The 144,179-nt window shown below is 43.6% G+C and overlaps 5 protein-coding genes across 9 annotated transcripts in view; 3 read left to right on the top strand and 2 right to left on the bottom strand.

Moving 5' to 3' along the window:
- Window positions 1–58,585, bottom strand: part of LOC107382274 (voltage-gated delayed rectifier potassium channel KCNH1) — a 62,262-nt gene extending 3,677 nt beyond the window's left edge. Inside the window, exons 1-10 of the mRNA XM_054751743.2 lie at window positions 57,909–58,585; window positions 52,592–52,715; window positions 52,397–52,503; window positions 52,192–52,320; window positions 40,395–40,513; window positions 37,041–37,433; window positions 27,653–28,082; window positions 18,493–18,692; window positions 13,021–13,273; window positions 2,821–3,017 (exon numbers count right to left, since the gene is read on the bottom strand). Of these exons, the coding sequence (XP_054607718.2) occupies window positions 2,821–3,017; window positions 13,021–13,273; window positions 18,493–18,692; window positions 27,653–28,082; window positions 37,041–37,433; window positions 40,395–40,513; window positions 52,192–52,320; window positions 52,397–52,503; window positions 52,592–52,715; window positions 57,909–57,981 (2,025 nt within the window). The 5' untranslated portion in view covers window positions 57,982–58,585. The remainder of the gene's footprint in view (window positions 1–2,820; window positions 3,018–13,020; window positions 13,274–18,492; window positions 18,693–27,652; window positions 28,083–37,040; window positions 37,434–40,394; window positions 40,514–52,191; window positions 52,321–52,396; window positions 52,504–52,591; window positions 52,716–57,908) is intronic.
- LOC139070527 (zinc finger BED domain-containing protein 4-like) lies at window positions 23,043–27,638 on the bottom strand. Its single transcript, XM_070552867.1, has 2 exons — window positions 24,494–27,638; window positions 23,043–24,316 (listed from the first exon to the last, which is right to left on the bottom strand). The coding sequence occupies exons 1-2, from the start codon at window positions 25,217–25,219 to the stop codon at window positions 23,603–23,605; spliced, it is 1,440 nt and encodes a 479-aa protein (XP_070408968.1). The 5' UTR covers window positions 25,220–27,638; the 3' UTR covers window positions 23,043–23,602.
- A 2,702-nt stretch (window positions 58,586–61,287) lies between the features above and the next one.
- On the top strand, window positions 61,288–87,289 carry rcor3 (REST corepressor 3). The gene is made up of 12 exons (XM_015954366.3): window positions 61,288–61,537; window positions 61,625–61,681; window positions 69,100–69,177; window positions 69,270–69,322; window positions 73,845–74,006; window positions 77,173–77,297; window positions 77,617–77,695; window positions 80,763–80,978; window positions 82,514–82,591; window positions 85,957–86,014; window positions 86,237–86,481; window positions 86,715–87,289. Exons 1-12 carry the CDS (start codon window positions 61,414–61,416, stop codon window positions 87,078–87,080), a joined length of 1,641 nt encoding a protein of 546 aa, XP_015809852.1. The 5' UTR covers window positions 61,288–61,413; the 3' UTR covers window positions 87,081–87,289.
- A 9,910-nt stretch (window positions 87,290–97,199) lies between these two features.
- On the top strand, window positions 97,200–114,710 carry taf5l (TAF5-like RNA polymerase II, p300/CBP-associated factor (PCAF)-associated factor). Of its 5 annotated transcripts, XR_011521244.1 has the most exons (7): window positions 97,200–97,342; window positions 98,936–99,077; window positions 99,161–99,268; window positions 99,353–100,110; window positions 103,608–104,429; window positions 113,385–113,514; window positions 114,576–114,710. XR_011521244.1 is itself a non-coding variant. In XM_070553708.1 (6 exons), the coding sequence occupies exons 2-5, from the start codon at window positions 98,939–98,941 to the stop codon at window positions 104,403–104,405; spliced, it is 1,803 nt and encodes a 600-aa protein (XP_070409809.1). In that variant the 5' UTR covers window positions 97,200–97,342; window positions 98,936–98,938; the 3' UTR covers window positions 104,406–104,429; window positions 114,576–114,704. The 5 variants fall into 5 exon arrangements, 4 of the variants coding, with proteins under 4 accessions (XP_070409809.1, XP_070409811.1, XP_070409810.1 ...); XM_070553708.1 differs by lacking the exon at window positions 113,385–113,514 and having other exon boundaries at window positions 114,576–114,704; XM_070553710.1 differs by lacking the exons at window positions 113,385–113,514; window positions 114,576–114,710 and having other exon boundaries at window positions 99,353–99,846; window positions 99,946–100,110; window positions 103,608–104,562.
- Window positions 114,711–114,757: 47 nt separating this feature from the next.
- Window positions 114,758–134,865, top strand: capn9 (calpain 9). Its single transcript, XM_015954371.3, has 20 exons — window positions 114,758–114,987; window positions 115,616–115,685; window positions 115,759–115,877; window positions 116,778–116,911; window positions 117,036–117,204; window positions 117,288–117,371; window positions 119,385–119,470; window positions 121,927–122,004; window positions 123,105–123,265; window positions 123,355–123,512; window positions 124,015–124,223; window positions 124,381–124,417; window positions 124,501–124,581; window positions 127,277–127,334; window positions 129,044–129,108; window positions 129,237–129,305; window positions 129,404–129,482; window positions 132,931–133,047; window positions 133,138–133,196; window positions 134,622–134,865. Exons 1-20 carry the CDS (start codon window positions 114,781–114,783, stop codon window positions 134,646–134,648), a joined length of 2,067 nt encoding a protein of 688 aa, XP_015809857.1. The 5' UTR covers window positions 114,758–114,780; the 3' UTR covers window positions 134,649–134,865.
- The last annotated feature ends 9,314 nt before the right edge of the window (window positions 134,866–144,179 follow it).

Genomic DNA, 144,179 nt, shown 5'->3' with positions numbered 1-144,179 from the left:
GTGGTGGTGGGGGGGCTGGACTATATTTAACTGGCAGGAAAACAGGATTGTAATGAAGCTAAATTAGTGGGTGAAAACCATTTAAGACCCTGCTAAACAATCTATTGGTGTTTCTCAATATCAAGGCGCATGGCCTTGCGAGGCGACGTCTTGCGAGGCCAGGCGCTTTGCTTACGAGGACACGGTCCTTGGTCGAAGAAAATGGTTAAATGGAACAAACTTGCATCACGTCACCGTGGCTTCCGCGACAGTCACGTAATGTCACGTAACACGGGAGATGAGGTTACATTTTATATGTATTAGTTTCACTATACATATATAATGAGCCTTTTACTTTTTAAATTGTGTATATATTTGTTCAATTAAATATATAAGTGAGTTACTAGCCACCGAAACAGCAACTAATAAGCAACTAACGAACCATAGCTAACTTCTTTGGATCTAAAAAAAAACTTTTTAAATTTTATATTTAAAAATGAAATTTGCCCCCGAAGTAGCTGCCGGCTTCTGATCTGCCATCCGTCTGAAAATACTGCGGTGTATTCTGGGTAATTTTTGACCCAGGCTAGGCTACAAATCAATCAAATCAAAGATACTTCATTAATCCCAGAGGGAAATTAGAGTTTCAGTACACACAATTCAGAGATCAGACATACATGGGCAAGACACATGACAAGAATTGGTGACTGTGGTCATTCGCAACCCTGAGTCGCGCTACCTTAATAGAGATAAGAGGGTTACATGAGGATTGGTTCGGGTGGAGGGGGGAAAAAAGGCACTTCAGAGTTACCCTCCATAGGGAGGGCAGCTTTGCTCTGCAAAAAAACACCTCAGACAGATATGCAACAGACTTCAGACATTACACAACATAAGTGTCCACTAGGTGGGGTAGTGGGTTGGGACTATCCCTACTTTAGTTCCTGCAGCCAAATAGAAGCAGTGCATGTCACCTCAGTGTGGATGGGGGAGGAGCATTGAGGGTTGGAGGGTTGCAGTGACCCTGGAACGTTTCAGCAGCCTTCCCGCAGTCCCGCCCAGGCTGGGATAGGAGACAGAGTTGAGTTGCCATAGCGACGGCACATTCCACATATCTTCCGAGGGGGGAGTTTTCGTTGTAGCCTTGTAGGCTCAAGGGCGCCAGATTCCAGTTAGAAATTGTTTTGGGGCCAGACAGAGATAATTTCCTCTCAAGACATCTCCCATGTATCCTTGCTCAGCTAGCTAAACGGCTAACAAACGGAGAACACACGCCTTGGTAGAAGATGAACATTTGGAACACGTATTGGCGGCTCCTGATGACGTATTTCTTAGGCAACCGGGGCAGGGACAAGACATGAAGGCGAGGTTCCTTGACATTGAGAAACAGCCCCTATGAATGTTCACCCTTTTAGAAATGTTTTAATAAGACAGCCTTCCATAGATGGCATAGGTTGCATTGATTGTTGCTTCTACAGAGTGTATTTGATTTTTTTAGGTGGGTTTTTGATTTTTTCTTTTTTTGCTCTGAGTTTTTTGCTGTTCTTCTGGAATGTGTTTGACTCTGCTTTGGAGATGTGATCTCACTCAGTTAAATCATCTTTTATTTGAGGTAGTTTAGTCCTCTTCATGGACAATAAGTTCTGTGGATTTGGAAATATTTGCTCTTGACTGCCTATGGGAAACAGAATATTTCAGGGGAACATAATTTCCCACAACACCCGTTTCACGTGGATCACTCACGGCGCCTCGATGTAAACAAAATGGCTGCCGCTACCGGCTTATATAGATATGGCGCGATCACTGGCTGCTCGTTAACTACAGCTGGTGAAAGAGGGCTGGTGAGCCGGGGACACGCTGGAGATAAAGTAAACAATGCTGACTTATCCACCAGCCAATCGTGGCTCGAGGCTGGTGTGGTGGAGATGGATGTCACGAGCTACTGAGCTACTAGTTAGCCATGGCTAGAGCCGGGGAGATGCTGTGTATGCTGTGCTTAAACTCCCACAGATTACCAGCAAAAGGAGACCCAAGCTAAAGGTAACATTTGAAAAGAAACCCTCTGTGTCGGAGCATCTCAGTAACGCGTGGAGAACTACATCGCCGTTAGTAGAGTGTTGTGGAGATAAAAATAAATAACGCTGATTAGCCGCTGACTAGCGCATGAGCGCTAGAGCGTGTTGGGTGAGACGGCAGGCTGCAGAAAGAGAGGAGACTTGAGAAGAAGGACTTTGGAACGGACACGTTGGGACCGGATCAGGAGTTCTGGTACTAGGAAATGAAGCATGAACAACTTGAGGTGAGTTTGGGAGTCAGAGACACTAATCGGAGGCTGGCGTCCAGCTAATAGCGGGCTGGGATCTGAACATATGCGCCTTTCTTGTGTTGGACATGATAATAAAATATTATGTGTCTTTTGATTTCAATATTTATTAGTCAAATGAACAAGTACAGCAATGGTGTAGCTATTCTTTTCTATTTCTTAGTTGAATTAGCAGACTCCATGCTTCTGGGGCGCACTGCTGCCCTTTGCTGGTTCTTCCAGGTTACAGTCATAGTCCAAACGGGTAACGTGGAGCTCGTATGTCCCTGAACAGCTACTGTATTTTAAGATGGTGGATGACCATGGAGCCTCGACCACAGTTTATGTATATAAAAATGTATAATTTCAAGTTGAGAGGAATATTTAGAATTGATGTTGGTGAGAAATATTAGTGAAAAAGGACACGTTTGTGAGCAAGAGACACAGGATTTGATAGTAAGCAGGTAAAAATATCACACACTGGGCCTTTAACAAAGCAAAAGAAGAGGAGACATGGACTAAAGTCTACAGAGCAGACTCACCCTCTTCCTCAGGTTGTAGGTGAGAACCAAGTTTCTGGCAAAGTGGTTTGCAAAGTTAGCGTAAAATTCCAGAACTTTCAGAAGCTCGTCCCGTTTGATGACATGGAGGTCGCAGTAGGTCAGTGCTCTGACATTAGCACAAGACTGAGCCAGCGTCATCTCCTTCCAGAACACATCCCCAAACACGTCACCTTTCCCTGCAGAAACACAAATAACCAAGCTTAGACAATATTAATAACATTTCAGTTCAATTCAATTCAGTTTATTTATATAGCGCCAAATCTTGGCTCTGGAGTTTTAGTTTGAGGTTAGCTATTTACTTGTTTTAAATGTTGAACCTGAGACAGTACACGGTTTATTTTAATAAGAAAGAAGCACTGTGAATTTTAAATCCTTTGTGTGTGTGTGTGTGTGTGTGTGTGTGTGTGTGTGTGTGTGTGTGTGTGTGTGTGTGTGTGTGTGTGTGTGTGTGTGTGTGTGTGTGTGTGTGTGTCCTGTCTGGCTGTGAAGCAAACAGAATTGATGTCTGAATGCTGGTGACATGCCTTACAGATTTACTCTCAGGTGGAGCATCAAAGCGTCTGCTTTTAATGTCACGCCTGATACTTAAAACTTTATTGTTATTGTTTTTGAATGCTTTTTAATTCTGACCAGACACGGAGTCAGAGGTGAAAGAGAAAGGAAGAGGCAAAAGATGGGGGGGGGGGGGGATTCTACAAAAATAAACAATAATGAACAAGAATCTGCTTCTAGACTTGCAGAAAGAGAGAAGAAAAAAAGCAACAAAAAAAATACATGGGACACAACAGCAATGCAACAAGATCAAGCTATCCCTGCGTCAACTTGATGAAGAAATATATAATCAACCTTGTTTAACTGAACAATCACACGATAATAAATCACAGTGCATTAAGTGCCCACCATAGCCTTAAGACCTGTGTTGAACGTGCCCAAGTCCATACTTATGAGAGCACCATGTGAGCACCTGTGTGTGTACACGTGCTTGTTTATTTAAGGTTTCTCTATAGGAGCGTCCAATAGAGAGTGTGAGGGGCCACAGATCTGCCCCCTAGAGGTGTGCAGGAGACGGAGGGAGCTCCAAGTCCCAGAGATCCTGGAGTTGCCCCAGAGCACAGGAACTCCAGGGAGACTGCGACCAGACAAGCCCGAGCCCCCCTCGAGAGGCACAGAGGATCGCCCTGGGGGGCCAAAACCAGCAACCGGCAGAGTCCCGGGAGATATCGGTGGCAAGCCCACAGGCTCGCCCGCAGCCTCCCACCCCCTAGCCGGCCGAGCCCGGGACCCAATGACCCGGGACCCAGGGGCGACCACCCCCGCCGGGGACCCAGAAGAGCCCAGGGACCCAGACCCCACCAGGCAGCCACCGGGATTGGTCAGGCAGATGCCAAAAATCTTAAACTCCCTGACCCAGGAGCCACGACCCAGGCAGACCAAGGCACCGCACTCCACACCAGGTGTGGCAGGGAGAGGGGAGACGAAGATCTATATGACCAAAAGAAGTCCCAAGAGAAGGGAGGAGTCAAAGGCCCCACCTGACATACACAGTCATACACAAACACAGTCACACACTCCCTCCCTCATGCTCACACATACACATACAACCAAAGACTACAAAAATGCACTCCGGACACCCACTCATGCTCCCCATACACACCCTATTCACTCTGGTCCCGGTACTGCTGAACATGGGGTACAACCATTACCGGTTCCAAGAGTTCGACCCTTTCTGCTGAGGTGCTGATGGACAGCCTCCCCCGCCCAACGCTGAGCACAGCAACCCACCACCCCAGACCCCAACCAGACGGCCAGATCTCCCTCCTAGCCTCCTGCCCCAGGAAGCCAAGCGACAACAGAGGTGTGCTAAGACCCCTAGTCTCCCTCCACCTGCTCCAATATGGTGTTAGTGAGTGTTGATGAGGTGTGTTCCATGGCTGTGGTGAGCGGGCAGAACGGGCATCGTCTGGCCTATGCCAGCTGATGCCACCACACCACCCCACTTGCACCCACAGCCCTCAGTGTCTAAGTGCAGTTTAAAATTGAAAGTGGGCACCGGCACTTGGGATGAGGCGGAGAAATCCCCCTGCCAAATGCCGTTGAATGTGCTCACTCCCAAGGCCCTAAGTGTGTGTTTGCGTGGAATGTCATTGGTGGAAGTGTTTAAGGTGCAGATAAAATTGGGGGGCAGGTTGCCACAGGAATGCGGAAATGGGGTCCATACCCGCACTCCCTGACTTGCCCACCCCCCAAGGTCCTATGTGCATGTTTGTGTGATGATGTGAGGGAGCAGGAGGAGAGAAATGTGTGGGGATGGGGAGGAATAAATGGTTGGGCTTAGCCCTCCAGGGAGCCAGCTCCCCCACTGGCCCCAATAGGCACCTCTGTTGTCAAAATGCCACCCAGAGCATGGAGACCCCAGCCCATCCTGCCAGGGCCCAAAGCAGCAGCATCACAGAGCCTCACGGAGTCCGAGGGCAACAACCCAGCCCCACCCCAGCAGAATGTCTACGTCCATCCCTGCATTTGCACAACTTCCGGACTATAAAAGACGTAGGACATCCACGTAAGGTTGGGTCCTCCCCCTCCTGGACTTACCCCTCCCCTGTGATGGGACAGCAGAGGAGCCAAGGTCTAGGCACTGAGTCAGAGAGTCAGGCACTGCTGCATGTTCCTGCCTTCTTCCCGGCAGCATACATGTCAGGACCCGACCCCCAAGGACCCCCAAGGCCCCGCCCAGATCCCCCCCCCCATGGGGCCGGCCACACCGACACCCCGTGCCCCCAGGCCCCCACCCAGACCAGCCCAGGGGCAATGCAGCCGCCGGGCAGTAACCCATGGCCACCGCCAAGACCTCCAAGAGGCTCCACTCACAACCGCCAGTAGTCCACCCCCGAGGCAACCCAAGCACCTCCAGAGGGGGGCAACGGCCCTCCAGTACCAGACACCCCCCAGTGAACACACCTCCAAGGAACGTCCAGATACTCCAAACTCAGACCCCCCCAAAATAAACAAATAAGAATTTTACATCATTTTATATTGTTTGAATTTTACCATCCTGCACATGCCATTTCGTGTTACACCCTCGTCTTTCATTTTAACACCAACAGTCGGTCGTAACGAGATTCATTCTGCTTTATATTCTATTTAGTAAGAGATAAACTTTATTATCTTTATATGACTGGTAGCTAAAAGATCTGCCTCCCATCTTATTTTTAGATATTCTGGGAACCACCAATACACCTGCAGTCTGAGAGTGAAGTGCTCAGTTAGGAACATATGGAACAATCAGATCACTGATATAAGATGGAGCTTGATTATTAAGAGCTTTAAATGTGCCGTCTGGTTGGGGTCTGGGGTGGTGGGTTGCTGTGCTCAGTGTTAGGCGGGGGTGCCTGCTCATCATCACCCCAGCAGAAAGGGGCTAACTCTGGGAACCGGTGATGAATGTACCCATAGTGCAGTAGTACCGGGACCAGAGTGAATAGCGTCTAGCGTTTATTTTTGTAAGTTTTAGGTTGTATGTGTATGTGTCAGCATGAGGGAGGGTGTGTGTGACTGTGTATGTGTATGGCTGTATATGTCAGGTGGGGTCTTGGACTCCTCCCCTCTCCTGGGACTCTTGTGCTGCTATACATCTTTGCCTACCCTCCCCCTGTCACATTTGGTGTGAAGAATGGTGCCTTGGTCTGCCTGAGTGTTCGCAGCTCCCGGGTCAGGGGGTTTAAGATTTTTGGCGTCTGCCTGATTGATCAAGGTGGCTGCCTGGTGGGATCTGAGTCCCTGGGCTCTGTTGGGTCCCCGGCGGGGCTGATCGCCCCTGGGTCGCTGGGTTCAGGGCTCGGCCGGCTTGGGGGTGGGAGGCTGCAGGCAGGCCTGTGGGCTTGCCGCTGATATCTCCCGGGACTCTGCTGGCTGCTGGTTGTGACGCCCCGGGGCAATCCTCTGCACCTCTCAAGAGGGGGCTCGGGGTTTTCTGCTTGCAGTCTCCCTGGGGTCCCTGCGCTCTGGGGCAGCTCCTGGATCTCTGGGAATTGGAGCTCCCTCCATCTCCTACACATCTTTGGCGGGCAGATCTGTGGCCCCTCACACTCTCTATTGGATGATCCTATAGAGAAACCTTACATATACAAGTGCGTGTACACTCACAAGTGCTCACATGGTGCTCTCATAAGTATGGACTTGGGCATTTTCAACACATAAGGCTGTGGTTGGAACTAAATCCACTGGGATTTACTATTGTGTGATTGTTCAGTAAAACAATGTTGACTTTATATTTCCTCATCGAGTTGACGTAGTGATAGCTTGATCTTGTTGTATTGTTGTGCGTCCCTTTTATTTGAATTTTTTTTGTTTTTCTCTTTATGCAGGTCTAGAAGCAGACTCTTGTTCATTACTGATTGTTTATTTTTGTGGAAACATGGTACATTTTACAGGTACATTTTAGTAATTTCAGTTTCCAAAAAAAAAATGCATAAGCACTGTACACCCAGAGACAGACAAAGAGCCTTGGGATAAGATAGGGAGGAGAGGTGGAAAAAAGCATCTGTACTCTCCAAGAGCCGGAAGAAGAAAATAAATAAATAAAAAATACGAGCCATATGCTCTGTAGAGTTATCCTCAAGCTGCTGCCGCCTCTTTGCAGGTCGAGGTGTACTGGTGCAGTTGAGCTTATCTGCTGCTGGGAGCTCTGTGAATTGAGAACTTGTGGTCAATCCTCAAGAGGCGGGCGGACAAACAAAACCCACAAATTCTGACAAACTCCAAGAAGTGATTATGAAAGAATGAGTTGCTATCAGTCAGGATTTGGCCCAGATTGAGAGCAGGCCCAGTCGAATTGCTGAGGTCCTGAAAAAGAAGGGTCAACACTGCAAATACTGACTTTTTGCATAAATGTCATGTAATTGTTGATAAAAGCCTTTGAAACATGTGAAGTGCTTGTAATCATATTTCAGTACATCACAGAAACAACTGAAACAAAGATCTAAAAGCCGTTTGCAGCAGATTTTGTGAAAACTAATGTTTGTGTCATTCTCAAAACGTTTGGCCACGACTGCAGAACCGAGCTTTTTATTTATTTATTTCCTGTAATTGTTTATTTTTGTTTAACCAATTTAATTGTTTTCCGCCCATTTTGTGTTTTTTTTCTCTTTCTTTTTCTTTTGACTGCTTGTTCCTTTTTTGTGGCCTGTAATGATTTGTAACTGGTTACTTTTAATAAATTGTCAATAGAAGATAAAGGTATTCAATAAAATGTAATATTCCATTAAAAACATGGATTATCTATATTATTAGCCTTCAATATTTGAATAATGATGAAACTCGGTACTTTGGGTATGAACCCACACTTTATAGTAGGTTGACACAGAGACAAAAATATAGTTTATAAAAATGTATTTGATTTTTCTGCTTATGATTATGAATGGTGATTCAAAAGTGATATTAAATGAGACAATGAACGGACTGGTGAAACCTGACCTTGTATGTATGAGCTTCACTATGTAACTCAGAAAAGTGTGATGACTAGGTTTATAAAGTTTATTTGGCTGTTTGTTTGCAAGCGGGGAGCTTTACATCTGGTTGTTGTGAATCAAAATTGGTTAAATTTTAACATTGTTTAAAGGTGCACAAGTTAGTGGGGAATAATCATAATGAGGGACAAATGACTAATTGGGTTTATTCACTATTAGATTGTTAAATCTACTTTCAAGGTTTTTTGAATTTAACATTATAATTTTGATTTTGAATAATGATGGATAAAATCAAGGTTTGAAATCAGTTTGTTTTTAGTATTGCTGGGGACAACAACCTTACACTTGAGTGGGGCTTAAAGATTGCTGGTGACAATCATTAAATAGGCAAAGCATAGAGCAAGTCACACCAAAATCAACTTTTTTTTGGCTAATAACCTGTGTAAATTAGTGTCTAATAGTGTTGTAGACATGTGTATGGAAGCCCATTCCCGCCACTCAGATAAAAATAAAATCTCATAGTTATGACTTGGTATTTCATAATTATGACTTTGTATCTCATTATTATGACTTAGTATCTCATTATTATGAGTTAGTATCTCATTATTATGAGTTAGTATCTCATAATTATGACTTTGTATCTCATTATTATGACTTAGTCTCTCATAATAATGAGAGACTAAGTCATAATTATGACATAGTATTTCTTAATTATGACTTTGTATCTCATAATTATGACTTAGTATCTCATAATAAGGAGATACTAAATCATAATTATGAATTAGTATCTCATAATTATGATATTATGACTTAGTATCTCATAATTATGACTTAGTTTCTCATAATTATGACTTAGCTATCTCATAATTATTAGATAAATTCTAGGACTCAGTTGGCTTCCATAGACTTCCGTATTTTTCAACTGGCAGCGCACAACTTCCAGTCGCGCTGAGTGGTCAGAATGGCTATCTGTACGCATGTGCTGCAAGACCTCCCAAGAAAAATGGTTAACAATATACACCGAATCTTTCTTGCCTTGTCTGAAACGCCAAAATCAAATATGGACGAAGCTTGTATTGTATGTGCCTAGCTACATACACAACTATGAAGGTAAGCTATCAAACCTCTGCGCTGACATCCTTTAACTCTGCAGTCAGAGACGCAAGGGATTCCTATTTCTCCAACCTGGTGTCCCAGAGCAAAGGGAATCCCAAGGTGCTGTTTAACACCATCAGCAGCATCGTCTCTCCTGCCTCTCCTACAGCCTCCATCCACTCTGTTGCAGACTGTGAAACTTTCTGTCTTTCTTTGTGGACAAAGTCAATAAGGTTAGATCTAGCATCTCTCCTTCAGCTTTATCGCTGCCTCTCCCAACTCCAACCAGGCCCATCATCCTAAATAGCTTTGCTCCTGTTTCTTTGCCTGAGTTAACCAAACTAGTTAACTCTATGAAGACCTCTGCATGCCCCCTCGACATCTTTCCCTCATCTTTGTTTAAAAGTGCTTTTCAGTCCATCGGTCCCAGCTTGCTCTCTATAATTAATGCTTCTCTGGTTTCTGGTCAGGTCCCTGCTTACTTTAAGAATGCTGTAATCCACCCGCTTCTTAAAAAACCGAGTCTTGACGCCTCTCTCCATAGAAGCTTCAGACCCATCTCTAAACTTCCGTTCATCTCCAAGATCTTGGAAAAGGTTGTGGCTAAACAACTCACAGCTGCTCTTGATGAACATAACATCTATGATAGCTTCCAGTCAGGTTTTCGTAGAGCTCATTCTACTGAAACAGCTCTTCTTAGGGTCTCTAATGACCTTCTGACTCACAGTGATGCAGGGGACTGTTCTGTTCTGGTCCTACTGGACCTGACTGCAGCCTTTGACACTGTTGACCATCACCTGCTACTGGAGAGGCTGAGAGACTGGGTAGGCCTATCAGGATCTGCTCTGGAGTGGTTCTCCTCTTATCTTTCTGAGCGCTCCTTTTCTGTGGCCGTCTCCAAGTTTAGGTCCTCCACCACCTCCCTTACCCATGGTGTCCCACAAGGTTCTGTGCTGGGGCCTCTGTTCTTCCTCCTCTATCTGCTTCCTCTTCAGCACATCCTGAGCTCCTTCAAAGGAATCTCCAACCATCTTTATGCAGATGATTGATAGATAGGTAGATAGATGATTACTATTTATCTAGTCTAACTGTATCACCTGTCATATTTGTTATATATATATATATATATATATATATATATATATATATATATATATATATATACCTATTTATCTCTTTTAATTAATTTTATCATTTTATTTACATCTTAGTGTTTTTACATGAATGTTTTCTTTTACTATCTTTACCATCAATTTTTATCAGTTACTTTCTATCCATATTAGCTTTTGTTATTTTACAGTTATATATTTTAATCCTCCAGTGTTTCCTCTGCGGAGCCCTCTGCCTTGGGGCCGGAGGTCAGCGGCGGCGGCCGGGGCGCTCCTCGGGTAGTGCCCGGGCAGTGGTGGGGGTTTCTGCCCTCCCCCCCTGGGCGTCATGGGCCAGTGTCTTGGCTGCTGACGTGGATCTGTTACTATCAGGGCAGATAGCTCCGCTGACGATGTGTCGTTCATTGCCTGACCCATCTGAACTCAGCCTATTGTTTACTCTGTTGTTCACATGTGTGTGTGTGTGTGTGTGTGTGTGTGTGTGTGTGTGTGTGTGTGTGTGTGTGTGTGTGTGTGTGTGTGTGTGTGCGTGTGCGAGTGTACGGGTGATTGTATGTCCACCTTGGAAGTTGGGTGCGGAAGGGGAACCGTAATCGTCAATTGTTTTATAGTTGGGGAGGGGGGCTGGGATGGGAATATGGGATCTATGGGGCCATTTTAATCTGTGAAGCACTTTGAGTTGCATTTTTTGTATGAAAAGTGCTGTATAAATAAAGTTGTTTTGATTTGATTTGAGATGACATCCAACTGTACATCTCCTTTAAGCCCCATGAGATGTCTAAGCTGCAGCTGTTACACACCTGCTTAGACTCTATCAAAACCTGGATGGCTGGGAGCTTTCTACAGCTGAATGAAGATAAGACTGAGATCCTCATCTGTGCCCCACACAAGCTGGTTCCCAAAGTCAGAGACTCTCTTGGTCAGCTTGCTTCTCACACCAAACCTTCTGTCAGGAATCTTGGCGTGACCTTTGACCCAGCCCTCACCCTGGATTCTCATGTCAGTTCTCTTGTTCGCTCTTTCTTCTTCCATCTCAGGAACGTTGCTAAGCTGAGTCCCATTCTGTCCCGCTCTGAACTTGAGACAGTTATCCACACCTTCATCTCCTCACGCTTAGACTACTGTAACTCTCTTTTCACGTGTCTGAGCAGAACCTCCCTGAACCGTCTACAGGTGGTTCAGAACGCCTGTGCTCGGCTTCTGACCAAGTCCTCCAAACACGCCCACATCACCCCGCTTCTCCTCCAGCTTCACTGGCTGCAAGTCAACTTCAGGGTTCATTTCAAGATCCTGCTTCTGGTCTATAGGGCCTTACATGGACAAGCACCATCTTACATAGGTGATCTTCTTAGTCCCTACACCCCCAGCAGGTCCCTGAGGTCCAGTGACCAAAGCCTACTGGTTGTGCAGCACCAGGCTAAAGACCAAAGGTGACAGATCATCTGCTGCTGTGGCCCCCAGACTCTGGAACTCTCTCCCCCTAAGCCTGAGATCAGTGGACTCAGTGGTCTCCTTCAAAAAGCAGCTGAAGACTCAGTTGTTCAAGCTGGCTTTTGTATGACCTTCTTCACCTCTCTCTCTTTATTCTGCTCTCCCCACCTATTCCACCTTCCTCAGGATCCACTGATTTCCCTCTTTCCTGTTCTCTCTCTCTCTATCTCTTTCTTTACATTTTTTTAACCACAATTGCCTATTTTTGCTCATTTTAAATATATTTTTAAACATTTTCTAAATTCTTTTTTATATTTTTTGTTTTTGTAAAGCGCCTCGTGATTTTTATCTTGAGAGGCGCTATAGAAATGATACTTTTTTCTCTTCTTCTTCCCTGAGTTACTATAGATGCTACATGCTAGCTCTCTACTAGCCTAAGTTAACACAACAAGGAAACAGTATTGGAGTGATAAGTTAAGGTCATGGGTCATGGGCAGTCAGGAGAGGTCACGGTGAGGTCCGTCCGAGTGTTTCAGGTCAATGAGGAAAATCCAGAAGCCCCACTGCCTGAGCGTAGGGAAACGTTACCCTGCAGGTTCAGTGCAGGATTGATTTAGGCTCAAAAGAAGACTGTTCATGTTTTTAAACGTCACATTTTTGCGAGTCATATCATTGCATTTAGTCTGACAACAGGTCAATGACTTCCCTGAAATACGTGTGTCATGTGGTACATTAGCTTGAAACACTCCATAGACTATTATGGGTTCTATTTGAAGCAGTGATGTTCTGCTGCCGTTCCGCGCCGCTGATGCTTTCAGTGTGAAATTGGGGTTATTCTTTTGACTCACGACTAGCCTTAGATTCATAAAGACTCTGCTTTCTCCCAGATGCTGCACGGATCTGCAGTCCTGCCCACTGACCTTTGTCAGTTCACCTTTGGTGAACCTTTCATAATAAATGGTTTTAAACCCCTTACCTGTTGTCCCGTGAGTGATTCTGCATGTCTTGGGTTAAGTCCCTTCCTCAAAACATGACACTTCCATTTTCTGGAAATGAAATGTAACTTGAAAGCTTCTCACCTAAAATAGCCACCACTTCATCATCCTGGATGACCTCCAATGACCCCGACACCACAAAGCAAAGACTGTCCACACTCTCTCCAGCGTGGTAGATCAAGTCGCCCGGTGCACTGTGGATGGTCTGGAACTCCATAGCAAGAGCCCGCAGGCAGCCGTCGCTGGCCAGCCGAAAGGCCGGGTGTTCCTTAAACACCTTCCTGTTAAGATGGACGCAGATGTCAGCCCGCATGTCCTTGGGACAAATTTCCAGCACCTGCAGACAACCAAGTCAAAGGGAAATCAAGTTAAGCAGGGACAAGTGAGTGTGGAAAACCAGGCGAAATGAGTTGAGTCACCTTCTCGCTTGACACGTGGAGGAGAGCAAAACACACTTTTATGCTTAAAAGCTGATAAAAATGATCTTAAGTATGATTTTATGTGATGTTTAATTAAAATGTATGACTCCATGTAATATTTGAATAGGAAAATGTTTTGAAGTGATTTTCACATCAGCGTGGTGTTTAAAGCTAAAATGATTATGAGTTTTAAAAATGAAGTAAAGGTAAAATGACATTCTGATTTAATAGAAGTCACGTACAACTTGTGGTTTTAGGATTTTTCTATTCTGCACAAACAAGCAAATTATCTGAGTCATTCCTACAATGCAAAAACTTGTTTCCTTTCAAGGTAATCGTAAAGGACGGCTACAAGGCACAATCTCGCCCTCCGTTTGGCAAATCCGATCATGCCGCCATCTTCCTCGTGCCAAAATACAAACAAAGGCTGAAACAGGAAGTTCCGGTTCAGAGGAAGGTCGTGCGCTGGACGGGCCAATCGGTGGCTGCATTACAGGACGCACTTGACGACGCAGACTGGGACATGTTCAGAAACAGCTCCGATAATGACGTCAACGTGTTTACGGAAGCGGTCGTGGGATTCAAAGGGAAACTAGCGGATGATACCGTGGAGACAAAGACTATCACTACATTTCCCAACCAGAAGCCGTGGGTGGATAAAACCATCCGCGAAGCTCTGAGATCCCGCACCGCTGCCCATGGACGTAATTTTGGGGAGGGACAGGGGGGACATGCCCCCCCCCACTTTTTCCAAAGTCAAGTTTTGACCCCTGTACTTTTTACCATCCCAAAACAATATTACGCTATATTAAATTGACACTGGTTGAGCTCTAGGACCAAGCGGAAAACAACCGTTTCCCATTAGAGCATACTGTAAAGATGTAGAAATAGCTTCAATGTCGCTAAGTTGGCAACACTGTGGGAGGACCACTTCATTTGCCGCTCAGGGCAGCGCAAGAAGGAGGAGTAAATAATCGGCCTGTTTTGTTTTATAATCGTTCAAAACTCAGATCGTAATTGGGATTAAAATTCGATTAATTGAGCAGCCCTACTACATATTCAAGAGACACGGATCACATTTGAAAAAAATCGGATCTGTGCTGACTGTCATAAAAAATTAGATATAGGTCACATGTGGGGGAAAAAAAATGGATTTGATGTGCTTTGCCTGCGGTGTGAGTGTAGCCTAAAGTTTGGTTTATGCTTAACGCGTCTGCGCGGCTACATTATGTCATTTTAGCAACCACGCCCCTCCACGTGCCCTTTGCACGGCTAGGAAATTTTCCAACCACGTAGACGGTCCTGCGTGGAAAAACATGACGGACTGACTAGAGCTCGAAGTGGCAGAGGTTTGTAAGTACAGACATCTTTATGATTCAGTCCATAAAGATCACAGTGATAAAAATATTGTTAATAATTGCTGTCACCGTTGGAAAAGGTGAGACAGTAAAAGAATGTCGTAAGCAACAGTGAACTCTACTTATACGGTGTAGTGTTGTATGCATCCCGCAGAGCCCCATGCCGCCCCCTACAGTCTGGGAGAATGTTGGCTCACAGCGGAGACAAGCCGCAGGAAACATAAACGCTGCAAGTTCCGACGTGCGTCTCGTTTCTGTGCAGAATGTACATGCGTCAAGCATAAACCACGCTTAAGGAAACCTGTCCGTAATGACTCCTCTGGCTCCGGGAATTTCAGGAACCTTTACCACAAGAGTTTGTAGATTCTGTATAACTAGCATGGATGTTTTTAATTGACTGGTTTGTTAATCCACTAAATATACAGCAGACTTATTTTACAACCCAGACATCACAGTTTTCTACTTTAGTTTCTTTAACATAACATCTAAGCTCACATTTCATCAGTTATATTGTTAAACCATCATTTATCATAATTTGTTATGTATCATCATTAGTAGTAGAAACATAGCATTAAATTGATGTTTATAAACTTTATTTTTGGCTTTATCTCGAATTATTATGAAGATGTGCTTTCCCTGGCTTTTCCCAAATTAACTGGTTTCAACAGCAATCAAATATTAAAGGGTCAATAATATTGTTAATCCATATTTTTACTGTGGCAAGGCGGAGTAACGAGGACACAGGCAGGATTTGATCCTCAGACTCCCAGGTGAGATTCACGTGTGCTGACCAGTCAGCCAAAGAGACATCTCTGTGGCCAAGTAGCCAGGGCGCATGATCAGTCAGGATATGGTGAGGATACTCACCTTGTCACATCGTGGAATATTACATTTTATTGAATACCTTTATATTCTATTGACAATTTATTAAATGTAACCAATTACATCACGTTACAGTGCAGTACTGGATCTCCACAGGGTGCGGTGCTCTCTCCCTTTCTTCTACACCTCGGACTTTGCCTACAACACCAACAGCTGTAACCTACAGAAGTTCTCGGATGACTCAGTCTTTGTCTGCTGTGTGTCTGTGGGGAATGACCTGGAGTCCAGGCTTGCTGGCTAATATGCACAGATGTGACTAAAATCCTGCTTGCGGCATAATAGGATGTCATTTTTTTTTTCTGTTTTTACCTCAGATTTTGGAGGAAATTTATCTTCAAAAGTCTTGTGGTTGGTTTCATGATGCCATTTCAAATTGGAAACCTTTATCACTGCTATGGTCTCTTCGTAAATTAAGCACATGGGTCTGGTGCTGGATGGAGAAATAATAAATGCAAAGTGTTCTGTCTATTTTCATTATCCGCTTTTCTTTTGGCCGAGAATTTAGAACATGTCACTTTTTTCCCATCCAAAAAACTGCCGATGAATAAGAATAAGAATAAGAACAACTTTATTTATCCCGAGGGAAATTCTTGTGTCATGTACATGTTCAAAGCAGTCGGAGAGACAAAGGAACAGGTGAAATAGAAATATGATATACAATATATTCATTAAAAAAAAAAGATCTACAGTAGTACCATGTAGGATAGTGCAAAACAAACAATCGCATATCTCAATAATTAAATACATGACTGCGTCCTTGTGAATAAGTAATTAAGCCGTCGGTGCAGGCGATTCACAAAAGTGATTAAAGTATTGTGTAAAAGAATATGGGTTTGTAGCAGCATATGATATGATGGGGGGATAAAAACATATTTACAATCAGAACTCTTGGGTAATATTGCACAGTCTGGGAAGGAACAGAATAACCAAGGTAATAGTATTTGGAGAATCACCTACAGCGTGAGGAAGAGTTAAACAGTCCTATTGCTACCGGTACAAAGGATTTCCTGTGGCGGATTTCCTGTGGCAGTCAGTTCTGCATTTCATAATCAATGAACAAGCTGCTCCAAAATTGAAAATAAAATGCATCGCTCACACAGATGAGCAGCGGTAATGTGACAGACTGTGTTTATAACACGGAGAGGACTGTACCTTTGCTCTATTGTGGAGCTGACATGGGGGCAGTGGTCAGCCCAGGGGCAGCGTTAGGCCCGGCTAGTTGGGCTCAAGGCCCGAATCTTTAAAGAGCAAGTCAACCCCTACCAGAGTCTAACTCCACTCCCACTTCATGTTTGAAAAATGCAACGCATGCTGTTGCCTGGCAGACCGAGAGGGCGGAGCTGCTAACAAATACACACACACACAGGCTCAGGACAGCATTGTGACATCATAATGTACCAGATGACATCATAGCATACCTCTTAGCCAATAGCGGTGGAAGATTTAAATTAGAATACAGTGCAGAGTTTTTACCTGACAACGGCACAACTGCCAGTTTTAGGCAGAATATTTAAATTTTAACTAAGATGCACTGAAGTGCCAAATTATTGACGACACGTGTCTGCAGCACGATTAGAAACTCGTTTATTTAGTTTATCAGCAAAAAAAAGTTTATTTGGGGGTGACTTGCTCTTTAATGAAAAGCCCCGGATCTCAAACGTGGAAGTAATATGCAGTACCAAAGTCCAACAGAGAGGGAGCAGCTAGGAGTAGTTTGTATACAGCCTGTCTGAGCCTCCACCACTGAAGAAGAAGCCCTTCATCAGCCGGCTTCTTCTGCAGTGCCTGGTTTCTTCTACACTCTGCCTGAAACGCATGAGTGAAGATGGACATGAGGACGTTTTTTAGACCAAAAGTACGGCGACAGAACCCCAGCTTTGATGAGACTGGTGTTGACTCAGGTTTGTGAGTCTTATTTGAAAATATTTGTTGTGCTGCTGGTTTGCCTAAAGTTAGCTTACTATCAGGTAAAGTTGATGGAGAAAGAAAGGGAATATTTACTATCATCTCACACTAAACACTAACAGGAACAATACTCTGCCCTGAATATGCTTAATATGTAGCTTTAGATTAAAAATTATGTGGTACAAGACATATATGATATTGACTAGTGCGTGTCACGTGTGTGTGTTAAGCCCCGGATCTTACTCAGTCCTTAATCCGCCCCTGGGTCAGCCTATTGAGGGACACCGGTTTACAGCTTGTCTATTCATTAAACAACAAGATATCAGCAAACTTGTCAGTGGATGAATAATTATTTCTGAGAGAAAACACTATCTGTCAGAGATACAGTTCCTAGGGCTCACAGAAACAAAACAATCAGTCTGACACAAATAGGGCCATGATATACTTGCTGTTTAACCTCACGTTGGTGCAGGCAGTAGGCTGCGTCTTTGTTCACAAACTTGCTGCTGCACAGCATGTAGTACTGGAGTGTTCCACTAGGGGGCACACTAGACTACTCAGACCGGATAGAGAGCCGGGTTTGTGGGTACAACCATAATAAACAGGATGTCAATAGATCAGTAACTGGTTTATTTTAAGTCACGACAGAAAAAATGAGAGCAGCGGTACCGTAGATGGTATGGTAGACCTCTAAACCAGAGACGGAGTCACCATGGTGAGTGTGGCTCGCTCATTTTGTCAATTCCACCTACTGGTTCCTTGTATTTTGCAGCATTCAGACGCGTTGAGTTAATTTCGGGGGACGTGCACAAATGGCACTTCAAATCAACACAAATAATGCATGGCAGCCATTTTAAACACATGTTTATGCCATTAAACAGCAAGTATATCACGGCCCTTAGACTTGTTCAGTAATCAGTCCACCCAAGGTGCCATGACACCATCAGTAGGCAACAGTTTTACAAATGCTCTGATGCTGGTTGATGAGCTACCTTGTCGGTGTCGATGCCTCTGGTCATGGACCACGCAGATACGATGTAGTCCATCACTCGCTCACTGAGGCCTTTGGGAACCTGGTAAAGTTTCAGGAAGTCTCGCACGCTGTTAAGCATCTCGTGGTAACGGTTGGTGTTTGCATACATCTGCTGGAAGATGGTGGTGACATTACCAAAGATGGTGGCATACAGAAGAGCTGCAAAGATCAGAGATGTTTAAAAGTTAGTTTAATGTTTACACTCTTATTTTGATTAGTTTCTCTTTACAAAAATCATACTTGTTTAAAGATGTTTGGTGGAAATCATTTAGACCATGGTGAAGCAAAAACAATTAAGAAATACATCAAACCAATTACTACTTCAGATGTTAAAGGTGAAGTGTAGCAAAGACTGTTATATTTGACTTCTTTTCAGATTAGTGCAGGGTTTTTTTTACATTGATGTTTGCCTGTAGTTTTATTGTTCTGCCACTAGGTGGCAATCACAGCGCATTAATGTATGGTTCTGAGTGTTTTGAAGAAGAAGAAGAAGAAAATATCATTTCAATAGCACCTCTCAAGATAAAAATCATGAGGCGCTTCACAAAAACAAAAACAAAAAATATAAAAATTGTAAAAATAGGAAAAAAAGCATTTGAAAATGTTTAAAAATATATTTTAAATGAGCAAGAATAAGCAACTGTGACCCAAAAAAAAATGTTAAGAAAGAGAGAGAGTGAATAGGAAAGAGGGAAATCAGTGGATCCTGAGGAAGGTGGGATAGGTGGGGAGAGCCAAATAAAGAGAGTGGTGAAGAAGGTCATACAAAAGCCAGCTTGAACAAGTGAGTCTTCAGCTGCTTTTTGAAGGAGACCACTGAGTCCACTGATCTCAGGCTCAGGGGGAGAGAGGTCCAGAGTCTGGGGGCCACAGCAGCAAATAATCTGTCACCTTTGGTCTTTAGCCTGGTGCGCTGCACAACCAGTAGGCTTTGATCACTGGACCTCAGGGACCTGCTGGGGGTGTAGGGACTAAGATCACCAATGTAAGGTGGTGCTTGTCCATGTAAGACCCTATAGACCAGAACCAGGATCTTGAAATGAACCCTGAAGTTGACTGGCAGCCAGTGAAGCTGGAGGAGAAGCGGGGTGATGTGGGTGTGTTTGGAGGACTTGGTCAGAAGCCGAGCACAGGCATTCTGAACCACCTGTAGACTGTTAGAGAGGTTCTGCTCAGACACGTGAAAAGAGAGTTACAGTAGTGTCAGGAACCGAGTTCAGAAGACCCGTGAAGACGCCAACACAGTAAAAATATATTTAAAAAAGTCTTTATTGAAAGCAGAGGTACCTGGAGGGCAAGGCTGAGGCAGGTTCAGAGGCAGGCTAAGGTCAAAGTGGCAGGCAAAGAGCAAGGCAGGGGTCAGGCAAAAAACAAGGTCCAGAGGCAAAGATCAGGCAGGGTGGATGGCTGGAGAACTACTGGCAAGGCTGTAATAATCTGGCAGGGAACTGGTGGTTTGCTGGTGAATATATAGTAGGGGAAGCAGGTGTGTAAGATGAGCTGATGAGTGAGGAGCAGGTGAAGTGGATGAAGCTGATGAGGTGTAGGTCAGGTTTCTGTGGAAACCAGGGCTTGGCTTGAGCTAGGTGAAGGGACCAGGTGAGCTGAATGAAGCTATAATGAGGAAGTGGAGGAGGGTGAAGGACGGGATTCATGACAGAGCCCCCCCCCCCCCCCCCCTCAAGGGCGGATACCAGACGCCCACAGGAAACCAGAGCAGGGCAGGAGGAGGGGGACCAGGAAGGAGGGCCAGAGCAGGGCGGGAGGAGGGGGGACCAGGAAGGAGGACCAGAAGAGTCAGGGGGGCCGGCGATGGGGAACCAGGAGCTGGGACTGTTGGAGCCTGGGGGGCTGGCGACGGGGAACCAGGAGCTGGGACTGTTGGAGCCTAGGGGGCCGGCAACGGGGAACCAGGAGCCTGGACTGTTGGAGCCTGGGGGGCCGGCGACGGGGAACCAGGAGCCTGGACTTTTGGAGCCTGGGGGGACAGCGACGGGGAACCAGGAGCCTGGACTGTGAGAGCCTGGGGGACCGGCGACGGGGAACCAGGAGCCTGGACTGTGAGAGTCTGGGGGGCCGGCGACGGGGAACCAGGAGCCTGGACTGTGAGAGTCTGGGGGGCCGGCGACGGGGAACCAGGAGCCGGGACTGTAGGAGTGTGGTGATAGAGGACACTGGGGGACGAGGACTAAGAGGGGACACTAGAGGAGGACGACTAAGAGGGGACACTAGAGGAGGACGACTAAGAGGGGACACTAAAGGAGGACGACTAAGAGGGGACACTAGAGGAGGACGACTAAGAGGGGACACAGACTCGGGGACTTGTGGGGACGTAGACTCTGGAACTTGAGACAGGGGAACTTTAGAGCAGGAGACGTCCTCTTCAGAGCAGGAACCAGAGATGTTTACTTCAGAGCCTGGAGGCGTCGACCCTTGGACTGGAGGCTCGTGGAAAGGCTTTACCTGAGCCCCTTGGATGGGCAGGGCCGGAGCCGGGGCCTCTTGGACCTCATCCGTCAAAGCAGGATGCGATGCATCCTCTTGGAACTCATCCGTCGAAGCAGGATGCGATGCGTCCTCCCGGACCACCGTCGAAGCAGGATGCGATGCGTCCTCCCAGACCACTGCCAGAGCAGGATGCGATGCATCCTCCCGGACCACCGCCAGAGCAGGATGCGATGCGTCCTCCGGGACCACCGCCAGAGCAGAATGCGATGCGTCCCCCGGGACCACAGCCAGAGCAGGATGCGATGCTTCCTCCCGGACCACCGCCAGAGCACGATGCGATGCGTCCTCCCGGACCACCACCTGAGCAGGATGCGATGCGACCTCCCGGACCACCGCCAAGGCAGGATGCGGTGCGTCCCCCGAGACCACCGCCGGGACAGGATGCGGCGCGACCTTCGGGACCACCGCCGGGACAGGATGCGGCGCGACCTTCGGGACCACCACTGGAGCAGGATGCGGCGCGACCTTCGGGACCACCGGTGGAGCAGGACCGATGGAGGTGGGACCCCTGCTGGACATGGATGTGGTGCGGACCCTGGGACCACCGCTGGACATGGATGCGATGCGACCCCGGGAACTACCGCTGGACCTGGACAGGCGGAGCCTCTCGGACAGGCGAAGGTGGAATCTCTGCTGGACGAGGATGTGGTGCGACCTCTGGGACCACCGCTGGACGTGGATGCGACGGAGGGACTCGAGGCTTGAGCGGCGTAGCTGCAAAACCTTGCGTCTGTGAAGGCCATGAATTAGTAGAAGGTCTCCGGGACTGCCACTGTTGCGTTGTCAGGTACCCATTGCGCAAGACGGCCGCAGCAGGCCTGGATGGAGGAGTGAAACCTCTGTGTGGCTGTGGCCTGATGGCCAGCCGCGTTCCCCAGAACGGTGACGCCTGCTCCTTCTCTAGTTCCATGAAGTCCAGGAGCGTGAGATACTCCATGACAGGTATGAAGGGAAAAAATACTCCAAAGTGCTGTGTCGGCGTAGGGTCAGAGTTAGGCCAGATTATTCTGTCAGGAACCGAGTTCAGAAGACCCGTGAAGACGCCAACACAGTAAAAATATATTTAAAAAAGTCTTTATTTAAAGCAGAGGTACCTGGAGGGCAAGGCTGAGGCAGGTTCAGAGGCAGGCTAAGGTCAAAGTGGCAGGCAGAGAGCAAGGCAGGGGTCAGGCAAAAAACAAGGTCCAGAGGCAAAGATCAGGCAGGGTGGATGGCTGGAGAACTACTGGCAAGGCTGTAATAATCTGGCAGGGAACTGGTGGTTTGCTGGTGAATATATAGTAGGGGAAGCAGGTGTGTAAGATGAGCTGATGAGTGAGGAGCAGGTGAAGTGGATGAAGCTGATGAGGTGTAGGTCAGGTTGCTGTGGAAACCAGGGCTTGGCTTGAGCTTGGTGAAGGGACCAGGTGAGCTGAATGAAGGTATAGTGAGGAAGTGGAGGAGGGTGAAGGACGGGATTCATGACAAGTAATCTAAGCATGAGGAGATGAAGGTGTGGAGAACAGTCTCAAGTTCAGAGCGGAACAGAATGGGACTCAGCTTAGCAATGTTCCTGAGATGGAAGAAGGAAGAGCGAACAAGAGAGCTGACATGAGAATCCAGGGTGAGAGCTGGGTCAAAGGTCATGCCAAGATTCCTGACGGAAGGTTTGGTGTGAGAAGCAAGCTGACCAAGAGAGTCTCTGACTTTGGGAACCAGCTTGTCTGGGGCACAGATGAGGATCTCAGTCTTATCTTCATTCAGCTGTGGAAAGCTCCTAGCCATCCAGGTTTTGGTAGAGTCTAAGCAGGTGTATAACAGCTGCAGCTTAGACATCTCATGGGGCTTAAAGGAGATGTACAGTTGGATGTCATCTGCATAAAGATGGTAAGAGATTCCTTTGAAGGAGCTCAGGATGTGCTGAAGAGGAAGCAGATAGAGGAGGAAGAGTAGAGGCCCCAGCACAGAACCTTGTGGGACACCATGGGTAAGAGAGGTGGTGGAGGACCTAAACTTGGAGACGGCCACAGAAAAGGAGCGCTCAGAGAGATAAGAGGAGAACCACTCCAGAGCAGATCCTGATAGGCCTACCCAGTCTCTCAGCTTCTCCAGTAGCAGGTGATGGTCAACAGTGTCAAAGGCTGCAGTCAGATCCAGCAGGACCAAAACAGAACAGTCCCCTGCATCACTGTGAGTCAGAAGGTCATTAGAGACCCTAAGAAGAGCTGTTTCAGTAGAATGAGCTCTACGAAAACCTGACTGGAAGCTATCATAGATGTTATGTTCATCAAGAGCAGCTGTGAGTTGTTTAGCCAACTTTGCAACTCAGAGTAGGGATGTGCGATACCACTGATTTCCTTTCCGATCCGATACCAAGTAAAATTGGGTCCAGTATCGGCGATACAGATACCGATACTTTGCTTAAAGATTTTTTGTTTGAAAAATTAAAAGACAAAGTAATATATTTACATTTTAGATTTAAATAAAACACAAATTTCACTACTCTTTATCCTCCTTTATTTATAAATGATTAACCAACAACATTGAAAAGTTGCTTAAGAGACATCTCAACTCAACTTACATTACAGGTTTTTGTTGAGAAACAACAGCATATTCACTGTTTTCCCTTTGAGTCTGCTCCTTTTTTTTCTCAAAACCTCTCCCGCCTTTGAAAAGATTCTCTCGGCAGGTACTGAAGAAGCAACAATTCCCAGGTATCTTACTGCAAGTTTACTCAGTGCTGGAAAGGTTTGTCCATGCTCCTGCCACCAAAGTAGTGGATCCTTATCTCGACGAATTAATTTTTCCTCTGAGTATCGACGTACTTCAATTAATACATCAGTGGAAGCAGAGCGATGGTGTTGGTTAGACATAACCTGCTTGTCAAAATCTGTCCATATCCCTCCTTTTGTTGCAGTTGAACCTGATGCTGTAGGGCTCTGGTTATACCCTGAGGTAGAAGGTACTGAAGCAGAAGGTTCTGAGGTAGAACAAGCAGTGGAGACTGAACATGGAGTTGGAGGGACAGCTGACTGTCCTGCCTGATAGACTTCCTGCATTTCAGCACAAAGACGTTTTTTCATAACCTCAACATTGTCTTTGTCTCGAAAACCAAAATGTTTCAACCTAACATCCACAAATGTGCTGGCAGCTAGACAGTGAATGGTTTCAACACCCCTGAATCTGCGCTGGCATTGCTGTGCCAGCTGTGTGGCAAGTGAGTTGCTCTGATGTTCACAAGCTGATACAGCTCTGTGAATGAGTGACACAAGTGGAATCACCTTGGATACTGAAATATGTTTTTCAGATTAAACTTCCCGTGTTACTTCTTCAAATGGCTGTAGTGCATCAACTATCTGCTTGATGAGGGACAATTCTCCCTGATTCAAGCACAACGTGTTCTTCCCTAAAAGGCAGAGGACAGTGGTCATGGCTTCATTTTGCACACAAAGCCTTTCCAGCATCTAATAGACAGAGTTCCAGCGGGTTTCTACTGACTGAATTAGCTTGTGTTCTGCCACTTTCAACTGTTGTTGAATATCTCTGAGCTTCTCTGTGGCCTTACTGCTGTGGTGAAAATATGACACAATTGCACTGCATTTTTCCAGGACCTGCACAACTTCAGGGACAGCTTTTAGACTGTCTTTTACAATTAGATTCAGTGTATGTGCAAAACAAGGATGATGCCTCCAACCAGCCTTGTGTACTGCAGCAACCATATTTGCACCGTTGTCTGTAACAACTGCCACCACCTTCTCAGTAATGCCACATTCTTCTGTGATTCGCTTTAGCTCTAATCTGATATTATCTGCTGTGTGTGTTCCATGGAAAGTATGGGTTTCCAACACAAATTCCCTCATTTGCCAATTTTCAATGAGATGGCATGTTACGGTCAGATATGCCTCTGTGGACACTGATGTCCACATATCAGAGGTTAGTACAACACTGGAAGCATTTTTCAAAGATGCTCTTACTTTTTCTTTACATTCTGTGAACATATTTACAAGAACAGTCTCAGTTAGTTTCTTCCTTCCTGGAAGTTTGTATTTTGGGTCAAGAGCTCTCACAAATTGTTGGAAACCTTGATCCTCCACTATGGACATATGCTGGAGGTCCTTAACAATCATCTCTCCTAGGTATCTTGTGAGTGTTGCTGCTCTTGGAGAATCGTCTACAAATATAAAATACAAAGGGCACATAAAATGAAGGTATATATTGATTTGAAGTGGAAGCAGAGGCTATATCAAGTGTAATATGATCTAACAAATGATTTCTATACTGGTTGATGCAAAGGGTATCTCTATTTTTCCAATTCAAGAGGATAGATTTCTTAGCGATGCATATGGCAGTCAGAACCACGTGAACTACAGATGTTTCAATCAGGACGTCGTCCAGGTTTCACAGTAAAAAATAGAGAGGGGGCGGTTGGGATATGACATTTCAGACACTTTGACAGGTCTTCACATACTCTACCCCAAAATTCCTGGACAGGTGGCCAGGACCACAGTGTGTGAATGTAATTGTCAGGAATGTTGTTTGTGCAGTGTGTACAGGTGTCAGACGACACAAACCCCATCTTGAACATCCAATGACCTGTATAGTGTACTCTGTGTAGAATTCTGTACTGAATTAATTGTAAATTGGGGTGTCTGATCATTTTAAAAGTTTTTAAACAAGTTTGGGACCAGAAGTTCTGGTCAAAGCTGATTGATAGATCCACCTCCCATTTTTCAATAGGGATTGCTATTCTATCGTCTATTTTGGACAGTCTTATATACTTTAGACAGTAGTTTAGGGGGTTTGAGATTATAGAAGTCTAATACCCTTGGTGGTGTTTGTAATTCTATTTTAGTGAGCTTAATTTTTTGTTTGACTACAGATTTAATTTAGTGGTATTCTAAAAAGCTATTCTTATCTATTCCAAATTGTATTTTTTTTCTTCACAAGCACTGTTTTGCTGTAGGTGGCCCTGAGCATGGGGAACCTGCAGGCTCCCCGCCGAGCTCAGCCCCTCCAGGACCGCCAACACAGCATCCTTCCGAACCACCCTCCGATATTCTCTCACAGGTCGAACAGGTTGTGGGGCAGGCAGGTGCTCTCATGAATCAAGTCAATCTGGACAAACAATGTAAGCTCCTACTAAAATACAAAGACTCTTTTTCAGTCGACTGCCTAGATTGCGGGTTGACTACGATCTATGAGGTAAGGATTCCTATACCACCACATGCGCCGCCAACCTTTGTGCATCAATACAAGATTCCTCTGGCATCCTATGTACCCATCCAGAAAATCATTGACAGCATATTAGTAAAGGGTATCATTTGACCCTGTAACAGCACCTACTCGGCTCCATTGTGGCCGGTGAGGAAACCTAATGGTGAGTAGAGACTAACCATTGACTACAGAAAATTTAACCAACAGGTTCCATTGTCTCAGTGGCCAATGGCCTGTCTGGATCAAGAACTTCTGAAGGTGAGAGATGTTAAATGCTTTTCTACCCTTGACATTGCGTCTAAGTTCTGGACAATTCCTGTCAATGAGTCTGACCAAAATAAATTAGCCTTAACCTTCGCCAACCGCCAATACACCTTCACATAGTGCCCATTTGGCTACTCTAACTCACCCTCTGAATTCAACGTTTTCTTGGGCAAAGCCTGGCCCGACGCTCATGAGCAAGGCACCATCATCTACGGCGATGATATTCTGATTCGTAAACAGTCTTTGGACACCTGTCTGGGCTGGACCATATATGTCATGGGTCAGCTCACAGCTGCATGTATGAAAATCTCCCTCACAAAAGGTCAGTGGTGCAGGTCGAAAGTACAGTTTGTTGGCCTCCTTGTGGGACCACAAGGAGTGCAGCCTCAACATGGTAGAGTCCAGGGCGTTGCCACCATTAAAGCTCAAATGAATGTCTCTGAACTGCGGAGTTTTTTTGGGTCCCTAAGGAAAATTAAACAGATTAAACCCAGCTAAGAAATAAGCATGTCTCTGTCTGGGGGAAATGGAAAAGCAGCCCTCTCAGAGGACTCCATAGGTCCCACTGTTCACAGAAGTCTAAAACCACTCAGTTCACACACCCAGAGACCATAGGACTCATAGCTGTAATAATAATGGCAAATTATCCTTTGATACCCATTATGATAAAATTATAAAATCTTTATTTATCTTTGTCCACGACTTGTTATTTAAATGATAAATGACCCGCACTTGTATAGCGCTTCTCAGAGTAAGGACTCCAAAGCGCTTTACCCTACAGTGTATCATTCATCCATTCACACACACATTCACACACTGATGATGATGAGCTACGATGTAGCCACAGCTGCCCTAGGGTACACTGACAGAGGCGAGGCTGCCGAGCACAGGCGCCACCGGTCCCTCTGACCACCACCAGCAGGCAAGGTGGGTTGTCTTGCCCAAGGACACAACAGCAGAATTCTCTGTCCGGAGCCAGGATCGAACCTGCAACCTTCTGATTTCTGGACAACCCGCTCAACCTGTTGAGCTACTGCTGCCCAATTTAGAAGCCGTATAAAGATTTTAATATAAAGTTAAGGTTTAACACTCAGGTTTGAAACATTCAGGAACAACTTTGCTCCAGAGAGCTAAATGAAAAAATTGGGACTCACATCCAATCATCATCATAGCAACAGCAAAGAGCTTCTCTCCATCCGTGTTTGGTGCAATGTTTCCAAATCCGATGCTGGTTAGACTGGTCATGGTGAAGTACAGCGAGGAGATGTATAAAGAGTCTTTGGTGGGGCCCCCCTCCCAGCGGCCCAAGCCTGACACGTTGAATCTGTAAGGTGTCCCCACAGTCTCTCCTAACAGGTACAGCCAGCTGTCCAACCTCACACTGTTTGTGTCCTCATCAATCACCTCGTAGTCTCCGATGCTGTACCAGATACAGGCCAGCCAGTGGGCTGCCAGGCCAAACACACACACCAGCAAAACCAGAACCGCAGCGCCGTACTCAATGTAGTGGTCCAGCTTCCTGGCAACTCGTCCTAAACGCAGCAGACGCACCACTTTCAGTGAGCTGAAGAGGCTACTTATTCCCTGGAAAAAGAGAAGGAAAACGATCAAAGGATACAGATAAGAGAATATATGAAACATGTTTTGTTTTGAAGAGGCCATAAGAATGAAGAACCTCTCACATTATTATAGAAAACATTTTCAGCTGTTTGCCATAACAATAAGTGCAGTGAAGGTGACAGGTGCTGTTATGTCGCACCCAATCTCACAGCAAGAATGTTGAAGGTTCAAACCCCGGCTATGGCCTCTCCAAAGTGCAGTTAGCATGTTCTATGAATGCATGTGTGGATTTCCACCAGAAGCTTCAGCTTCCTCCCAAGGACCAAATGCATGCATATTAGAATTACATATGAAATGTAAGTTGGTTTGGGTAAAAGTATCTGCTAAATGAATAAACATAAACATGATGTTCATTCTAAATAAATAGTGCTTTTACATCTAAACTGCCTGGGTCACATCTGGGTAGCCTGCATTTTTTTTGTGTGTTCAGCCAAACTTTTTTTCAGACCTCCTCCCCGCCACTCCGGCTGGGGCTAATGTGACTCTACACACCCACTGCCGGCTGATTGGCCGGCTAAAATTCATGCATACCTTTAGTGGGAGCCTCCGTTTGGCAGGTGGAATCAGTGGGCAATTCATTATTATTCTAGATACTGTGGAGTAACCATCTCTTCTGAGTTGCAGTGCCAGCTCTCTCTCTCTCTCTCTCTCTCTCTCTCTCTCTCTCTCTCCTCTCCTCTCTCTCTCTCTCTCTCTCTCTCTCTCTCTCTCTCTCTCTCTCTCTCTCTCTCTCTCTCTCTGAGACAGTGTATGTGCACAGCGCTGTCTCACTGGGAGAGAGAGCAGGAAGCAATATCAGAGTCAGAGTCTCCAAAAGCAACATTTCTCACTGCCATCTTTGTTTACTTTAACATAAGGAGGACACCACTTCTCCATGTGTCGTTTGCCCCTCCAACATGCTTGGAGAATTCTGCGTCTGAAGGCTGTGTGAAAAGTCTGGCTTCTATCACTTAGGCAACTGGCAAGGGTAGAAAATATCTACCAGCAAAAGTTTTGGAGCAAGTTATCCATTTGTTTATTTCTTGTCAGCTGAACTACTGCAACTCCCTCTATTATGGGCTAGAACACTCCACCTTGCATCGTCTGCAGTTCGTCCAAAATGCAGCAGCTCATTTGCTAAAAGGTACAAGGAGGCGTGATCACATAACTCCGGTGCTTGCTTCCCTTCACTGGCTTCCCGTTCAGTATAGGATTCAACGCATGTTGGCGAGCGCCTGGTGGCCAGGCTTTTACCCTTGGAGCCCAGCCCGGCACAGCCCGAAGAGGAAACGTGGGTCCCCCTTCCCATGGGCTCACCACTTGTGGGAGGGACCAAAGGGGTCGGGTACAGTGTGTGATGGGTGGTAGTAGAGGGCGGGGACCTTGGCCGTCTAATCCTTGGCTACAGAAGCTGGCTCTTGGCACATGGAATGTCACCTCTCTGGTGGGGAAGGAGCCTGAGTTGGTGGTGTGTGAAGCTGAGAGGTTTCGACTAGACATAGACTCACCTCAATGCAGGCTCTAGCTCCAGAACCAGTTTCCTTGAGAGGGGTAGAACTTTCTACCACTATGGAGCTGATCCCACTGAAAAGCGCCGAGCAGGGGTGGGCATACTAGTTGCCCTCCATCTTGGTGCCTGTATGTTGGGGTTTACCCCAGTGAACGAGAGGGTAGCTGGTATCCAGTTGAGTGAACGCTGGTGCGTTTTGCTGCCGCTGCTCACCGGTCAACGTTGATTTTCTATGTTGGACTGACACTATCGGATTGTTGACTGGACTGTTGAATGGGCCTAACCTCCGTTATGTAGACCAATGCTATTCCTGGGTGTCCTGGGTCTACCTTTAGGTCTCCTCCCTGTAGGATGTGCCCGGAAAATCTTACCAGGGAGGTGTCCAGGAGGCATCCTGACCAGATGCCCGAGCCACCTCAACTGGCTCCTCTCGATGTGAAGGAGCAGAGGGTCGACTCAGAGCCTCTCCCGAATGACCGAGCTTCTTTATGAACAGAATCGGTGACAAAGGGCAGCCTTGGCCTTGGTCCACCTCTCACTGGGAACGAGCCCAACTTACTGTCGGTAAGGCGGGCCAAGCTCTGACACCGGTCATACAGGGTCCTAACAGCCCGTATCAGGGGGCCTGATACCCTATACTCCCGGAGTACCCCCCACAGGGCCCCCTGAGGGACGCGGTCAAACGCCTTCTCCAAATCCACAAAACACATGTAGACTGGTTGGGCAAATTCCCACACACCCTCCAGGATCCCCCTAAGGGTACAGAGCTGGTCCAGTGTTTCACGGCCAGGACGAAAACCACATTGCTCCTCCTGAATCTGAGGTTCAAAAATCCGACAGACTCTCCTCTCCAGATCCCCTGAATAGACTTTACCAGGAAGGCTCAGGAGTGTGATCCCCCTGTAGTTGGAACACACCCTGCAGTCCCGCTTTTTAAATAAGGGGGCCACCACCCCAGTCTGCCAGTCCAGTGGGACTGCCCCCGATGTCCACATGATATTGCAGAGCCGCGTCAGCCAACACAGCCCCACAACATCCAGAGCCTTAAGGAACTCCGGGCGGATCTCATCCACCCCTGAAGCCTTGCCACAGAAGAGCTTTTTAATCACCTCAGTGATCTCAGCACCAGAGATTTGAGAGGCCAACCCAAAGTCCCCAGACTCTGCTTCCTCACTGGAAGAGGTGTCGGTGGGATTGAGGAGATCTTCGAAGTATTCTGCCCACCGATCCACAACGTCCTGAGTAGAGGTCAGCAGCACACCGCCCCCACTATAGATAGTGTTGGTAGCGCACTGCTTTCCCCGCCTGAGGTGCCAGATGGTGGACCAGAATCTCCTCAAAGCCATACGGAAGTCTTACTCCATGGTCTCACCAAACTCCTCCCATGCCTGGGTTTTTGCCTTGGCGACCACCCGTGCCGCGTTCCGCTTGGACTGCCGGTACCCGTCAGCTGCCTCTGGAGTCCCACAGGCCAAAAAGACCTGATAGGACTCTTTAGCTTGACAGCATCCCTAACCGCCGGTGTCCACCAGCGGGTTCGGGGGTTGCCACCACGACAGGCACCAACGATCCTATGACCACAGCTCCAGTCGGCCGCCTCAACAATGGCGGCACTGAACAGGGTCCATTTAGACTCAATGCCTCCCGCCTCCCCCGGAACATTTTGGAAGTTCTGTCGGACCCTCTCCTCCTGTATTGCTAATATTCAGCTACCGGACAATCTCTCCTCTCCTGATGACCTGGCTGCTCTCTACAATGATCAGTTAGCTCACTGTTTAAACTCCCTTGATCCAGTTAAAACTCGTTCTGTTTCTTTCTGTCAGTCTGTGGTTTTCCCCTGAACTCCAGACACTGAAAACCAAATCCAGGCAGCTTGAGTAGCTCTACAGGAAAACTGGTCTCACTATTCACAAAAACTATATAAAAATCATATGACTCAGTGTAAGGACTTAATTACACTAACAAAACTACAGTATTACTCCCGTCGAATCAACTCCAATCGAGGCAAGACTAAGTCACTGTACTCCATTAACAATAAAATGCCACGGCCATCTGACTCTTTACCCCACATATGTGCTCTACTGCTACTTGTAATGCCCTTATTCTGTTCTTTAATGAAAAAATAATCAACATTCACCGTGCAATCAACTAAAGCATCACCCCTACCTCCCCATAAGATCCTCTCAAACCAACACAGTTACTTTCCATTTTCCAACTTCCCAGTGCTTCTGAGATATCAGATATTATCCACAAGTCAAAGCCTTCTACCTGCCTTCTTGACCCCCTTCCCACGGCCTTGGTTAGATCCTGCCTCCCCTCCCTGCTCCCTCTCATCTCCGCTCTCATACATGCATCCCTTTCTTCCTGTACTGTTCCCTCTATTTTCAAAACTGCTGCAGTTACTCCAATATTTAAAAAACCTGGTTCAGATCCTAACATTTTTACTAATCTCCACCCCATCTCCAACCTACCCTTTGTCTCCAAAATCGTAGAAAAAATTGTTGCTGCCCAACTCCACACCCATCTTACCCTGAACGCCACACCCATCTGACCCTAAACTTCTTTTATGAATCCTTCCAGTCCGGTTTCTGTCCATTTCGCATCACAGAAACAGCCCTCCTCAAAATAACAAACGATCTCCTCATTGCTGCTGGTCTATTATCCATCCTGGTCCTCCTTGATCTGAGTGCGGCCTTTGATACAATATCTCATTCCATTCTTCTCCATAGGTTATCGCTAACATCCCTCTTCAGTGGTTCCAGTCCTACTTATCAGGTCGCACTCAGTTCATCACTCTCAAATCCTCCCGCTCAAATCCTCTCCTGTCTCTTCTGGTGTGCCCCAGGGCTCTGTCCTGGGACCCCTCCTTTTCATTATATACATCCTTCCCCTTAGCAATATTTTCTGCAGATTCACTATTCATTTTCACTGCTTTGCGGATGACACCCAGCTCTATCTGTCCAGTAAGCCAAATTCTGCACTTCCTCCCTCCTCCCTCATCACCTGCCTTCAAGAAATAAAATCCTGTTTCAGTTCAAACTTTCTAAGATTAAATACAGACAAAACATAACTTCTTTTGGTTGGTACCAAGAACACCCTCTCAAAATTTGACAGTTTCTCTTATCATTGATAATACCTCAGTTTCCCCCTCTCCCCAGGTCAAGAGCTTGGGTGTCATCCTCGACAGCACACCATCTTTCCAATCTCATATCAATAGCATCACACGGTCAGCTTATTTCCATCTTCGTAACATTAATAATCTTCGCCCCTCCCTTACCGTCCACTCTGCTTCTATCCTCGTCCATAGTCTGGTTACATCACGTATCGATTACTGCAACTCTCTTCTCTCAGGCCTCCCCCAGAAAACCCTCCATAAGCTCCAGTTGGTTCAGAATGCAGCAGCACGTATAATCACTAAAACTCCCATCTCTCATCACATCACCCCTTCCTCAAACAGCTCCATTGGCTTCCAGTGCACACCAGGATTGACTTCAAGATTCTCCTTCTCACCTTCAAGGCCATCCATAACCTCGCCCCTCACTACCTCACAAATCTCGTTCACATCGTCCCGTTCCCTAAGGTCCTCCTCTTCAATTCATCTCTCCCTCCTTCCGTCTCAGCACCATGGGGAGTAGAGCCTTCAGCTGCACCACCCCCAAACTCTGGTACTCCCTTCCCCCTCACATCAAGAGCATTAACTCATTCACAGAATTCAAAAAACAACTCAAAACATTTACATCAGATCAGGGATTTCCCACAAAGGTTCCAAACCTTCATACATGCACTTTCTTTGACAAATATAGGTTTATAAAATAGTTGTAGAGTTTATCTTGTATTCAAAAAAAAGTAAAAAATAAATAACTTGAAAATAGTTAATTTTTTGTCTAGATTTTTTCTTCCATTTCACCAATATTTAAATTACATTTAAAAAAATCAATCAAATGTGTTTATGATCATTTAAAAATGTTCAGTTAATAAGTTATAAATCACTGGTGCATCATAATCTTATATATAACAGATGACAATTGTGACTGTAGAAAGTTAAAAATGTTCTATGAACTTTACCAAATGTGTTAAAGAGTGTTTGTAAATGTTTACTTAATCATTATTTAAACATTTGTAAATGTAAACTCAAGCCTTTAAAAATAAATATTAACTAATACCTCGTAAATAATCTGTTAATAACTTACTAAACACTTATAAAGTTATTTGTAGGTCACCCAAATCCTTTATAAATGATTATCTACGACCTTGCAAATTATTTCTTAATGACTTATAAATGTTTAACAACAAAACATTATTGTAAAATGTTACCAATTTGATCAATGAAAGTCAGACATTACTTTTCAACCATGCTATAAAGGAATTACTGGGTCTGTAAAAGTTACTGGCCAGAGATGAACTTTCCATGAATGGCATGTGTAAAAAGAATTAAAAGTCCTGATGAAGAAATATGCTTGGGAGAGCAAAAGTCTCTAGCTGACCTGGCAGCAGCCAGATCTCTATGTGGAGCCCTGTCCTTTGTCAAATCTACCATCATAAAGAAGGAGGGCTATCTGGTAGAATATTATGAGCTAACTGGAGGATGCACAAGTAAGTGCCAGGCTGGCACTGGCTAGCATATTTTGTCTTTAGCCAAACACAGTAACAACTCAAATGATGTATACCATGTGCGCCTGGAAAGCAGCCGGCTGCGTCTTCGTTCACATACTTGCTGCTACACGGCACTGCACTGCATGTAGCACTGGAGCATTCCACAGGGGGGCATACTACAGAACTCAGACTAAAAAGAGAGCCGGGTTTGTGGGTACAAACAAAACAAACATGGCGTCAATAAAAGAGCTCACTCACTGGTTAATTTTGAGAAAAAAAGGCAGCAGCAGTATCGTAGATGGTGTGAAATACCTCTAAACCAGAGACAGAGTCACAGTGGTGAGTGTGTCTTGCTCGTTTTGTCAACTCCACCAACTGGTTACCCGTATTTTGCGGCGTTTGGACGTGTTGCATTAATTTCAAGAGACGTGCACAAATAATACTTCAAACCATCACTTCAAAGTATTGCATGGCAGCCATTTTAAACTCTCGCTCGCATTGTTCAACAGTAAGTATGTCACAGCCCTTAGACTGGTATTTGCTGAAGCTTATATGTCTGGCAACATGCCCATATGCACTGGGCAAGCTGGGATCAAACCAGCAACCTATAGATCAACACTGAGCAACACCTGCCGCTGCCCCAAAGCCCAATGGCTGCACACTTGGGCTAGTCAATATAGAAAAGAAGCATATCAATTAAAAAATACATATTGATTGATGTCAATAAATATTGAAAAATAATTAGAAAAACTAAAAATATATGTTTTAAGTGCAACTCTGACCATTTTATGCTATTCCTTAATTAACCACTTTCAATAAAGAACAAACAACTGACTTAAATTCAATATTTTATTTAAACATCTTTATTTTACTAAGACTGAACGATTCCAGGAAAAGATTCAATAGTAATGGTTTTTCAAGCAGAAATGGAGATTTCAGTTGAATTTATAATTTTCTTTAAATCAAGGTTCTGATATAGAAAAATAGCATATTGATACAAATATTTTTATATTGATCGATATCGATAATTATTGACAAATATATGAAAAAAATGTAGAAAATATATTTTACGTGCAACTCTGGCCATTTTGTGGGGGCATTTTTCATTTTTCTCCTCTTCTCACTGCGACACCTTGCTGCCTCATGCTCTGTTTTGGTTTGAGAGGGGAGAGCCTGGTGACGAATGGTGCCCGAGTCTGTGGTTTTGATTGGTTAGGAGTAAGAAGTGAGTCTAGTATGCTGCTACCTGATAGTTTATAAGGAAAAAAGGTTATAATGAAAATGGAAATTTTTTTATCGAAGTTTTATCGACCCATTTTTTCCTATCGGCCCACATGTCTATTGATAGATATATGAACTACTGAATCATCGTCCAGCCCTAGTTCAGTTGCAGCACATTATTCATGAGGATATTTACAAACATGACAGGAAATTACTTCATACAATCCTGCTTTCAGCCATTTCCTCACCTTTCTGTAACCCCCCCCCCCCCCCCCCCCCCCCCGAATATTCACAGGTCCCATCACGGTAATGTAACAATTGCCCCTGACAGGAGCAGGGTCCAGCTCGCCGTGGGGCGTTTTTGCTTGGGCTACAGAAATACCTTATGGGGGTTACTTTAGCTTTTCACTAACCACTTAGAATTGGAATCACAGTACGTTATTTTCCCTGCAACGTTTGTCAAAATAAAAGTCTACACTAACTGATCGTGTCGCACCACCATGGCAAAATAAAACACATACATTTTGGTTGATTTTTTAAAAGATATTGTAATGACTCCAACTTGTTCTTTCCATTTCGGATCTTTGTTCCAGGTTACTGTTGGCCGCAGCCCGCGCCTTAACTCCAGGAAAAACAACGTTGACAATCTCCGTTCAAACTAGCTCGTTTTCTCTTTCAGTCACCTGCCGTCTGTTTTGACTTGATAGGGGAAGGCTTGGGGAAGAAGGGTGCCTGGATCTGTGTTGTTGATTAGTTGAGAGTAGGTAATAGGTCTGCCATTAAGCTACCCAATAGGCTGAAAGGAAACTTTTATTATAGAAGTTTTAATCAACCCATTTTTTAAAAATTGCACCACACGTTCATTGATGGATGTACATCATAGCTGAATTTTCTTCCAGCCAAATTTCGCAATACAGGAAACTCTGAAACACTTTCATTCAGATCATCATCAGGTCAGATCGGCTCTGTGTAAAGGAGAAAGAAGCATGCCCAGATAAAATCTCTGAAAGGATCCTTAGAAACTATTCCGCTTGTAACTGCAGAGGGTATTCCCCACCTGGCTAAAATCATCTCAATCACCCCTGAAACCAGCCTAACTAAACCCTTCATAAGAACCCTGTTTGTGGATTCCAGCTCAGTCTTAAATACACTCCACACAGGCTGGCACAGAAAGTGAGCCATTGTGAACCAAACAGTTCACTTTGCACGTGGATGATAGACTTTCTGAGCCATTTTTTAATTGGCGACGGTGGCACAGGAGTTAAGTGCTCCTCCCATAATCGGAAGGTTGCAGGTTCGAGCCCCGCTCAGTCTGCCGCTGCCGTTGTGTCCTTGGGCAAGACACTTAACCCACCTTGCCTGCTGGTGGTGGTCAGAGGGGCGGGGGCCCCAGTGCTCGGCAGCCTCGCCTCTGTCAGTGCGCCCCAGGGCAGCTGTGGCTACATTGTAGCTCATCCCCACCAGGGTGTGAATGTGTGTGTGAATGGGTGAATGACTGATTGTGTTGTAAAGTGCCTTGGGGGGTTCTAGGACTCTAGAAGGCGCTATATCAAATACAGGCCATTTACCATTTACTGTGTGAAAGGAGCTGCATAAATAAACCGTACCACATCACTCACCTCGTCCACATTCTCAAAGGCATTGATGACATCATAAGGCAGACAGGACAGCAGGTCAATGACGAACCAGGTCTTCACGTAGTTCATGCGAATTAGTTTTGGGTCAGAGATGACCTCTCCTGCAGGACCAACAAAGGTGGTGTGGAAATTGAGAACGATGTCCACGAGGAATATGACATCGACAATGCTGTCCACCACCAGCCAGATGACATTGTTCTGTTTGGTCTTGAAGGAGACATTGTAGGGCACCATGATAGCTGTGTAGAAGGTGAGGATGAGGATGACCCAGTCCCAGGTGGTTTTAAACAGGCAGTAGTGCAGAATGATGTGTGGGGGTGTCTTTGGAGTTTCTTGTTTGTACTGAGGCAAAAGGTCTGAACCCAGTTGTAGAACCTGACACACACACACACACACGTGCGAAGAGAGAAACTCGTGTTACATCCATGATGAATGTCTGTTATTATTTCTCATCTAGAATTTTGTCTTAGAAAAAAGATAAATACATTTGTTAAACACATCGTAGGAACTTGTGGACTGCTCTAGTACATTAATGTACAACATCAAGTACGAAGTCTATCCCTAAAAATACAAATTTACTGTGTTCAGTGTAATGTTGGAAAAGGCTAACAAAGGTATTTGTCCACAGCACTGTAGAAGAAGACATTCTTTTATATAGCGCCTCAAGGTAAAAATCGTGAGGCACTTCACACAAAAAATTTAAGATAAAAAGATTTCAAAAATGATTAAAAATATGTTTAAAAAGAGAAAAGGAAAAAAAAGTGTAAGGAAAGGGAGAGAGAAAATGAACAGGACAGAAGGAATTCAATGGATCCCGGGAAAGGCAGAATAAGAACAGAAAAAGGAGAGGGTGGTGACGAAGGTCACGCAAAAGCCAGCTTGAACAGGTGAGCTTTCAGTTGCTTTTTAAAGGAGGCCAGAGGTCAAATAGACAGTCGGGTGTCCAGCAGCCTTCCTCTGCTAGGAATGTTGTGTTCTTCCCTGTATCAAAACAACTCGAAAGCAGAAAAAACACTGATTCTAACCTTAGCCCCATTCCCATCTGTACCAAGTCGGCCCAGGCCGGGCAGCCCCAGTCGGCCCCAGCCTGGCCCGGTTGTTTCTACGCATCCTTGCTTAGGTATGCAAGGAATGCAGTCAGAGACACTTTCAGTTTCTGGGTAATCAGCATGATAATGAATGATAATGAATTGAGCATGCCTTAAGCCCATGTGGGCTGATTCTACCCACCAATCAGAGGCTTGCTCTAATGGAAGGTGTGAATTTGCTGTCAGCAGTGGGTGTGTTGGCCCTGGTCGGCCTGAAGCAGACCCCCTCGAGAAGAGGGCTGAGAATGAGCCTTGGTTGGCCCGGAAAAATTCCAGGACACCCAGATATGTAAACAACCTACGCTGCCCGGGCCGACCCGGTACAGATGGGAATGGGGCTCTTGTCTCTTCAGAAGATAGTCAAAACGATTCCTTCACACGACTTCTCTTCCGCCACTGTTAACATCCTGCTGCAAACTCCAAGGTCTCATGCAGAAGACGAGACTTTTCCTTTTTTAATCAAATGAATCTTATTTTGTCTCATTAAATGATTCTTCAGAAGTTGGTTATAATTACAATTATCTACAATGAATGTTCTATCTAAAGTGATTTAATAATTAATTAATTAATCAACACAAATGTTCATTATTTCATGTATTATTTCCGATCTTAAATACACTAAATGAGTCTACTTGATGATTTAATGATCAATTAATTATCTGTTACATTCACATAATAATATCAGTATATTAACAAATGAGTGTTTAACAGACTTACTCCACATATTAAGTAAAATAAGCGGTCTAAGCGTCACAGAAAGGGGAGTGCCTGAGGGTCTTGGTAAACACCGTTACAAATTTCTCAGATCTGGTTGGTCAAAGTAATATAAATAACCAGTTCAGTAAAAGTGAACTCACTTCCTGTTTTAGTCAGTTCAGCCAGAGCTCCGAGTTCAGCAAAGGCTCACAGCTCATGCTAAATGACCATCCTATGGGGAATCAAACCAGATTTTTCAGTGGAATAATTTTAGCGGCGTATGAATCGTCCTTCTTGAATCAACAGTTATTATTTGGTCAATCCACCACCCACACATCAGACATGAAACCACCCGCCAGAAGCCACCTGGGAAGCATCCTTTGACCAGTTGTGCATATTCTGAGGGTGCCTACGATCTTCAGATACACCAGAAGTCCACTCACTCGCTCTGAGATAAGGCTTCGCCTGCAGACCGGATCTCTGGAGCTCCATGATGCAGGGTGCAGAGACTAAACAATGGCTTCAGAGTGGTTGATATAAATTTGATAACTTGTTAAATTACATCCAACAAACTGCCAAATTACTGTATTAACCCAGACATCACACCTTTCTGAGTAACTTAGAAAACCCTTAAACAATGTTATGTTTCATCAGAGTTCACTCATTGTCTCCTTTGATATCACTGTGAATAACACTTCATAATCATTTGCCTTTCATCATCATTAATATAGTATACAGAGATTTTTATAAACTACATTTTTGTCTCTGAGTCTAATTATTATAGTGTTGTTTCCCTGGATTAACCAAAGTATCTGGTTTCATCAGCAATCAAATATTAAAGGCTCAATAATATTGATAATCTGTTTGTTTATGGAATATTAGATTTTATTGAATAAGTTTATATTGTATTTACAATTTATGACAAAGTAATGACCTACAAATTGTTACATAAGTCAACATTTTTAGTAAATCACAAAAGGATTTTTCTACACTTTGAAGTTCTTTCATCCTAAATTTCTGTTTAAAGTTGGCTGGTTGCCTATGGAGCAATAAAAATCCACTAAAAACCAAATAATAAAAAAAGAAGGTAGAACTCTTTCATTGATTCAACATACTTCTTCATCAGGACTTTTAATTCTTTTTACGCACGTCATTCACGGGATGTTTATCACTGGCCAGTAGCTTTAACAGGCCCAGGAGTCAAATCAGAGGCTATAAAACCCTTTTCTTGTATGGTGAAAGTCCTGACCTCAATCACATCTAAAACCTTCTTCACAGCGTTATCTGACCTCACGAGAAAGCATTACGAGAAAACGAGATGCTTTCATAGCAGCTAAAAGGTGGATGGATTCTCTTTTCCAGTTAAATTCCAAAGAACTTTTTCCCTTTTGGAACAAAAACAAAAAGGAATCACAACCTACTCTGCAAGGTAGATAAACGAGCCCGAAGATGTGAGTGGGGACAAGAAGTTTGGTCCCCAAATGCACTCGGGATCGACTTCAGCAGAAAAAAAATCACATCTCAAAAACTGTTTAAGAAAAAAAGGTCATACCTCTGCAAGTCGTGAATGTTTGTGCACGTTCTCTCCTTTTTGCACCGCTGGAGCAAGCTGCTGAAGAACTCCTCGACTACTGGTCAATGCACGTGTCAGACGGGCAAACTTACCCCACCCTGTTAAAACAAAATCACAGCCAAATTATTAAAATAACTTTTTGAAACATTAAAATGTTTTTGGATTAGTTGGGTTAAAGGTTGAATATGGAACAACTTAATATAAACCTTTTTTTTTTAAATAATACCTCCGCGAGGTATTTAGCAGAGTGAAGGTACAGTATTTTCTATAACAGATATATTTTAATTTAAAAAAATTATGAAATATTTATTTTGACGAGCACAATGGTGGGTTATGTTTAAATGTACCAGCCAACAGAGGGCACCATTGCAGGTTGCCAAAAGTCCGCTCGGCTGGCACTGTGGAAAATGGTGGACTCGGAATATCAAGCAACTGCTTTTGAGCCCAGAATATGTTGTTTTCCTCCTCAGAAGACGAGCGATCATAAAAGATTTAAAACCAGAGTGAGTTTAGGTGAAGCCTACAACAAATGAACCCACAGAAAAATAATTCACATGTCGGCAGCGAACCTGGTGTACCAATGGCTGGAAACCTTGTTGCAACTACAACCTCCACATACTAGATGCCACTTTGGTGTTTGTGTTCCATATTCGACCCTAAAAGTTGTGGTCTGAGATGTTTTTGAGTATTTATTGCCATATTGCTGGAAATGCTCTTTACTTACTGATGGCAACCCACAAATTAAAGGAACAATATGCAAGAATTTTACAATAAAATAATCACAAAAAAGTCTAAAGTCATAATCATGTTGGGAGGAATGTTATGTTGAAACTGATTTCCTTCTCAGCTGGCTGGAGAGTTGTCAGTTGCTCTGGATTTGTTAAAGAACCAAAGCCAGCAAACAGGAGCGACCCAGAAGTTTTTTCTTGAACCCCTAACACCGGTTTCAAGTCAAGTCAAGTCAACTTTATTTATAAAGCACTTTACAACAGCATAAAAGCTGACCAAAGTGCTTCACAAGACAAAAAGAACAGAAGTTCCCTAGAAATTCTAAAAATAAGATAAAAAGTTCATCACAAAGTGACGGTTCAAGGAGGAGTACCGTCACTTTGTGATGAACTTTTTATCTTATTTTTAGAATTTCTAGGGAACTTCTGTTCTTTTTGTCTTGTGAAGCACTTTGGTCAGCTTTTATGCCGTTATAAAGTGCTTTATAAATAAAGTTGACTTGACTTGACTTGAAACCGGTGTCACCTTATCGTGGTGGAGGAGTTTGAGTGCCCTAATGATCCTAGGAGCTATGTTGTCTGGGGCACTTTGTGCCCCTGGTAGGGTCTCCCATGACAAATTGGTCTTAGGTGAAGGGTGAGACAAAGAACGGTTCAAAGGATCTTTCGTGGCGGTTAAAACGAAGAGTCGGAGTACCCGGCCCGGAGGGTTACCGGGGTCCCACCCTGGAGCCAGGCCTGGGGTTGGGGCCCGAGAGCGAGCGCCTGGTGGCCGGGCTTTCACCCATGGGGCCCGGCCGGGCACAGCCCGAACCGGATACATGGGCTCGTCCAACTGTGGACCCACCACCTGCAGGAGGAACATGAAGGGTCCGGTGCAATGCGAATCGGGTGGCAGACCAAGGCGGGAGCCTTGGCGGTCCAATCCCCGGACAAGAAAACTAGTTTTTGGGACATGGAACGTCACCTCGCTGGCGGGGAAGGAGCCGGAGCTTGTGGCAGAGGTTGAGCGGTACCGGCTAGATATAGTCAGACTCACCTCGACACATTGCATTGGCTCTGGAACCCGAGACCTGGAGAGGGGTTGGACACTCTACTTTGCTGGAGTTGCTCCGGGTGAGAGGCGGAGGGCTGGGGTTGGCTTTTTGTTAGCCCCGAGACTCTCTGCCTGTGTGTTGGGGTTTACCCCGGGGGACAAGAGGGTTGCTTCCTTGCGCCTTCGAGTCGGGGAACGGGTCCTTACTGTTGTTTGTGCTTATGGGCCAAATATCAGTTCAGAGTACCCACCCTTTTTGGAGTCCCTGGGACGAGTGCTAGATAGTGCTCCATCAGGGGACTCCATTGTCCTACTGGGGGACTTCAATGCTCACGTGGGCAATGACAGCTTGACCTGGAGGGGTGTGATTGGGAGGAGCGGCCCACCTAATCTGAACTCGAGCGGTGTTTTGTTATTGGACTTCTGTGCAAGCCGCAGTTTGGCCATAACGAACACCATGTTCGAACATAAGGATGCCCACCGGTACACTTGGTACCAGGGCAGCCTAGGTCACAGGTCGATGATAGATTTTGTAGTCGTATCATCTGACCTGCGGCCGTATGTTTTGGACACCCGAGTGAAGAGAGGGGCGGAGCTGTCAACTGATCACCACCTGGTGGTGAGTTGGATCAGATGGCAAGGGAACATGCCGCGTAGACCTGGCAGACCCAAACGCATAGTGAGGGTCTGCTGGGAACGCCTGGCAGAAGAACCTGTCAAGAAGGTCTTCAACTCCCACCTCCGGCAGAGCTTTGACCACGTCCCGAGAGCAGTGGGGGACATTGAGTCCGAGTGGGCCTTGTTCCATTCTGCGATTGTCGAGGCGGCTGTTGCTAGCTGTGGTCGTAAGGTGGCCGGTGCCAGTCGTGGTGGCAACCCCCGTACCCGCTGGTGGACACCAGAGGTTCGGGGAGCCGTCAGGCTGAAGAAGGAGGCTTACAGGGCGTGGCTGGTCTGTGGGTCTCCGGAGGCAGCAGACAGGTACCGGATAGCCAAGCGGGGTGCAGCAGTGGCAGTTGCCGAGGCAAAATCTCGGGCGTGGGAGGAGTTTGGTGAGGCCATGGAGAAAGACTATCGATCGGCTCCAAAGAGGTTCTGGCAAACTGTCCGGCGCCTCAGGAGAGCAAGGCAGCAACTCGCTCACACTGTTTACAGTGGGGATGGGGAGCTGCTGACGTCAACTGAGGCTATAGTCGGACGGTGGAAGGAATACTTTGAGGAGCTCCTCAATCCCACCAATGCGCATTCCGAGGAGGAACCAGAGCTGGGAGGCCTGGGGATGGACTGTCCGACTCGGGGGCAGAAGTTGCTGAGGTAGTCAAACAACTACACAGCGGCGGAGCCCCGGGGGCGGATGAGGTTCGTCCTGGGTATCTCAAGGCTATGGATGTTGTAGGGCTGTCATGGTTGACACGTCTCTGCAACATTGCGTGGTCATCGGGGACAGTTCCTAGGGAGTGGCAGACCGGGGTGGTGGTCCCCATCTTTAAGAAGGGTGACCTGAGGGTGTGTTCCAACTATAGGGGGATCACACTCCTCAGCCTCCCTGGAAAGGTCTACTCCAAGGTACTGGAGAGGAGGGTCCGATCGATAGTTGAATCTCAGATAGAGGAGGAGCAATGTGGTTTTCGTCCTGGCCATGGAACTGTGGACCAGCTCTATACCCTTGCAAAAGTGATGGAGGGGGCATGGGAGTTTGCCCAACCAATCCACATGTGCTTTGTGGATTTGGAGAAGGCTTATGACCGTGTCCCCAGGGGCACCCTGTGGGGGACGCTCCAGGAGTATGGGGTGGGTGGCTTTCTGTTAAGGGCCATTCAGTCCCTTTACCAGAGGAGCGTGAGTTTGGTCCGCATAGCCGGTAGTAAGTCGGACCTGTTCCCAGTGAGGGTTGGACTCCGCCAGGGCTGCCCTTTGTCACCGGTTCTGTTCATCACTTTTATGGACAGAATTTCTAGACGCAGCCGTGGTGTGGAGTGTGTCGAGTTTGGTGGCAGGAGAATCTCGTCTCTGCTTTTTGCGGATGATGTGGTCCTCCTAGCTTCATCCAGCTCTGACCTTCAGCTCTTGCTGGGTAGGTTCGCGGCCGAATGTGAAGCGGCTGGGATGAGGATCAGCACCTCCAAATCTGAGACCATGGTTCTCGACCGGAAAAGGGTGGCTTGCCACCTCCGGGTCGGGGGAGAGGTCCTACCTCAAGTGGAGGAGTTTAAGTATCTCGGGGTCTTGTTCACGAGTGAGGGTAGGAGGGATCGGGAGATCGACAGGCGGATTGGTTCGGCGTCTGCAGTGATGCGGACGCTGAGCCGATCTGTCGTGGGGAAGAGGGAGCTGAGCCAGAAAGCCAGGCTCTCGATTTACCGGTCGATCTACGTCCCAATCCTCACCTATGGTCATGAGCTTTGGGTAATGACCGAAAGAACGAGATCGCGGATACAAGCGGCCGAAATGAGTTTCCTCCGTAGGGTGGCCGGGCTCAGCCTTAGAGATAGGGTGAGGAGCTCGGACATTCGGGAGGGACTCGGAGTAGAACCGCTGCTCCTCCGGATCGAAAGGAGCCAGTTGAGGTGGTTTGGGCATCTGATCAGGATGCCTCCTGGACGCCTCCCCGGGGAGGTGTTTCGGGCATGTCCTGCCGGCAGAAGGCCCCCGGGTCGACCCAGGACACGTTGGAGAGGTTACATCTCCAATCTGGTCCCGGAACGCCTTGGGGTCCTGCCGGAGGAGCTGGTGGACAAGGCCGGGGAGAGGACGGCCTGGAGCTCCCTAGTTGGGATGCTGCCCCCGCGACCCGGACCCGGATAAGCGGAGGAAGACGACGACGACGATCACAAAGTAAAAACATGATAAAAACAAACATATCAAACTGACATAAAAGCTACTAAAAACAGATGCATTCTCAAACTGAATTAAAAGCAACTGAGAAGAGATGAGTGTTTAAAAGTGATTTAAAACCCGACAGTGACAAAACCATCCTAATCTGAATTGGGAGTGCATTCCACAACCTTGGAGCTGCTACTGAGGAAGCTCCATCACCCCTGAGCTTTCTCTTTGTTCTCGGCACCTCCAGGAGAAACTGGTCGGCTGACCTCAGTGACCGAGACGGGGAGTGAGTAACTAAAAGTTCACAAAGATACTGTGGAGCAAGGCCTTGTACAGCTTTAAAAGCCAATAAAAGAACCTTGTACTGGACCCTATAAACCATAGGCAGCCAGTGCAGCGAAGCTAAAATTGGGGTAATGTGCTCCCTCTTTCTCAAACCCGTCAATAGGCGTGCTGCTGCATTTTGCACCATTTGAAGATGGGAGAGGTGAGACTGAGGAAGACCAAGGTACAGTGCGTTGCAATAGTCAACGTGTGATGTAATAAACGCGTGAATCACTGTCTCAAAGTTATGACTTGAGAGCAGACGCTTAACCTTGGCGATCCTCCTTAACTGATAAAAACTGGCTTTGGTGACGGCACTGATTTGCTTTTCCAGAAGCAGATCACTGTCAAGCCGGACTCCCAAACTGGTCGCTACAGGTTTCAAAAATAGGGCTAGTGGACCAAGGTCAGCAGAACATGGCCCACTGGACACACTAGGACTAAAAAGCATGACCTCAGTCTTGTCACTATTAAAATGTAAAAATAATTGCAGACATCCAGGTTTTAACCTCATCGAGGCAGCTTAGAAGAGGATCTAAAGAATTGGGTAGGCCACGTTTAATGGGAATATAAACCTGGGTGTCGTCTGCATATAGATGAAAAGAACATCCATGTTTCGTAAAAATAGAACCCAGAGGTAGCAAATACAGAGAGAACAACAACATGATTACAGACACAACAGCTCTTTTCAGAGCTACTTCAACTCAGACATCCACCTTGGACACCTAACCTGCATACTCGGGGTTGCATCTCATGGTCAGGGAAGCCGAACTCAGATGAAGCTACTAATCTCTGAGTGTTGTGGTTTCGACGTCCGATGGCCTCACCACTCTGACCGCAAACCTCCGGACGACCGGGAGCAACTCATACCAGGGTATCGAAAGCCTGCATACTGGTGTCTGATGAGGTTTTTATCAATAACTAACTCTCTTGTTTATAACAAACAACAAATTCTTTTGCATCCAGATTTCACAATTTCTCTCAGATAAAACAATGGTTGCTACAACATCTAGCTTCCATCACAACACCTCACATCCACTACATCACATCTCATTATTCATATCTTGTCATGTATCATTAGTTTAGGAAAAATAATTAAATTCATTTTATAAACTATATACCTGACTTTCTGAATTAATACGAAGTGTGTTTATGGTCCCTGAATAAGCAAAGAACCCTAAACTCTTCTGATTAAACATTCAAAGATCAATCAGCTTGATTTTTCATATTTATATAGAATCATCACATCTTATTGGTCATAATTAATGTTTTAATTGCTACACTAATTAATGGAACTCAAAGTTTTGTTTTGGTAAGCTCAGTGACCCTTGACCTACATACAAATGTGAATCCAATTAAGAGAGTATTCAAGGGGATCAATTGTAAATGTGCCTCCTCTTTGAATATTCTCTGAAGAGCAGCAACATGGGGTCTCACCACAACTCTCATGAGCTGAAAACAGATACCGTTCCTCATCATTGTTTAGGGGAAGGATAAAGAAAGCTATTTCAGAGATTTCAGCTGTCTGTTTGTACAGTTAGGAAAATACTGAGGAAATGGAAGACCACATGCACAGTTGAAGTTAAGGCTCCAAGTGGCAGATCAAGAAATATTTCAGATAAACAGAAGAGAAGAATGATGAGAACAGCCAGAGTCAACCCACAGAGCAGCACCACAGACCTACAACATCATCCTGTTGCAGATGGAGTCTCTGTGCACCGTTCAACTATTCGGTGCACTGTACACAAGGAGATGCTGTATGTGAGAGTGATGCAGAGGAAGCCTTTTCTCCACCCACAGCACAAACGGAGCCACTTGAGGTTTGCTAAAGCACATTTGGACAAGCCAGCTTCATTCTGGAATATGGGGCTGTGGACTGATGAAACTAGAACAGAGTTATTTGGGCATAACAAGGAGCGTTATGCATGGAGAAAGAAGAAAACAGCATTCCAAGAAAAACACCTGCTACCTACAGTAAAACATGGTGGTGGTTCCATCATGCTGTGGGCTGTGTGGCCAGTGCAGGGACTGGGAATCTTGTTAAAGTTAAGGGACGCATGGATTCTACTCAATATCAGCAGATTCTGGAGACCAATGTCCAGGAATCAGTGACAAAGCTGAAGCTGCACCGGGGCTGGGGCTTTCAACAAGACAACGACCCTAAACACTGCTCAGCATCTACTAAGGCGTTCATGCAGAGGAACAAGTAGAACGTTCTGGAACGGCCATCTCAGTCCTCAGACCTGAATATTGTTGAACATCTGTGGTGTGAGTTAGAGAGCTGTCCATGCTCAGAAGCATCAGACCTGAATGAACTAGAGATGTTGTGTTATTGAAGAATGGTCCAGAACACCTTCAGCCAGAATCCAGACTCTCACTGGAAGCTATAGGAAGAGTTTAGAGGCTGTTATTTATGCTAAAGTAGGATAGACTAAATATTGAGGTCATTCCTTTTTTGTCCAAATTTATGCACCTGCCTTATGTTGTTTATACAATTATTGCACACTTTCTGTAAATCTAATAAACATTGTTTCACTTCTCAAATATCACTGTGTGTGTGTCTCCTATATGATATATTTAACTGATTTTTTTTTATCGTAACAATCAACGATTTCCCTTTATGAATCTTAGACTAACAAGGCTGCCATAACTGTCTCATCCCGCTGTAGCATGCACACACATTACTGCACAGACAAATATATTCCATTATGTGCACCCTGAGGTTCAAGCAAGCCCCCACAATGCAGCTCTAAAATTGAGGCATACCCGGAAATGGAATAAATTGCAGTTCCACCCTCATCCACTAGGGGCTGGTGTCAGAAGTGAGCAAATCCTCATTGACTCCCATGTTAAAAATACCAATTTCACAGCAGAAATAAACATGTTTACAGCCTGGTACCAAAACATGTTTTTGGTTTAAATGATCTAGTTTACACCCATGACAACTCTGAGGTGGGTGAATTTTTTCTCACTCTTCTGTTTAAGTGTATTAAAAGCCTAAAATTCTGTATAATTAATGAGCATCCGACCCACGTGACCACAGAGCTAGCTCTGTGGAAAGGCCTCAGTACAGCCTCGGTCTGGCCTGGAAACTGTTCCGGGATTTTGAGTCTCTGTGTTTGTGTATTCTTTTTTGGATATTTTTTGTGCAATTGTTGGACAAAATGACTTGCTGTGGCATTAATTGCACTAATAGAGCGTCCAAGGAGTCTCCACTTCATTTTTTTCGGTAAGTTAAATTATATTTATGTATTTTAGGTCACTGCCGAGCTGAGCTTAGATTTTAACATGTACTGTTTAACCATGAAATTTAAATGTAATAGGGTAAAACCCAGTGCATTTAACATAATGCTGCACTTTAGAAAATGGGTTGAAATATAACATGTTGGTGGAGCTGGGTTCCGACTATTGGCTTGTGGAGCTCTCGGGAGACCGATGTTTTCCACCCGGTTCTCCCCTGGCTTTGCGGCTTCTGTTTGCTGTGCGGGCTGACGGCTTGTGGAGCTCTGGGATGGAAACCTTTCCACCCGGTTCTCCCCAGCAGCAGCTCTGCACATCTCAGATCGCAGCGGCGCTTGTCTGCTGTGCGGCTGCCGGCTTGTGGAGGTCTCGGAGACCTCTGTGTTCCACCCGGTTTTACCCAGCGGTCAGCCCGGCGAATCTCTGACTCAGAAGCTCTGGTGTTGTGCACAGTTAACTCCGGTTGTAGCTAGGTTGCTACCTCCGTTAGCTTAGCTTCCACCTCCACGTTAGCTTTGGGTTAGCCAGGGTTAGCTTCGGGTTAGCTTGTAGCTAGTTCGACCGGGTGTCGTCGGTTGATCCCAGCCTTACAGCCCCACCCTCAGCTCCTCCTCTCTTCCCTTTTGTGGAATTGTCTGGGCTTGACGGAACCTGTGACACGGTCAAAATGGCGGTGGTGGCCACCTCCCATTTGGCCTCAAAAACGTGATATTGGAGCCTATGGAAAGGAGATGTCCAGTATATTTATGTCGATGTGTTCAATTGTTAAGCAAAGATGATTAGAATAAACTGAAAAACATTGTGTTCTGTAAAGTACAATTTTGGACTCAAGAACATACTCATGTAAAGCCTGTTCAATATTCAGAGTATTACTCAGCAAGATGGCATCTGCAGGATGGTGCTAACAGTCAAACCATTCTATTTATCGCAGGGCATCCGTCACATAAACATTAAGCATATTTCAGCATGTTTGGCATCTTATTATTCCAATTTATTGGAAATTCACAAAAACAATAATCCTTTGACCTTTACCCTGATTCACACTGACTACGGAACTGATACGGCTGATTCCCATATGCTTCTGGGTGGATTGCAATTCACACTGACTGCTTCTTATGTGCTGAACGTCTTCAGAAATGGGCTCCAGCAAGAGCAATAGTTTGCAAAACATGAAAAGTAATGACAAGAAATTTGAAACAATACATTTGAAGATACACTTTTAAAAATAAAGTGAGCTATCATACACAGAATTGATATTGTTCTAATTAATAATAAAACAAAAAGCTGAGGAAAAATGCAACACAAGTGTTACTTTCAAATGTATTGGATACACCTCTCTGGCCACATCACTTCCTGTCTGGCTCGTGTCATTTCTTTAACTCAATGAAAATCTGCATGCAGTGTCTTTGAAAAATAGAGTCCATGTGGAAACTTTCTAGAATTTTCTGGAGCATGCAGATCCTGACCGTACCGCAGTCAATGACAATATTTTCACTGCACTCAAATTTTTCGGGTGTTTACGGAGCGTTAAGGAGTCCAGACCACACACGTTCCATACTCGGTGTGAGTCAGTCATAACTCTAACCCGTGACCCTGTTTTGGTGATTCTACATGTTTTGACCAAATACTGCATCAAAACCAGAGATTATGTTGGCTTATTACAGGTAGTGTTTTCTAGTTTGTGAAGTTGCAGCTCAGCTCAGTGGCCTAGTGGTAGAGTGTCCGCCCTGATAATGGGAGATCAGGGTTAGATTCAAGGTCGGGTCATACCGAAGACTTTGAAAAAATGGGACCCAATGCCCCCCTGCTTGACACTCAGCATTAAGGGGTTGGATTGGGGGGTTAAACCACCAAATGGTTCCCGAGCGCGGCCGTGTCTGCAGCTCACCACTCCCCCAGGGGATGGGCCGAATGCGGAGAACAAATTTCGCACACACACCTGTGTGTGTGACAACTAATGGGACTTTAACTTTAAAGTTACTCGTTTACAGTGTATCACTGTGACAACATACAGACTAGTTAGACTGGGCACAGAGATAACAATAACCTCATGAGATAAAAATCTGACCAAAATAACACAAGACAGATAAAAGCGACAATTTAAAAGAAACTGGCTGTCACACACTTTGCATTTTGTATGCTAGGAACTAAAAACAAGTCTTCATTTGACTCTCGAGGGTGGGGAGCAAAGGCGCTTGTCTGATTAGACAGAAAGTCATTCCACAGATTTGAGGCAAAGACTGATAAGGCACATTCCCCTCTTGATTTGAATTGATGCCTTAGGACTGCCTACATACCATGTTCCGATGAAGGAGACGGGGCAGCATGCTGGTGGAGCAGGTCTGCCAAATACCGAGGGGCAATACCATGTGAGGACAAACGATGTTGAAGTGAACACGATGTGTGACAGGGCTGCTGAAAAAAACAGGAGTGATATGCTCACTCTGCCTAGTGCCAGTCAACAGTCCCGCAGCCGAATTCTGGATGACCTGAAGTCTTGTGACAGGAGCCTAGCTGATCCCTGCATATAGTGAAATGCAGCAGTCCAACCTGGTAGGGATGCACCGATACAGATACTGGTATCTGTATCGGCACCGATACGATGCCAATACCAGTATCGGTATCGGTAAAAGTTAACCGATACCAATGCAGTCGCTTGAAAATGGCTTCACTGTAACTTGTCATTTCTGTTCACCTAATATTTTAGTTTTGTGATGATTTCCATTCATATATTTTACTTTTTATCTACCTCACAGTATTTTCCTGTTAAAAGCAGAGAAGAAAATAAAATCTGTATTCCAAATCATTGCCTTTTTTGTATGGTAGAGGTATCGGTATTGGTAATCGGTATCGGCGAGTACTCAGATCCAAGTATCGGTATCGTATCGGTTTGGAAAAAAGTGGTATCGTTGCATCCCTACAACCTGGAGGTTAAGAATGTGTGAATCAGTATTATAGGTGTGCACACTGCACGTGAAATGGCTTCATTTTAGCTAAGCAGCACAGATGAAAATAAAAACAAGATCTAACAGTCCTGTTCACCGGGCTGTCAAAAGCCAGATCTGCATCCGCTTTACTCCCAGGTTCGTTACCGCTGCCTTCTCCAAAGAGGCCACCGAGGCAAGGTCAGACCCAAGTGCCCATGTCTGTTACTAGGCTCAAATCCATGACTTAACTTTTCCTTCATGACAACACAAGTAATTGTGAGAAATCTGGCATTTAATGTTCAGAGCAGGCTTGACGGAACTGGAGGAACAGTCTCTCACAGGACAATAGTCGAGCACACACGTTTAATGGTTGTAAAATGTCTAAAGTTTGGACTCAGCTCTGTGTCTTTAGATAATTACTCATGTTTTATTAGAACAATGTGAACAAATAAACCACATAACGGTCAGGAAGTAACGGAGCCTTTGCTGTAAAGCAGCAGCTTTTCAGCTCATTTAAAAAAGAAAAAGATGGTAAACCGTCTTTAACGTGAATACTTTTGGAGTTTTACAACAGAGTGAATCTAAAACCCTATAATAAATGTCTACCTTGTTTCTTGATTTTCTTTTTAAATTGGGCCAGTTTTAATTTTGTTCCAAGCCCAGCCCTCACAGGCCTCACCTGAAGAACAAACACCCACCTTTGGATGATTCATCCTCAATGGGTTGCTTGAAGGCTGTGATGTCATTGAAGGTGCAAAGAAACAGAACAACTTCATCCTTCTCGTTCCTGATTGGAGCAATCTTTACAAAAAACCAGACCGGCAGCCCTGCAACAAAAAAAGGGTGTCATTTACAATAAGGAACACCTTCCAGGCAGGTAACAGAGCACAGTGCAGTTCTTACGATTTTTCTTGTACATCAGAATCTCAAAAGAATTCGTCTCGTAGTTCTCAAAGGTATGGCGAACTTTCTCACTGGTCTCTTTGTCCGTCAGTTCTCCATACATGAAGCTGCATAAAAAAGATGGATCATGTATGTTGGTGCAAATCATCAGGTCTAACCAATTTAACATGGTTCTGTTTGAGTGTGTAGTTATACCTGCAGGTGCTGCTCTTCTGCATGACCTCAGCTCGGTGATAACCAGACAGTTTGCAGAAGCCATCGTTGCTGTAGACAACTGGCCAATCCACAATCTGAGCATTCCCCAGCACGAAGTTGGTATCTGGACACAGAGAAAAAGTAGCTTAGAAACCAAGATGTTTTATTCTGCTGTTATCTGGTTACTGAGCCTTTAAGTACTCTCTCACTCAAAATTCAATTACTGAAATCACTATACAGTGATCCCTCGTTTATCGCGGTAGATGCGTTCCAGACCTGGCCGCGATAGGTGAAAATCCGCGAAGTAGGGACTCCATATTTAAAGTATTTATTTAACAGGAGAAGGAGCGCAGCTGATCCTCATCAGCCTGATTAGCGGGACGGCTTTAAAAGGAGGACGGTTATCCAGATACCACGCCGGATGATTAACTACTGCCTGACTCGCTTCTCCTCCGGATTCGCTCCTGTCTTGGAGACTTCTGGATACTCACTGGTTCGCTGCCTGGATACCAACTCCGCTCTGCCGTCCCACTCTCCACCGTGCTCATGCTCCCTCTCCGTTACCTCATCCTCCTCATCCGTCTACTCTGTCACCTGGAAATCTACAATTCACCTCTGGATATCACCCCGGCTCAACTCCACATTCACCCTGAACTTCCGCATTTTGCCGCTTCCTGGTTTACCCTCCGCTGGATCACCAGTGCGCCCTCAGTTTTCCTCATCATTAAAGAAATAATATTATTGTTTATCTTTTACCTCGACTCGACTCTGATTCTGTATGTCTTGGGTTAGACACTTACCCCAAAACATGACAGAAAAATACCGCGAATCGGTGAAAAATTCCGCAAATCGGCGAATTTCCCTTGAATAAGGCTCCAAAGAAAAAATCCGCAAAGTTGTGAATCCGCGATAAACGAACCGCGAAGTAGCGAGGGATCACTGTACTTTGAACCATATTTTTATCCACTTCCACTGATCTGCAGAAAAATCATCTGCCCATCTGAAAGCCCTTTAACCCTCTGGAGGCAGGCGTTGCAGATCTGCAACGTTAAAACCTACCTGGTTACTCTACGTATTTCATGAGCATGTTTTAACTCAGAAGTACCCATGAAGGACTTCGTTGTTCGTCCTTTTATCGAAACTTATTTTGAGCCTGAGAGGGTTTAAAAAATAAGAACGCTGAGAAAGTGTCACGGTTTGTGGTGAGTCTCCCTGTCTCCCTGTCTGATGTTTTCCTGACTCCTCTAATTGCATGTAGGTATTCCAGCCCAGGGCATTTAAAGGGACATTCCACCCCTAAGTGAAAATTTGTCTATTTCCGTAATCCCCAGAGTTAGATAAGTAAGAAAAAAGCATTTTGTAACAAGAGCAGTGACTCTCCTGGCCTGGCAGCAGTCCGTCTGCTTGTCAGCACATTTGTCCGTGCCCCCCCCCACACACACACACACACACACACACACCTCCATTCTATTTCAATTATCACATTTTTATAACGTATACATCTCTTCAAACCTAATGATCATATTACAGCCATAATTCCAAGTGATACAAATTGAACATACAGTGAACAGTGAACAATGCTTCTCTCATCAACATTTATCCATCAACTTATAAAGGAGGTATAGAGGGGAAAAATACCTTGAGAAGGAAATCAGCATGAAGTTCCAACACCTGAATACTGAATGTTTTCCCTTTCCCTCTTCTTCCTTTCCTCCCTTATTTCTGTCCTACTCTACTTTTTGAACTATTTATTTTAAGCTGTGTAACTGGGTTTGATTATTCTTTCCCTCCCTCTCCATTTTTCTTTTGACCTCCTCTTCCCTTACCTTTCTCTCCTTTTATGAATCTTCAGTGCCATCTATCAAATCTAGATTTCTAACAAAATCAACGATTTTCTCGCATAAGCAACTCTCTCGAGCGGGAGGCGGTTCATTGTCTGTTTTGTCCAATGTTTGAAACTGGGTCCACGTACATGTTTGCTATAGCAATACATTTCTTAGCTGGTAACACACTTATATCTGTAAAAGTGCAGTCTGTCTTGGTGTAATTACGTATATACGTATACGTTCTAGGACTCTAGAAGGAGCTATATCAAATACAGGCCATTTATCATTTGAGTAAGTCTTTACCAACGAATGGCCGTTAGGGTCAAAATCCCTTGGTGCACAATTTTTGAAGGAGTACTTTGTCAGGTTGATCAATCTTGAGCAAAATGACAAGTACATCAGACTCCCTTTCATCACTGGCAACAAGTGAAGTGGCCTAATAAACCCTCCCAGTGTCTCCCTACAAACAAAGAGCGTGATTGCCCTGGCCAAAACTTAGCTGAGGCAATGGTAGACCTGCTAACCCAAAAATTCCACTACCTCCGCTCCGGCACGAACTCCGCAGCAAAAACGGTCCCGTTGTAGTCAATCAGAGCTGTTCCACTACTGCGGCTGTTCCACCGTCCGGCAAAAAAAATAGGATTGATTCTATTTTTGCCGGACGCCGGAGCACCTCCGCAGTCAATGGACAGAAATCACAACCGCCCAACAGGAAAGGGAGCAAGCACAGCTTCCGTTATTTCACAATAAATCGATAAACAAAAGGCGTTTTTTTGTTTCATATGCACAGGTTTAACAACTTTTAACAACTATCAATGGCGGCTGAACTTTAAATGCACAAAAATAAGCCATAAATACAGTTTCCACTATCAAAGTAGTCGCCCTTTGTTGATCCAAACACTGCTGATCTCTCAACACAAATGATGGGCACATTAAACAGTTCATGCCGATGCTTCTCCCACACAACGGGTGTTTGGATCTAACTTCCGCGTTTATTGCTCGGACTGTATCTCAAGATCTCGAAAATCCCGCGCATGCTTGTTTGCGCACCTCAGGTCTCCGCACCGGAGCGGAACCGTTGTAGAGCGGGTACCAGTAAAAATTGAGTTCGGAAGCGAGCGGCTGCGGAAGGCGGGGGCGGAGCGGAGCGGAGGTAGTGGAATCTTGGGGTAAGAGTTCAGTGCAGCTAGATGAACATACAGAGAAAAATCATCAGCTGTTGCTACAGGTCGTCTAGATTTCTAGGCCAAGACATAGATAACCCAGTCTGAAACCTCCCCACTGTTGCCAAATGGAGATGAAGAAAGAAATCTGAGAAATTCCAGATAAAAACTGTGTAAACAATGTCAAATTTTATGTATAATTTTCATCAATTACTTTTATGTTTGAGTGTTTTGATATTTTGTGATTCCCTTCCGAATGCTTTTCTTTTGTTCCCCTAGATATTTCTGAGCATTTAGTTTTATTATTTTTGTTTGTCCAAGCCAAAGACTATTGCTGCCACAGTCTAATAAAGACCTGATCTAAATCAAATGTGTGCTACAAGCTCTCTTGCAGTGACACTGCTTGCTCCATCCACCCATCTTCTCCCACTTACTCATGATCAGGTCGTGGAGTAAACAGTTGCAGGAAGGAAACCCAGACTGTCTCCAGCTCCCTCTTCTCTCTAGAAGAAGCAACAGATCCACTCCAAGCTCCTCTCTGATGATGGAGATCCTCCTCTAATGTCCGAGGCTGAATCCAGACACTTTACCGAGGAGCTCATTTCAGCCAGTTGTGTTTAGGATCGCATTTTGTTGATCATGATCCAAATCTCAAGACTTCTTTTAATGTGAACAGACCAGCCAAGTCGAAACTCTTGCCTTTTAGTTAGGGTCAGCTCCCGATTCACCAGTCCCTTTGCCTGGAGGCGCTGATTCGGCACAGCAAACGGTTCTGGATGAATTCTGGTCCTCTGAATGAGTCCAATAGTACATCTGTTGGTTTTCTTCCAAAAGTTCCAGCTGCTACAATTCAAAAGTCATGCTAATTATGAATGTAACTGTCTGACCATGAATACTCCGTTTTGGGTTAGTGATCCAGATGTATTCTTCTACTCACACGAGACCCCAACCCCCTTTAAACTGTATGGTTCAGGGGCGGCGTTAGGCCCGGCTACTTGGGCTGAAGCCCTGGATGTTTCATGAAAAGCCCCGGATCTAAATCGCGGAAGTAACATGCAGTACCAAAGTCCAACAGAGAGGGAGCAGCTGGCAGTAGTTTGTATGCAGCCTGCCTGGGCCTCCACCACTGAAGAAGAAGCCCTTCAGCAGCCGGCTTCTTCTACAGTCTCTGCCTGAAACGCATGAGTGAAGATGGACATAAGGACGTTTTTTAGACCAAAAGTACCGCGACAGAACCCCAGCTTTGATGAGACTGGTGTTGACTCAGGTTTGTGGGTCTTATTTGAAAATATTTGTTGTGCTGCTGGTTTGCCTAAAGTTAGCTTATCAGGTAAAGTTGATGGAGAAAGAAAGGGAATATTTACTATCATCTCACACTAAACACTAACAGGAACAATACTCTGCCCTGAATATGCTTCATATGTAGCTTCAGATTAAAAATTGTGTGGTACAAGGCATGTATGATGTTGACTAGTGCGTGTCACGTGTGTGCGTGTGTGTGTGTGTTAAGCCCCGGATCTTCTTCAGCCCTAAATCCGCCCCTGCATGGTTACAGACGGATTGTTAATAAAGTACAATAACTATGGTGGTTTAGTGTCGCTTTAACAAAAACAAAATCAGAAATGGATCATTGTTTGGGTTTTATTATTGTTTTATTGTATTTTATCACGTGTTTTCTGTAAAGTGACCTTGGGTGTCCTGAAAGGCGCTTTTAAATAAAATGTATTATTATTATTATTAATATTATTATTAATATTATTATTATTATTATTATTGTACGCCACTGGCTGAACTACTGTGTTATTTATGTTTTACAGTAGAATGACCTTATCTTTATAACTCATTTATACTGTGGATAAGTATGAGACGCACAGCTTTAAGGGTGCATCTGTTTGATTGTTTTCTTCATCAAATATGTTTCATCGCTTGCAATTAGGATCCTCCTGAGAAACAGATCCAGCTTTATGAGGTTAAACTAATTTAGTGTTTGAGCTCAGTATCTGTTTACTACAGCTCTGGTGCAGGGAATGAAGTTTATTTTTCTCCATCAGTTCCCGGATGGTTTGATTTTATTCAGACTCTTCGAAGATCCAAATTTAGTCATGTAAACTGAGATAAGTCCAAGTCTGTATAAAATAAGACAGAATTGTTGATGATAAACTTGTTTTTGTCCTCAGAAATGCCTGATCCTTCTCCTCACATCTTCACCAGACCAGGTTGCCCTCCACAGACCTGATCATGCACACAAACCTCCAGCACCTCTGGTTCCACGCGACCACCAGACCGGAGCACCGTCGTTTATATTCTGATAGAAGCGCAGGGTCCTACCGTTAGACCGACGGACGATGTTCTCCAGAAACGTGTTCTGGGGGGCTACGAGACCCCGTCGTCCTGACGCCATCCTGCTATTCCCCGGTACAGCTGCTGCTCACATATATCAGGAGGTAAGATGCTCGTGATTCCTCCAGGTTCGTCTGATGCCTGCGGCGCGAGCTCCACTGCGCCAATCAGAATGCTTCACTGGCACTGAGGCGAGAAGCGTGTGAGACACGAATACGGCTCGTGTTTACTGATGACGTCACCAAATTTGTTGTAATTAAACGATGAGTCTCTCTATCTATCTATCTGCAATTGTTATGTCTATCTGTCTGTCTTGCCTAAATTATGTGATGTCTATTTTCAAATTACAATTGTGTTTTACCCAAACGGGACGCCGGACGCGTCATTTGGAATCGTAGGATGTCCAAGGAAGAGCCCGCCTTTCTCGCCTCTGATTGGCTAGAAGGACTCTCTTACATTTGGCTAGTTCATTTAGCAGCAAGCCGTCTTCCCTCGCCAAGTGCAGACTGCCACCATCAGAACATCTTTTCGGGGGCGTTTTATGGGATTAGATTTGTGCCAATAAGATCAAGAAAACACTTTGAAGATCAAAACAAACACTAGGAAAATTTGATTAAAAAATATTGACAAAAGAAATAAAATAATTTCAAAAGTAAACTTCCTATCCAGGGGCGGATGTAGGACTGAAGAAGATCCGGGGCTTCACACACGTGCACACGCGCACACACACACGTAACACGCACTAGTCTTTTTCATAAAACATTCGGGGCTTGAGCCCAAGTAGCCGGGCCTAATGCCGCCCCTGTTCCTATCTGAATCAACTTCTTAAAATTAGAAAATACCAGTGTGGACTTGAGTCCCATGACTTGGACTTGAGTCAGACTTGTGTCATTATTTTAATGACTTATAACTTGACTTGATAAAATCTACAAAGACTTACAACTTGACTCGGACTTGAACACCTGTGACTATTGACTTGAATCAACTGCATCTGTTGACTTGATGATTACTTGAGCATATCTGATATTTTAGCCCAAAAGTGACACGACGTTGTGGACCAAAATCATAATTCCTTCTTGGTTCTGGGTTTGATCTTGTACTGCTAAATGCAGCAGCACTTTGTTTATAATCAGCTTCAGTTGCACTTTCTGCTTGTTAGAGCAAATAAATGAAACTTTTAGAAGCATTTATTTCTGGAATTTATTTATTATCATTGTCATTAAATTGAAGTTGGACAGGTGACTTGGTTATGACTTGAAAATTCTAAGTTAAGTACTTGGACTTGACTTAGACTTCCACATCACTGACTTTTGACTCGACTTGGACTTTGTTGTCTTTGACTTGGACTTGACTGGAAAGACTTGTGACTTACTTGTGACTTGCAAAGCAGTGACTTGGTCATACCTCTCACTAACAGATTTGCAATTACACTACCTGGCTTTCTCCTTTGCAATCCCTGAGTTTTTGTTTGCAAATCTGACACAACCCTCTCCCATATGACAGTGGTTTCTCTTGAGTGACAGTTCAGTGACCCAAAAGTGATGTAGCCTCCAAGATTTTTTTCCCAGCTAGGTTTAACCATGTGTATTTTGAGCCCCAAACACATAATTTCTGCTGTGTGTAGTGTCTACTGGGGATCTAAAGTGAGTATTGATAACATATGTCAGGGGTCCTCAGTTATAATGGTCCGAGGGCCACTCACAAAAAAGACCAGAAGCAAGAGAGCCGAACCGGGGCGGGGGGTTGCTGTTTGGATTGCTGGCTGTAATGCACATAACACACAAGCTTGCAATATAAAGAAGTACAACACCTGTCCCCCTCCAGCTTGGCTGTGTGACTGCAATAACCTGTCCTGTGGGACCCTCACCATGTAACCCTCATTTCCATGCTCTGGAGGAGCAGATAGGAAGCAAGATCTCCTGCAACTTAAAATGAACCAAAGCTTCCTCCCAGTTTCTCTTTAAGTTGAATTTAACATCAGTTGATCATCATGAAACAAAAGAATAAAGTGGAACAAAAACTTGTATCATCTATTTCTCTCTGCTCTAAACTTCTCCGTATCCCTAAATAAAAGAGACAGATGATTACGCTTCAGCCGCCGTCACTGACCCCGCCCCCTCCCCAAGACCGGACCTCCCGACATCACAGCACTCGGTCTGACTGAGCGCTTCAAGCAGAAATAATAATGAAATTATGAAAATAATAATAATGCGTGTTTGGAGCACTGGGTTAAAATCTAAAACTATATATATATGTAAATGTAGTATAGACATTATTATTTTAAAGGAAGTGTTATTGTGGAAATACTCAGAATGTATTTGAAGATGACATTTCAGTGATTAATTAGAGAAATTAGGTCACATTTGTAAATATTATGTAGATTACATTACAAAAATTTCAAAAATGCACATCTTGTACCTGCAGTATCAAATTTGATACAGCCATTTTACCATGGTTTTGTTGGAATATAAAGAACGAGTTACTTAATAAAAATGCACTCTTTCTATAGAAAAACTGCTAATGTTGAAAACTTAGACTTTTGATACTCTTCCTACCATAACTTCTCAAAAATTAGTAATGATTTACCCGAGAAACGGTGAGTGGATCATTTACTGGGAGCTGCCATGTTGGGAATAATCAAAACTACACTTTAACCGCCCGTAGAGCCATAATAATCCAGTAGGGGGTAGAGTACACGTATCAGATTATATACAACAGGTTTTTAAGGCAAATATTAATCATGTTGATGAGCTAGAGGTCTCAGAAACTCTTGTAGCAATTATGATACAAATGGCATTTTAAGGTTTTTCCTGGTAATTAATTACTTTTATAATCTTGTAACTCGGTAAGTAACTGAGTTACTTTTTTGGCTAAGTAAAGCAGTAACTATAACTAATTACTTTTTAAAAGTAAGGTTCCCAACACTGGTTCCACCTGAGGCCAAACTGTTGAGCTAGTGTTGTTTTGCTTTTAAGTAGCACAATTGTTTTGTGTTATGAATTCAACACTAGTATCCACAGTCTTATTTATAACACTATTATTTTTAGATTTGTTTTAATGTTTTAGTTTGTTAAAATCAGTTTTAATTCTTTTAAAAACATAATTTTAATAAAATAAAGGCGTTTGTGGCGGAAGGATCCACATAGCGAGGGTTCACAGTAGCACGAGTTGCACTGGCACTTGAAAGGCTATCCTTCCGCCGCGTTGGGTAGACCCAGCTCATATAGGAGTTTTAAACCTTTGAACCTTCTTCTGGGCAAATAGTAATCCCGTTTCAGGACATGTGGCTCGTGGAACACATTGATGTTGTAATTCATGCTGAATTATAATTTGAGTTGAGGGAACAAACACGATGGGGGAGGACTCAGAAATGCACCACAGCGACACGCTCGGAGCTGCGGCTAGTGCGCGACGAGCCGCAGAAAACGTCCCCTTCTCTCGCTGACATTTTCTACCGCGACGTAGCACCTGAAAACTTGGATAAACCGCAGAGATGCCCGGAATGATGGATAAAGGCTCGGAGTATTTAGGAAAAGGCCGCTCGAACGGCACCAAGAGTCCGTCTAACGCGTCTAACGGGCATTTCTCCGACGAGAGCGGCAGCGACGACGAACACGGTAGGAGCCTCGAACAACCTCGCTTCTCTTCAATTAAGACTTTTAATTTTTGACTAAACGTGTCCACATTTTCTACGTGTTTTCCAGATGTTGGAATGCGAGTCGGAGCCGATTACCAGGCGATTATTCCAGAATATGAGCCGGGTGAGCGTTTTCCTGGTTTACTGGAGTGGCGGACGGTGGTAGCCTCGAACAGTGTTCTGAACCCAGAACCTTAGGTGTCGCTGCGTCTGTGTCTGCTTCCCAAGTGTTGTGAGAGAGTTAGTTTAGAGTTTACACGAACTTGGGTTGTAAGAGTTTTGTATGTACAGTAGTTATCACTGAAACTGAGTGCAGGAACAACGTAAGCCGAGGCTCCCTCAACTCCTCAGGAACAACTTGTGACTTAATGCATCAAAATGAGTCATAAATACAAAAGACGTTTTTAAAAAGCCAGATTTGATTTATTATTACGTTTCTCTCTAAATAATACATAATTAACTATCACAATAATTATGCAAAATGTTTTTAAGTTTAGCTATCTTAAAGGGATTGGCCAGACTGCATTAAAATTGTAGAAATTCAGTTTAACTACACTTTACCATCTTTATAGATATGAACTGGGTTCGGTTTTTCATTTTGTTAAAGAATTTTGTCATAAATCATTACAGAAACCAAAATTCGCTCCTCCAACATGTAAAACAAGGTAGCTGCTGTTGCTAGTATTGTGAATAACCATATTTTGTTTACTGTCATGTTCTTAATTATTGCAGAAAATTGCGTTTACAGCTGCAGCAAAAGGTCTGAGCCTTATGTCAGTGCCCTACACACATTTTTGATTATCATCGGTCTGATCTAAAATAATAACCTACATCTATAAATCCATCTGGAACTGCACCGCTCCATCTGGACTCCAGAGTCCTGTTAGCATGACTGCAGCAACACTGCTAGCTGTGTTTTCAATTCAATTCAAGTTTACTTATATAGCGCCAAATCACGACAAGAGTCGTCTCAAGGCACTTCACATAATAAACATTCCAATTCAGGTCAGTTCATTAAGCCAATCAGAAATAATGTTTCCTATATAAGGAACCCAGCAAATTGCATCAAGTCAGTGACTAGTGTCAGTGACTATACAGCAATCCTCATACCAAGCAAGCATAAAGCGACAGTGGAGAGGAAAACTCCCTTTTAACAGGAAGAAACCTCCAGAGAATCCCGGCTCAGTATAAGCAGCCATCCTCCACGACTCACTGGGGATCGAGAAGACAGAGCAGACACACACACACACACACACACGGACAAGTAATGTGTCTAGAGTTATATTGTGATGTCTTAGTAAATATTCTATTTGGTGAGAGATAAACTTTATTGTATTTATCCTAGTGGATCTGTAGTTAAATGGATAAACTAGTAGTAGCACATCCAACGTCAAGGAAAGCAAGAAGTTATTATCAGGAGAGGGAGAATGTTTTAGTGGTTAGCAACAGTGTGCTAGTCGATGGCCCCCTCCATGAGGCCACCACAGCTCAGCAGAACATTGTAGCTTCTTCTGGGGAGAAAAACACTTAGAGAAAAAATAAAGTTAACAGCTGAAATAATATAATAATAATAATAATAATAATACATTTTATTTCAAAGCGCCTTTCAGGACACCCAAGGTCACTTTACACAACACACGTAATAAAATACAATAAAACAATAATAAAACCCAAAGAAGAAAAAACAGAGAGAAACATTTCAATAAAATCAGAGGTTGTAGGCAGATTTAAACATGTGTGTTTTGAGTTTTGATTGGAAAAGGGTAAAACTGTCGATGTTCCTGATGTCTGGGGGAAGTGAGTTCCAGAGTCGAGGAGCAGAGCGGCTGAAAGCTCTGCTCCCCATGGTAGCGAGACGGGCAGAAGGAACCGCAAGATGGATGGAAGAAGAAGATCTGAGTGAACGGGACGGGGTGTGAATACTTATAAGGTCTGAGATATATGGAGGAGAGAGGTTGTGGATTGCTTTGAAGGTATGGAGGAGAATTTTGAAGATGGGCCTGAATTTAACTGGGAGCCAGTGGAGCTGCTGGAGAACCGGCGTGATGTGGTGAAAGGAAGGGGTTCTGGTGATAATACGGGCTGCTGAATTCTGGACCAGTTGCAGTTTATGAAGGAGTTTGTTGGGGAGACCATAAAGAAGTGAATTGCAATAGTCGAGACGGGAGGTGACGAGGCTGTGGACGAGAATGGCGGCAGTGTGAGGGGTCAGTGAGGGACGAAGACGGTTTATGGAACGTAGATGGAAGTATGCTGACCGAATTAAGTTATTAATGTGAGCCTGAAAAGAAAGGGAGCTGTCGAGAATGACACCCAGACTCTTGACATGAGGTGAGGGGGAGACTGTGGCACTGTCAATAGTTAAAGAAAAGCTGTCAGATGTTGAGAGGGTGGAGTTAGTGCCAACTAGAAGAAGTTCAGTTTTATTGCCGTTGAGTTTGAGGAAATTAGAGGTGAACCATGATTTGATTTCAGAGAGGCAGAGTGTAAGGGAGGATGGTGGGAGAGTTGAGTTGGGCTTACTGGAAATGTAGAGCTGGGTGTCAACTGCAAAGCAGTGAAACTGGATATTGAATTTGCGGAAGATTTTGCCGATAGGGAGGAGATATACTATGAAGAGGAGGGGCCCCAGGACAGAGCCCTGGGGCACACCTGACTTGACTGGGGAGGGTTCTGAGGTAAAGGATTTTAACTGGATGAACTGAGTGCGGCCAGTAATGTAAGATTGAAACCAGCGGAGGGGGGTGTGAGTGATGCCTAAGGAATAGAGTCTATTAAGGAGGATGGGATGAGAAATGGTGTCAAAGGCCGCACTCAGATCGAGGAGAATAAGAATAGAGATTAAACCAGAATCAGCAGCAATGAGTAGGTCGTTAGTGATCTTGATGAGAGCTGTTTCTGTGCTGTGGTGGGGACGGAAGCCAGACTGAAACTGTTCATAAAGGTTATTGCGGGTGAGATGTGAATGGAGCTGAGATGCAACAGTTTTCTCAAGGACTTTGGAAATGAAGGGAAGATGGGAAATGGGACGGAGGTTATTGAAATCATTGGGATCTAAACCAGGTTTTTTTAGAATAGGGCTGACTGAAGCGGATTTGAATAGGGATGGGACCGTACCGGAGGATAGTGAGGAATGAATAATGGCTGTTATAAAAGGGAGCAGAGAAGAAAGGCAGGATTTAACTAAAACAGTTGGAATAGGGTCCAGTTGACAGGTGGAAGGTTTGGATTTGGTGATGTAATCTAATATTTCTGAGGGATGGGGAAGTTCAAAGGAGGAGAACGGAATGGTGGGTTCAAATAAATCAGGAGAGGGAGGGGAGGAATGAGGTAAAGAGAGATGGATTCTATTGACCTTCTCATTAAAAAACTGAAGGAGAGAGTTACAGGTTTCTGAAGAGTAAAGATGGATGGGTAAGGAGTCGGGAGGCTGAAAAATGCTGTTCATGATGGAAAATAATGTTTTAGTGTTGCTGGAGTTGGACGAGATGAGACCGGAGTAATACTGAGATTTGGCATGGGAGATGGAGTCCTTGTAGAGAGAAATCTGAGCAGAATATAAGTCTTTATGGATGGTGAGACCGGTTTTCTTGTAGAGTCTTTCAAGCCTCCGGTTGGTAGCTTTCAAGGAGCGAAGGGCAGGGGTGAACCATGGAGCAGACCGAGTAAAATATACAGAGCGGGATTTGATGGGAGCAAATGAATTAAGGATAGAAACCAGACCGTTATTGTACTGAATGACAAGATCATCGGGAGTAGAGGACAAATTAGGGGTCAAGGTGGCAAAACTGGAGGACAGGGAGGCTAGATCAATGTCCTTAATATTACGAAAAGAAATGATACGTGGTGACTTGATGATGGAGAGACGGAGGGGAACAGAAAAGGAGATGAGGAAGTGGTCCGTGAAAGGGAGCGGGTCAGCTGTACAGTTGGAGGGGGTCAGGCCGGAGCAGCAGATTAAATCCAGGGTGTGACCTTTAATGTGAGTGGGAAAATTGGCATATTGATGAAAACTGAGGCTGTCCAAAGATGAGGAGAAGTCTTTGCTGAGGGGGAGGGCCATATTGTCCATATGAATATTAAAATCACCAAGTAAAATTACATTTGGGGAAAGGGCGGACAGATGGGATAAAAGAGCAGAGAGTTCATTTAAAAACTCAGGGCTGAACTTGGGGGGACGATAAACAGTGACAATTATTGTGGGGGTCGGGCCGGAGAGTTGACAGGCGAGGCATTCCAAATAGCAGGAAATAATACAGTTAAAGAGCAGATTGTAGAAGAAAGCAGTAGAGCCGTTAGTGTTAGCTCCGGTAAGGAAAATACAAGTCATTTGGGAAATCTACGACACACATGCAGATATAATCTAAAAGATCATCCCCATATTTTAGCAATGCTGGGAATCGTAGAACTTTTGTGCTGTCTTGGATTGCAGACGAGTCAAACTAATGTTACTCCTAATCGGTTAAGGGTGGGAATAGATACATTTTTATCAATATCAATTGCATTGTAGATTCTATCAATCCAATTCCTTATCAATTCATTCAGTTCATCTCCAAGATCTGGAAAAGGTGGAAAAGGCTGTGGCTAAACAACTCACATCTGCTCTTGATGAACTTGCTTCCAGTCAGGTTTTCATAGCGCTCATTCTACTGAAACCGCTCTTCTTAGGGTCTCTTAACGACCTTCTGACTCAGTGATGCAGGAGACTGTTCTGTTCTGGTCCTGCTGGACCTGACTGCAGCTTTTGACGAGCAAACAGCTGCTCGGGGGAGAAATCAGTGTGTGTGGCACAAGATTATGAGGACACACACAGCAAGTTAATAAAATAATGTGGTTCAGAGTCTCCAAAAGCAACACAGCTCATGTCCGCCTTTGTTTACCTTATAATGGAGGACACCGCAGACTTTCCCGTGCGTATTAAACCCCGCCCACAAGCTCGGGAATTTCCGCATTCCTGAGAAGTCCCTCGGAATTATATGGGAACACTACACCGCCCGTTCAAGACCAAACTCAAGCCATCCAGCCCCACCAAACCCCAACCGTGCTGACGCTAATGTGTAAGCGCCATTATCTGCTTCCTCTTCAGCACATTCTGAGCTCCTTCAAAGGAATCTCCTACCACCTTTATGCAGATGACATCCAACTGTACATCTCCTTTAAGCCCCATGAGATGTCTAAGCTGCAGCTGTTACACACCTGCTTAGACTCTATCAAAACCTGGATGGTGGGAGCTTTCTTCAGCTGAATGAAGATAAGACTGAGATCCTCATCTGTGCCCCAGACAAGCTGGTTCCCAAAGTCAGAGACTCTCTTGGTCAGCTTGCTTCTCACACCAAACCTTCTGTCAGGAATCTTGGCGTGACCTTTGACCCAGCTCTCGCTCTGGATTCTCATGTCAGTTCTCTTGTTCGCTCTTCTTTCTTCCATCTCAGGAACATTGCAAAGCTGAGTCCCATTCTGTCCCGATCTGAACTTGAGGGTGGGGGTGGGAGGTTGCACACATTCTGCACATGGTCTGCTGCTGTTTCTCACCAGTATCAGCTGATGGACGGATCTATTTTCGTTGCGCTGTTTGTGTCAGCGGACACGGTCGGGGAGGGGGGCGGGGTAGGGCGTGACGCTTAGCCTGGCAGGCTGCCAGGCTTATAAAGCGCTAGGGGAAACCCTGTACCTGTGTTGGTTGGAAATATTTTCCCAAATGTTCTCTTTTTATGCTCCCTGTGAAGGCAGAGTCATCCTGTTCAGTGCAGTGTTGCTGTAGCTTTTGTAGAGTGGATAAAATCTCACCACAGGTCAGACCTTTGTCACTGGAGTCAGCTACTGTGGAGGTGTATACGTAAGCTAAATGACGCTAACATGATAGGCAGTGTTAGTCGATTAGTTACCTGCGGTATTAGCAGGAGAGGACGTGCGAACGTTGCTGCTGCTGCGTTGAAATTCACTAGTCTGGAGCGAGTGAAAATACATCAATAACTTAAAGTTATCACGTATTTTGTGCCCACGGGCTTTTGTATATTCGGAATGCTTCCTCGCTTGAAGAAATATGTACTTTGCAAATATTGCAAGTTATCCTGTTGTCATGCTTTCTCGTAAAAGTATAACCAAACTTTTGAGCATTTGTGCCACTTAGACACGGTTTCCTGCTTCCATAAGCTACACAGCGTGTGCGGTGGCGTCATTCGCACTGAATGGAAATAAGTGGAGTCATTTGCAAAAGTGGCTAACATTTCCTAGGAATTTGAAACAATGGGAACCAGTTCTCAACAAGAATCGGATTTCGATTCCCAATCCTATCAGTTAAATATTTTTTGGAGTTATCAACATAAACACGCAGTGGTAAAACTGGCAGCACGTTATTTTATTTATCCGTAGATCACTGAATTATGTTCAGACAGATAATGGAGCTAAGACCAGCTGAGAACTCGTCAGCTTAGAGCTCCCAGTGGGAGCACTACGAGCACAGAAATGAAAAATTTTACAAAAGTAAACAAACTGCACTGATTTTGGTTCTGAAGGTGAAGAGATTCCTCCCCAGTGTCCAAATTGGGTCGCAGGTCTTCTGAGTCAAACGGTCCAAAACATGTCTGCACCTCCAGTAGTGATATCCAGCTAGCGGGGTCAGAGTTCGGCTGAACTTCTCCGGTAATCCATTATTCGTTCTCATCGCTGTATCCCAGAGAAAAAAACAAATTCAAACAAACAAACAGAAGCTTCAGAAGCTACATCTGACTGATGACACATTGTTCTCTGCTATAACGCTAACGCAGAAACACCGGAGTCGGGGGTTGTTTGCTTTAGCTGTTTCGGCAGACCTGCTTGTGGAACGTCACCAGCTGCTCAGAGCTTAGACCGGAAGCTGTTTCCTGTATTTGTCAAAAACATCAGATTTTCTTACAATTCCAGCCGTGAAAATCCAAAAACCTTTTTCCTCTGAGGTTTTATTACTGCTTCACACATGCCATTCAAAGGAATTTTGCCTCTGGCCAATATCTTTAAAATCTGGTTTGTCTGTTTTTAATGGAAAAAATATAATACGTTTGACCCTTGCAAGTGATGCAAAATTATAATTGAAAATCAGTACAGTAAGAAAATCTATTGAACCAAAAACAGGTGGAAGTGAGTGCATCTGTGGGAAATATATATATATATATATATATATATATATATATTACAGATGCTCTTCAGGATCTAAATCATAGAATGTGGATGAGGAAGAAAATTAGCTGAAAAACAATGAATAGATAATCCGAGGCGCTCTGAGAAGTGTTTTTATTAGAGCAAGAAAATGTTGATGGTGGCGTTAGCTTTTTCTTCTTCACGCCCTAAAGAAGGTCGTACGCGACTGAAATGCGTCAGCTTTTTCCTGCTCTAATAACACTTCTCAGAATGCCTCGAATCTATTTTCCTTCCACATCCAATAAGAAAATGTATAGTTTTATAGCTGCTACTTAAATTAGAGTTGTGTGAGTGTATAAATGTGTGATGCCTTTTTAAAATGGTGCTGTTTTTTTATTTTTATTTTTTAATAATTCCTACATTCAGGTTCCACCAAGTACACAGAGAAAGACAGTGGAGGGATGCTAGTGTGGTCTCCACATCACACAATTGTTGACTCAAAACGTAAGTCCAGCTTCTCTGGCCCAGCTCTTGTTCGACCCAGATCATTACATCATAACATCACATGTTCTAACAGTGAGTTGTTCCCTCCACAGTGGATGAGTACATTGCCATTGCCAAGGAGAAACATGGATACAATGTGGAACAGGTGGGTCTATCTGAACCAATCAGAGGTGGTTCTTGTGGTTTTGTGTAGAGAAGAAGCTCAGTTTCCTCATTGCTCCTCTTGGAGTTGTTGCATTTTGCTTTTAGATTTCGTTTTTAGCTATAGCTCCCAAATCCCAGCAGGCTTATTTGCCTTTTATCAAACATGTGCAAAGCTTTAAATGCATAGTAATCAGAACCTGACCGATAGGGTTGGGTGTCGTTTGATTTTGAACGATTCTGATTCCAATTCCTCATTTCGATTCCGGTTCCTACCGATTCAGATTCTTTGAAGACATGACATGCTTTACATGAGCCAGCTAACCACAGGTCCTACTTGATGAAATAATCTTAACTTCAACATGAATTTTAATTCTATGAACAACAACATCACCTTCATTTAGATAAAAACATGTTTTGGACTTGCAGAACAATCAGTGTGTTTGTTTCTGACCACAACCAAAGTCTGGAAGAAGCCTCTGGGATGAGAGGCTAAATGTCTCCAACATATCCAGAAACGTCCAGCTGTTTTCAGCTAAAACTCTCAGGATGATCATGTCCAGGATGACTGAGAACTACACCTCCATGCTGCAGCAGCATTCAGTCAGAACAGGAACTTAAATGTAGCTGCTGTCAATCAATCAATCAATCAAAGCTTTATTTATATAGCGCCTTCCGCAACCCTGTCAGGAAGCCCAAAGCGCTGAAGCGCTGTCAGTAACAATCTAACAGGTTTAAACATTAAAACTCAACAGAAATAGTTCAGAAAGGAAATTTCACAGCATTGTGTATGCTTTATTATAATTATTTATTGTGGCAGAAGCTGGTGTGGTCCACTGCTCTAGCATGATGACTTCAATTATTCTACAGGTTATTGTTCAGCCTGCTCACACACACACACACACACACGTGTTGGTGAGCGGCTGCGTCTGACTGCTGGCGCTCCGTGTGTGTTTTTATTTCTGCAGTGAGACAAACTCACACCGTCCAGAGTTTGTTCTTTAAAGCTTCTATTAAATCCACCGTGTTGACGTATTTTAACAAGTTTCCTCTACGCTGCACGAGTTAAAGTTTACGGAGTAAAAGTTCAGCAGACACGTTTGTTTATATCTGGGTGGGGGGACTCGTGCTGCACACGGGCAGCTGGTGTGATCAGCTCTGAAAAGCGTTGATCACAATTTGCAGATCATGTTTATTTTTCACGATGATCGGCCACGGATTCCTCTTCCGGTCGGCATTCTAGGAATCGAAATAAAAAACTTTGAACAATTCCGGGGAAAGCTAACAGTTGGAAACGGCACCAATTGATGCTCGATGCCCAACCCTACTGACCGATCACCGATGGGTCACTCCTCAGGATCCACTCATTGCCAGTGTTCACAAACTCGCTATGTCACAGCTAGGGCTGCAGCTATCGAATATTTTATCGATAATTGAGTACTTTAATAAATTACCCTTTTGTGTTTGTAAACCATTATATCAAATAGCATGTTATAAAATATGAAAGACCTCTTAAAATGAGGAAGCTATTGCCAGTTATTCTTCGCTTTATTCAAAATTAGTTTTCTAAACTTCAGCACTTCAACTTTACTTCACAGTAAACAAATGCCTGCGCAAAACATAAGTATACAACCGGAGCCGATTTTCCCCTCGTGGGAGAATCTACTAGGTAGTGATCAGGTGGAGCTGGACTCGGCTTTATAAACAAGTAGCGCTGCAAGCGGCTGCGGCCCACACAGCACCAGAACCGCTCACGGTGCGTGCGCAAACATGGCTCGCCAGCTATTTCCCTATTAACACACGTCCGTTTTAATTTCTACACTTTTTCTCACACACTAACAAGGATTGTCGAGAAAGCATGTTTGCCGTGGTTATGTCAAATTACACTGATCACAAAACATTTACTTTCTTTCGTTTTCCTCCGCCACTCATAAATACCCGTGTCCTCCTGCAGCAACCCCGAGGGACAACAGACATCAATAACAACACAATAAAAGTCTGACGTGTTGTGTAAAAACGGCCATTTTTAGCACATTTTTAGGTCCGACGTGTTGCTACCAGACACGCCGTGTCTGCAGAATATATAGCGGACCTCCGAGTCCGCTTGCAGAATGGACATTTACATGTGGATGTTTCCTGGTCAGGTGCTGCAGCACCGAGGATGTGGTGTTGTGGTAGGCTAAATCCATTTTACAGTATTTACACTGGACTAGGATTTCCGCCTTACGAAGTGAAAAATGGTCCCACACCTTTGACATTTTCTGTCTTTTTCGCACTCCACCGGGGTCCACGTTGTCCGCCATGGCTTAAGAGAAAGTTAAGTTACATTCGCTACTCGCGTGTGCATTCAGTGCAGTGTGTGTAGGTGCGTCACTTATTTCGGTCCGGGTGAAACATGACCCCGGGCGATTGCAAAGCCATGAATTAAACGAAGCCTCGAGGCAGAGAATTTGACTCGAGGATTTTTTGTACTCAAATTATTCGAGGTACTCGAGGAATCGTTTCAGCCCTAGTCGCAGCTGTACTGGCGGACCCGTAAAAACACCCAACACAGAGTGCACGTATTAAGCTAGTTTATTTAAAGGGGAAGGGAATGGAGGCGGGAGCAGGCAAACGGCTTAGTCAGGAGATCAGAGAGCCAACTACAAGCTAGTTTATACAGGTGCTGGCCAGTAAATTAGAATATCATCAAAAGGTTGAAAATATTTCAGTAATTCCATTCAAAACGTGAAACTTGTACATTATATTCATGCAATGCACACAGACCAATGTATTTCCGATGTTTATTACGTTTAATTTTGATATTTATAGGTGACAACCAATGAAAACATCAAATCTGGTATCTCAGAAAATTAGAATATTCTAAAGGCCAATGAAAAAATGTTTGTTTCTCTAATGTTGGCCAACTGAAAAGAATGAACATGAAAAGAATGTGCATGTATAGCACTCAATACTTAGTCGGGGCTCCTTTTGCCTCAATAACTGCAGTAATGCGGCGTGGCATGGACTCGATCAGTCTGTGGCACTGCTCAGGTGTTATGAGAGCCCAGGTTGCTCTGATAGTCGTCTTCAGCTCCTCTGCATTGTTGGGTCTAGCGTATTGCATCCTCCGCTTCACAATACCCCATAGATTTTCTATGGGGTTAAGGTCAGGCGAGTTTGCTGGCCAATCAAGGACAGGGATACCATGGTCCTTGAACCAGGTGCTGGTGGTTTTGGCACTGTGTGCAGGTGCCAGGTCCTGTTGAAAGGTGAAGTCTGCATCCCCATAAAGTTGGTCAGCAGCAGGAAGCATGAAGTGCTCTAAAACTTCCTGGTAGACGGCTGCATTGACCCTGGACCTCAGGAAACAGAGTGGGCCAACACCGGCAGATGACATGGCACCCCACACCATCACTGACGGTGGAAACTTTACACTGGACCTCATGCAACGTGGATTCTGTGCTTCTCCGCTCTTCCTCCAGACTCTGGGTCCTTGATTTCCAAAGGAAATGCAGAACTTGCTTTCATCAGAAAACATAACTTTGGACCACTCAGCATCAGTCCAGTCCTTTTTGTCCTTGGCCCAGGCGAGACGCTTCTTGCGCTGTTTCTTGTTCAAGAGTGGCTTGACACACGGAATGCGACACCTGAATCCCATGTCTTTCATGAGTCTCCTCGTGGTGGTTCTTGAAGCGCTGACTCCAGCTGCAGTCCACTCTTTGTGGATCTCCCCCACATTTTTGAATGGGTTTGTCGTCACAATTCTCTGCAGGGTGCGGTTATCCCTAGAGCTTGTACACTTTTTTCTACCACATTTTTTCCGTCCCTTCGCCTGTCTGTTAATGTGCTTGGACACAGAGCTCTGCGAACAGCCAGCTTCTTTAGCAATCACCTTTTGTGTCTTGCCCTCCTTGTGCAAGGTGTCAATGATTGTCTTTTGGACAGCTGTTAAGTCAGAAGTCTTCCCCATGATTGTGGTGCCTTCAAAACAAGACTGAGGGACCTTTTAAAGGCCTTTGCAGGTGTTTTGAGTAAATCAGCTGATTAGAGTGGCAGCAGGTGTCTTCTATATTCAGCCTTTTCAGAATATTCTAATTTTTTGAGATACCAAATTTGGAGTTTTCATTAGTTGTCACTTATGAATATCAAATTTAAATGTAATGAACATTGGAAATACATTGGTCTGTGTGCATTGCATGAATATAATGTACAAGTTTCACGTTTTGAATGGTATTACTGAAATATTTTCAACCTTTTGATGATATTCTAATTTACTGGCCAGCACCTGTATTATAGGATTGAATCCCTGCACACATTTTAAATTATTTTCAAAACTCATTTTTAACGATTATATCACAATTGGCCATTTTAAAGAATTAAAAGCAACAAGTCACATAAACCAGTCCAGGGTCAAAGCCTATTTTAATAAAGTCTGTGTAGGGAAGCAAAAACAAGAGAAATGTGATCTCTCTTTTTAATTATCATCAGAACTCTAGTTGCAGCATTTCATGTGTTAATGTGTGTGTGTGTGTTTGTGTACACAGGCCCTTGGTATGCTCTTCTGGCACAAACACAACATAGAGAAGTCCCTGGCTGACCTTCCAAATTTCACACCATTCCCAGATGAATGGACTGTTGAAGACAAGGTGCTGTTTGAGCAGGCTTTCAGCTTCCATGGCAAGAGCTTCCACCGCATCCAGCAGATGGTGAGCAGCTAATGCAATAATTATCGGTTTGCATGTTATGTTAAAGTGTCAGGTTTTGTGAGTCAGGATAAACCTAACTAAAGTGAGTTGGACCACTTGTGTTGACTAGGACGATAGTGGTGTCACAGGCTGTACTAGAAGTTTTCTGAAACTGCTTTGGTGTAGTTAAATGCTTGAATTTATTAATTAGATTTGATTGACAGGTAGCATGAGTGTCCGAGCTAGTGCTAGCAGCTAGCTCCAGGGAAGACCTCAGCCTCTGCCTCACTTTTATTGGTGTTCAGCCATTTTGACGCTGAACTTTAGTTGTGTCTGCCCTCTGTGTTTGCGTTTGGATGTTGAACATAGAATTATTGGACAAAAATGGCAAGCTGTGGTATTGATTTCACTAAGAGGAGAATAAATCTTCCTTAGAGTTTTGCTGCAAGGAGGACAAAGCTGCATCCACTGCATGAATATAAAATGGTGTCGTCTGCATATAAATGTATATGAGAATTGTCAACAGCATGAACAATGTTATTAATATAGATTTTGAATAAGGTTGGGCCCAGTATTGACCCTTGAGGAACGCCCATAGATATAGGTCTCTACCTTTCCTCCTCTGAGCAGATTGTAACCTTCAGTTCTCACGTTTTGTGTAAGGCCTAAGAAATAACTCTCTCCCCCACCACCACCACTTTGCAGAGTTTGCACTCTACAAGCCTTTCTTTGATTTTGTTCCCAAACTTTTGAGCTACATTGCCAACTCGCCATGTTTTCTTATACACCCCTGCAGGATAGTCATCAGAAATTCAAACCCAAAAGGCGATGCTTTAAGGTTGGTTTATGCTTGACGAGGCACGGCTCCGCACGGAAAAGTTGCGTCATTTTGCGTCATTTTAACAACCACGCCCCTCCACCGCGCCTCCGCACGGCCCAGAATTTCCGCAACGCGCACCTCGGAAAATTTCTAACCACGCGGACGGACGGACGCGGAAAAACATGGCGGACCGGCAAGAGGTTCGTAAATACAGACATTTGTATGATTCAGCTCTCAGAGATCACCGTGATCAACAAGTTGTTAATAATTCTTGGAGTGAAATAGCTCACACTGTCGGAAAAGACGAGAACGCTGTTAAAAATGCTGAAATGCCATGTTGTAAACAGTAATTTCTACTTCTACTATGGTGTAGTGTTGGATGCTTGCCATAGAGCTCCATGCTGCCCCCTACAGTTTGGGAGAATATTGGCTCACCGCAGAGACGAGCCGCACGAACCATAAACGCTGCGAGTTGTGAAGCGCGTTCCATCCGCGAGCCGCATCACCGCGCGGAAAGTGAATGCGCCAAGCATAAACCAAGCTTTAGTGTGAGCCTTGTGATCCAGCAGACAGAACAAAGTGAGCCAACAACAGCGCAGTCACATCTAAACGGTAAAACCGAGAATGACATAGGAGTTGTTTTATTGCGCTGGCATGTAGCTAATGTCCCGCTGATCTCCGCCCGTGGAGAATGAGCTGGTCTGGATGGCCAGGGCTACCGGTCGCAGCGGTCTGGCCCTGCTTGTAGTTTAACAGTCCCAGTCCATATTAGATCTCACATTCGGTCTAGAGACGAGTCCGCGGGCGGCAACACCCCCCACCCCCACCGCTCTCCCAATGGGGAGGGCCGACTGAGGGCCAACGATTCGTAAAAATGCCAGGGCCGAATTTTGGTCCTATTTTCCCTGCTATAAATGAACTGAATTGAATTAAAGTGAAGTAATTGTGTGTTTCAACTGTCTGTCACAAATATACTCACTGGTGAATTTATTTGGTGCACCTTGCCAGTACCGGGTTGGACCCCCTTTTGTCTTAATCCTTCATCACACAGATCCAACAAGGTACTGGAAACATTCCTCAGAGATCTTGATCCATATTGACATAACAGCATCACGCAGTTGCTGCAGATTTGTTGGCCGCACATCCATGACATGAATCTCCTGTTCTACCACATCTCAAAAGCTAGTGCGCACCCCTCACAAGCAATCCAAATAAGTATTAACTCAACGTTACATGCTGGAAGGTACTTGTAGATGTTGCTTGAGCACAAAGCAAGAAAGATAAGTGATGTTTAAGAAGTTAATTACTGGAAAAGCTTACACATGTCGATGGAACAATTACTTCCGGTTTACTGATCTTGCTTCCGGTTTCACCATCATTCACTGGCATGGTGTTACTTTGGTTACAGAGTAAATTCAAACGGAGCTATTGAAATGATGTACAAAACCTGTTTTAAAGACATAACAATGGTGGTTCTTTACTCCTGAAAAAAGTATTTTATGTTAGCTGAACTTACAGCCATTTTTCTTTTGCTCTTCTCCGTTGGATATGCGCATTTGCAGTCCATGGCGTATTTTCACACAAAAATAATAAGAAAATAAGTGCCTTCTTGGCAGAATGTGTCTTTAAAATTCACGGAAATCCTTGGCACATAACAAACGGGGTTAGAAAATAGCCCGAACAGCCCCATTTACTTGAAATAATTTTTTCATTCTTCTAGGGACCCATGGTCTGGACGTAGATGGGCGTGACTTAGGCTTCCTATAGAATTTTTTTTGATCAGCTGGTCTTTCAATAAACATGGAATGAGAGGATGTGGCACATCAATGGGTTAAAAATTATTTTAGAGTATGGAAAGCAATTTGTTCAAATAAACAACACTAAATCAGAACTGCAAGACATTGATTATGGTGTGCCACAAGGGTCGGTCCTTGGACCTAACCTGTTCATATTAATAATTAATGAACTTGTAACTGTATCTAAGCTACTTGGTACTGTTTGATTTGCTGATGATACAACATTGTTTAATTCTGGGTCAGATATTAAGTAACTTGAGTGATAATAATGAACTGATATAAATTCATCATTAGTGTAGCGTAGGAGAAGGCCGTGTAATGCAAAGGTTATGACATTTGTCAACCTGTCTCACCAGTAGGCAGTAGGCAAAGGTCGTCAGAGCCGGTTTAATTTGCCTGGACTATTGTGTATTTGGTATAAACTGTGTCATGTGCTGTGTCTTGTTGAAGTTGATAAATATGGCAAATCTGACTATTTTACAGCAAAGCTTCTAACTTTTACTCTGATTCTAAGTCATTTCTGTTTTGCCACCTACTGACACTAAATGATGATGATTGCTGTTTCTTTCAGTTGCCAGATAAATCCATCTCCAGTCTGGTGAAGTACTACTACTCCTGGAAAAAGACACGCTCCAGAACGAGTCTGATGGACAGACAGGCAAGGAAACTGGCAACCCGGAGCAACCAGGATGATAGGTAGAGTTCACAGACCGGCACAAAGTCACTAGACGGTTGTGGGTTCAACCCTGGGACGGAGCCTATGAGAACATTTTAAAATAGCATGTTTGTTTCAAAGTTTTACACAGTTTAGATAGTTTTCTGGTGTCACAGCTGCCTTAAAACCTTAGATAGGGTACTACGATGTCTGAGGTCAGTGAAAACTGTATTGGGAAATTGTTCACTAACAAACCAGCATGTTTGACATCAGATTTCCTTTTCTCATTCTTCTGTGTGTGTTGGTGGCTGCTTGATGTTGAACAAATTTCCTCTGGTGTAACTCAACTGGTTGCCATAGTGATGAGGAGATGGAGGAAGCCAATCCTATTGAAGCAAATGACAGCGATTATGATCCAAACAAAGAGGCCAAGAAAGAGGTGAGGTCAGATGTGTTTGTTAAAGATGCTCCGATCATGTTTTTTGCTACCAATCACCGATACAGATTTGCTTATCATTTATTTTTTCTTACACCAAGTACCGCAGCAGTTTCCTAATGTTGTGAACCCTTCTGATTCTGATCAATTGGCCATAAACTTTCTATGAAGTTATAAGTACTACAGACTACATGATCTGGGAATAGATGAACTAACATTACCTGAAATGCCCTGTATTATCATCAGGGAGTTTACTTAAACACTCTGTATTGACTTTGAGACAAGAAAAGAGAGAGTTGGGATCGTTTAAGAATCTTTAATTTCTATAATTATAAATTCTTACAATCTACCAGGACTATCTCAATGATGGATGCATATGGATTTGTATGTTTCGTGTTGGTGTGTGTGTGTGTTGTTCAGAATCTCTAGGCTGACGTGTGTGGTTTTGGGTGTCTTTTCACCTGTATTAATTTAGACAAAAACATATCATTTTTAATAGGGATGTTCCATTCCGATATCAATATCGGAAGTAATTTTATATCAGCCCAAAAACACTATCGGATTATATTGGACTGCATCAAAAATGTACAATATAAGCAGTCTGTTCTAGGTTCACATATTTGCAACCCATGGTTAAAAAAATTGTCTTTTTTTTTTCATACTTACTGTTATTGGCTCTTGTTCTCCGATTGAGTAATATCACTTGATCAAGCCCTTCATACGTCCACATTGTGTCTGGAGATGATCTGAATTCAGGCAGTTTCTTCTTAAAAAATCAGTTAGCTTACCAACATGACATCCATGTTTTGTCTTAAGATGACGCTGCAGGTGTGCTGGCATCAAGCAATTCAATTCAACTTTATTATCAGACTTAAGGTCCACATTAAAAAAGAGACATGAAAACGATACAAAAGATTATAAAAGACATGCATACAAGTGTCTCCACATGGTAACGCACTGCACTAAAATGGGGATCAACCAGCATCTGCACAAGTCTGTTCTTAGAGTTCTTCAATCGCAAGATAAACCTGTCCATCAAATTCCTCATTATGGCTTGGAAGGTCCTGACATGAGCATTACAAAATAAAAGACTTGCACTACAGGACCGAGGCTTCCCTAGCAGAGTCCTAAATGCATCGTTGTAGGCTACTTTAAGCTAACACAAGCTGGCTTTCCTTACTTACACCACAAAGGTGCAGTATACAAAGGTGTGCAGTAGGTTCTAAAAAGGTGGATTTTTATCTTATCAGAACATACCGGTATGTGGAATTTCCTGACCAAAATACTGGCTTGGGCATACAAAGTGCGACATTGCCGGTAAATGTCGTCATCACAGAGCTGATCTGTGATGATGGGACCCAAATATTTTGCTTTGTCACTGACACTTATATTAAATTATATTAAAGAACAGAGGAACAGCGGTTTTGTGTGATACGCTTGTCAGCCACTAGATGGTGCCATTGGATAAGACACACTCCGGAAAGAAGCTTTAGACAGGATATGACATTCTGGACTTTTGCCTCAGACGGGCTCATGGATGGACAGTAACAAGTGCTATTCAGCCAAAGTTTCAAAGTTACAAGTCTCTCTGAGAGACAGGGTTTGGAAAGCACTCGCTTCAGTGAGCGTAATCTTCCAGCATGCGCTCTGGTTCTTCTGCTGCCTGTGACCGACGCGCTCCAAGCCTCACTGCACATCTTAAGCTCGTCCAACGTACGTGCACGCTGACAGCGACCTGCGCTGAGCACAGTGTCCAGTATAATGCTCCGATGTTCAGATGGGAATCTTTTCTTGATTGATTTAGCTACCTCCGCAATGTGCGTCATGTCCAAAATATCAGCACATCTACAGCCTTGAGGTTACTCCTTCAAAATACACAGTCAAATGGAAATAACTGTAACCCTGCCATTTAACAGTTTTGCCTTCTTGTGAAGATTGTTGCAAAGAGAAACAATTGGACTTGATTAACACCTGAGCCATGCAATTACAACATTCCAACGAGACAGAGCCTGGATTTGTATTCTGAACAGTTTAAACGTGTTTATAAAGGAGACACGTGTGACGTTTCAAAAAGCGGCTCCTGCTCAGGCCCCGTAGGCCCACCCACAACACTGTGGCTGCTGTGGCTCCCGGTGTTATCTTAACTGTGGGAAACGGGTCATAATGGCTCTTTGATGGGAAAAGATTGCCGACCCCTGGCCTAGTCAGGGTATCCGCGGGTCCTTAAAAAGTCTTAAAAAGTCTTAAATTAGCTTTTCCAAATTTAAGGCCTTAAAAATTACTAATAATCCTTAAATACAGTTTCCAAAGGTCTTAAATTACCAAAGACCCAATAAACAAGATTATTTTATTTCAATTTTCATGAATTTCTAGTTGGAGTTCAGCATTTTTTGTGTACGATGTTGCCGTAAGCGGAACCATACACATTCAGTTGGTTATGAAAGGGGGCTTTTTTAGATGAGCACATTAGCTGTTTAAGCTAGTGGGAGATTGCGCCATGGGGACGTGCAACTTTTGTGGTAACTGGATGGCTAATCCCACGTTCGCAGCGTGGTTAGCACCGGTTCCAGGCAATAGCTGGAAATTATAGTTTAAATTTAATTTTAAAAAATAGCTTAAATTTGGTCAAAGCGGCCTTAAAAAGGTCTTAAAAAGTCTTAAATTTGGCTCCCTTCAACCTGCAGATACCCTGCTAGTAGAAAAGCTGTTTTTGGATTAGCCTAGTATAAGCTAATCATTAGCATTAGCAACTCCACCACATCGCAGAACTCTTCCTGGCTTGTGTTATTTGTGGAGGTGAAGCATCAACGTTGCAAAGTAAACAGAGTCAGTGGTAGAGTTGCTTTGCTGTTAGCCGATCAAAGGCAACTCCATATCCTGCTGTCCGAAGCCCTCCTCTGATCCGGCAATCTTCTAGATCCTGAAACAGGCGCACAAGGGCATTTTGTACCCAGAGTACAACTTCCAAGGCATGAATTACTACTAAAGACTACTGCAAATGGATTAATTAAATGAGTGAACCACACCTTAACAATCAGCAGCTCACCTGGTCTCTTTGCTGTTCCTCCAGAACCAGGCTGAACCTCCTATACCGGGCTCCAAAGTGGCTTTGGGTCGGCGTGAGCACCAGACCCTGCAGCACCGGCACCACCAACGCTCCCGCTGCCGTCCACCCAAAGGCATGTACCTGACCCAGGAGGATGTGGTGGCTGTGTCTTGTAGTGCTTCTGCAGCAAACACACTCCTCCGTCAGCTGGACATGGAGCTGGTGTCCCTCAAGAGGCAGGTAGGTAATGCTGCTTTCACCAGGATGACACATCTCTTACAAGCTCAGTGGCGATGTCAGGCAGTATCTTGGGGTTGCTATAGCAACAGCAAGATTTGACCAAGCAACTGATTAGCAACCCAAAGTTTTGAAACTCCTGATATTGAACTTACTCAGAGTTTAAAAGTTATTTGATTAAACTGATCTTTTATGATTTTTAAATCTGTTTCAAAACTAATGTGTTTATTTAGGCCTGGGCGGTATGGCAAAAATGTCATATCACGGTATTTTTTAAAATTACATCAGTTTTACGGTATTTGACGGTTTTTTTCTCAAGGCCGTGATTACCCAGATTATTTCAATAAGAAAATAATTGCTGCACTAGATTGGCCTTAAATAGTCCGTTTTACCTTCATGTGCAGAATACCAGTTTTTCCATGTCCAGTCACTGGTAGGTAAATGCAGAAACCCCCTCAAAGTACCCTTGTCAAAAGAAAGCAGTTAAGAAAAAAACCACTAGAAAGATCAAATATTGCAGTCAAAATAAACTATTTTTATTGAACACATTTTGCATATAATCAGTGCAGTTAACCATCTTTATGATTTCACATCCAACGTTATTGCGTTGGTTATCTCGACCCACCGCTTGCTTTTTTTTTAATTATAAACAGTCCCTTTAGCGAACGCGTCTTTAATGGACGTCTGACTCTGACCGCTACTAGCCGTTTTAGCCTCGGAGGTGGAGGGTGCCGAGCGAAGCTTGAGACATTCTTGGTAATCCAAGACGTGTTTTCGGCTGAGGTGATGAAGCAAGTTGCTGGTGTTACCCCCACCGGCTACCACCGTTGCTCGACAGCATTTGCATATAATAGTTGTTTGCTCCACGTCCGAACTTTTAAACCCGAAATGCCTCCAAACAACAGACGTGGCTCCTCTTGTTTGAAGAAGTTCTTCTGCGTTCGAAGTTTCGATGTCGCCGTGACAGCTCCCGCCAGCCGCCATTCTTGGTTTCACCACGCTGTGGTGTTTGTGTGTAGCAGTGAAACGAGTCCCCGCTGAAACACTTTCCTACTACGAACGTTCTGTACGTTGTTTAGGCCAGTCACCGGTCTAGCGGTATGTGAAAAATTCATATCATAACCAAAATAAACACCGGTTTTTGGTATGAACCGGTATACCGCCCAAGACTGTGTTTATTTTAGGTGCTGCTTTTGTGATAAAAACACTGTAATATGATTTCTGTAAAACCTTTAAAATGTTTTTATTTAATTAGTAAAATAAAGAAAACTACTTCCCAGTGGAAGTGGTGAGACTGTAGAAGTGGAGTCCATTAAAAGCTGCTGTTAAACATCATACATGTGCTTCCTTTACTAGACGCTCCAAAGCATCTCAGACATTAAGCACAAACCCAAAACACGATCTGTCATTCATGTGTGTTATTCTCTGTGGCTCCGGCTTTCTGATCACACGTTAATGGAATGGCAATGTTCACCGTCAAACTGGCTTTAGCGTGATGTTTCCACCTAAACTTCACCTAAATATCTTTCTTTACGTAGGTCCAGAATGCCAAACAAATGAACAGTGGGCTGAAACATATGCTGGAGTCTGGAATTGAAGAGTTCAGATTGCCTGAGGTACAACAACACTCATATCAATTTATGTTGCTTTTTAAATGTACATTTTTATTCCTTTTGCCAAAGTCTTGAATGTAGCGAGACGGTGGGAGGGGAGTAGTTGGCAACTGTGAAAGTTGTTCCGCTTTTCCTTTCCTCTTGGAGAGTACAGACGCTTTGTTCTCCTCTCCCTCCCTGCTCTTCCCAAGGCTCTTTGTGTCCTGTCTGCCTCCGCCTCTGCATTTATTCTGGAAACTGGAAATTAGTAAACATGGATTCGCTGTCGAAGAAGAAGCAAATACACCCTTTTTCTAAATAAAGGACGTAAAGACCTCTATCTGCTCATGACTGAAAGAAAAGCTCAAGTCTAAATACTCCAAAGTTGATGCCAAAGCCATTTCAAACGATCGCTGTTCAACAACGCCAACGCCATGTTTGTAGTTTTTCTGTCACAGCTCTGGTGCTAACCCCACCCGGTAATCAAATCAGTCAATCAAAGCTTTATTTATAGAGCACCTTCCGCAACCCTGTCAGGAAGCCCAAAGCGCTGGTAAGCGTAGGGCACTGTGATTGGCTAGACACAAAACTGGTCAGCCCAATAGTAGACCGGCTGAGGCTCCAATCGACCTTTGTCAGGCACAAAACCTGCATGTCAACCACACCTCTCTGCATTGACTTTGTGGAGTGAGGAGACCCATTCAATATGGCGCTACACTCTCCAGCGCCCAATAAGACACCTGCGTATTCGTGTCTATGGACTTGGCATGTGATTTTGCACAGGCTCACACTCCGGTCTCAGCAGAAACTGTTTTCTTCTTTTTTTAGCTGCACTTGCCAGTATGATTTTTTCAATCCTTTATTGGTAAACATATACGGACTGACATGTTTTTTTTTTAATTTTTTTTTTTTTTTTGCTTTGTTTATTTAGCCAGTGTGAGTACATGTGAAGTGAGCAGAGTAAATCAACTGAAATGCTTCTTGGAAATTACCAAATAAAAAAAAAAATGTTTAGAGACACAAAATATTTGGGAGAAAATAATAAAACTAAACTATAAAAACATGAAATCTGCTTCAACTGGCTAAATAGATTACTGCAGACACTTGCGGGATTCGAGCCCACTCCAACACTTGGTAAAACTGAGATGGGAGGAAGATGCTTTTATCACTGGACTACCATAGCCTATACAGTAACCCAACTAGCCCAAGACGCTGTTCTAGGCACGTTTTGTCGGAGCGGACATGGGTGGAGTTTCATTGAAGCAAAGTGTTTTAGTCCAGGCTGACAAATAACTCGTATTTATAACTCTTCTGAATGTTTGCTCTGTGTTTTGTTTCATAATCATCTTCTTTTTTCTTATTTAACACAGTGTAGTAGTTAGATTATTTTTTACCTTTGGCTGACATGTTTCGGCCGGAGTTTCCTCCTTCCTCAGAGCTGTTTGTGGTGTCCCTTAAGTTTATGTGTGGGCAACATCGTCCTCTGCATCCTTCATGCTGATAACACAACATCACAAAGACACAACTTCAACACACCAACAAAACCATATCTGATGGTCAAGAAAAGAGTGGTGCACCCAAAAGACAAAATACCAGCAGGATAAAAATGCTGTGTCATCTACAAGACACCATGTAAACTCTGCAGTAATACATACATAGTAGTGTTGTCAAAAAAATCGATACCTAGATATAAATCGATGCTAAAAGTGGTATCTAAATTAGATATTCCATCCCTGTGGTATCGATATTATGGACTATTATACACAGCCTTCTTCAAGTACAACGACACGCACGACAGCCAGATGCCGTAAAGCAGCCTCCGCCTCCCAGACAAACAGAAGAAGAAGACGCCGCATGGCTACATTGCAATTTCCCACGCAAGTTGTCTCCGATCCAAGTTTTGTCTGCCAAATAAACAAAAACATAAACAGCCCAACTTAATTAGCATACCAAGTCCGACACGTAGTTGTATATTCACACTTATGTGCTTAAAGAAAACTCCCGTTTATTGCAACCCGGACTTAATTTCTAGCATGCAGTACGTTTGTTTACTCACGCTGACAACTTTGGTGCTACTTGGATTCCCCGGGGTATTTAGCTCCATCGGCGAATCGCCGTCAGCGTATATCCATATAACGGGTGTGGACGGGCACCCATGGTGCAGCCTCGAAATAAGACATTATCTGCACCAAAACATCTCCATGTCGAAAGGTTTTGTTAGGAATCATTAACGTGATTCCCCTGTTCGTTTGGAGCGGGTCTGGGATTCCTAGGCGTGAACAGACTAGCCGCGGCTAATCTAACCGGCGCTGTAATGACGCCACTGCCGTGCGCCAATCTGTTTTTATTAAGATTACCGGTAGATGTACCTTTGTCCTACTGTGGAGAAATTCGTTTTCTCCCTTTATAGACCAACAGAGTTGTTTAGAAGTACAGAACAAAACATATGGCATTACATCTTATGACAAAAATGCACCTTAAACAGAGTTTAAGCAGCAAACATCACTCTGCAAATAGTGTATATATAGTGAGACAATTCATGATTTAAAGTGTTAACTTTCGCCAGTTTTTGCATGCACGTTTAAAAAAATGCTGATACTTGAAAGGTTTAAGCACTTTACACACTTAATTCTTAACATTTAATTTTTGCAATATAAATTGAGGAATGTTATTTTTTGAATAAACTTGTTCAATAAATTGGTGATTTTAAATAGTATCGAAATCGAGTATCGAGTTTTTTCAAGTATCGAATCGAGTTTGAAATTTTAGTATCGTGACAACCCTAGTACATAGGAGAACCAGGACGCCAACTCAACACACTAAAAACAGAACGTCATAAAGAGTGTGAGAAAGAAGCAAAACAAAGGCACACAAGAGCAGCAAAACGGGAAGCGGAAAGTTCAACGAGGACCATTGCACAAGGGAAAATCTCATAATGGATTGGGACAGCACACGGATCATAACAGCAAAAATACAGAAGATGAATTAAGGAAGCGATAGAGATAAGGAGACGCAGGCACAACACCACGAACGGAGACGACGATGTTTACAGGTTGGATCACACGTGGGACTGTGTTACCAGCATGAAGGATGCAGACAGCAGAGGGCGACATCGTCCCCTGCTGTCTGCACATAAACCGACGTGACACAACAACAGCTAGCGGCTCTGACGAAGGCAGAAGCTCCGGCCGAAACTCGTATTTAAGTTAAATGACATCTCAATAGTAACAGTAATATTATACTGTGCCTACCTTTGCTCTGAAAGGTTTTAAAAAACACATGATCTGGAACCTTCAAGGCATGGCGGCTGAACTTTTTACAGTGAATGTAAGTTTTAAAACTTGTTGTAAAAAGAGCCGGTTTTACTTTCTAAACTGTGTTCCTTGTAGTCTAACCAGAAGGTGAATGCCCGCTGGACAACAGATGAGCAGCTTCTGGCCGTTCAAGGTGAGCTTCATCTGCCTTCAGAACGGGTTTCTATAATCGACCTGAATTAAGATAAACTTCCCGACTTCCTACAACCCCACAATCCTTCTGAGCTTTCATATCGTTTACTTCCTCCTCTCTTCTTCTTCTATGTTCTCACCGTGTCTAGTTTCCTAGTTGTGCATCTAGTTCTGCTTTTACTTTTCTTATTTATGCTCCAACCAGCGCTCTGTGTTTGTCCAGGAATCAGGAAGTACGGCAAAGACTTTCAGGCCATTGCTGATGTCATCGGTAACAAGACGGTGGGCCAGGTGAAGAACTTTTTTGTAAACTACCGTCGGCGGTTCAACCTGGAGGAGGTGCTGCAGGAGTGGGAGGCAGAGCAAGGAACTCAAGCTCCAAACGGAGACAGCGCCACGTCTAGTGAAGAGGGAAAGCACAGCTCCACCACTCCGTCAGGAAAGAGCACAGATGAGGAGGACGAGGAGGCGAGACCTTTATCTTTCTAAGCTAACATTTAGGCCGACGTTTGTGTCGGGCCAGTGGCATATACTTGAGCACACATGACAACAACACCTGCATGCTCCATATTCTTGATTATCAGTTTCCAAAGTTGTTCATTTAGATATATTTTCCTCCTTCCAGGAAAGTAAGGAATGACCTCCAGGTTGGGAATCATTTGTTTGAGTAACTCAGCGCCCTTGCCTTCTCCTCTCTACAGGGTCAGGTCACCTCCTCAGGTGCATCACCCGCTGCTTCTTCTGCTCAGACTCCCATGACGTCCAACGCCTCCTCCCTTCACCAGCCCCCTCCCCTGTTGAGGCCCTCTCTACCTGCCACGCCCTCCCTCCACCGCCAGCCCCCACCCCTTCAACAGCAGGCTCGTTTCCTGCAGCCCCGCCCCACCCTGCAGCAACCCCCACCTCTCATCCGTCCTACCAACCCCATGCCCCCCCGCCTGAACCCCCGCCCTGCCCCCGTCGGCCTTGGTGGTAATCCTGGAGGCTCGGGCCTGAGCTCCGTTCCGCAGCCCCCCAGCCTGCCTGGCCACCAGTCGGACACAGCCTCATCTTCCTCCATCCACTGAGTAAAATCAGTTTGAGTCTGAGAACTGGACAAAAGTTGCTGGCGAGGATTTTTCATTCACACCATAGGGAAGATTTCACTTTTATTTAAAAATAAGAAAAATAACAAATCTTGAAAAAAAACATACAGGATACGAAATGTGTTATTTTTATTTATTTCTTAAAAAAAATTTTTTTTTTGCAGAACTCAGAATTAAAACCCAATTTTAAAGATTGTATTCCTTTTATGTCCCAAGAACTCGGAGAACACATCTTTCAGCCTTTGAGTGTTCGTAACAGGACATTTATAAATCAGGACTTTGTTGTTCCTAAAGCCCGTTTCAGATAGACATTCTGGAATATGTGTGTGGACAATTCAATCCGGTTTTTAACCAGAACCGTGTTTTCAGACACACCACTTTTGTACCGGAACTTGTCCTTTCGGCTGCCTTCACACAGCAGGGAAAAGTTCCAAATGTCCGGGGGGGGGGGGGGGGGGGGGGGATCGGGCGTATGTTAACAGGGTATCCGCGGGTCCTTAAAAAGTCTTAAATTTACTTTTCCAAATTTAAGGCCTTGAAAATCCTTAAAAATGACAAATAACCCTTAAATCCAGTTTCCAAAGGTCTTAAATTACCAAAGACCCAATAAACTAGATTATTTTATTTCTATGACATTTTCGTGAATTTCAGCATTTTTTGTGTAGGATGCTGGCGTAAGCGGAACCGTACACATTCAGTTGGTTGTGAAAGGGGACTATTTTTAGATGAGCACGTTAGCTGGTTAAGCTAGTGGGAGCTTGCGCCATGGAGAAGTGCAAGTTTAATGGTAACTGGATGGCTAATCCCATGTTCGCGACGTGGTTAGCACCGGTTCCAGGCAATAGCTGGAAATTAAAGCTTAAAATTAATTTAAAAAATAGCTTAAATTTGGATCTGGATTGAAAGGAGTCAGTTGAGGTGGTTTGGGCATCTGGTCAGGATGCCTCCTGGACGCCTCCCTGGGGAGGTGTTTCGGGCATGTTCTGCCGGCAGGAGGCCCCCGGGTCGACCCAGGACATGTTGGAGAGGTTACGTCTCCAATCTGGTCCGGGAACGCCTTGGGGTCCTGCCGGAGGAGCTGGTGGAATTGGCCGGGGAGAGGACGGTCTGGTGCTCCCTAGTTGGGATGCTGCCCCCGCGACCCAGACCTGGATAAGCAGAGGAAGACGACGACAAGCTTAAATTTGGTCAAAGTGGTCTTAAAAAGTCTTAAATTTGGCTCCCTTAAACCTGCAGATACCCTGGTTAAGCATGATTCTGCGCACACGAAGACGCATAAGACCTGGATGATGGCGCTCAATGGTTAAAGGAATCACGGAAGCGGTGTGAAGCGCTCCGTCGCGCGTCTAGACGGTACCGTAGGAGGCGAGCTGCCATGGTTCGCCGCATGCTACCGCAGCGAGCTATCTAGGAGCGCACAGCGTCCCCCGGTCCCCTCCTCCCTGTCCGGAACTCGACCTCACCAGTCTGAAGCAGCCACCTTGTCCGTGACAAGTCCGGACCTGTTACTAGGGGCGTCGTCCGGTTTAATTACGGAAAACGTTATCCGGATGTTTGTATTCAGACACAAAGGTCTTACGGACATTTCTGCTTTTCATGGCCTGTCTGAAGGGGGCTTTAGAGAGCATTACCGGGCGTGCCGCCTCCTCAGCTCTTCTCTTTATGTAATCAGACTACATCAACATAGGGACAGCCATCCCAGGTAGGTAGGTGATAAGTTCAGGTGTTTGTGTCTTTGGGTGTAATTCTGGTCTTAGCCACTGGGGGTCGACTTCAAAACATTACTAACAAAAATAAACACTGATTATAAATTAAATTAACGCCATAGAAAAATAGATTTTTGTCCAAAAGCGTATTTTTTTCTCAAAGGAAGTTAGTTTTCTGCGTCTCCTCTGCAGCTCTCGGATCAGCGTGGAACCATGTGAGTTGGTCATTTTCTCCCTTCTTGTGTTAACTGGGACTTTGACAGAAACAACACTGGAAGAGTGGTAGAACGTGTCATCAGCTGAATTCTGACACGAGCACAGTTTGTCGTTCAGCATCACATGGTTCGCGTTTAGTTCTGCAGCCTTTGCAGCCCGTTGGTAAAAAGTGTCTCTGACCTTTTCTTCAGGGTTTAGAGCTCCTCAGTCATTCCACACCTAATTATCAAAGCGTGGAGAATAAATATGTTATTAGGACCAGAATACTATTGATCATTATATTTAACCGCCTCTAAGGATTTTATAATATATTTGCTGAAAGAATTAACTTTCAGCTTCATTCATTTTGTTTTCCAGTTGAACTTTCAGGACAAACTGCATGTGTGTGTTTTTAATTTTCCTCCCAGACTCTAAACATGCATCATCATCTCCACAAGGTAATTTGTTCATTTATGGTGTTATTGTGAGGAATGCTGCAGGCCGTGTTTTATACTGCTGGTTTTGTGTTTGAAGGATCCTTCTGAATGATGATTTCTGAGAATTTCACTGCATTCACACTTTAATATGACGACCTAAAAGAAATCGCCAGAATCATGATTAAATGTTCCTAGCATCCCATTATGAACCATTAACTTCTCTTTGGGATGTTGTTGATTGAGGCCTAGTCCACACGTAGCCGGGTTTTTTAAAACGAATATCCGCCCCTCCAAAAACTTGCATCCACACCACCTCGTTTAAAAAAAAACTCTGTCCACACGTACCCGGATAAATACGTTGTTAAGGACATGCCAGACCTGTAGGTGGCAGCACTTCCCCCGTTCTTAACCTCGTCCTTCGTCTGTGGTCTTCCGCAAGGAGCAGTAATTCCACTCGCAAAAACAAACAAGCAGAAAGCGCTTGGACAATTGATAAAGTGAGCGCAGCTCTGAGGGCATCCATGCTGTCGGCTAGTGTAAACACAGGTCGCACACGTGATGTCAGCATTTTTTTGTCGCGGAAAGTGACGTTGCGGACCTTAAAACTCCGGTTTTGTCTGTCCACACGCAGACACCCAAAATGGAGAAAACGCAGATCTTCACTTTGGCCGGAGTTTTTAAAAAGATCCGTTTTCGTGTGGATGACAGGCCAAAACGTAGAAATATATCTACGTTTTGGCAGATCCCCGGCTACGTGTGGACAGGGCCTGAGTTAAATGCTTCTCTGTGCACAGTAGAGCACAACCACACACACACTTTGCTATACTTAGGAGTCTGTAGATTCCCATGAATCCAAACTGGCTTCAGGTCGGAGGAAAAACATCAGATTTTACTCTTAACTGTTGGGTTCTTTTTAGAAGTAAAATGTTTTGGTTGGTTCAGCACCTTCATTCATGCCTGGTTTGTATCATTTTTTTTCCTGGTGCTGTTTGTTTGGACTCATCACAGTGAAAGTGGTTTTAGGACCAGCATGCATCCCATTGTTTATGGAACCAGAACCATGAGGACTGTGCTCTGGTTGTTGATATGAAGCTGCTGAGTTGTTGGCTGTTCTCAATAAAATGTACATTTTACTAATGACTTAAATTATTCTGCACATTAGATTTCTGAACTGCTTTAGTTTAAACGGGGCTGCCAACTTTCATTTGAGACACACACACATCTGACTCCCTTCACACACACTCCACACCTCCACTTTGTCACACCGGTAAAGTACTGTGGTAACGTGAGCTGGAAGTTGGATATTAATCAGACCTTCCCCCCATGGTTCACCATGATCAGCGATGGATTTTTATGCCGTGCCAGAGATGGCGATCTGTTGTGTTCTGGTAACTCGCTCATGAAAGCAGTGGCTCGCTAGGGGACCATCAACAAATATGTAGTCATTTGAAAAGGGATTTAAAAAAATCTAAAGCTTCCATCTTACTTGATTAAATCACTCAAAATCAATTAACAATAGTGGTACTAAGCTAGAACAGTGAGAAAACAGTTTTTAAAATGTTTTATACAATCTGATATTTAGATTTTTATTAGCAATTTAGTGATGTTCAATAGTTTCCAGGTAAATTGATTAAAATACTCCCAATTATCAATGGTGTTACTAAACTAGACCAATGAGAGACAGTTTTTGTGGGCGATGGTGGCACAGGAGTTGGGTGCTCTCCCCGTAACCGGAAGGTTGCAGGTCCGAGCCCCGCTCAGTCTGTCGCTGTCGTTGTGTCCTTGGGCAAGACACTTAACCCACCTTGCCTGATGGTGGTGGTCGGAGGGACCGGTGGCACCAGTGCTCGGCAGCCTCACCTCTGTCAGTGCGCCCCAGGGCAGCTGTGGCTACATCGTAGCTCATCACCACCAGTGTGTGAATGGGTGAATGACTGTGTTGTAAAGCGCCTTGGGGGTTCCAGGACTCTAGAAGGCGCTATATCAAATACAGGCCATTTACCATTTACCATATTTCATATGGCCTGTAGTGGTGGAGTGTGTTGGGCTGGTGTCTCCAGGCTTGGCGTCCCTAAATGGGCTCCCTTTAGGCTGGGGACAGGTGTCCTGACATCCTCTGGCTGCATTTGAAACAAAACAACACACTTGGAGACGAATCCACTTTCAAACACCCACAAAAACGTGGCGATTCACACAAACACAGCTTAGGCACACATACAATACTAAGCATAAATGAGTACACCCCACTACATTTGCCAGAAAACCTTTAGTTTCCTTTCAGAATCAACATTTTCTATGAGATACCAAACTACAAAATACTAACACAAATGTGGGCCATTCATAGCAAACAAAATTTGTTAATTTGCACACAAAAAAATGATTTTCCTAAAAAATCCATTCAAGCCCACGTTGAAATTAAAGATTCATTATAAAGAGGTGTGCAGCAGATGGGTGACAAAAAATGGCATTACTTAAAGAAAAGCCCTTCCAATTTCATGCTGTCAGCAATGGCTCCATGTGGAAGAGAAATGTCACAAAATCTGAGAAAGGAAATAATTTCATTACACAAGAAGGTGAGGGCTACAAGAAGACCAGCAAAGCTTTACTTATCAGTAACAATACTGTAGCAGAAGTGATCCAAACATTCAAGAAAGATGGAAGTGCAACCATCTTACAGAGATGTCCAGGCCATCTATGGAGGTTGACATCTCGACAAGAGCGTCTTCTGGTGAGAAGGGTTGAAGAAAATCACCATGCAAGTTCACTGCAGTTAGCTGAAGCAGTAGAAAGCCAATCTGGAGTGACCATTTCCCGGCACACACTGCAGAGGAATGGCATGCACGGGTATCGTCTATGAAGGAAGCCTCTCCTGAAGCCCATGCACAAAAAAACACCTAGGATTTCCTAGAGCTCATGCTGAAAGTGATGAAGACTACTGGGACTCTGGAGCGATGAGAGAAAGCCATCTAAAAAAACCAAGCTGGCATAACATCACGTGGAGAGCCAGCAGGTTTTAGCCGTGGGGTGTGTGACAATCTTCTCCAGCTTAGGCAAGGTTACCTGCGTAAAAGAGCTTAAAGAGCAAGTCACCCCCTACCAGATTCTTACTCAACTCACCCTTCCTGTTTGAAAAATGCAACAAATGCTGTTGCCTAGCAGAACAAGAGGGCGGAGCCACTAACAACTACACACACTCATGACATTGTGACCTCATAATCTACCATCTAACATCATAGTGTACCTTTTATCCAATAGCGATGGCAGATTTAAATTCAAATGCAGTGCTGAGTTTCTACCTGACGATGGTGCATCACTGACAGTTTTAAGCAGAATATTTAAATTTTAACTAAAATGCACTAATATGCCGAATTATTGACTACATTTGTCTACAGCACAATCAGACACTCATTAATATAGTTTATCAGCAAAAAAAAAATGGTGATTTGGAGTGACTTGCTCTTTAGGGGTGGGGGGTTGGGGGGTGGGGGAGCAGGCAAATTATCAGCTGAGTTCTGAGAGGAGACCAAGCCCCCACAATGCAGCTCTAAAGTTGAGGCAAACCCGGAAATGATATAAATTGCAGTTCCACCCTCCTCCACTAGGGGCTGGTGTCAGAAGCGAGCAAATCCTCATTGACTTCCATGTTAAAAATACCAATTTCACAGCAGAAATAAACTTGTTTACAGCCTGGTACCAAAACATGTTTTTTATTTAAATGATCTAGTTTACACTCATGACAACTCTGAGGGGGGTGAATTTTTTTTCTCACTCTTCTGTTTAAGTGTATTAAAAGCCTAAAATTCTGTATAATTAATGAGCATCCGACCCACGTGACCACAGAGCTAGCTCCGTGGAAAGGCCTCAGTAGAGCCTCGGTCTGGCCTGGAAACTGTTCCGGGATTTTGAGTCTCTGTGTGTGTGTATTCTTTTTTGGATGTTTTTTGTACAATTGTTGGACAAAATGACTTGCTGTGGCATTAATTGCACTAATAGAGCATCCAAGGAGTCTCCACTTCATTTTTTTTCGGTAAGTAAAATTATATTTATGTATTTTAGGCCACTGCCGAGCTGAGCTTAGATTTTAACATGTACTGTTTAACCATGAAATCTAAATGTAATAGGGTAAAACCCAGTGCATTTAACATAATGCTGCACTTTAGAAAATGGGTTGAAATATAACATGTTGGTGGAGCTGGGTTCCAACTATCGGCTTGTGGAGCTCTCAGGAGACCGATGTTTTCCACCCGGTTCTCGCCTCCCCGCATTTCGGCGCATCTCTGTCTGATCGCAGCTTCTGTCTGCTGCGCCAGGCTGCCGGCTTGTGGAGCTCTGGGATGGAAACCTCTCCACCCGGTTCTCCCCAGCGGCAGCTCTGCGCATCTCAGATCGCAGCGGAGCTTGTCTGCTGTGCGGCTGCCGGCTTGTGGAGATCTCGGAGACCTCTGTGTTCCACCCGGTTTTACCCAGCGGTCAGCCCGGCGTATCTCTGACTCAGAAGCTCTGGTGTTGTGCACAGTTAACTCCGGTTGTAGCTAGGTTGCTACCTCCGTTAGCTTAGCTCCCACCTCCGCATTAGCTTTGGGTTAGCTTCAGGTTAGCTTGTAGCTAGTTCGACCGGTTGTCGTTGGTTGATCCCAGCCTTACAGCTCCACCCTCAGCTCCACCTCTCTTCCCTTTTATGTGAATTGTCTGGGCTTGACGGAACCTGTGACACGGTCAAAATGGCGGTGGTGGCCACCTCCCATTTGGCCTCAAAAACGTGATATTGGAGCCTATGGAAAGGAGATGTCCAGTGTATTTATGTCGATGGAGGAGACCGACCTCCTCAGCTCCAACTTTTTCTAGAAAGTAAGATACAAACTCCTCACCCACTGACAGCTCAATGCCATTGGTACCAAAAGACGGGATCAGGGACAGAGCATAAAGTCCTAAAGAGAGTTCGCTGATCACCTGCTGAAGGGGGAGGTTTCAACTACCACCGTGGAGGTTAAAAGTAGAGGGTATTTGTAACCTCACCAGATGGTATGTTCTAACGTTCCCCTTGGGCGGCAAATACGAAAATTGACAGTCAGTCTGCATGGGAAACAAACACTTGATCACAGTGAGAGTATCGTTTTAGGTAGCAAGAGGGTTAAGGTTAGGATGAGGGTGAGGGGAAGGTTATAAAAAGTAAAATGTTAAGGTTTAGGTGCAGTTAAATGAGCTGGCTCGGTGCCGCATCCGCGGACATCCCATCGCGTCAGTTTTATGCTGCATTGGGATCTGCAGTCAGAAAAGGGGAAAAAAAACTTTTCGCACATAAGTAACGAAAAAGGGCACTTTTGGCGTCAGGGGTCTGACGCGGAGGGTGGCTGACCAAGCATTTGTTTTTGACACGCTGGGAGGGAGAATGTGTTGTACAGACACACTCTCTCTAGTGGTGCACAAAAGGCGCACCACTGCCGTGTAGCTCGCCGCGCATACAGCACCATCAGCTCAGACGAGGAGAAAAAAGAGACGAGTTATCCGACACTGTGCACACTCCCGCATATATATGTATGTATGTGTTGCCTGAGGATAACCCCACTGTGGGATTATACACACACACACACACACACACACACACACACACACACACACATATATATATATATATATATATATATATATATATATATATATATATATATATATATATATATATATTATATGTATTATATGTATGTTGTGGTCTCAGATGTGTGGGCTGATCTTAAGTCCATCAAATAGTCTCTGCGCCAGCGCTTCCAAAAGCTGTTCAAAAGTCTCTGGCGGTATTTCCATCGTCGTCCCGGCTCCTCTTTGTTGACAATGGGGGTGTGAGGCTGGGAAGACAGATTCTTTGGTGGTAGAGAAGTTAGTCGGTTTCCAACCAGGAAATGAGAAGGGGTTAGTGGCTGAGGTTCTAGAACATCATTATATACACAAGACAATGGTCTAGAGTTCAACACCGCTTCAACCTCTGTCAGCACAGTTGTTAGTTCCTCAAAGTTCAACGAGGCCCTCCCCAGCACTCTTTTCAAACATGGTTTTACAGATCTCACAAGCCTCTCCCAGAAGCCCCCCCACCAAGCCGCCCGCTCAGCAATGAACTTCCAGGTGATTTCTTTCTCGGTAAAGAACTTAGTGAGTTCTGAGCCTTTAATCACCTGCCACATCTCTTTCAAGTCCTTATCTGCCCTTTTAAATGTTTTAGCATTGTCAGAATATTCGATCCTACATAGCCCTTTTCTAGCAATAAATCTTTTTAGGGCTAAAAGGAAGTTTTCAGTGGTCTGATCTGATACTAACTCCAAGTGTACTGCCCTTGTTACAGCACAAGTGAACAATACAATGTAAGCCTTTGTCGGTTGACTCTTAGTTTTACAAGGGTCCCGCAAAATCCACCCCAGTAACTTCAAATGCAGCTGATTCTGTTACTCTATCCTGAGGTAAAGGAGCAGTAATCTGCTGCGCCGCTTTAACCTTTAGCTTCCTGCAAATAAAACATCCAGAAACAAAGCGTTTAACGAACTGTCTCCCTCTCAAGATCCAGTATTGCTCCCATGGACGTAATTTTCACTTTAGAAGTGGGGGGGGGGGGGGGGGGGGACACGGGGGCTGAGGGGTATCTTTACAGTATGTTCTCATGGGAAGCAGGCTTCAACACAAACGGTTGTTTTCTGCTTGGTCCTAGAGCTCAACCAGTGTCAATTTAATATAGCGTAATATTGATTTTGGATGGTAAAAAGTGAAGGGGTCAAAACTTGACTTTGGAAAAAGTGGGGGGGACATGTCCCCCCGTCCCCCCCCCCCCCCCAAAAATTACGTCCATGATTGCTCCCTCACTTGGATTAAAGTGTCTCTAACACCAGAATGCATCACCCTTTCGTGACAAGAATGAACCAATAGCTCAGAGTATTTATGACTGCTTGGTAGCACCCAGGGGTGCTGCTCTCTGACACTAAGATCAGAGTTCTGAAGTCTCCCTCCAACACATCTCAGTCCCTCTTCATCCAAAAAATGGTTTCAAATCCTTAATCTTAGAGTCTCTCTTCACATTCTGTTTCAGCTGTAACTGTAGTATTTCTGAGCTAAAGCTGTGTCTGCTTCACCCAGTACCTTTCGGCAGCCCTGATCTCGGCCGCGGTCAACTCTCCTTTCAGTTTCTGACTGGATCGTGTGTTTGTCACAAATCTTTTAACCCATGCAGTTACTCTTAACACTGTCCTAAGTCTACTGTGTTTTAAAGCTCTTTAGCTGTGCCCGCAAATTCTTCCTCGGGGAATTAGACAGGTTCACGATAAAACGCAATGGAGGTTCTAACACAGACAAGGTGCTGTGGTTTCAGATACCTGCGTACACGTTGAGCCCCTTAAAGATCAGTGAATAAATAATGAGAGAATAAATTGAGGTTTTCATCACTTATTCTCAGAAATTTGAGGCAAAAAGTAACTCTAAGAAACGATTATTAGATTAGATCAGAATTTTTTAGAGATTAGAATCTGATGTTTATTTCTCTCACCTAAAATCTAGAAGAGATTTGTTGATTGTTGAATTTTGAGTGGAATATCCCTTTGACTGAACAAATATAGTTTATTTGTAGCAACAAAAACAGTGAGATACTGTAGCAAACATTTTATCATTCTGAATAAAAATGTAAGCACAGAAAATACAGGTTTTTTTTTTAACGGCATGTTCTTCTCCAGTCCAGGAGGTGGCGGTATCACATAATTGAGCTGGTTCCACAGCCGCCAACAAGCTTCAAAAGAAGAAGAAGAAGAAGAAGAAGAAGAAGAAGAAGAAGAAGCAGTGGCAACCAAAACTAAGAATTTGGTTTGTAATTGGAGAAAACCCAGCCAATTGAAACATATTATCTCACGGTCTCAGACGAGCAACACGGCATGCGGTGAGTAATGTGGAACTGAGTCCCATCTTAAGCCGCCGCTGTCATGCTCAGCTAAGCTAGCTAGCTAACTAGTGTAGCTCAGGTAGAAGCTAGCATCACCGTTAATTAGCTTAGCTAGCTAGCTAGCTTAGAAGTCAGAAAGTCAACAGTGTTAAAGTGGCTTTCAGGGAACGGATAGCTGAGGTTTACATTTTTGGTTGATGCGCCTTATAGAGTAGGCAGCGTTGCTTTTCTGCTAGCTTGTTGCCCCGGCGTTATAACAGAGATGCTGAAAGGTGTTTTTTTTTTCAACTTTATTTAACAAACAATGAGTATACAACATAGAAACGAATGAAGTATACAAAACAACAGAATATGAACACACAAAGCCAGGGGTAAAAGAAAAAAGTAACAATTATAAGAATACACGCAAAAATTCGAGATGCTGAAAGGTGTTAGGCATGATTTAGTACTGCGGTCAAGTGAGTCTCACCTACAATTGAAGTGCGCGTTTATACAGCAGGTTACGGTAACACCCGTCTCGCTGCTGGAGAGGAGCTGAGATGAGCGACAGAGTGGGCTGACATCAGGATGACAGAGCTGCTAAATGTGCCTTTTTGATAAAGGATAGAATTGTGTTTTTAAAAAAGGACACTAAGCCTCCATACATACTAAGTACCTCGAGTACTACCTGGTACCAAAGTATGAACTACTGCTATTGTACTGGAAAAGTACACAGTAAAAGTAGTTCATACTTTGATACCCGGTAGTACTCGAGGTACTTAGTATGCATGTATATGTGGCCTTGTGTCATTTTTCCCCAAATGCCGTTTTATCCTATCTCAAACACGGCACGTTAGCTTTTTGGACATATTTGAAGTACAGTTACTTAAAAAGTACACAGTAAAAGTAGTTCATACTTTGGTAGCAGGTAGGACTCGAGGTACTTAGTATGTGTGTATAGGTAGCCTGGTGTCCTTTTTCCCAAATACCATTTTATCCCATCTCAAACACAGCACTTTTGGCTTTTCTGATAACTTTCAGATTCAGATCAGATTCAGATTTATTGGCCAAGTAAAATTACATTTACAAGGAATTTGTCTTCGGTAGATGTTCGCTCTCTAAAACATACAACAACCACAATAAATGAGAATAAAAATACCTAAAAACACATAAGAACATGTATACCCACACACATGTTCATTTACACACACGCATATATACATACCCACACACACATTACATTAAAAGTAATTGTCCTTTGAAGGAAAATTACTGAAAAAGTACACAGTAAAAGAAGTTCTTACTTTGGTACCAGGTAGTACTCGAGGTACTTGGTATGTGTGTATCAAAAAGGCACTTTTAGCAGTTCGGTCATCCTGCTTTCAGCCCATTCTGTCTCTCATCTCAGCTCTTCTCCAGCAGCGAGACGGTGTTACCGTAAAGTACCGTGTAAATGCGCACTTCAATTGTAGTTGCAGCTCACTTGACCACAGACAAACGAACGATGGCTCACTTGACCGCAGTTAGTTGCTAGTTTAATGTAAGGCTGAGTTTGTGTCCTGTTCAGGTGGTTTTTCGGGTTCGTGACGGGGTTTGCTTTTCCTTTTATAGGTCATGAAACGGGTTCGTGCTGAGCAAATCCAGTACGCCGTGACTCAGTACCTGAAGAGGAGGCAATATGTGGACACCGACGTGTCTTCGAAAGGAGCCAAACTCTTAATGTCAGCTGAAGAGATGGCCGCCAGCTTGACAGGTGAGCACATCTGCTATTCCTAGGCCGGGGTTGGGGTTCAGACACACAGTGGCCTGACATTCTTGCTCTCTCCTCTCCACAAGCAGTGCAGGCTGAGTCCGGTTACGCCAACGTAGTTTCTGCTGCGCCCTGCCAGTGTGACCCGCAGCAGTATGAGACGCAGTACTCAAGGCTGCGCTCCTTTCTCTCAGGTACGTCATCCACTGACCAGCTAGCTGGTCGCAGCACATCCCACCTCCAATGCTTCTAAATATTTTTTTATTTACCATCAACAGAAACGGAAATGTCCTGGGCTCAGGAGGTGAGCAGCCTTCTCTACCCACTCTTTGTCTACCTCCACCTGGACATGGTGCGCTGTGGTCTGAAGGGAGCGATGGATAGTTTTTACACTCGCTTTCACAACACTTTTCTTTCGGATAGCGAGCAGCGTGTTGTGATAGAGCAGCTCCGCCATGTTCTCACTGTACAGGAGGTTGCAGCAAACCCCAGATTGAGAATGTTTCTGGAACACAAGTACGTGGTTCACCTGACAGAACCGGCCTATAGCTACCTGCTGCGTTACCTGCAGAGTGAGGAAAACAGCGCCCTCTGCAGGGTTCTCAGCACACACCTAGAGGTGGAGGTCACCGCCACAACACGTACAGACTACCAGTTGTACGAAGCCGCTGGTGGCTCCGTGGCCACGTCAAACTCTTCCTCCCGGGCAGGTGTAGATAGAGCAGAAGGTGGAGAGGTGATAGAGGTTCCTGCCGGGACGCCGCAAAACGAGGTGGCCCTCAAGAATCTACAGGATTGCATTAAAAAGGTCAGTGAAGGCCCACCCTCTCTCACCACCATCTGTTTTTATGCCTTCCATCATACGGAGCAGTTGTTGAACACCGCGGAGGTGTCACCTGACAGCCGGCTGTTGGCTGCAGGCTTCGACAGCTCCACAGTCAAACTGTGGAGCCTCCGAGCTCGAAAGCTGAAGGCCAAACCGCATCAGGCTGATGTGTCCCGCATCCACCTGGCATGTGATATTCTAGAGGAAAAAGTGAGTAGACCTTTTTATTTGCTTTCATCTTCAACACCCCCGTATCTGGGAGGTAGTGATCAGTCCACATATCACTAAGGCTTTGTTGTTTGTTCACATTAGCCATTGGTTAATCTTAGGCTGGACTATAGTTAACTGACATTGGTGTGCTTGGCAGAAAATGACATTTGCAGCAGATAAAGTTCATTTTAGTCCGAGCTCTTTGTAGAGGAATGCTGTCACTGGTAGGGCTGGGGGTAAACGATTATTTTTAAAACGATTATTCTGACGATTATTTTATCGAATAGTCGACTATTCTAATGACTATTTAGAAAACTAATCTAATGATTATTTTTCTATTGCACAATTAACAAAAACCAGAAAATCTCAAATAAATTCCTCAAAAAAATTGATAAATTCTTACTGTAAGAGAATAAACACTACAGGCCTTCCATTTTGTATAACACTGCGTTTATTGTGTTGCGGTTGGTTATGTTCTGATGACGTGTAGAACTTGGGAGTGCAGGCTGCTGCCTGAGAGGTGGTAGAAGATTGAGTGTCTCCATGCTGCTTTGTTTTGGTCACTTATGTGCGTGAGGCGAGTGGTCTTACGGGTTAAACCAAACTCAGGTGATATTTTACACTAAACCGAAAACCCACAACACTCTAAATGTAATAAAAGGGAGATCTACACCACAAAAAAGATGAACTCTAAACCAAAACGTAACAGCTTATCCCAACGCAAGAAGCTGTTAGCGAAGATGCTAACAGTAGCTTTACCAACGTTAAGTTCAAGTTACCAAGTTTAAATAAACCAAAAACACCCAGCAGCAAACAGACCAGCACGGAGGAGAGACTGCTACCACCAAAACAGCTCTCCTCATGTCTGAAAGAAGCTCCTTAATGAAGGGAGAAGCGCTCCCGGTGATTTTCTACATCTGCGATAGACACGAAGCAGCGCATCTGACCCCGGAAGTTGTTGTCCGTTGCCGGGAGACGAAGGCGGGCAAAACAGGAAAGGAATCTAGTAGTGGACGGACATTGTTCCGGGTCTTCGGTATTTGGCGGAGATGTTAGTGAAGGCGGAGAAGAGGGCGAACTAGAGGAAAAACAGGCAGATTCCTCCTCTATTTACAAACTCCTGGGGATGCAACAAGTGGGCGCGGTGCGTCGACTTCCGGATCTGACGTCGACAAATTTTTAGAATCGAGCCGTCGACTTCGTCGAGGCTTCGCTACAGCCCTAGTCACTGGCACCCCACCGCCCGACAATTAACTCATTCACTGCCAGCCGTTTCCTGATCACTAACGGCGTTCGCTGCCAGCGTTTCTCACCGTTTTTCTTGTTTTTTTAAGAGTCACAGAACTTTGCGCGCTAGCATGATGTCGATGCCAAAACAACCAAAACAAAGAGGAGACTCACCTCTTAGATCGGGAAGAAGCCATGTGTTTCGAGCGTTATCCGTTCTTTCATAATCCGTTGTCGAATTGTGATCGGCAGACGCTTTTCCGGTTCACGCCTCACTTTTTTTACAGGAACGGCCCAAAACGATCTCCAAACACATGGATGTGTTGCTTCCTGATCATGTGATCTGTGACGTATGCGGATGAAGATCGGCTTCAGGGCTGAGATGTTTGTTCTCTCAGCGCGGGGGCTCGTTCCGATGCTCAAACAGTAAAAAATGCAAATGACGACTGTAGTCGTCAATGGCAGTGAATGAGTTAATAAACTACCCTAAAAATAACGCTATTAAAGAGACGATGTGTAGTTTCTTTTACCTATAATCTCTGGTGATATCCTTCAAAATGTTGTTGAAAATGAATTAAATGATTCCCAGTTGTTAAAAAAACGATGGCGGCTTTGTACATTTCCGTTTTTCATGGCCTGTCTGAAGGGGGCTTTAGAGAATAATAACAAGATTACAGGTAAAACTGATTCCAGCCATGTTTGCTTTGATAACTTCCTGCTGATGACCCACATGAACATAATCCTGTTTAGTGGGTGAAACCACATCAACTGACAGACCCTAGATGGAATTTAAATAATTTTACATTCATTATAACTAAAAGTTCCTGGGAGACATTTGTGACATGAAGCTGTAACTCTTTACTGCTGATAGATAGATGATGTGACAACTAGGGCTGTAGCGAAGCCTCGACGAAGTCGACGGCTCGATTCTAAAAATGTGTCGACGTCAGATCCGGAAGTCGACGCACCGCGCCCACTTGTTGCATCCCCAGGAGTTTGTAAATAGAGGAGGAATCTGCCTGTTTTTCCTGTAGTTCGCCCTCTTCTCCGCCTTCACTAACATCTCCGCCAAATACCGAAGACCCGGAACAACGTCCGTCCACTACTAGATTATTTTCCTGTTTTGCCCCTTCGTCTCCCGGCAACGGACAACAACTTCCGGGGTCAGACGCGCTGCTTCGTGTCTATCGCAGATGTAGAAAATCACCGGGAGCGTTTCTCCCTTCATTAAGGAGCTTCTTTCAGACATGAGGAGAGCTGTTTTGGTGGTAGCAGTCTCTCCTCCGTGCTGGTCTGTTTGCTGCTGGGTGTTTTTGGTTTATTTAAACTTGGTAACTTGAACTTAATGTTGGTAAAGCTACTGTTAGCATCTTCGCTAACAGCTTCTTGCGTTGGGATAAGCTGTTACGTTTTGGTTTAGAGTTCATCTTTTTTGTGGTGTAGATCTCCCTTTTATTACATTTAGAGTGTTGTGGGTTTTCGGTTTAGTGTAAAATATCACCTGAGTTTGGTTTAACCCGTAAGACCACTCGCCTCACGCACATAAGTGACCAAAACAAAGCAGCATGGAGACACTCCATCTTCTACCACCTCTCAGGCAGCAGCCTGCACTCCCAGGTTCTACACGTCACCAGAAAACCAACACAATAAACGCAGTGTAATACAAAATGGAAGGCCTGTAGTGTTTATTCTCTTACAGTAACAATTTATCAAATTTTTTGAGGAATTTATTTGAGATTTTCTGGTTTTTGTTAATTGTGCAATAGAAAAATAATCATTAGATTAATTTTCTAAATAGTCATTAGAATAGTCGACTATTCGATAAAATAATCGTCAGAATAATCGTTTTAAAAATAATCGTTTACCCCCAGCCCTAGTGACAACAGTAAAAAATGAGTTAAAGCCACATCATCCCCTAGCTGCTCTACTTTAATCTACAGTCGTGTTAGTACTTGCAAACCCTCTGCTTTTGTTGAATCTGCTTCTGGTGTGTACAAATGCTTTGTTAGATTAACATACAGGTAAAGTCGATAATGTATGAGCCAATAATTTTTTATTTTATTTTTTTGTAAGTCTTAATATTTAGTTTAAATGAGGCAGACATGCAAATAACCCTTTACTTGCTGCTTTAGGGCAACATTTTAGGATGCTTTCACCTTTAGTTGGTGATTATATCTTTAAATGGTAAAATGAAGACCTAATTTTCAGCTATAATTAGGTATAGCAGGAGTCGTGCTCTTCCTGAAGTCTGTTTTGTGATTACTTCTCAGGTGGATGAGGAGGACAGCAGTGGCAGTGAGATAAAGACGTTGAGGGGTCACAATGGTTCCGTGTATCGTACAGCTTTCCTGACCGATAGCTCAGGCCTCCTCTCTTGCTCTGAGGACACGACCATCCGTTACTGGGATCTGGGCAGCTTCACCAACACGGTGCTGTACCAGGGTCACGCCTACCCAGTGTGGGACTTGGATGTCAGCCCCTGCAGCCTGTATTTTGCTAGCAGCTCAAATGATCGAACTGCTCGGCTCTGGACGTTTTCTCGCACCTATCCGCTGCGTCTTTACGCTGGGCACCTCTCTGATGTGGACTGCGTCAGGTTTCACCCCAACTCGAACTACCTTGCCACTGGCTCTTCAGACAAGACGGTTCGACTGTGGAGCACCCAGCAGGGTTCGTCCGTTCGCCTCTTCACGGGCCACCGCGGCCCGGTGCTGTCCCTCGCATTCTCGCCGAACGGAAAGTACCTGGCGTCTGCTGGAGAGGATCAGCGGGTGAAACTTTGGGACTTGGCATCAGGGACGATGTTCAAAGACCTGCGTGGCCATTCGGACAGTGTCACCAGCTTGTCTTTCAGCCCGGACAGCAGCCTGGTGGCATCGTCCTCCATGGACAACTCCGTTCGTGTGTGGGACATCTGCAACTCCCACACTGGGATGTCTCCCGATGGCTCGTCCAGTGAACTAGTGGGGATGTACACTGGAAACAGCAGCAACATTTTAAACGTCCAGTTCATGTCCTGCAACCTGCTCCTTGTGACGGCAGCAGCCCAGGAGAAGGCTGAACCGTAGCCACTGCTGGTTCCACCTGTCCAGGTGTTTCCTACTCCTCTGTTTATCAAACTGAAAAATGATAAAATGTGTTATTCACCTGAAATCTCATTTTCTAAAACTGGCTGAGATGTTACGTTGAATAAATGTTGTCATATAAACCGGCTCGTTAAAATTTCCCCATCTTATTTACTGTTGTGTTAAAAATTCTAATGTTTTGGATTTTCGGTATTTGTAAAGGAGCTGAAATCAGAGCAGCATGTGCTTTACCCTTTGTTCATTTGTTTTAACTCCAGCTAGGTGCAACTTTCAAAAGGTAAATAATTTAAATGAAAGGCCAACACCTATCTCCAAAATGTGCTTCAAAAAAAATAAAATAATGCCTATCATTTCTGTCTTTGTCAGACACATGACCTGCCTGTCAGCCACACACCCCTGGTGTGTATTGGGCCATTCCCATCTGTACCGGGTCGGCCCGGGCCGGGTAGCCCCAGTCGGCCCCAGCCTGGCCCGGTTGATTCCACACATCCTTGCCTTAAGCCCATGTGGGCTGATTCTACCCACCAATCAGAGGCTTGCTCTAATGGAAGGTGTGAATTTGCTGTCAGCAGTGGGTGTGTTGGCCCTGGTCGGCCTGAAGCAGACCCCCTCGAGAAGAGGGCTGTGAATGAGCCTTGGTTGGCCCGGAAAAATACCAGGCCACCCAGATATGTAAACAACCTACGCTACCCGGCCCGGGCCAACCCGGTACAGATGGGAATGGCCCATAAACAACCTACGCTACCCGGCCCGGGCCGACCCGGTACAGATGGGAATGGCCCATAAGACTCCCTTTGCCGGGGGGGCAGGCAAAGTTGAAGCAGCATACAAAAGTCAGAACGAGGACAAACACACTCCTTGCAAGGATAAACTTGTGAAGGAGATAAGGAATCGGTATTTTCCACAAATTTACAATCGACAATGTAGATTCTTATGACCTCAGAAACAAATGGACCGCAGACATTTCATCACTGCCGTAAATAAATCACGCGAGTAAGCGTAGCACTACATTATATTTGCAAACAAGTAAAAAGTAGTTGTCCAAATGCAACAGTAAACAAACATTTAGAATACGCTCCTGGAGTGCTTGCTAACATCAGATCTAAAAATGTTCAAATTTCATCTTTCAGACAAAAACTAAGTTGTGAACAAATGATGGTATTTTAAAGACGAAATAAATTAAACAATTTACATAATAAATTTGAAGCTGAATTACTACCCACCTCTGCATTCAACTGCCCTCCGTGTTTGGTAGAGGCTTGGGAAACGTCAACTATAACCCAAAAGCAAACATTCATTCAAACTATTCAATAATAGCGTTTACACTTTTCTTGATGAATATGCTGCAGTCAAACGCGTTATATCCTTCCTTCAGGCGGCTGTGACCCAGGCCACTCAACATCTTTGTTAGTCCTCCCTATTGTCTGTCCAGAACCTCTTTTCTAAGCAGCAAACTGAAAAAATCTTAGGCCTCTATCAGGCCTCTGCTTTTAATAAAAAAACAACATATTTTAGGAAATATTGTTCAACTGGAAAACGACATTCGGTGGTATGATACGGAATATTTATTTGAAAATGGTGTTGCATTTTATTTAATTGAGAATTTACCCCCCAACATTAACTATTTCTTTTTTGTGCAATTCAAACTGACTGCTAGGTGGCAGCAGATGATTCCCAATTAATTCTGACCAAGCAACGAGATCTTGTGATAACACTAGATGTGTCTTTGGAAGCATTGGACCTGAGTCTTCCAATTAAACTCGGTCTTAAAAATGACAAAAATCGTGTGATTTAATATCACAATATATCGTATCGTTTCATCTTATTGTGATTAATATCGTATTTCCAGATTCTTGCCAATGTGCCCCTATTTATACAGAACATTTGATCAAAACGGGGAAAAGCAAGATAAAAACTGTTGAGTGTAAAATGTAGGGTTAAATATTGTTGCTTTTAAGCTTAATACGTTACCTTTACTTATATAAATATAGGATATCAGCCTTATTGGTCTTTGAGTGTTTAATCAGAAGATTCTAGGATTCTTTGCTTTTTCAGGGATCAAACACACTTCGTATCAATTCAGGCAGTCGGGTTTATAAAAAGTAAGAATTTTATTTTCTAAACTATTAGAAGCATGACAACTAGGGAACACTTTATGTGATGACTGGATCTAAGTGGATGGAATGTGAGGTGTGATCATGTGTGAATGTGATGTTATCAGAACCTTTGAACCTAGAAGAAAGTGAGTTCTGGGTGTTTCAATCCCTAACAAGCTCTCACCCAAATGTCAGATACTTGTTCTAAACGCTTAACACAGATTCACTCCTACAAAACACGATTTACCAAATGGAACATTTTCTTCTCAAAAACACACGTTGATAAACATATACTAACTCTTCATTTCAAAATAGAACATACCTTTCTCTGCACACACTATCTTTACCCAAACACTGGACATCTGACTCAAAGTGAAATTATTCTGTCAAAAATTTCACTTCACAAGATACATTCAGTCAATCAAAGTACACCAGGTTTCAAAATACTGGCGATTGTTGACATCACAAAAACCACATAGTTCTATGTTTCAGTTTTAGAAGTATTTGCATGCAAAACATGCAATCCATGATCTTGGTTGTGAATAGGGATGTGTATTGGCGAAATTCTGGCGATACGATACTTATCACGATACAGGGGAGACGATATAATATATCACGATATATTGCGATATATTCAGTCAGACAATATTAGCGATTTTTTTAGACTAAAATTATTGTAGGAAAATTCAATAAATGGTCCAAACTGATACTTGACATGATTAACATGAGGTATCTGAACCATAATAGAGGGATTTACATTTCAGTGGTGGAAACAAACTCTATTGCACACTACTGCTGACTAGCGGACGACATTTGATTTGCACCAAAAGAAAAGAAAATACACAAATGTTTACATGTGAATTCTTCCCAAAAAATCGATACACAGCTTTTGAACATCGATATCATATCACAGGAAAAAATATTGCGATATATTGCTATATCGATATTTTTTTACATTCCTAGTTGTGAACTATGTCCACATATAAAGTGCACATTTCAAAGCATTCCAGTAAAAAGCCAATTCCTTTACTGTTTATTTCAGGAGGTACAGCAGAAATAATGTTTACGGTATGACAGAGCAGAAAAGTTCTACAGTATTGCTCGTAAAGAACAAAATATCAATGAAACAAACAAAAGCATTTCGAACAAGAAAAACAGCACAAAGCCCAGATACAAAGGAGGCAACTGCAAAACACAATGACTGTAGCTAATCTCTGCGATCTTCAGGGTTAGGCCACGTGTTTTTATCAACATCACATCTGATATCATCCAAAGCGATGCACCGGGGATAAAACGGCTTACTGTGTCGTATCCACCCTTGGCATTCATCAGCCGTGATGTCCCTGCAGCCAGCATCCATAGCTTCCAGGAGGGATGTGTTGTCATGCGGCTGATGGTCGTAAACCTTCCGCCTCCATGCAGAAAAGAACTTCTTAATGGAGTTGAGAAAAGGATATACACTATACCTGGACTTATAGTTGTTGTAGCTCCATGACTCTGTCACTGTTCCTCTCAAAAGGAACAGTGTAGAGCTGCTTCATCCTCACTCTGTGTTTGGACAATGTCCGTTTAATGGTTGCGAAGCTGATGCTATCAGTATTGTCAGATATCTCATGGCCTTCCACTATTCTAGTCTGAATTTCATGCAGTTATATTGCATGTTTGCTACAACCATTTCTGCAATGGCAAGCTCTTGATCATTATTGAGGAGCTTTCCTCTTCCCTCAACGGGAGGAAGCTGTTGCATTCTTTAGAGGGAAAACGAGCATTACCGTATCGCCTTATTTATACTTCAACGACGGTGGCACAGGAGTTAAGAGCTCGCCCCGTAATCGGAAGATTGCAGGTTCGAGCCCCGCTCAGTCTGTCGCTGTCATTGTGTCCTTGGGCAAGACACTTAACCCACGTTGCCTGCTGGTGGTGGTCGGAGGAACCATGGCGCCAGTGCTCGGCACCCTCGCCTCTGTCAGTGTGCCCCAGGGCAGCTGTGGCTACATTGTAGCTCATCCCCACCAGTGTGTGAATGTGTGTGTGAATGGGTGAATGACTGATTGTGTTGTAAAGCACCTTGGGGGGTTCCAGGACGCTAGAAGGCGCTATATCAAATACAGGCCATTTCAAGTGACAATAGAAGCAATTATAAAATGAAATACCTGTTAATTTGTTGAAAGAAGCGTATAATGGAGGCAACCGTTGACCGACTCAAATTGGGCTGCCAACCTCTCTCCGTGAAAGACCATGGTTGATTACATGGTTAACGATGGTGGCACAAATTTCATCACTGACTACTGTTCTTGCAGCCCTTGGAATGCCACGACCACGCAATCTTATGCATCGACCTTGCCCTTCCACTGGGCCTGCTTTTCTCCCTGGGTCCCTTGCTCTTACTCTTCCTCGTCCAGACATTGCAATGTTTGTCTTTTCTGTTTCCAAAAACATGACACCTCAAAGTCCCCCTTTTATTTTAGTGTCAATGTCATAAAAAAATAACACCTTCCACTGAGTCTAAGCCTGAATGTAATCAGCTGTGGTAGGCCCAATTTACCCAACATACATCAGCTGTGTGTAAATTATTCATTTTGTTTTATTATCAACTGAGCTATATTGTTTTTGAACTCATCATTGCAGAAGCAGAGGTTTTTATTCTGCATTTGAGGTTAGGAATATTGTTTTTGCTATTGTGGCATGTTGTGTGTTAACATTCGCAAATACTACAAAAGCAATCCATAATTTTGTTGGGAGGAATAGCTTCTCTGTTAAGACAATGTAAGCATTATGGAAATCTGTTGACTGACTGCATATTGTCAGAAAACGACATGAAATGTGTGATTTGTATGGCCACAAAACTAGTGGTGTGCATCTCTACCTGCCTCACGATTAGATTCGATTCCGATTATCTGCCTAACGATTCGATTTGAGTCTGAAATGCATCACGATTCTTCACACAAAATGTTTCATTACTTAATAAAAGCAGTAGAATAGTTTTCTATTTCTTTTTGATTTCGAAATCCCTGAAAAACAGAACATTCATCTATTCACCATAGTGAGCAACAAATTTTAAAGTGTGCTGCCTATAATTACTTAAATAATATAAGAAATAATGTTTTCGGTATAGAGCAGCTTTAAGATAGAATACAACTGAACTTAAAAATAGTAAACAAATACTGTGTTAAGTGATTGTTTCACATCCAGGATCCCAAAACCGAAATTAACCCAGACATCCGATTTAAATGTAACAGGTGCATCTTTGATTACTGGTAATAATCGTCCTGTATCCCTGTCCGCCATTTCTGTTTTAAATTTGCGCTAGGACAACGCAGTGCGCATGTCATTGCAACTCTGCCCTCAGAATTAGTTGTAAAACCTCAAAACTTTATTGTCCTCGCGCGTCCAGAACATAGACACAGGGAGAAAATCTCATTATGTCACGTTGCTGCATCGATGCAGAATCATGCATGGCTGAATCGCGATGCATCTTAGAATCGATCATTTTCCCACCTCTACACCAAACACTGATGCTGTGCTACTTGTATTTAGAGTTTTGAAAATGTGACAACTGGTTGGACAAACGCTTGTTAGCGACTGGAAAAAACTGTAAAAGAATTTGGTCTGCAACTAGAAGGTTGGTTCTTATCAAAACCACATCAGACGCAATTCATGCTGTGTCTGCCTCACCCTTTCTTTGGAGACCCTCTTCGCGGTTCCGGAGGTCAGGGAGGTCGGATGACCTCTGGGCACCGAGGTTCAGTCGATTAACCGCAGCACTAGCAACATGGACAAGAAATGGGAATGTATGGATCAAAGAACAAGAAGGTTCACAAGAGAAGATAATAAAACATCTGAAAGATCTGGAAAAATTCAATAATCACTGAAAGTGGGAAGAGGGTTGTAAAACGGAGTAAAATCTCCTACAGAAGCATGAAAACGAAATTCAGGTAAATAAAGGGAAAAAAAGAAAAACAAAGGATGTTACATGTACAAATGAGGAACTAGAATACAAAATATGACCCTGAAAAGTATCTAGAAAATAATATATACATGCATATGAATAAGGAATGTGAATATTACAGCGATCAAGAACTAAATGATTCTGTTTTATCAGAACGATTCAATTCAAGTTAATTTATATAGCGCCAAATAACGACAAGAGTCGTCTCAAGGCACTTCACATAATAAACATTCCAATTCACAGTTCATTAAGCCAATCAGAAATAATGTTTCCTATATAAGGAACCCAGCAAATTGCATCAAGTCACTGACTAGTGTCAGTGACTATACAGCAATCCTCATACTAAGCAAGCATGCAGCGACAGTGGAGAGGAAAACTCCCTTTTAACAGGAAGAAACCTCCAGAGAATCCTGGCTCAGTATAAGCAGCCATCCTCCACGACTCACTGGGGATCGAGAAGACAGAGCAGACACACACACACACACACACACACACACACACACACACACACACACACACACACACACACACACACACACACACACACACACACACACACACACACACACACACACACACACACACACACACACACACACACACACACACACACACACACACACACACACACACACACACACACACACACACACACACACACACACACACACACAAGTAATGTGTCTATAGTTATATTGTGATGTCTTAGTAAATATTGTATTTGGTGAAAGATAAACTTTATTGTATTTATTCTAGTGGATCTATAATTAAATGGATAAACTAGTAGTAGCACATCAAAAGTCAATGAAAACAAAAAGTTATTATCAGGAGAGAGAGAATGTATTAGTGGTTAGCAGCAGTGTGCTAGTCGATGGCCCCCTCCATGAGGCCAACGGTCACTCAATCATTCACTTTAATTGTAGAAGTTTGTATTGTAATTATTACAAAGTTTTGGATTTTTTTTAACACAAAACAAAAGAAGATTTCACATTATTGCAATTACAGAAACGTGGCTAAAAGAAGGTAATAGTGAAGAAGTACAAATAGAGGGCTATGAGATGTATTTACTAAATAGAAAAAATAAAAGAGGGGGTGGTGTAGCACTATATATTTGTAATAATTTGAAAAGCAAAGTTATTTATAACATGTCAACAGCCATCAATGATGTAATGGAAATAATTACTATAGAAATAATTTCTAGGAAGAGAAAAAACATAAGTTGTACATACAGAGCACCAGGATCCTGTGTCGCATCATTTACAAATACAATTGCTGAAATGTTGAGTGGAATCTGCAACAAGGATAGATTTCTCTGTGGAGACTTTAACCCTTTGATGCATGAATTATGAAATCTTCAACCATGATTTTTTTAACAATTTTTTTTTCATTCATCTTTAGGTGTGAATGAAACAAATTTTATATTTACATATTTTTTGTAAAATTTAATTTACAAATAATTTATTACATGCCCACCTCAGTGGACAGTGTGCAATCTGAACATGAAATATGTTGGCTTGACTTACTGAAGTATAAATGGAGAGGTTCAAATGCAATAAAGTCTTCAACAGCTGTGCTGAATAGCAAAAATAAATAAATAACAATTTTGAGTACCTGTCCACTGTAGTGACCACTATGCATCAAAGGGTTAATATCATGGTTAATATTGATCTGGAAAATGTAAATAACTCAAAGAATGCAAACGACTTTATAAATTCAATGTATTTACTGGGTCTGTTTCCACTGATAACCAAACCAACGAGAATAAATGCACACAGTTCAACTACAATAGATAATATATTTACTAACGTTGCAAAGGAAATAGAGAGAAGTGGAACTGTAATGGCAGACATCAGTGATCACCTGCCAATTTTTACAGTCTATAAAAATAATCGGATTAAATTTCAACATAAAACGCAAAGACTAATAAGAGATAGGTCACAAAACGCTATAGATGCGCTAAAAAGAGACTTGAAACAACAAAACTGGGAAACAGTTTATATTAAAGATGTAAACATGGCTTACAACTCCTTTTTAAGAATGTTGTCTATTTGAGCTGGTCCGAATGAGTGAGTGTGTGTGTGTTGGTTTGTAAATGTTTTTGTTGATTATTTATTCATTATTATCATTATTGTGACTCAATCAATATTTCTCACTTTCATTAACTGCACATGCTCACAACTGCCCTCTGTCACTTTTTTGTTTGGTTTACGAAGACCCTCGTGAAAATGAGACGGCCCAGCTAATGAAGTTAGCCCTCTTTAAATAAATGTGAATAATAACGCCAAGTGCAGACGCGCCACTGCAGACAGGTGCTTGTTTAATGCTGCAGGCTGATTTGCTGACGGTAGGTAGGGAATGCTGCCGGCCTGGCTCTGTTGTGTTGGGCTATGACAGGAATTCTGTGAGAGAGCAGCAGGAATGAAGATGACACTCCTTGCGATGTGGAACGTCAGATAGGAAGGGTGCAGCCAAGACCACACCCCACACCTTTCTGCATTGCTCAGAGAGGCTGGGAGGAAGTGAAGCTCCGATCTGCAGCTAGGAATGTGAGACCAAACCTGCTCTGGCAGGAGCCGATAAATCCCGTCTCTTTCTGTGTTTTGCTTGTTTCTTCTTACTGTTTGAACATTTTTACATCATAACTCCTCGTGCAGAACCGAAATCATACAGATTTTGATGCACAGTTCTTCTTGAAGTCTTTATTTTTGGTCTTGTGCTTTTTTATGCTGTTTTGTTGACTCTGTTTCTTTGTGGGATTTTGCGTGCGACTCTGTTAGTCCTTGACCCATAAAATTCCTGCAGTTATTTTAAACAAACTGAACCTCTGACCCAGAAGCATCACACCCAGTGAGGACTGGAACTACAAATCTCTTTCATTTTTGTAATCAATGAAACTCTTGTTTGGTCAACCAACAGATTCAGCTTCCTAAATGCAAGAGGACAATAGTGGGAGCGCACTGGAGACGACATCTTCAGTGTGTTTTCTGTTCTCTATAACTGTGGAGTCATCCGGGATACAAAGTTTGCCAGCTTGACTTGAAATTAGGTGATTTTTTTTGTGTCATTTTTTATTTGGAGTTTCTTCTCAGATTTTTTTCACTTTTTTAACCCAAATTTACGAGTGAGACACGTTTTCAGCTTTTACTTTCCATCATAATGAAATTGCATCAACATAACATTACAATCTATCGTAGATGTTGCACATTAAGGCCTAGTCCACACGTAGCCGGGTTTTTTGAAAACGAATATCCGCCCCTCCAAAAACTTGCATCCACACCACCTCGTTTTAAAACAAAACTCTGTCCACACGTACCCGGATAAATACGTTGTTAAGGACATGCCAGACCTGTAGGTGGCAGTACTTCCCCCGTTTTTAACCTCGTCCTTGTCTGTGGTCTTCCGCAAGGAGCAGTAATTCCGCTTGCAAAAACAAACAAGCAGAAAGCGCTTGGACCATTGATAAAGCGAGCGCAGCTCTGAGGGCATCCATGCTGTCGGCTAGTGTAAACACAGGTCGCACACGTGATGTCAGCATTTTTTTGGTCGCGGAAAGTGACGTTGCGGACCTTAAAACTCCGGTTTTGTCTGTCCACACGCAGACACCCAAAACGGAGAAAACGCAGATCTTCACTTTGGCCGGAGTTTTTAAAAAGATCCGTTTTCGTGTGAAAAAACTCAGTTTTTGTGTGGATGACAGGCCAAAACGTAGAAAAATATCTACGTTTTGGCAGATCCCCGGCTACGTGTGGACAGGGCCTCAGTCAGGGACTCTTTACACTACAGTCACACATTCATACACCGGTGGTGATGGGCTACGTTTGGCCACAGCTGTCCTCCTCGGGCGCACTGACAGAGGGCAGGCTGCCACACGGGCAGAGCCAGGGGTTGAACCAGCAACTCACTGATTACAGGGCATCCTGATGCAGTCCGATCACGCCCTTCTCAACACTTATTTGCTAACGCTTCAGCTGTATTTGGCACACCGTTGTTGCTCTTGTAGAACAGTGCTTATTCTTTTCTGTTCTAAAACAATAAAAGCTGTTGAGAATCCGAAACCTTTCATTTCTCCATTTTTAGGATTTTAATTTTCTTGCTTTGTTGCCGTAGCCGAGTCCTCCTGGAGGCCGAGCCCAGCGGATCAGGGCAGACGAAGAGTCACTATGGAGGAAAAACCGGTTTCTGTTAGGGTGTGTGCACAAACCAGCCCTACCCAGCAGTCGGACTGGTCCCTTCATCTGATACAGAACAGGCCACTCAGGCAATCGCAGCTCACCTCACACCTTCCTCTCCAACCTCATATCTGAAGGACAAGATGCCTCTCCAGTCCCTTCTGTCTTCCAGGAGCTTCGATCCCATCCAGGCTGAGAGCGCACAGTCGGACAGAAAGACATTTGAGCAGCTGAGACAGGAGTGTCTCGACAAGGGGGTCCTGTTTGAGGATCCAGACTTCCCTGCCTGTGACTCCTCGCTCTACTACAGCCAGAGTGTTCCTGTCCAGATTCAGTGGAAGAGGCCTCCGGTAAGAAAGAGCGGGACTTTTGAAACTGACTTTTTGGGGTTCTAGAGCTGAGAGGGGATGACTGAATCGCGTCGGTGTACTGCCATCAGAAATAATTCATCTAATATAGAGAAACCACACATTTAGAATCACGCTGATGTTGGATCATTGACGTGAAACGTTGTCATCGCAGCCTAAAAACAAGTTCTGCCTGAAAGCTGTGTAAATATAAGCAGTGTAGTTTCCTCTCTGCATGCAGACCGTTCACCCTCGTGAACTTGGCGGTGGAAATGTTCACTCAGGAACGAACAGTTTTAGGTTTTCACCATGAAATCTCTGAAAAGATAAGAAGTTCCACCAGCCGCCTCACCTCACCTGTCACCGTCCCTGGCAGCACCAGCCAGGCTGGGCAGCACCAGCCAGGCTGGGCAGCCCACCACTCACACTGGAGACATTTCTCTTTAGGGCGTAGCTTCAGAGTGAATACTTGCATGTAGCGTGTGTGTGTGAATTATCAGTTTGAACAACTGGGATGCAAAGCTGATTAAGGTGCGCGGAATGTGACCACGCCTATTCAGAATAACCGGTATCTTTTCTTTTTAAATACCAACCAGCCTGCCTCCTTCCCTATGTTTCTGAACGTCCACAGGAAATATGCAAAGACCCAAAGTTTATAGTGGGAGATGCAGACAGGACGGACATCTGCCAAGGACAGCTTGGTGGGTACCTGTGTTCTGTTCTGTCTTTGATGTAAAGACGTTGATTGATGAAGCGTCACGATTGTCTCTGCAGGCGACTGTTGGCTCCTTGCAGCGATTGCTTCTTTGACACTAAAAAAGGACATAATGGCCCGAGTCGTCCCCCGTAACCAGGACTTTGACTATAAATACGCTGGCATCTTTCACTTCCAGGTACAACTTGGTATGAGAACGTGAAGGGTTTCTTAAATGCCAAGATACCTTTATAATGAACCAAGGCATGACTATTCTATTCTATTCTATTCTATTCTATTCTATTCTATTCTATTCATGTGCTCCAAAATAAAAGAGCTATGCAGGAGCTACGTAGTTAGCTTCCTTTGTGGCCTCCTTCCATAAAATAAGTATGTATGGCTCATCGGATGGGTGTCCAATATAGGTCTTCTAGGGCCACCATCCTATGTGTTTTAGTTGTTTTCCTGCTCCAACACAATCCAAATTCAGTGGTTGCATTACCTGTGCAGCAGCTCTGCGGTACGTTTAGTAACCTGCTGATTAAAATCAGCTGTGCTGATGCAGAGAAGCCTCTAAAGCATGCATGACTGTGGCCCTTGAGGACCAGTATGGACATAACTGACTTATAAGATCGATGAGCTGGTCCAGATGCAACCAAACAATATTACTGCCACAATCTCCAAAATCACAGAGCAGCTCATGCAATGCCATTCTAGAAGTCTTTACACCTGTGTGATTGATTACATGTTAAAAATCACCAACAGCAGCTAAATGTACTGTTGATGCACCCAGAGGACAGTTAAACAGTGTTTGCGTCAAAGTAACACCTTTTAGGCCTTTTAGTTTAGTGTTGTTCCCACCGTTGTTTCCAAATGGATCGGTAAAGTTAACTACTCAATAGGAGTGTTTCGGACACGCACTGAAATAGCTCTGTTGTAGAAAGGAGCCGCTTCATCGTTCTGACTAAACTACCGGAACTGGACAGGTTAAAGGGAATCCTGAGGAACGTGAACGTTTCTCAGGCAAGAGCCTTGGCTAAGAACCAGTAAACCTCACCGTTTCAGTCTTCTGTGACCCGCGTCCTCTTTGCTGTCTTAGTTCTGGCAGCACAACAAATGGCTGGACGTGGTGGTGGATGACCGACTGCCGACAGTGAGAAATAATCTCATCATGCTTCACTCCGCCTCCAACAACGAGTTCTGGAGCGCTCTGATGGAAAAAGCCTACGCCAAGTAAAGCATCTGCACTTATGTTCATTTAGGCAGAAAAAAACCTGATAAATACTTATGAAGCCACACTTTCCTATGCCACTGCACCTTATTCATGTTAGCCAGTGAACTTTTCTGTTCCCTTTAGACTAAATGGCAGCTATGAGGCTCTGAAAGGCGGCAGTACCATGGAGGCTATGGAGGACTTCACTGGTGGAGTTGGAGAAACGTATGAAACTAAGAGTGCTCCAGAAAACCTGTTCTTGATCATGAAGAAGGCTCTGGACCGAGGCTCCATGATGGGATGCTCTATAGATGTAAAACACTCAAATATAATCTTTCAATCATTTGTGTCTGACTCAGTTATAATAGGAAGCATAATGGTTCCATTTCTCTCTAGATCACCAGCTCTGCAGAGTCTGAGGCCAAGACCAGTACAGGCCTGGTGAAGGGACACGCCTACTCCATCACAGGCGTGGATGAGGTAGGATCATGGATGTAATTTTCACTTTAGAAGTAGAGGGGACACGGGGAGGGGGGGGAGGGGGTCTTTGCAGTATGCTCTAATGGGAAACAGGCTTTAACACAAACGGTTGTTTTCCGCTTGGTCCTAGAGCTCAACCAGTGTCAATTTCCCCAGTGAGTCGTGGAGGATGGCTGCTTATACTGAGCCAGGATCCTCTGGAGGTTTCTTCCTGTTAAAAGGGAGTTTTCCTCTCCACTGTCGCTGCATGCTTGCTTAGTATGAGGATTGCTGTATAGTCACTGACACTCGTCAGTGACTTGATGCAATTTGCTGGGTTCCTTATATAGGACACATTATTTCTGATTGGCTTAATGAACTGTGAATTGGAATGTTTATTATGTGAAGTGCCTTGAGACGACTCTTGTCGTCATTTGGCGCTATATAAATAAACTTGAATTGAATTGAATTGAATATAGCGTAATATTGTTTTTGGATGGTAAAAAATGCAGGGGTCAAAACTTGACTTTGGAAAAAGAGGGGGGGACATGTCCCCCCTGTCCCCCCCAAAAATTACGTCCATGGGTAGGATGTAGTCCCGCTGGAGAAAGAAAGTCAAACGTAGCTTTGTGTTCTAAGCAGGAATCCTAAACTGGTTGTAAATAATTACAGCAGACTTGTGTGGGAAACAATCTCCTTAAGTTTCGGCGCCTATTAGGTGCACTACGGTAATTAAAACGTTCAAATTTCTCCATGAAAACTCAAATTACACCTCAAGCCACTTAAAATGTTTCTCTGTTTGGAAGATTTTAAAGGTGTGGAACACTACAAAAGATGTTTTACTGATTATTTCTGATTATAGTCGGTCACTCTAAGTTTTTCACGCAAGCTGAACATGAAAATAGTCTCCAACACGTATTTCCTGCATTCGCTTCTGATAGAAAATAGACGATGAATCTCTGGGATAAAAGATCCTGACAGATCTATGTGACAGTCAATGAACGATAATGGACTCCTCCATCTTGACTCGCGATGGGGAAGGCGGTTGTTGCTTTAGTGTTCAGGAAACAACAGAGAACGTCTTGACTAGTAGAAGCTAACCGTTAGCATCAGAAACTCCACCACACAGAACTCCTCAAGGCTTGTTATTTTTGGAGATCGAACAAAAACGTTACAAACCAAACTGAGTCATTGGTAGAGAGGCGCTGCTGTTTTCTAGTCCGAGGCGAGATATCCAAACATCAGGGTGGGAATAAGATTCTAAATCCTGTTGTCTCAAGCTCAGCGTTGAAGTGACTCGTTTTTAGTTCCTGGAAGTGGTGCACCAGGGCTTTTTTTCCCTCTAGAGTACAACTTTAAAGGTTGGTTTATGCTTGACGCGTCCGCGAGGTCCGCACGGCTCCGCGCGGAAAAGTTGCGTCATTTTGCGTCATTTTGCGTCATTTTGCGTCATTTTAACAACCACGCCCCTCCACCGCGTCTCCGCACGGCCCAAGATTTCCGCAACGCGCACCTCGGAAATAACCACGCGGACGGTCGGACGCGGAAAAACATGGCGGACCGGCACGGCAGAGGTTCGTAAATAGAGACATTTGTATGATTCAGCTCTCAGAGATCACCGTGATCAACATGTTGTTAATAATTCTTGGAGAGAAATAGCTCGCACTGTCGGGAAAGACGAGAACGCTGTTAAAAATGCTGGAATGCCATGTTGTAAACAGTGATTTCTACTTCTACTATGGTGTAGTGTTGGATGCATGCCGTAGAGCTCCATGCTGCCCCCTACAGTTTGGGAGAATATTGGCTCACCGCAGAGACGAGCCGCACAAACCATAAACGCTGCGAGTTGTGAAGCGCGTTCCAGCCGCGAGCCGCATCACCGCACGGAAAGTGAATGCGTCAAGCATAAACCAAGCTTAAAAGCATTCATTCCTACCAGAGACCCGTGCAAATGTATTGATTCAATTAGTGAACCAAACCTTCAAAGTTTTAAACTTGTAAAAAGTCACAAAGCTATTTCTATTTGATGTTCAGGTGAGTTTCAGGGGTCAGAAAGTCAAGATGGTCCGGATTAGAAACCCTTGGGGTCAGGTGGAATGGAATGGCCCTTGGAGCGACAAGTAAGAACAAAACATTATTTTAAGTTTTAAAACAGAGAAAAGTGTTGAAGAGAAGTCTTTATTGGGTTTCCTAAGTTTTCACTTAGACTGCTCTGATTTTTTGGGGAGCTTTTTTCTTCGGCACATTTAATAATTCCATTAAAGATCTTCAGAATAAGTTGTGTATCAAACTAATTAAAACAAAAATATCATTTTGAATAGAAATATTCTGCCTTCATGGTCTGCTACTTCAATAACCACACCCAGGGCCTCATTTATCAACCGCACTTACGCACAGATCTGTGCGTATGTCGTGAATAGTAGCTAATTTACGCGTTGTGTGGGATTCATCGTTTTGTACTTGTGTGTGAAAATGTTCCTAAACATAAGAAAACTTCAGACCACGGTAGGAACAGCATCTAGTGGTAGAACGGGGGAGCCGCAACACCGAAGGTCTCAGTCGTCCACACACGTTCCTCATCTATAAATTATTTCACCCATTAGATAAATATTTCAGTGGAAAAACAGACGAGTCTCTAACTGGTGCTAAAACACCCAACGGGAATCTGACATTGTAGAAGGGATTTTGTGTTTTATGTAATCACAATTTTCTCTTCCCATTTTTATGATGCTTTTCATCTTTTTAATGAATTAATATTATTTTTAATTTAGTTTTATTATATTATATTTTAGTCCTTGTGAAATGCCTCCTGATTTTTCTTGAGATGCATCAGATAAAAGAACGTTTCTATATTATTATAAAGGATTTGTCAGAGCGTGCTCTCTGGAGTTAGCGCCTTTCCGTGAGCGCGCTGACAGCAGATCCGTCTGGAGCTGTGCTGGGATTTGGGACTCTTTGTGGAGCGACAGATAAACGGCACAAATCCGATTCCAGTTCATATTCTGTTTTACAACTACCAGAACCCCCACCCCACCCCCCCACCCCATTTTAAGTCGGAATATGGCGCTATGTGCCCTGATTGCAATGACAATATAGAGAAAACTAACAGTTTATCTATTTTTATTCCACAATCCACATTGGTAGCAGTTGTCATAAATTATTTCAGAAATTCAGAACTGCTCTGGTGCTCCACCTGCAGCCTGACTCCGTACCAGAGGCCAGGGGCGGATTAAGGACTGAAGAACATCCGGGGCTTAACACACGCACGCACGCACACACACGTGACACGCACTAGTCTACATCATATATATTTGTCTTGTACCACATAATTTTTAATCTGAAGCTACATATTAAGCATTTTCAGGGCAGAGTATTGTTCCTGTTAGTGTTTAGTGTGAGATGATAGTAAATATTCCCGTTCTTTCTCCATCAACTTTACCTGATAAGCTAACTTTAGGCAAACCAGCAGCACAACAAATATTTTCAAATAAGACTCACAAACCTGAGTCAACACCAGTCTCATCAAAGCTGGGGTTCTGTCGCCGTACTTTTGGTCTAAAAAACGTCCTTATGTCCATCTTCACTCATGCGTTTCAGGCAGAGAGTGCAGAAGAAGCCGGCTGCTGAAGGGCTTCTTCTTCAGTGGTGGAGGCTCAGGCAGGCTGTATACAAACTACTGCCAGCTGCTCCCTCTCTATTGGACTTTGGTACTGCATGTTACTTCCGCGATTTAGATCCGGGGCTTTTCATAAAACATCCAGGGCTTCAGCCCAAGTAGCCGGGCCTAACGCCGCCCCTGCCAGAGGCCGGTGACCCAATGCCGGTAACCTGGAAGTGTCAGTGGATCTGCCACTGGAGCTCAATAACACGGATTCGTCTGGGGGAGCAATAAAAATGATGGAAAAATAAATGAATTAATGCTTCTAATTGCATTACACTGTATACACATGGAGTGACTGGGAAATGTGTTCGTAAACCGCTCGAAATATTTGAAATATTTCGATCTGCCAGAGGTGCCGCTTCAGGCTGGTAGAGCCAGTCATTTCTCTGGCAGGTGCCACCCGGAAGTGTTGGGGGCTGCCACAAATTGCGCTCGGTCCTGCTGGAACCGCACAGGGTAGTTTTTTTTTTTTTTTTAGAAACATACAAGGCATCTTTAGTAACAACAAAAGAAAAACAAATAAGAAACTTAAAAAGAGGCACTTATATCACAAAGTAAAAACATTGTTACAAGATTAAACATTTTTCTGCAGCACGACAAATGGCTTTTGCAGTTGCGTTGGAATTTTTTATACGAGTCAAAGTGGGCACAGGGTAGTTTTATCATCAGACGAGAGGAAGGTGCGTACATAAATCAGGTTTTTGACCGTTTGTATGAACATCCTAAATTTCGTTCACAGGAAGAAATTTTTGAATTTTTCTACGAACATTTGATGAATGAGGCCCCTGGACTTTCTAAAGCTCCTAACACCAAAAAGATTTAGTCAATAAAAGAAAAACGACTGGCTTAGTTCTGTTGTGCTACAGCGGGTCCTCGTTTTCATGTCCCATCTAACTGGCATTCTGTGTCTCTCAGTTCCAGAGAATGGAATTATGTGGACAGTGCTGAGAAAAGCCGTCTCCAGCAGAATTCGTCTGATGACGGGGAGTTCTGGTGAGGTTGAAAGCAACACGCCTGATTTAACATTTCATTATTTCTCCATATTTGACACATAATGTGTCTACCTGCCTTTCAAAGGGACACGAGCCAGGTAGACAGGAAGTGTGGGACTCCATTTTCAGCATAACATCACCTTTACATGAAAAACACCCGGGACATGCCTTACACGTATGCAAAAAACTTGCATTTAACTGTTGTTGTAGGGGGACGAGTGCTTTCTGTGGTCTGTGCTTATGCACCAACCTTCAGCTCAGACTACCCACCCTTCTTGGAGATCTTGGAGGGGGGGCTGGAGAGCGCTCCTTCCGGTGACTCCCTCGTTCAGCTGGGGGACTTTAACGCTCACGTGGGCAACGACAGTGAGACCTGAAGAGGTGTGGTGGGGAGGAACGGTCCCCCTGATCTGAATCCGAGCTGTGTTTTGTTATTGGACTTCTGTCTTAGTCATGGATTGTCTATAATAACCACCATGTTCAGACATAAAGGTGTCCCTATGTGCTCTTGGCACCAGGATACCTTAGGCCACAGCTCGATGATCGACTTTGTTGTCGTTTTGTCTGATCTGTAGACACTCGGGGGAAGGTGGAGAGTTGGCTTCGATGGTGGGGGAAGATGCCGGTCAGACCTAGTAGGCCCAAAAGTATTATGAGGGTCTGCTGGGAATGTCTGGCGGTGTCTCCTGTCAGAAGAAGTTTCAATTCTCACCTTCGACAGAACTTCCAAAATGTTCCAGGGGAGGCTGGGGACATTGAGTCCGAGTGGGCCATGTTTCGTGCTTCCATTGTTGAGGCGGCCGACCAGAGCTGCGGCCGCAGGGTTGTCTGTGCCCGTCGTGATCCCCGACCCCGCTGGTGGACGCACTGAAGATAGAGTCCTAAAGTGTCGTTTTGGCCTGTAGTACGCCAGAGGCAGCAGATGGAAGCATGAAAGTCTGGGCCGCTCACGCTCATCCGCACAGAGGGGATGCATCTCACTGCACACACACACACACACACACACACACACACACACACACACACACACACACACACACACACACACACACAGACTAATGTTTACTTAATGTTTGCCCTGATGTTGTGTTTTGAATGCAGGATGGAGTTTGAGGACTTTAAAAAGAACTACGACAAAGTTGAAATCTGCAACATGACTCCTGATGCTCTCAGTGATGACACAATGTACAAGTGGACGATCAACACATTTGAGGGCAACTGGATTCGTGGCTCCACCGCTGGAGGCTGCAGGAACTACATTGGTACTAGAACGTTTCCTTAGATCTGTACATATTTTGATATCTCACGGTGAAATTTTTGACTAAAATTTTTGCATCAAACTATCTTGCAGACACTTTTTGGACCAACCCTCAGTTTAAGCTGGAGCTGAAGGATGCTGATGATAACCATCATCTGTGTAGTGTGGTGATTGCTTTAATGCAAAAGAACAGACGAAAACTAAGGAAAGAAGGCTTGGACTTGGAGACCATTGGCTTTGCTATGTATCAGGTCAAAGACAATACTCAGCACCTTTGGACTTATGAAGCCCATGGACCTTGGGCTTTATTTCATTTCAATTTTATAATTTCTCTGTAGTGTTTTGAAGGTGGCGTGTAAGATCTTGGAAAAAACATTCAATTCCAAGGTCCTACCCCTATTCTCAACTTCCCCCTAGAGACACAGAATTTGTTGGTCACAGCAAATGCTATAACATTATAACATTATTATAACATATTGTTGGCACCTTTTCTGCCATAATTCCTAACATAACACACCTTCATCACTATAAAACAATTTAGTATGCTAGCATATATAGCTAGCATAAATCACAGCAGCACAGAATCAATGGCAATCTGGGGAATCCTCCTAACCATTGACTTGAAACTCCCATTTCAAGCAATATGGCAAAAAAACCCTCCAGAGAGATCTCTTCTACCCGACATTTATCTAGCGATCTATTATTGCGTTAAAATACCCACACTAGACCTTATTTTTTTGCCTTCTCATTCAGGCTCCAGATGACGACGACCACATGGGAAAGGACTTCTTCCGCTACAATGCATCCAAGGCTCGTAGCAGGACCTACATCAACATGCGGGAGGTGGCAGAGCGCTTCAGCCTGCCCCCCGGTAAATACCTGCTGGTCCCCACTACCTTCCAACCACACCAAGAGGCTGACTTCCTCATCCGCATCTTTTCTGAGAAGAAGGCCGGAGCTGTGTGAGTATTCAGTGATCCAACAAGCGATCGTTTTATACCCCAATTAGAAATCTAAAAGAACAATGCTCATTAGGTCATATTGTTGCACCGGTACTGGTTTTAGATTGGGAAAAAATATATGTACCTTGTTTTAAGAGCATTTGTTTACATTTCATAGAGAGATGGGGACCACTGTTGATGCTGATCTGCCAGATGTAAGAAAAACATGATACTGGTAATTAATCACCCCGTCAGTCAGTTATTCCTGTTTGTTCTAACGCCGTGTTCTTTCCACCAGCCACCCATGCCCAGCCCTCCAGAAGAGGAAACAAGTGAAGAGAAAAGCCTGAGAAGACTTTTTGAGCAGCTGGCTGGTTCGGTAATAAACATGTACAAAAACGTTTATGTATTTGGGAAATGCTTTTGACCAAAGCAGCTTGCAAATGTGAATGTGACTAATTACCACTGAGCTAAGAAAAAAATTACGTATTTGATGCTGGTCACTAAGGGTAGCCATTAGAGCTCAACAAACAAAGGAGTAATGTGTGTTCCTTTAGGCTGATTAAAGACTAGAAATGAGGTCTGAGATCTGTGTTTGAGATGAAGCATCTGAGGTGGGAATGACATATAGCGCTGGGTATTGTCAGCATAACAGATGATCTGGCCCGCAGAAGTGGGCTGTATGGCACAGAGAAAGAGGCCAAGTACCAGCGGTGTGACCAAGTCACTACTTCGCTAGTTACAAGTAGGTCGAGTCAAGTCCAAGTCAAAGACAACCAAGTCCAAGTCGAGTCCAAAGTCAATTATACCAAAGTCAATTATAGTCAATTTAAAGTCCTTAACTTAAAAATTTCAAGTCATTATCAAGTTATCTGTCAAACTTCAATTTAACGACGATGATAATAAATAAATTCCAGAAATAAAGCTTCTTAAAGCTTCGTTTATTCGCTCAAACAAACAGAAAAGGCAACTGAAGCTGATAATAAACAAAGTGCTGCTGCATTTAACAGTAAAAGATCAAACCCAGAGCGAAGAATGATTCATGATTTTTGTCCATGTCGCGCCACTTTTGTGCTAAAATATCAAATATGCTTAAGTCATCAAGTCAACAGATGCAAGTCAATTCAAGTCACAAGTCAATGGCGTTCAAGTCTGAGTCAAGTCATAAGTCTTTATAGATTTTATCAAGTCAAGCCAGAAGTCATTATATATATATATAATAGTATAATAATAATGACTGAAGTCCAAGTCACGTGACTCAAGTCCACACCTCTGCCCAGTACTGAGCTTTGGGGAGCCCCTTTGTTGATGTTTTGTTCTGTAGAAATGTAACCAAACCAGGTTAAACCCATTGCGTTTACATGCGCACCAGAAAACCAAAACATTGCCCTGAAAAGACCCACATCTTTATTTATTTATTTTTAATGCATGTAAACGTGTTAATCTGGCTGAAAGTAAATTGGTTCTAATCGAGCTGAAGCACCCAGAAAATGCGGTAGCAATCCGAATACACTCTGCATGTAAACGCGTCAGCCGAGCTAACACAGGTAGGACGCTCGCATTCTGCAAGTAACAAGACTGCGGAAGCGGTCTTCTGACAAGACCGTCCTCACAAAGCAACACACGTAACACCATAAAACAGTACGTACGTACTAGGGATGTAAGAAAATATCGATACGGCAATATATCGTGATATTTTCTCCAACAATATTATATCGATATTCAAAAGCCGTGTATCGGAAATATTGATATGGCAATATATCGTGATATTTTTTCCTGCGATTATTACATTGATATTCAAAAGCCGTGTATCTAATTCTTGAAAGAATTTACATGCAAACTTTTGTGTATTTTCTTTTCGTTTTGTGCAATACAATCGCCACCCGCTAGTTGGCAGTAGTGTGCAACGGGTTTTGTTTCCACCGTTGAACTGTAAATCCCTCCATCAAGGTTCAGATACCTCATGTTAAACATGTTACGTATCAGTTTGGACTGTTTATTGAACATTCTTACAATAAATTATGTAAAAAAAATTGCTTGTAACGTCTGACTGAACGTATCGCAATATATCGCAATATATGGTATCGTCTCCCCTGTATCGTGATATGTATCGTATCGCCAGAATTTCAAAAATACACATCCCTGGTACGTACCAAATAAGCTGCGCTGCTGCATTGTTGTTGTACATTCCTTCAGCCATTGTGCACTTCTGTCTGCTTCACTCACGCCAGCTTCTGTTCACTGGTTGTGTTGCTATGAGCTAACCGTAAGAATGCCGACATGAAAAGAGGCATGTCGCCACCTACTGTACCGGAGTGGAAAGAACTTTATTTCAAAGGCCAGTTTTCTAATGCGCATGTAAACTAGGATAATGACTCCCAGCTTATTATAATAAGATCGACCTGGATAGACTTAGATGTCAGTCAGTACTCATGTAACCCCACTGACTGAAAGACAGACTAGGAAGGTACGATCCAAACAGAATCTCAGCCTATGTGTTGCTAAAGTTTCCACTCTTAATGCAGAAAAATTAAGTCCTACCTCAGCTGGGCCGCTCCTAGGAGCTAAAACCACCATGACGCACCAGTAGTGGTATCTTACATTCGATTTTTAAATTTAATATCTGATGTGCTTTATTATCAATATAATTTGGTTTTTAGATGCTTTATTCTTATACACCACTCACACACTATAAATCAATGCAGAACTATGCCCTAGGAAAGACTGGGACAATACATAAGAGTTTATTGACATAACCTCTGTACACAAAGAAGGGGAACTTGGACTTCATGCGTATCAGTGGAGTACAGATGTTCCCCTCTGTGACAGCTAGTCTGTTACCAACCTTCTGTTCATCCCAATAAATGAATCATGCGTTGCAGGACATCTTGACACATTTACACATGCGTGGCTCCTTGATCATTTTTCCAATACCGGAATAAAATAACATGAACATTTAAATGTTAACACACACACACAACACAACAGGTGAGCCAGGAAACTGGCTTGGACGGATCAGCAGATGGTGTGTAGATGTAACTTTTATTTTCTCTTTCATGTTGCTGCATCTCCAGGATAACGCTATCAGTGTCAGAGAGCTGCAGCAGATGCTGAACGGTGTTCTCAGCAGGAGTAAGTTGAAGAAAAACTTAATTTTCTACAAATTTTTGTCTGACAGTTTGCAAGGAGGGTGAAGTGTCTTGCTCAAGGACACAACTGAGACACACAATTAGAATCAGGCCACTGCTTACAGAACAAACTCTGACCTCCTGAACCACCAACAACTTAACAGCGAAGAAAACAGAACATCTGAACTGGCAGCCAATGAATTTATAAAACAAAACCAAGGCTTTTGGGCAGTATACAGCCAAACGCAGACTGTTAATGCTTTATAAGTTTGACATGAGTTGTTTACATGTTTATTTTTTGCCTTCATCCATTCTGATGGAGACTGTCTTTCTTTATGGACAAAATCAACAAGCTTACATCCAGCGTCTCTCCCTCGGCTCTATCTCTGCCCCTTCCAACACCAACCCGACCCTTGATAGCTTTGCTCCTGTTTCTTTGCCCGAGCTAACCAAACTACTCTGTAAACTTTTGCATGTCCCCTCGACATCTTACCCTCGTCTTTGTTTAGAAATGCCTTTCAGTCCTCTCTGTAACAAATGATTGTCTGGTTTCTGGTCAGGTCCCTGCTTATATTAAGAACGCTGTAATCCACTCACTTCTTAAAAAACCGAGTCTTGACCCCTCTCTCCGTAGAAATTTCAGACCCATCTCTAAACTTCCGTTCATCTCCAAGATCTTGGAAAAGGTTGTGGCTAAACAACTCACAGCTGCTCTTGATGAACATAACATCTATGATAGCTTCCAGTCAGGTTTTCGTAGAGCTCATTCTACTCTAATGAGCTTTGAAAGAAAAGCGTCCGGACTTCTTTGAGTTGCTTGAAGACGTTTCACCTCTCATCCAAGAGGCTTCTTCAGTTCTAAGGTCAAATGGTGGAGAGTCCCAGATTTAAACCCAGTGGGATTTTCCCCCCAAAAGGGAACAAAAGGCCCCCCGATGATCTTCTACATAAACACATGAGCCAACTCAAGCAACTCAAAGAAGTCCAGGCGCTTTTCTTTCAAAGCTCATTAGACTACAATGACCTGGATGACTGAGAACCTTCGCAGACAGCTCATTCTACTGAAACCGCTCTTCTTAGGGTCTGTGCTGGGGCCTCTACTGTTCCTCTTCTATCTGCTTCCTCTTCAGCTCACCCTGAGCTGCTTTAAAGGAATCTCCTACCATCTTTATGCAGATGACATCCAACTGTGCATATCCTTTGAGCCCCATGAGATGTCTAAGCTGCAGCTGTTGCACACCTGCTTAGACTCTATTAAACCTGGATGGCTGGGAGCTTTCTACAGCCGAATGAAGATAAGACTGTGATCCCTATGTGAGGATTAAATAGTTATTTAAAAATATGATACAAATGGAAAAAGTAAAAATGGTGAAAAACGTGAGGAAAGGGAAAAACTAAATAAGAAAAAGATAATCAGAGGATCCCGGGAAAGGCAGAATTGGTAGGAAGAACAGAATGAGGAAACGGTAATGATGAAGAAATAACCAAAGATCATGCAAACACCAGTCTGAACAGATGAGGTTTTCAGATGCTTTTTAAAGGAGACCACTGAGTCCACTAATCTCAGGCTCAGGGCGAGAGAGTTCTAGAGATTAATTATAACAGCTTGTCGCAGTGGGCAGACAACAGATACAGCATTGTTGCACATAGCAAATTGCACATTTTTCCATTTTATAGTGTCTTTTGTGATGTTTGGTTGCATTTTTTCTTCAGGAAAAGAGATCAAATTTGATGGCCTGAGTCTCAGTACCTGTCACAGCATCATCAATCTAATGGATGTATCCTTACCACTTATAGCAGTAGACCGCAGAACATATAAGTGAATGTAGATTTTCGCCAACGTGTTTTTGTCTTGAATGATTTATAAAAGTATGAAATCCTAACACGTTCCTTAATGGTAAACCAGGTGGACAACACGGGGAAGCTAGAATTCCAGGAGTTCAAGGTGTTCTGGGAAAAGATGAAGAAGTGGATTGTGTGTATCGATTCATGTGGTTAAGTTAGAATGGGATGGAAAAACGTTTGGGAGCAAAGCTCCTAGTTTCTTAGGTAAAAACAAACTTGTTGTTGCAGATGCTTTTCCTGGCCTTTGACACAGACCGCTCAGGAAAGATGTCCTCCTATGAGCTTCGTAATGCTCTGAAAGCTGCAGGTGAGTAACCAGAAAATTTACAATTTATCCATTTATCTGATAGTTTTTGTTAACTGTGCTTCATTTTTCTTGGCAGACATATTACATTTGATCTGGTTTATAATTCATGTTATTTTGCAAGAATGTGACTGACTTCCACCACTCCACTCATGCTTGATGATGTGGAGCTTGCATGCAGCTGCTCAGTCATACAAACCCACTCCATGAAGCTGACTTTGAGCAGCATCTCTCTGTAGAAGTAATAATTACATCCTATCAGGGATGTGTATTTTTGAAATTCTGGCGATACGATACATATCACGATACAGGGGAGACGATACGATATATCGCGATATATTGCGATACATTCAGTCAGACGTTACAAGCAATTTTTTTTACTGAATTTATTGTAAGAATGTTCAATAAACAGTCCAAACTGATACGTAACATGTTTAGCAGGGATGTGTATTTTTGAAATTCTGGCGATACGATACATATCACGATACAGGGGAGACGATACGATATATCGCGATATATTGCGATACATTCAGTCAGACGTTACAAGCAATTTTTTTTACTGAATTTATTGTAAGAATGTTAAATAAACAGTCCAAACTGATACGTAACATGTTTAGCATGAGGTATCTGAACCATGATGGAGGGATTTACAGTTCAATGGTGGAAACAAAACCTGTTGCACACTGCTGCCAACTAGTGGGTGGCGATTGAATTGCACAAAACAAAAAGAAAATACACAAAAGTTTGCATGTAAATTCTTTCAAGAATTAGATACATGGCTTTTGAATATCAATGTAATAATCGCAGGAAAAAATATCACGATATATTGCCATATCAATATTTCCGATACACGGCTTTTGAATATCGATATAATATTGTTGGAGAAAATATCACAATATATTGCCGTATCGATATTTTCTTACATCCCTACATCCTATCTAAATAGCTTCCGTGCAGATCTCTTTTTGGAGAACATAATTTTACATCCTTTAGGACTCGGAATTGCTCTGACTTCAGCCTAAAACAATGTGGACTGCTGCTTTTTTTCCAAAATGTTCCGGTGATGTAAAAATGTATAAATCACATTAAATTAAACAAAATGTAAGTTAGGAGACGAGCTGATTTAGGTCAGCATTAGCAGCAGCCCACATTGCTCTGGGCTACATGTTTTAGAGTTTAGCTTATCGGCTCCGAGTGACCACACTCAAAAGGGGCCACCAAGGAAGAAAGTGGAAAATAAAAACATGACCAAGTCACTGACACTAGTCAATGACTTGAATGTAGCCTTCGTCAGGTAGCCAAACTCCCTGACGAAGGCTACATTCACCGAAACGCGTTGGAGTTTTTAAAAAGGCCACATGTGACTTAGCCATTACAACAAAGGCTTTTTCACTTTTTCTATTTGAGAGTGCCTTGGAGTGTCTCTTGTTTTGTTGAATCCAGAAAGCGCTCCTTTATAAAAGTTCTTTAGGTGAAAATATGGCGTAAGCAGAACTGCAGACCATAACTAAAGCTGTGAAACCGGTACTACAACTAACATATAATTCAAACCAATAGAGATCAGGTAGGAAGGCTAAGCAGGAGTTGGTGGCAAAAATGAGGGAGATAACAGAAAGTGGTCAGCCAGGAATAGCTAAGTATGTGAAAGCACTGATTAAACTATTAAAACTGACCGTGAAACAGGTCAAATGAACTAGAAATCTACCACGTCATGCGGTACAGTCGGGATTTCCGTCTTTTTTCTGATTGGTCATTTTTGAGCTGCCTAGTCCCGCCCCTCAAGTGCCTCTCTGCCTGTGAGTTACCAGACTCATTCTCTACTGAGACAAGCTAAGACTTGAACACATGGTATTAAATACATGACATGCTATTTATATATAGCTTAACAAAAGCTTTCTTTGGGTATTGGATAATATTTGTGAATGATGGATGGAGGATCTTCAGCTTTTAGTCTGCCAAGAACAGCTCAACATCACTCAAATCTGCAATGGCATTGTACCGTGATGCAAAATGACGTGCAGAAAGTGGTCAGCCAGGAATAGCTAAGTATGTGAAAGCACTGATTAAACTAATAAAACTGACCGTGAAACAGGTAAAAGGATCTACAAAAAAACAGCACTGGACTAAAACTGGAAGACTAACAGAATATAAATGAAACACTGAGTAGCGAACTAGCCAGTCAGGAGATACTAAAAAATTTTAAGCAAAAAATGTGAAATCTGTATGGCTGTGAGCTTGATTTCAGACATCTATGGAAACAGGTCTGATACAAACACTGGAAGGCTGGTGTTCAGATTTACTGATAAGATGGGAATGGGGCAAAAATATCCTCCATTGGCTCTCCAATGCCAAAACCTTGGCTGAGCAAAAACAGCGCAAAGACCTGTCTCACATTTATCAAAACACCTCTTGATGATCCCAACGACTTCCGGGTTAATTATCCTTGGAATAATGAGACAAAGCAGAAGCCTCTGGTTGGCGTGTCTGGTTCCATCTGGCGTTCAGCCTGGGGCACACCAGAGATGGAAGCGCCGCGGTTTTGGGAAGTTAAATGGTCACCCAGGACGCGTCGGGACTTGAGAACAGGAAGTGACTCTATTGTTTATGCGTGATCAGACTTGCCGCTGTGTTTTGTGAGACTCTAATTCATTAAAAATGGGTAAGCACGCTATTTATTAGCATATTTTAAGATCAACAGTACTTTAAAGTTATCAAAACTGTGACTGGCTTTGTGCCGTAAAGCAGTTCTGTCTGTTGTAAAGTACTCCACAATGTTGTAAACAGCACCGTGGCGCTTGAAATCGAACTAGCGCCTATCTTCAGCCGCGCCTCGGCACGGCGCTTCTGGGCTGCAGCTCGCTGCTCCCCGTGTAGCCACTCTCATTAACTACAATGGCTTCTATTTAACATGACGGTGCAACGCTGCGCTTCTGTCTTCGATGTGCCCTAGGCTTAAAACACTGAATCCTCATAGCAACGGTCAGACATGGCGGTAGTAGTGTGATGGTCTGGGGCTGCTCTGTTGCTTCAGGAACTGAACCACTTGCTAGAAGGGATGGAACCATGAATTCTGTTCGCTAGCAGTACATGTTGAAGGATGATATCTGACCTTTGACCTCAAACAGGCCGCTCATATCGGAAAACCCTCCAATGTGGCTGAATTATGAGAATTCTGTTATAAGAGTGGGGAAAATTCCCCCATAGTGCTGAGAGAGACGCTGTTCTGAAATATTTAAGTCAGAAAAGCAAAAACAGTTAGTCTGTAAAGGGGAAAAACACTTTACCTGTACTTTTATCCACGTGGTGTACATCAGCTGACACCTTCATTTTGTTTCATTATTATTCCTAAAAGTACTTGTAATTAAATTCTACTAACAGTCTTGGAGGAATGATTGCAGAAATAATCCCAGCTGTACATCCGGGTAAAACTTTCTGCTTCACTCCCATGAAGGCATGCAACTGAACAACAGGCTACTGCAGCTGGTTGGCTTGAGGTTTGCTGACGATGACTATGAAATTGACTTTGATGACTACCTCACCTGCATTGTCCGTTTAGAGAACATGTTTAGTAAGTGAAAGACACAAATAAACATTTCTTGGAAAGAATTTTGTATTTAGATGAACTTTAATAGCTGATGAAGTCATTATTCCCATGTAGGAGTTTTCCAGGCGCTGGACACATCCAACAAAGGGAAAGTGAACATGAACATCATGCAGGTAAATGTCAATCAAATCAATCAATCAATCAATCAATACTTAATTAATCCCAGAGGGAAATTAGAGTTTCAGTAAACACAATTCAGAGATCAGACATACATGGGCAAGACACACAACAAGAATTGGTGACTGGTCATTCGCAACCCGAGTCGCGCTACCTTAATGGAGATCAGAGTGTTACATGAGGATTGGTTCAGGTGGAGGGAAAAAAGGCACTTCAGAGTTACTCTCCCACCAGGAGGGTAGCTTTGCTCTACAAGAATACACCTCAACAAATATGCAAGACTTCAGACAACACAACATAACATGAGACTCCAATAGGAAGGCAGGGGGGTGGGGTGGCTGGGATCCTGTTCCCCCCAGCGAGAGCAGCCATCTACGGCGCTCATCTACTGTACAGTCACAGGTGGGAGGGAGATCTTGGGAGAAGCGAAGAGCACATTGACTCCTGCAGATTGATGACCTCGCCAAGCTGAAGTCCACCAATCCGATGGTGGGGGGTTCACAGCATCAGTCTGCATTTCTTCGTGGGGGTTTGTTGCTTGCCGCTCAAGGCTACCAGGACGTCAGTTTCAGATAACAAGAACTTGTTTGGGTCAGGATGAGATAATTTTCCTCTCTGCCTCCAGTCTTTAGACTGATCATTCCAGTCCTTCAGTGAAGCCAATTTTGGGTTTTTTAAACCTGTCCATACCGTCCGGTGACTCTCTCCAAGATGACATCCATTTTGTGCACTAATACCGGTATCGCAGCTAGAACATTGTCCAGCTTACAAGTCACCTCGAGTAACGTCCCAGTCTGTGAGGTCTCCACACGGACGGTGCTTTCCGTGGGTGCGGGTCGCCCTCCAATCCCTCCCGTCTTCCCAAATTTCCAGAAAACCAGATATCCTCCCACTCTAATCAGGAGAAATCCAGTGATCATCAGGCCGAATATCCACACGTCTTCAATATCCTCAATGGACAGCTGGCTGAGGCATATGATCTTCCACTCCTTCCAGGAATCCAGCATATACCCCACCGGGTGCGTCCCCTGTGAACATGTGGGAGCCCCCTGCTCCGTTCTCATTGTTGAAAAAATCTTATCGATCGCATCGAATGACCAGTTTATCAAATCCATGGTTAGTAAAAATAGAGTTCTTCAGAAGAAATGCAGAGAAGCGCTCTGTGGGCAGACAGGACAAAGAGCCTTGGGAAAAAAAAGATAAGGGAGCGAAAGAGAGAAGCGTCTGTACTCCTCGAGTGCTGAAGAAGATGTACATGAATGTGACCTAATAAAACCCAATAGATGAGTATTTAGATCCTAATTCTGTGATCTCTCAAACAACTTTTTGTTCTTTATTTATTTTTAGTCTTGATGTTTTTGAAGCTATTACCTGCAGATTGGTTTTAATCGACTGCACTAACACTCCACTTTCCCTTACAGTTCCTCATGTTGTCAATGAATGTCTGATGGAGGAGCGAAATGCAAACAGGTGCTGGGAAAGAAGCAGAGGATTTTTTTTTCTTGTTCATTTTTAAGTCACTTTCCATCCAGTTTACAAATGTGGAAAACTGTCTAAACCAATCTGTTTACATGCTGTGGGTTCAACTCTGAACTGTGCAGTCTGGATCATGTTGAACTAAATTTCTCTGTAAACCTTTGAATACAAATACATTTTTAATCGAAAGTGTTTTTATTTTTGTTAAAAATCAGGCCGATATAACTTCTTTCAGGGGCTCAGGCTCCGTTAGAATGAGCAACATAATCTTAAAAACATTTTGAATAGAGATGTTCCATGTTTTGCCCCAATCCAAGTCAGTCATTTGTTTTTATAATAATAATAATAATAATAATAATAATAATAATGAAAATAACTGTATTTATACAGTATTCAAACAAAGTGCTGTGCAACCACAGAGAAAATATAACGCAAGTAAACAATACAAACAACAGCATGGATGAGTTAAATGCAACAAACCAATTTCACCAGTGTGTGGCAACTTTAACTTTAAAGCTAGGTACAGTAGGAACCAACACTTTTTAACAATTTGACTTAGAGGCAAAAATATAGTTTCTAAAAATCTGTTTATTACTATATTTCTACTAATGATGATGCAGGACAAATGATTATAAATGGTGATTTAAGGTAATATCAACTGAGACAATGAATAAACTCTGATGAAATATGATGTTAGATGTTCTTAAAAGCCTGATTAAGTGACTTAGAAAATATGCGATGTCTGGGTTTATAAAATAAATCTGGTTGAAATTTTATGAGGTTTAACGAGTTGTAAAATGAATAATAAACCATCCAATTCCAATGCAGAGTTACGGTACCCGTGTGAATGGAGGCTTCTTGGTGATCCGGCTGGCCCATGTCTTCCCGTCAAGCGAGTAGCTCGACTTCTAGATGTCACAGGCCTTATTCCTCTTAATCTGCATCAGCTGGTTAGAGATAGCCTCTTGGGTCTGCAGGCAGACCGTTTCATGTCTGTTGAGTTGTTTAGCAGATTTAAACGTTTAAAGATTGGCTGATTCTGAAAAAGGATGTTTCTTATTCCGCTAAAAACTTATTCCACAGAAAACGGATGGTAATTTAGCATAAGCTGGAAACTTTTGCAGGAACTGCTGAATATAGGAAGGGTCTCCTCTTTTAAAGGTTCTTTGTTTATAAGTTTTGGACTAACCAGATTTCAGAAAGTTTAAGAGGGGTTATCAGAGTCTTCAGACGTCCCCCTTTTCACACTTAGAAAAGGGTTATTTCACTTAATATGTGAAGTAAATATGTTAAACAGTCATTTGTTAATATACTAATATTAATATGTGACATAGCTGATAATAAGTTATTAATACATCATCAAGTAGACTCCTTTGTATTTAAGATCTGAAATAAGGCATTTCAAAAATAAACAGTTATGTTGATTCTTTCATTACTGTAAAGCAGTCAAGGCATTATTAAGTCACTTTTGATTAAACATCCATTGTAGATAAAACAGAACATGACTGTAAATAACTTGTAAGGTTAGGAAATAATTTTATGAGATAAAAGGAAGATTCTGTATTAGAAGAGTCACCTTGTGCTTTGCAGACATGAATAAACAGAGGCATTAAGGCAGCTTGTTATGATGATGTCTACAGATGTTGAGGCTAGACACGGTAAACAGGACTGTTTTGGTATGAAGAAGTACCGCATTCCGGGCAAAAATATTCAGCATTGGAAATCATAGTTGTAAACAATTCTGTAAAGCATTCTGTACTTGAATTAGGTGCTCTATAATACAGCTAACATTATTATTCTTTTTACCCATTTCAGTTTCAACAGTTGTCCTACTTTCCACAATTTTATCTTTTAATCTCCTATCCAGGAACAGACTAGTACTCCTCCACCCTTTTTATTTACCCTGTTAATAATATACAGTACAGGCCATGTTAATAATATACAGTACAGGCCAAGAGTTTAGACATACCTTCTCATTTTGACTTTATTTCCACGACCATTTACATCGGGAGAAAGCATCAAAACTGTGAATTAACACATGTGGAGTTATGTACTTAACCGAAAAGGTGAAATAACTGAAAACACCTTCAGTGAGAATCTCCCAATGGTCATGAAAATAAAGACATTTAAACCTTTTGACTTGTACTGTAATTTAAGTAATAGCCTTCCAGTTCAAAATGCATTCCTTTTTCATGACCAAGCCAGCTCTGATATAGCAACTATGCTAAATTTCCGAATGTTATTCTGCAAATAATCTCTAATATTGTCAAAGGTTGCATACATATTCCTACTATTGAAATGTACAATTGATATGCCTTGTTCCAAACCATAGACTGTACATACACTTTACGAGTCTGATGAAACTTGCTGGTGTTCCCGCTGCTTCTTCGGTAAACAGCGCCAACAAAAACAAAGAAACTCGGGATCTTGTCGGTGTGGCAGTGGGATTTAAGGGAAACGCTGTATGCCCTATAGACTTCTCAACAAGCTGCAGTATTTCTCCGGTCAGATCTGTCTCCGAGTTCGAGAGCTCCACGAGCGGTCAGCCCGCAGCAGCTAGGCGCCGCATTGGTCAGGCTGCCCGGCCTGACCGCTGGGGATTACCGGATGAAAGAATGGAGCACAGGAGTGTCCCTCCAAGCGGTGCGCTCAGTCATAATTCAACCCATTTTTATCTTAAATGCACTGGGTTTTACCCTTTTACCCATCGAAATATGCCCTATTAATTATTTTACCGTATTTTACATTTAAATTTCATGGTTAAACAGTACATGCTACATGTTAAACTGATAGTTAGCTAGCTACTTCGGTAAACTCCGCTAGTTTAAAGGCGGCAGTGACGTAAAATACAAATATAGATTTTAACTTACCGAAAAAAATGAAGTGGAGACTCCTTGGACGCTCTATTAGTGCAATTAATACCACAGCAAGTCATTTAGTCCAACAATTGCACCAATAATATCCAAAACAGAATTCACAAGCACAGAGACTCAAAATCCCCACACAGTTTCCAGGAGAGACCGAGGCTGTACTTAGGCCTTTCCACGGAGCTAGCTCTGTGGTCACGTGGGTCTGAGGCGGCGGTCACGTGTGTCGGATGCTCATTAATTATACAGAATTTTAGGCTTTTAATACACTTAAACAGAAGAGTGAGAAAAAAATTCACCCCCCTCAGAGTTGTCATGAGTATAAACTAGATAATTGAGACAAAAAACATGTTTTGGAACCAGGCTGTAAACATGTTTATTTCTGCTGTGAAATCGGCATTTTTAACATGGGAGTCAATGAAGATTTGCTCGCTTCTGGTGCCAGACCCCAGCGGATGAGGGTGGAACTGCAATTTCTCTTACTTCCGGGTTGGGACCATTTTTAGAGACGCATTGTGGGGGCTTGTTCCAAACTCAATTTCTCCTTAAGTTGATTCTCAGTATAATAAAGACAATTGCTTGTTACATGGTCCAAAAAAACCTATTTGGGTCTGTATCTGTGGTGCATTCTAGTTATTCATTGCAGCCCACACAATTACCTTCCCAATCCACATGTCCCATAATACACCCCAGAGATGGATGATACTTTTCATTTAAAATTAATCCAACTGATGAATTTATAATGAATAATTTTGTCACATTTTGTTGAAATTGATCATCAGAGTAATATTTGCTTCAACAGGAGATCATTGGAAGAAAACGATTTTCTGGGTCCAAATCCCTTTTCATATTCACATAATAAATTTCAGTGTACTGAAACATCTGAGAATGCATATACTGATTATCTGGAATTACATTTTCAGAATTGGTAGGAAGTGAATCAGTTAATGTTGAGTCCATCGTGAGATTTATCCCAGCAGGTCATCATACCTCCATTACTTGTCCAACTCCTCCATATTCCTGATGTGCACCACCTTTGCTTGTTCAGACATTCCATTCTGTTTGATATATATTTACAGTTTGAAGTCCACTTGTGTTGAATTTTACCTTGTTTCTTGCAATATCCGCGATCTGTGTAGACATGGGTTCCTTTCAGTTTTTTTACTTGTTTGATGAAAGCCATTTTGCGCTTTCTATTGGTAAATCTTATTATCACAGCTTGTTTTTCAGTGTTATTCCTTCGAGGGATCAGGTGACATGGTTCAATGTCGCAAGAATTCACTTTGACAGCTTTTGTCTTGAGGAAGGTAACCACCTGCTGCTCTTCAGAGGTATTTTCTTCCTCATCAGGCTGTTGACTTTTATCATTTCATCACTGCTCGAGCATATGTTCGGGGTTTAATTAAATTAAATTCAAGTTTATTTATATAGTGCCAAATCACGACAAGAGTTGTCTCAAGGCACTGATCCAGTGCAAGACCGCCTTCTAAACCTAAAATCGGATGTCAGTTTAGTTCAGGGGTTACCAACTCCAGTCCTTGAGGGCTACCATCCTGCACATGTTGGCTGTTTCTTTGCTCCTACACACCTGATTGAACAGGCCTGTGCAGAGTTAAGGAGATGATTAAACTACTCCATTCAGGTGTGGTAGAGCAGGAAACACAGACAACTGTTCAAAACTGCTCAACTGCTGTCGTGTCCTTGGGCAAGACACTTAACCCGCCTTGCCTGCTGGTGGTGGTCGGAGGGACCAGTGGCGCCAGTGCTCGGCAGCCTTGCCTCCGTCAGTGCGCCCCAGAGCAGCTGTGGCTACATTGTAGCTCATCCCCACCAGCGTGTGAATGGGTGAATGACTGATTGTGTTGTGAAGTGCCTTGGGGGGTTGTAGAGCCTTTAGAAGGCGCTATACCACATACAGTCCATTTAGCAAAACTAGCAGGATAGCCCTCAAGGACTAGAGTTGGTGACACCTGGTTAACTTGATCCATCTGTTCAAGGGAGGTACAACCTGGATAGCTGATCGTTGATTAGAAACACCCACATATGTAAAATAGAAACTCAGATAAAATAGAAAACACAGCTCAGAGTATAAGGCTACTCACTCGCACAATCAAAAGATCTGACATTTTACTACCAGGTATACACATGTCAGAATGTGGTGGTACTGAACCTATAAGTGCAGGTGATAACTCCAGGAGGCATGCAGGTAAATGTAGGGGTGTTAAATGAAATGCAAAAAACAAAATAGAATCAAAGCATGGGAGAAGGCAGAAAGACGGGCATAAGAACAGTACATAAAAACCAGGACATACCATCGGCTACAGGATAGAAGAGGAGGATCTGACACAAGTGACTTGAACCAGGGTGCTTAAATACAGAAGGAGGCTATTGTTAAACTGAAACTGGTTAATGGTAAACAGTGACTAGTGAGCTGAGGGAAGATTAGGACTAAAGCCTGTTTCACATCAAGTGCAGAACGGATGTGGTCCGGTTTCCATACAGCTTCCACACTCACTGGGTACGCCTTGCCAGTGTCAGGTTGGACCCATTTTGCCTTGAAAACTGCCTTAATCCTTCGTGGCATAGATTCAACAAGGTACTGGAAACGTTCCATTGTCGGCTGCACATCCATAATGTGAAGGTCCCTTTCCATCAAATGTTCATGAGTTAGATTCTTTTTCAACTTCTTCCTAATAAATTTTCCCCAAGAAAAGACGAGACTTTACTCTTTTAATAAAATGATTCTTATCTTGTCTCATAAAATGATTTCTTTCAATCTACAGGCTGTTTACAATCAGATAATGTTGATCTAAAGTGATTTAATAATGCCTTGACTGCTTCACAGTAAATTAAAGAACCAACATAAATGTTTATTATTTAATGACTTATTTTCTATCCTAAATACCCCAAATGAGTCTACTTGATGAATTTAATAATGATTTTTTATCAGTTACATTCACATATTAATATCTTTTATGTATGTGTGTGTATGTATATATATATATATATATATATATATATATATATATATATATGTATGTATATATATATATATATATAACAAATTATTGTTTAACAGATTTATTCCCTGTCCACACGTAGCCGGGGATCTGCCAAAACGTAGATATTTTTCTACGTTTTGGCCTGTCATTCATACGAAAACTGAGTTTTTTCACACGAAAACGGATCTTTTTAAAAACTCCGGCCAAAGTGAAGATCTGCGTTTTCTCCGTTTTGGGTGTCTGCGTGTGGACAGACAAAACCGGAGTTTTAAGGTCCGTAACGTCACTTTCCGCAACAAAAAAATGCTGACATCACGTTAGCCGACAGCATGGATGCCCTCAGAGCTGCGCTCGCTTTATCAATTGTCCAAGCGCTTTCTGCTTGTTTGTTTTTGCAAGCGGAATTACTGCTCCTTGCGGAAGACCACAGACGAAGGACGAGGTTAAGAACGGGGGAAGCACTGCCACCTACAGGTCTGGCATGTCCTTAACAACGTATTTATCCGGGTACGTGTGGACAGTTTTTTTTAAAACGAGGTGGTGTGGATGCAAGTTTTTGGAGGGGTGGATATTCGTTTTAAAAAAAACCCGGCTACGTGTGGACTAGGCCGAGGTGAAATCAGCCTCTTCTGTCCCATTGTGTCTCCCCTGTGCCTTGGGTTTTACCTTAATTGTGTCCACCTGCCTCTTGTTACCAGATTACCCATCCCAGTGTGTATATAAGCCTTGTGTGTTGCTTGTGAGTTTGTCGGGTCATACTCGTTACATGTCAGTTTGTGTTCACATGTGTCTACCCTGTCGTGTCTGCACTCCTGACCATTAAAGAGGAACCAAATGTCCATTGCTGTCTTGCCTGTGTTGATTTACCTGCCTGAAGGATCCGCTCTTCCTCCCTCACCTTCCCTCCACACCGTGACATCTTCTGAGTGCCTGAGGAATATGTGACGTTAAAGAACTCTTCCTCGAGAATCTGCAAACGCCTATACACATTTCTCATTTCTGGTTGGTTCAAAATTTAACAACAAACATTAAAAGTGAAATCACTTCCTATTTTCTGCAGTTCAGCCAAGCTCACGGCTCATGCTAAATGACCTTCCTATGGCGAATCAAACCAGATTTTTTGTGGAATAATTTTAGCAGCTTAAAGAACAATCTGTTTTGAATCAATCGATTATTATTTGCTCAATCCACCACCAAATCATCAGATGTGAAACCACCTGCCAGAAGCCACCTGGGAAGTATCTGCTAGCCAGTTGTGCGTATTCTGAGGAGGGCCCTACGACCTTCAGATACACCAGAAGTCCACTTGCTTACCGAGACGGCTTTGCTTGCAGACCGGACCCCCAAGAACTTCCACTATCCTGGTGCGTAGGCTATTCATCAGTGTCAGAGTGGTTTATATTAATCAGATAACTTGTTATTACATCAAACAGCCAAATTTACTTTATAAACCCAGACATCACATCTTTCTTAGTCACTTAAGCCTCTTTTATAAGACAGACCATCGCATCATTACAGAGTGATAAATCCGAATTTGTGGGTCTCGTAAATGTGGCAAGGAGCTTAGCCTCGTAGTAATATTGCTGCATGAGCCCCTCGCCTCTGACGGCTAAACGCGTGTCAGCCCCGCTAATCGCCTTGGAGCGACTGGGGGAGGTCGCGTTAGAGACGTATACTGCGCGCCGGCCGGAAGGGATATAAACACAGAAACATGGCCTCTCACTAGTATCTCTCAACCACCTACAACAGGGGTCCCCAATCCTGGTCCTGGAGGGCCGGTATCTAGCAGGTTTTGTGGTTTTTCTGCTCCAACACACTTGATTCAGTGGTTGAAACACCTGTGCAGCAGCTCATCAGGCTCTGCAGAAGCCTGTTAATTAGCTGCTGATTGAAATCAGGTGTGTTGAAACAGAGTTCAAACTAAAACATGCAGGATACCGGCCCTCCAGGGCCAGGATTGGGGACCCCTCACCTACAACATGGCAAACTGGATGGACGCGGAGACCATGGAGCTTTTGGCCGTGCGGGCGGACGAACAGATTAGTCGCCTTTCTGCGTGGACGGTGAGAGACAGCCAGCTGTTCGACAGAGTGGTGAAAACACTGGCTGGGGGGTGGGGGTGGTGTGTGTGTGGGGGGGGGGGGGGCAGCAACCTCCCTTTATCCCGTCTTGGTTTGAGAGGTGCCTGATGGCAGTTCATTCTAGCTTCAGCTTTGCTACGATAAATGCCAAAATCCTCCCCAGGGAGCCGCGGCGAATCCCGCTTTACAAACGCTATGGTCCTGTAAAAACAGCGTCCGTGAAGCTCTAAAAACATACAAGGTCATGTTTCATCAGAATTCATTCAATGTCTTATTTGAACTCACTTTGAATCTCCATTCAAAATCATTTGCCTTTCATTGTCATTGATATATAATTAAATTGATTTTGCAAACTATATTTTTGCCTCTGTGTCAAATTATTATAAAGTGTTGTTTCCCTGGCTTTAGGGGAATACCTAATCTCATTATCAATCGAAAATTAAAGGCTCAATAATATTGATAATCCATATATTCATGGAATATTACATTTTATTGAATACTTTTATATTTTATTGACAATTTATTAAAGTAACCATATCTTATACTGTTTTTAATTTTCAGCTCCTTTCACTGATCTTGTTTTAGTAATGGTGGTATTATTATTTTAACAGGTTCTTTCTTTCTATGTGTGATAATGTTGTTGAGGCAAAATTAGTTTGATGTCTATCAAGATTTCATTTTAGTACAACTTAAAATGAAAATAAACTATTTTGAAAATAAAGCGAGATGCACTGACACATACTGTTGCATAGTTCTTTTTTTTCTGAAGGGTGGGGGTGGTGGCACCATAGAGCATTTGTGCTTAGGGCACCCAAATGTCTACGGCCCTGCATTTGTTAAATGATCATCAGGGCTGCTGTAAAATTGAATCTCCAGTCCACAGCCAGACAGAATTATCCTCTCTTCTGCCCCATGATTAGCAGCAGCAGGGATGTTTATGCCTACAAAGTTTTTCTTTTGTTCCTAACTAAATTCCCCTTTTCAAGTGAGGCACATTCCTCCTCTTGTTTTGACATTATGTTTCTTGTTGTTCTGATCTATATTTCTGTTTGGATGCCATCTTTCCTCCGCCGTAGACCTGTCAGCACATTTAACCACTGGTTGGTCAGCTACTGCATGCGAGAATGTGTTGGGCAACTTGTCTCTTTTTTCTCTGTGCGTGGCGCGCATCACAGCATGGCGCATCCATTGGCGCATTTGGAGAGAATGCATCCTCTTGTGCAAAAAGAAGCTCTTCTTGAAACGCATCTTCTGCTTTCAGAAGGGGCAGCACCATGGACGTCTTTAGGATTAGGTGTTTTTCCAGGAAATACTACCCAGAGCAACTCGGACCGATGCAGCTCAGCCCAACCACTGTTTCCGAGGGCACAGTTGGGTATTCTCCCTCTGCTTTCATCCATATTTTTAGTCCCTGCTCCGTTGAGGTACCTGGCAAGGCTGAGGCCCTGTCCACACGTAGCCGGGGATCTGCCAAAACGTAGATATTTTTCTACGTTTTGGCCTGTCATCCCCACGAAAACGGATCTTTTTAAACACTCCGGCCAAAGTGAAGA

Source organism: Nothobranchius furzeri, chromosome 7 (assembly GCF_043380555.1).
Source record: "Nothobranchius furzeri strain GRZ-AD chromosome 7, NfurGRZ-RIMD1, whole genome shotgun sequence".
In the NCBI taxonomy this organism is placed as follows: domain Eukaryota; kingdom Metazoa; phylum Chordata; class Actinopteri; order Cyprinodontiformes; family Nothobranchiidae; genus Nothobranchius; species Nothobranchius furzeri.
This window is presented reverse-complemented; position numbering and strand designations above follow the sequence as displayed.

Excerpts from the sequence above, each read along its gene's own strand:
- rcor3 (XM_015954366.3), top strand. The coding sequence starts at position 61,414 with ATGCCCGGAATGATGGATAAAGGCTCGGAGTATTTAGGAAAAGGCCGC. Across the intron at positions 74,007-77,172 it reads TCCACCGCATCCAGCAGATG|TTGCCAGATAAATCCATCTC; the intron begins GTGAGCAGCTAA and ends TGTTTCTTTCAG. Across the intron at positions 77,696-80,762 it reads ACAAAGAGGCCAAGAAAGAG|AACCAGGCTGAACCTCCTAT; the intron begins GTGAGGTCAGAT and ends CTGTTCCTCCAG.
- LOC139070527 (XM_070552867.1), bottom strand. The coding sequence starts at position 25,219 with ATGTGCCCTTTGTATTTTATATTTGTAGACGATTCTCCAAGAGCAGCA. Across the intron at positions 24,317-24,493 it reads TAGAAACCCGCTGGAACTCT|ATTTCAGTATCCAAGGTGAT; the intron begins GTCTATTAGATG and ends TCTGAAAAACAT.
- taf5l (XM_070553708.1), top strand. The coding sequence starts at position 98,939 with ATGAAACGGGTTCGTGCTGAGCAAATCCAGTACGCCGTGACTCAGTAC. Across the intron at positions 99,078-99,160 it reads GATGGCCGCCAGCTTGACAG|CAGTGCAGGCTGAGTCCGGT; the intron begins GTGAGCACATCT and ends CCTCTCCACAAG. Across the intron at positions 100,111-103,607 it reads GTGATATTCTAGAGGAAAAA|GTGGATGAGGAGGACAGCAG; the intron begins GTGAGTAGACCT and ends ATTACTTCTCAG.
- capn9 (XM_015954371.3), top strand. The coding sequence starts at position 114,781 with ATGCCTCTCCAGTCCCTTCTGTCTTCCAGGAGCTTCGATCCCATCCAG. Across the intron at positions 122,005-123,104 it reads TCTGATGACGGGGAGTTCTG|GATGGAGTTTGAGGACTTTA; the intron begins GTGAGGTTGAAA and ends TTTTGAATGCAG. Across the intron at positions 129,483-132,930 it reads TAATGCTCTGAAAGCTGCAG|GCATGCAACTGAACAACAGG; the intron begins GTGAGTAACCAG and ends ACTCCCATGAAG.